Below are 138,423 nucleotides of genomic sequence, written 5' to 3' on the forward strand. Positions count from 1 at the left end.
AGGATGAGGATGAGGATGAGGATGAGGATGAGGATGAGGATGAGGATGAGGATGAGGAGGAGGATGAGGATGAGGATGAGGATGAGGATGAGGATGAGGATGAGGATGAGGATGAGGATGAGGATGAGGATGAGGATGAGGATGAGGATGAGGAGGAGGATGAGGATGAGGATGAGGAGGAGGATGAGGATGAGGATGAGGATGAGGATGAGGATGAGGAGGAGGATGAGGATGAGGAGGAGGATGAGGATGAGGATGAGGATGAGGATGAGGAGGAGGATGAGGATGAGGATGAGGATGAGGATGATGATGAGGATGAGGATGAGGATGAGGATGAGGATTAGGATGAGGATGAGGATGAGGATGAGGATGAGGATGATGATGAGGATGAGGATGAGGATGAGGATGAGGATGATGATGAGGAGGATGAGGATGAGGAGGAGGAGGAGGATGAGGATGATGATGAGGAGGATGAGGATGAGGATGAGGATGAGGATGAGGATGAGGATGAGGAGGAGGAGGAGGAGGATGAGGAGCGGGGGGCGGGGCGCGCTCCCGGCGCTCGGGAATTCCCGGCGGATTCCCGGGAGCAGCTGCGGCCGCTCCATCTGCCGGGAGCGGAGCCAGCGGGGACAGACGGACAGACGGACAGAGGGACAGACGGACGGGGGGACAGAGGGACAGGGGGACAGGGGGACAGAGGGACAGAGGGACAAACAGACAGGGGGACAGACGGACAGACGGGGGGGACAGGGGGACAGAGGGACAGAGGGACAGGGGGACAGGGGGACAGACGGACAGACGGACAGGGGGACAGACGGACGGGGGGACAGCCGGGGGGACAGACGGACAGGGTCACAGAGGGACAGGGGGACAGGGGGACAAGGGGACAGATGGACAGAAGGACAGACGGACAGAGGGACAAACAGACAGGGGGACAGACGGACGGGGGGACAGACGGACAGAGGGACAGAGGGACAGACGGGGGGGACAGAGGGACAGGGGGACAGGGGGACAGACGGACAGGGGGACAGACGGACGGGGGACAGAGGGACAAACAGACAGGGGGACAGGGGGACAGAGGGACAGAGGGACAGACGGACAGGGGGACAGGGGGACAGAGGGACAGAGGGACAGACGGGGGGACAGACGGACAGGGGGACAGAGGGACAGATGGACAGACGGACAGGGGGACAGGGGGACAGAGGGACAGAGGGACAGACGGGGGGACAGACGGACAGGGGGACAGAGGGACAGAGGGACAGACGGACAGGGGGACAGGGGGACAGAGGGACAGAGGGACAGACGGGGGGACAGACGGACAGGGGGACAGAGGGACAGATGGACAGACGGACAGGGGGACAGGGGGACAGAGGGACAGAGGGACAGACGGGGGGACAGACGGACAGGGGGACAGGGGGACAGAGGGACAGAGGGACAGACGGGGGGACAGACGGACAGGGGGACAGAGGGACAGAGGGACAGACGGACAGGGGGACAGGGGGACAGAGGGACAGAGGGACAGGAGGACAGACGGGGGGGACAGGGGGACAGAGGGACAGACGGACAGGGGGACAGAGGGACAGACGGACAGACGGACAGACGGACAGCCGGCGCTCATTTGCGACACAAAGGCCGCCCCGCCCCCGCCGCGCATCCGCCACCTGCCGCCTGCGGAGAGCCCCGCACCCCAAAATCCCCCGCACCCCAAAATCCCCCCGCACCCCAAAATCCCCCCGCACCCAAAATCCCCCCGCACCCCAAAATCCCCCCGGCGGCCCCAAAATCCCCCCGGCGGCCCCAAAATCCCCCCGCACCCCAAAATCCCCCGCACCCCAAAATCCCCCGCGCCCCAAAATCCCCCCGCACCCCAAAATCCCCCCGGCGGCCCCAAAATCCCCCCGCACCCCAAAATCCCCCCGGCGGCCCCAAAATCCCCCCGCACCCCAAAATCCCCCGCACCCCAAAATCCCCCGCACCCCAAAATCCCCCGCGCCCCAAAATCCCCCCGCACCCCAAAATCCCCCCGGCGGCCCCAAAATCCCCCCGCACCCCAAAATCCCCCCGGCGGCCCCAAAATCCCCCCGCACCCCAAAATCCCCCGCACCCCAAAATCCTCCCGCACCCCAAAATCCCCCCGGCGGCCCCAAAATCCCCCGCACCCCAAAATCCCCCCGGCGGCCCCAAAATCCCCCCGCGCCCCAAAATCCCCCCGGCGGCCCCAAAATCCCCCCGCACCCCAAAATAAGTCCCCCCGCACCCCAAAATCCCCCGCACCCCAAAATCCCCCCCGCACCCCAAAATCCCCCGCGCCCCAAAATCCCCCCCGCACCCCAAAATCCCCCCGCACCCCAAAATCCTCCCGCACCCCAAAATCCCCCGCACCCCAAATCCTCCTGCACCCCAAATTCCCCCGCACCCCAAAATCCCCCGCACCCCAAAATCCCCCCGGCGGCCCCAAGATCCCCCCGCACCCCAAAATTCCCCCGCGCCCCAAAATCCCCCCGCACCCCAAAATCCCCCCGCACCCCAAATTCCCCCCGCACCCCAAAATCCTCCAGCACCCCAAAATCCCCCCGCACCCCAAAATCCTCCCGCACCCCAAAATCCCCCCCGCACCCCAAATTCCCCCCGCACCCCAAAATCCTCCCGCACCCCAAATTCCCCCCGCACCCCGAATTTCCGACCCTGCCGAGCTCCCCAGTGGGTCCTGCTCCATCCGGCAGCTGCAATTCCCTGAGTTTGTCTCCCAAAGTCACCAGGACCTGACGGGGAAAAACTGGAAAATCCTCGATTTTCCTTTTCTTTTTTATATTTTTATTTTTATTTGCTCTTACTTCGTTTTACTTAATTTTACTTCCTTTTAATTTTTACTTTACTTTTTTGTTATTTTTTAATATTATTTATTTTATTGATTTTTAATTTTTTTTAAAAATTTCATCGTTTAATTTTTATTATTTTATTAGATGCCTCTGCCGGCTCCTTTCCCACCGGGAGCTGAAATTCCCAATCCTTCTTTTCCAGACCCGGCGGGATCTGACCCCTGAGGGCTCCGGAGCCGCGTCCTGACCCCAAATTTGGGAGCCCCAAATCCACGGAAAATCTCGAGTTGGATTTTATGTCTCCGGCTGCGCTCCCGGCTCCGGCCCCCGGGGAAGTTTTCTGCGGGAACGCGGAATTCCCAAGGAAAATGCCCCAATTCCCGGCGGGAATGTGATGAGGAGCAGGAGGAGGAGGATCCGCACGGGCCTTGCTGGGAGCTGGGCAGGGGCACCCCAGATCCGGGGACTTCTCCTGCTGAGGTGACCCCAAAACATCGGGATCAGCTCGGGGTGACCCCAAAACATCGGGATCGGCTCGGGGGTGACCCCAAAACATCGGGATCGGCTCGGGGGTGACCCCAAAACAGTGACACCAGCTTGGGGTGACCCCAAAACATCGGGATCAGCTCGGGGGTGACCCCAAAACAGTGACACCAGCTTGGGGTGACCCCAAAACATCGGGATCAGCTCGGGGGTGACCCCAAAACACCGGGATCGGCTCGGGGTGACCCCAAAACAGTGACACCAGCTTGGGGTGACCCCAAAACATCGGGATCGGCTTGGGGTGACCCCAAAACAGCGGGATTGGCTCGGGGTGACCCCAAAACAGCGGGATCGGCTCAGGGGTGACCCCAAAACAGTGACACCAGCTTGGGGTGACCCCAAAACACCGGGATCAGCTTGGGGTGACCCCAAAACAGCGGGATTGGCTCGGGGTGACCCCAAAACACCGGGATCAGCTCGGGGTGACCCCAAAACAGCGACACCAGCTTGGGGTGACCCCAAAACATCGGGATCGGCTTGGGGTGACCCCAAAACAGCGGGATCGGCTCAGGGTGACCCCAAAACAGCGGGGCCAGCTTCTCCTGAGGTGTCCCCAGATCCCTGGGACCAGCTTGGAGGTGTCCCCAGATCCACGGGATCACTTTGGAATTGTTCCCAAACCCCCAGGTCAGTTCAGAGCTGATCCTGGGATCCCTCCGGTGCTGTCCCCAAACCCCCAAAGTCCCTTTGGATCTGTCCCCAAACCCCAAGGTCCCTTTGGATCTGTCCCCAAACCCCAAAGTCCCTTTGGATCTGTCCCCAAAGCCCAGGATCAGTTCAGAGCTGTCCCCAAACCCTGGGGTCCCTTTGTCATTGTCCCCAACTCCCCAAGTTCCCTTTGTTGTTGTCCCCAAGTCCCTGAGGTCCCTTCAGCGCCGTCCCCAAGTCCCCGGGGTCCCTTTGGATCTGTCCCCAAGTCCCTGAGGTCCCTTTGTCGCTGTCCCCGGGGTCCCTTTGTTGCCGTCCCCAACCCCCGGGGTCCCTTTGGATCTGTCCCCAAGTCCCCGGGTCTCTTTGTCATTGTCCCCAAGTCCCCAAGTTCCCTTTGTCGTTGTCCCCAAGTCCCCAAGTTCCCTTTGGATCTGTCCCCAAGTTCCCTTTGTCTCTGTCCCCAAGGTCCCTTTGGATCTGTCCCCAAGTCCCCAAGTTCCCTTTGTTGTTGTCCCCAAGTCCCCAAGGTCCCTTTGTCGTTGTCCCCAAGTCCCCAAGGTCCCTCTGGATCTGTCCCCAACTCTCCAAGTTCCCTTTGTCACCATCCCCAACCCCCGGGGTCCCTTTGTCTCTGTCCCCAAGTCCCTGGGTCTCTTTGTCATTGTCCCCAAGTCCCCAAGTTCCCCTTGTCTCTGTCCCCAAGGTCCCTCTGGATCTGTCCCCAACTCTCCAAGTTCCCTTTGTCTCTGTCCCCAAGTTCCCTTTGTCGTTGTCCCCAAGTCCCCAAGGTCCCTTTGTCTCTGTCCCCAAGCCCCCGGGTCTCTTTGTCACCGTCCCCAACCCCCGGGCTCCCTCCGTCGCCGTCCCCTCTGCCCTGGCCATGATGCTGACCTCGGAGCCGGCCGCCCCGGCGGTGCCCCCGGCGCACCCCGAGCCCGCGCCGGGCGCCGGGGCCGCGGGCCCGGCCGGGAAGGAGGCGCTGAGCCGGGAGGAGCGGCGGCGGCGGCGGCGCGCCACGGCCAAGTACCGCACGGCGCACGCCACGCGCGAGCGCGTCCGCGTGGAGGCCTTCAACGCGGCCTTCGGCGAGCTGCGGCGCCTGCTGCCCACGCTGCCCCCCGACAAGAAACTGTCCAAGATCGAGATCCTGCGCCTGGCCATCTGCTACATCTCCTACCTGAACCACGTCCTGGACGTGTGAGAGGTCCGTGTGTCCGTCCCTGTGTCCGTCCTGTGTCCATGTGTCCATCCCCGTGTCCGTGTGTCCATCCCTGCTGCCCACGCTGCCTCTCGACAAGAAACTGTCCAAGATCGAGATCCTGCGCCTGGCCATCTGCTACATCTCCTACCTGAACCACGTCCTGGACGTGTGAGAGGTCCGTGTGTCCGTCCCTGTGTCCCTGTGTCCGTCCCCTGCTGCCCACGCTGCCCCCCGACAAGAAACTGTCCAAGATCGAGATCCTGCGCCTGGCCATCTGCTACATCTCCTACCTGAACCACGTCCTGGACGTGTGAGAGGTCCGTGTGTCCGTCCCTGTGTCCGTCCTGTGTCCATGTGTCCATCCCCGTGTCCATCCCTGCTGCCCATACTGCTCTCCAAGATCGAGATCCTGCGCCTGGCCATCTGCTACATCTCCTACCTGAACCACGTCCTGGACGTCTGAGGGGTCCGTGTGTCCGTCCCCGTGTCCGTGTGTCCGTCCCTGTGTCCGTGTGTCCATCCCTGTGTCCGTGTGTCCGTCCCTGCTGCCCACGCTGCCCCCTGACAAGAAGCTCTCCAAGATCGAGATCCTGCGCCTGGCCATCTGCTACATCTCCTACCTGAACCACGTCCTCGACGTCTGACAAGTCCGTGTGTCTGTCCCTGTGTCCATCTGTCCATCCCCGTGTCTGTCCTGTGTCTGTGTGTCCATCCCTGTGTCCCTCTGTCCATCCCTGTGTCCATCCATCCGTCCATCCGTGTGCCCACCCTGCCCCCCCCAGCCCTGCTCCCACGGCTTTGTATCCGCAATTCCAGAGGGAAGGAAGAGCCAATCCTGGCGGGCTGGGACGGCAAATCCCAGAGGGATGGAGCAGCAAATCCCAAAATGTTGGAGCAGCAAATCCCAGAGAGTGGAGCCGCAATTCCCAGGGGTTTGAGCAGTAATTCCTGAGGAACTGGAGCAGCAATTCCTGAGGAACTGGAGCAGCAATTCCCAGAAGGATGGAGCCAAAATTCCCAGAGGGACAGAGCTGCCAATCCCAGAGAGCTGGGACAGCAAATCCCAAAAGGTTGGAGCTGCAGTTCCCAGAGGAGCTGGGACCAGAATTCCCGGAGAACTGCAGCGGGAATTCCCGGGGCCGGCTCCTCCTTTTCCCCCAGACCCTTCCCTCCCCTCCCCCCGTCTCTGTGCCATGAGGATATTTATGGAATTGATTTATTTATTGAGAATTATGATTATTTATTATTTATTATTATCATTAATTATTATTATCACTATTTATTATGATTACTACTATGAACTTATCCACTGTGTCCTTGTGCAGTTCTGGGGGGAAAAGGAAAAGGCCTGTCCCCATTCCCAAACCCCTTCAGGGTCCTGTCCCCATTCCCAAACCCCTTCAGGGTCCTGTCCCCATTCCCAACCCCTTCAGGGTCCTGTCCCCATTCCCAAACCCCTTCAGGGTCACTTTTCACATTCCCAATCCCCTTTAGGATCCTGTCCCCATTCCCAAACCCCTTCAGGGTCCTGTCCCCATTCCCAAACCCCTTCAGGGTCACTTTTCACATTCCCAATCCCCTTTAGGATCCTGTCCCCATTCCCAAACCCCTTCAGGGTCCTGTCCCCATTCCCAAACCCCTTCAGGGTCACTTTTCCCATTCCCAACCCCTTCAGGGTCACTTTTCCCATTCCCAAACCCCTTCAGGGTCACTTTTCACATTCCCAAACCCCTTCAGGGTCACTTTTCCCATTCCCAAACCCCTTTAGGGTCACTTTTTCCATTCCCAACCCCTTTAGTGTCACTTTTCCCATTCCCAAACCCCTTCAGGGTCACTGTTCCCATTCCCAATCCCCTTTAGGATCCTGTCCCCATTCCCAAACCCCTTCAGGGTCACTTTTCACATTCCCAATCCCCTTTAGGGTCACTTTTCCCATTCCGAAACCCCTTTAGGATCCTGTCCCCATTCCCAACCCCTTCAGGGTCACTTTTCCCATTCCGAAACCCCTTTAGGATCCTGTCCCCATTCCCAAACCCCTTTAGGGTCACTTTTCCCATTCCCAATCCCTTTAGGGTCACTTTTCCCATTCCCAATCCCTTTAGGGTCACTTTTCCCATTCCCAAACCCCTTCAGGGTCACTTTTCCCATTCCCAACCCCTTCAGGGTCCTGTCCCCATTCCCAAACCCCTTCAGGGTCACTTTTCCCATTCCCAACCCCTTTAGGGTCACTTTTCACATTCCCAAACCCCTTCAGGGTCACTTTTCCCATTCCCAATCCCTTCAGGGTCACTTTTCCCATTCCCAATCCCGTTACGGTGACGTTCCCACCCCGGCAGACCCCAAACCCCGTTGGGGCCCCGGCCCCATCTGGCCCCATTGTCCCTCACAATGGGAGCTCTCTGCTCATTGACATTCCGGCCCCTCGGCCTGGGCCTCTCCAGGGCTGTCCCGGCACAATTCCCACTTTTTTTCCCCCTATTCCCACTTTTTCCTCCCTATTCCTAGCTTTTATCCCTATTCCCATTTTTTTTTTCCCATTCCCGTTTCTCCCCTATTTCCCATTTCCCTCCATTCCCATTTCCCCCCATTCCCATTTTCCCCCATTCCCATTTCCCCCCATTCCCATTTTCCCCTATTTCCCATTTTTCCCTCTTTCCAGCCCTTTCCATCCTCTCCATCCCTCGGGAAAATCCCATTCCTTGGGAGAATCCACCTGGGACTGGGAGAAAAATACGGGAATTGCTCCAGGGGTGTCCCCAATGTCCCCAGGGGTGTCCCCAATGTCCCCCCAGGGTTTTCCCCAATGTCCCCAATATGCCCCAGGGGTGTCCCCAATGTCCCCCCAGGGATGTCCCCCCGGGGTTGTCCCCAATGTCCCCCCAGGGATGTCCCCCTGGGGGTGTCCCCAGGGGTGTCCCCAGGGGTGTCCCCAATGTCCCCCGGGGGTGTCCCCAGTGTTCCCCCAGGGTTGTCCCCAATATCCCCAGGGGTGTCCCCAGTGTCCCCAGGGGTGTCCCCAGTGTCCCCCCAGGGTTTTCCCCAATGTCCCCAATATGCCCCAGGGGTGTCCCCAATGTCCCCCCAGGGATGTCCCCCCGGGGGTGTCCCCAATGTCCCCAGGGGTGTCCCCAATGTCCCCCCAGGGATGTCCCCCCGGGGGTGTCCCCAATGTCCACCCGGGGTTGTCCCCAATGTCCCCGGGGGTGTCCCCAGTGTTCCCCCAGGGGTGTCCCCAATGTCCCCAGGGGTGTCCCCAATGTCCCCCGGGGTTGTCCCCAATGTCCCCCCAGGGATGTCCCCCCGGGGGTGGCCCCAGTGTCCCCGGGCTTGTCCCCAATGTCCCCCGGGGTTGTCCCCAGTATCCCCCGGGGGTGTCCCCAATATCCCCTGGGGTGTCCCCAATGTCCCCGCGGGTGTCCCCAATGTCCCCAGGGGTGTCCCCAATGTCCCCAGGGTTTGTCCCCTGTCCCCAATCACCGCCGGGCCAGCAGCGCCCCCTACCGGGCCCCCCAGCCCTGCCCCCCCCAGTTTGGGGTCATCGTCCCCTGTCCCCCCCCGTCCCCCCCCTGCTGCGGGGACATCGCCCCCTCACCTTGGGAACCCCAAACCCTTTAGGGTCTATTGTCCCCAAACCCTTCAGGGCTCATTGTCCCCAAACCCCTTTCGGGTCCATTGTCCCCAAACCCTTCAGGGCTCATTGTCCCCAAACCCCTTTAGGGTCCATTGTCCCCAAACCCCTTTAGGGCTCATTTTCCCCAAACCCTTTAGGGTCTATTGTCCCCAAACCCTTCGGGGCTCATTGTCCCCAAACCCCTTTAGGGCTCATTGTCCCCAAACCCCTTTAGGGTCTATTGTCCCCAAACCCTTTAGGGTCCATTGTCCCCAAATCCCTTTAGGGTCCATTGTCCCCAAACCCTTTAGGGTCCATTGTCCCCAAACCCCTTTAGGGTCCATTGTCCCCAAACCCTTCGGGGCTCATTGTCCCCAAACCCTTTCGGGCTCATTGTCCCCAAACCCCTTTAGGGTCCATTGTCCCCAAACCCCTTTAGGGTCCATTGTCCCCAAACCCCTTTAGGGTCTATTGTCCCCAAACCCTTCAGGGCCGTGTCCCCCTCCCGCAGCCCTCGGAGGGGAGGGGCGGCCCCATAAACAGCGCCCCTTCCCAGCTGCCGCAGCTCCATCTGCCGGGAGCGACCCCGACCCCATAAATCACCCCGGGAACGACCCCGACCCCATAAATCATCCCCGGAGCGGGGCGGGAGCGCCCCGGGGCAGCCGCGGGGGCGGCCCAGGGACCCCCGGCAGAGACCCTAAGGCCGTGGGGTCACCAGGGACCCCCGGCACAGACCCCACAGCCATGGGGTCACCAGAGACCCCCGGGACCCCCGGCACAGACCCCACAGCCATGGGGTCACCAGGGACCCCCGGGACCCCCGGCACAGACCCCACAGCCATGGGGTCACCAGGGACCCCCGGCACAGACCCCACAGCCACCGGGTCACCCCTCAAACTCCCCCAAACCCCCGATACCCCCCATATCCCCCGAAAATCCTCCCGACCCCCATCTCCCCTCACCCCAAATCCCCCCAACTCCCCCAAAATCCCCCAAATCCCCCGACCTCCATCTCCCCTCGCCCCAAATCCCCCCAATGCCCCCAATACCCCCCAATACCCCCCACATCCCCCCCAATTCCCCCCAAATCCCCCCAAGCCCCCTCCCCAATTCCTTTCCCCTCCCGGCCCCTCCTCCCCATTGACCCCCACACGCATTTCAATCCCACCAATGGCAGCGCGGCTCTCTGCCCCCGCCTCACGCCATTGGTCAGCGCCGCCGGGGGCGTGGCCCGCGCGTTCCCACCCTCGCCCATTGAGCGCTCGGCTGTTCCGGGCAGCGGCCGCGCCCCCCCCCGCGCTCCGCACGCCGTGGGGCGGCTTTGGGGGGCTCGGGGGGATTTGGGGTCCCTCCCTCTGGGGAGATGAAGGCCTGGAGCCCCCCGTGTGTCCCCAGAGACCTCTTCTGGCTCGAGGGGTGCTGCTGGCCCTCAGCGCCCCCCAAAAACTCCCTCCCACCGCCCTGGCTCTCCTGCGGGCCGGGGGTCCCCCCCATTTGCGCAGGGATGGGGCTGGGGTCTTCCAGCCGCTCCCACGCACCCCGGAACCGCTGGGGCTGGGGGTGACCCCAAACCCGGGGGGTTCGGCCAGACCCCCCCCCCAGGACACCCCAAACCCGGCCGGGTGCAGGACCCGGACCCCATCTTATTTCGGGGGGGTTTATGGGGTCCAGAATCCTTCCCCACACCCCAAAACAAGGTGGGAGCAGCTGGGCTGTGCCCCGCCCCCCTGGGCTGAGACCCCCTGGGGGCAATTTTGGGGGGCTGAGACCCCCTGGGGGCAATTTTGGGGGGCTGAGAACCCTTTGTGGTCCCGAGACCTTTTGGGAGCCCATGCGGGGCCGGGGGGGGGGACACGAGGTGGGGCTCAACCCTCACTGCCCCCCCCCCAAAAAAACCCCAAAAAAACCGGGGGATTCTTCCCCAAAAAACGCCCCGTGCGCCCAAAAATGGGGGGGCTCTCCTCAAAAAGCGCCCCCTCCCCCAAAAAAGCGCATCCTCACCCCGAATCCCCCCGGCTGGGGGGGGGTCTCTGGCTGTCGGGGGGGGGGTCCGCGGGGTTCGGGGGTCCCCGGGTGTCCCCCCGCCCCAAACAATGGCCCCGCGGCGGCGCCGGGAGCGCGCAGCGCAGACAATGGGCGGGAGCGGCGGGGCCGGGGCCGGGCTCGGGGGGGTCCGGGGGAGCCGGGCTTTCCTCCGCCTCCTCCTCCTCTTCCTCCTCCTCCTCCTCCTCCTCCTCCTCCTCCTCCTCCTCCTCCTCCGCCGCCGCCGCCGCCGCCGCCGCCGCCGGGGTTTCGGTGCGGGGGGGACGCGCACAAAGGTGCGGCGGCGATGGTGAGTGCGGGGGCACCGGGGGGCTGGGGCCGCTGCCGGGGCGATCCCGGGATGCCGAACCGGCCCCGGGGCCGCGCCGGGGCCGCGCCGGGCGCGCTCCCTGCGGGAAGGGCCCCGGCACCGCCGCTCTGCCCGGGCCGGCGGCGGCTGCGGGAGCCCCGAGCCCGGCGCTGGGCCGGGGGTCCCGGCTGGGGAGGGGGCGGTGGGACCCCCGGGACCCCCCCCCGGCACCTCCCCGGGACCCCGAGGGGCTGCGGGGCTCCGCCGGAGCCTCCTCGGGGCGCGATGCGACCCCCGGGACCCCCGAATCCCCCCCGGCGGCGGCGGCGGCGGCCTCGGAGCGCTTTGAGCCCATCCCGGGGCACCTGCGGGGTGTCCCCCGGTGTCCCCGGCACCCTCGGGATGTCCCCGGGGTGTCCCCCGGTGTCCCCGGCACCCTCGGGATGTCCCCAGGGTGTCCCCCGGTGTCCCCGGCACCCTCGGGGTGTGCCCGGGGTGTTCCCCGGTGTCCCCGGCACCCTCGGGATGTGTCCGGGGTGTTCCCCGGTGTCCCCGGCACCCTCGGGATGTGTCCGGGGTGTTCCCCGGTGTCCCCGGCACCCTCGGGATGTGTCCGGGGTGTTCCCCGGTGTCCCCGGCACCCTCGGGATGTCCCTGGGGTGTCTCCGCGGTGTCCCCGGTGTTCCCGTCCCCATCAGGGTGTCCCCGGTGTCCCCACTGTGTCCCCCCCGTCACCCTCAGGGTGTCCCCGGTGTCCCCCGCGCTGTCCCCGCTGTCCCCATCCCCTCGCCGGTGTCCGGGCGCGGCGGGGCCGTCCCGGGGGTCCCTGGGGCGGGGTGTCCCCCGTGTCCCCGTGTCCCCCGTGTCCCGTGTCCCGTGTCCCGTGTCCCCCTCTCTCCCCGTGTCCCCGCTGTCCCCGTGTCCCCCTCTCTCCCCGTGTCCCGTGTCCCGTGTCCCCCTCTCTCCCCGTGTCCCCCCATGTCCCCCGTGTCCCCGCTGTCCCCGTGTCCCCGTGTCCCGTGTCCCGTGTCCCCGTGTCCCGTGTCCCGTGTCCCCGTGTCCCGTGTCCCCCCCGTGCCCCGTGTCCCGTGTCCCCGTGTCCCGTGTCCCGTGTCCCCGTGTCCCGTGTCCCCCCCGTGCCCCGTGTCCCGTGTCCCCGTGTCCCGTGTCCCATGTCCCCCGTGTCCCGTGTCCCCCTCTCTCCCGGTGCCCCCCGGCCCTGCCCGGTGCCCGGGGGTCCGTGGGCCGGGCGCGCCCGGTGCCCCCGGCTCCGGGACAGCCCGGGCCGGATCCCGAGCCGGTTCCTGGATCCCGAGCCGGTTCCTGGATCCCGAGCCGGTTCCTGGATCCCGAGCCGGTTCCTGGATCCCGAGCCGGTTCCTGGATCCCGAGCCGGTTCCTGGATCCCGAGCCGGTTCCTGGCGGAGCCGCCGGGAGTTCCCGGGAGGAGCCCGGCCTGGGATGATTTTTTTCCTTTGGGATCCTTTTCCCCCGCCGCGGGCGGAGGTGAAAACGCAACAGAACAACAAAAAGAAATCAAAACACACGCACACACACAAAAAAGGAGATTTGGGAATAATTCGGATCTCCTGGAAAAGAAGATTTTCTCCATCCCAGAAATCCGAGGATGGGGCTGGGAGTCAGACGGGATCCCGAGGATTTTCCAGGGGCTTTGTGAAGCTGGGATGATTTAATTAATGAACAATCAACAATTAACAGGCGGCGGCCGGAGAGGGGGACCTGGGGGCGGCCGCTCCGGGGTGAGGTCACCCCGTGTCCCCCGCCCGGAATTCCAGAGGGGCCGGGGACATCCCAGCCTTGGGAATGATCCCATGGGAAGTTCCTTGTTTTCCCCGGCTGCCGGCAGACAATGGGGCCCGAGGGATCCGGCTTCATTCGGGATTTGGGATCGTTTTTCCAAGCGGAGCTTTTGTGGATTTATTGTCCGGCCCGGGATGCTCGGGAAGAAGATCCTGGGAAGGGATTTGGGAATTCCCGGCTCGGAATTCCGGCCAGCACCGCCCCAAATCCAAGGAGTTCCCTGCGGATCCCGGGACTGGATGAAAACATCGGCAGCGTTCCTCGATCCCGCCCGGATCCCGTCCCGGCCGCTTCTCCGGGATCCTGGACGTGGATATTGGATTGGGAGCATCCCAAAGGATCGGCAGCTGCTGGAGAAGAGTTCTCACGGATCCACAGCCCCAGTCCTGGGCGAGCCGGGTGTCCTTTCGGGGCAGGAATTGGGGTTTTGGGGTTTCTCCTGGAGAAAACATCGGAATTCCGAGCGAGGACGTGGATTTCTGGGATCGTCCTTCCCAAATCCTGTGGAGCCACCTGGAAGCGGCTTTGGGGCGTCCTTGGGATTGTTGGAAGGGACGGAGAGCTTGGATTTGGGATTTCTCCAGGGAATCCTGAGCGCTCCCCAGGAATTTGGGATGGGGGAATTTAGAGATGTGCGGTGGGAATTCCAGAATCCCCAGGAATTTTTTTGCTGGGAATTTGGGATTCCAGCTCTGGAATTCGGTTTTCCAGGTTTGGATCCTCATGGAAAAAGGGGCTGGGAAGGGAAGTGGGAAATTCCATGGATGGGAACGGGGCTGGAGCCGCTGGAAAAGGGAACGGAGGATCCTGAGGGACCTGGGGGGTGATCCCAGAGAAAAGTGGGATCAGGGGGATTTGGGATCTGATTCCAGGGAACGGGGTCCAGACAAGAGGGAACAGCCTCGAGCTGTGCCAGGGTGGGAAATTCGGGATGATTTTTCCATGAGAAAAGGGCTGGGAAGCGCCGGAAGGGGCTCAGGGAGGGCTGGATCCCATCCCTGGAGGGAATTCCTGGAATTCGGATGTCGATCCATCCCATCTCGGACTCGGTGACCTCGGAGATCTTTCCCAGCCTGGACAATCCCAGGATTCTCACTCCCTTTGGAAGCACATCCCAGATTCCCGACTGGATCCCGGAGTTGGATTCTCCTGGCAAAGGAGCCTTGGGATGCTCCCACCCCATTCCCTCCAGGACGGAATCCCAGATCCTTCATCCGCCGGATTCTCCCTCTCCAAGTGGGATTTTTCCAAGGAAAATTCATTCCCAGAACCCCAGATCAAGAAGGAGAGGATTTTCGTCTTGGAATTCTCCCTCTGGAGCCATTGAGAAGAAGTTTTACCTCTGGAAACGCTTGGATCTACTTTTTATTTTTAATTATTTTCATTCTTTTGGGAATATTTGAATCCCAAACATTGGATTTGAGGTTCAGGACTTTGATCCCGAGCCCCATCCCAGGAAAAATTCCAGCCTGGACTTGAAGACGTTGGGAATGGCGAAGCCTCTCCGGCCCTGGGGGGATTTTTTGGGAGCTTTGATCATCCCAGGATTAAAAAATAGGAATTTTCCTCCTCCTGTTTTGCATCCTGCTCTGGCTCCCGGCGTCTCCCAGAGTCCGGGAATCCGTTCCTGACTTTTCCAGGGCTGTGGAACCGGCTCTGCTGGAAAAGATCCCAAGAAAAGTCCCTTTTTTTTTTTTTCCCTGCTGGAACCAGAGGATGAGGAGCTCCTGGATCCCAGATTCCTGCTGGGATTCCTGAATTCCCTTTGGAAAACTGCTGGCAAACTCCTGGATTCCCGGAAAATCCCAAATGTATTTTGGCTGAATCCACAAGCTGGGCCCAAGAGACCTCGGAATACCCGGAAAATCCCAGGATTCATGGAAAACCCCAGGGTTTCTGGAAAATCCCAAGTTCACTTCAGCTGGAGACACTGGGATTCCTGGAAAACTCAGGGATTCCTGGAGAATCCCAAATTGATCCCAGCTGATCATTCAGGATCATGATTCCCAAAAGTTTTGGGATGCCTGGGGTGGGGTCCAATCGCTTCTCCACGGTGCTCCCAAGGAATTCCCAAGCGCCGGAATTCGGGAATTGGCGCATTTGGGAACTGGATTTGGGAATTGGCGAGATTTGGGAATTGGATTTGGGAATTGACGGGATTCGGGAATTGGCGAGATTTGGGAATTGAATTTGGGAACTGGTGGGATTTGGGAACTGGTGGGATTCGGGAACTGGCGGGATTCGGAAACTGGATTTGGGAATTGAATTTGGGAACTGGTGGGATTTGGGAACTGGATTTGGGAATTGGTGGGATTTGGGAATTGGCGAGATTTGGGAATTGGCAGGGTTTGGGAATTGGCGAGATTTAGGAATTGGATTTGACAATTGGATTTGAGAACTGGCAGGATTTTGGAATTGGCGAGATTTGGGAACTGGATTTGGGAACTGGATTTGGGAACTAGTGGGATTCGGGAACTGGCGGGATTTGGGAACTGGATTTGGGAATTGAATTTGGGAACTGGTGGGATTTGGGAACTGGATTTGGGAATTGGTGGGATTTGGGAATTGGCGAGATTTGGGAATTGGTGGGATTTGGGAATTGGCGAGATTTGGGAACTGGATTTGGGAATTGGATTCAGGAGCTGGATTTGGGAACTGAATTTGGGAACTGGTGGGATTTGGGAACTGGATTTGGGAACTGGATTTGGGAACTGGATTTGGGAACTGGATTTGGGAATTGGATTCAGGAGCTGGATTTGGGAACTGAATTTGGGAACTGGTGGGATTTGGGAACTGGATTTGGGAACTGGATTTGGGAACTGGATTTGGGAACTGAATTTGGGAACTGGTGGGATTTGGGAACTGGATTTGGGAACTGGATTTGGGAACTGGATTTGGGAACTGGATTTGGGAATTGGATTCGGAGCTGGATTTGGGGTCCGGCGGGACTGGGGAATTTCCGGGGATCGGGAATTTGGGAGGAGCTCCCGAATTCCCGCTCCTCGGCTCCTCGGCTCCAGGGCGGCCCCCCCGTGCCGTGAGCAGCCCCCCATGCCCGGCCCGTGTCCCATGCCGGCCCCTCCGGAGGCGCCGGACGCTCCACAGGCCCCGGAGAGCGCCGGGACGGAGCCGGAGCCGCCGGTGAGCGAGCCCTCATACTGGGGATACTGGGGATACTGGGCATACTGGGGATACTGGGGATACTGGGGATACTGGGATGGGATCCGCCCCTTACTGGGGATACTGGGGATACTGGGATGGGATCCGCCCCTTACTGGGGATACTGGGATGGGATCCGCCTGTTACTGGGGATACTGGGACATACTGGGATGGGATCTGCCCCTTACTGGGGATACTGGGATGGGATCCGCCCGTTACTGGGGATACTGGGGATAATGGGATGGGATCCGCCCGTTACTGCGGATACTGGGATGGGATCCACCCCTTACTGGGGATACTGGGGTGGGATCTGCCCGTTACTGGGGATACTGGGGATACTGGGGATACTGGGATGGGATCCGCCCCTTACTGGGGATACTGGGGATACTGGGGATACTGGGGATACTGGGGATACTGGGATGGGATCCGCCCCTTACTGGGGATACTGGGGATACTGGGATGGGATCCGCCCCTTACTGGGGATACTGGGACATACTGGGATGGGATCCGCCCCTTACTGGGGATACTGGGGATACTGGGATGGGATCCGCCCCTTACTGGGACATACTGGGATGGGATCCGCCCGTTACTGGGGATACTGGGGATACTGGGATGGGATCCGCCCCTTACTGGGGATACTGGGATGGGATCCGCCCCTTACTGGGGATACTGGGACATACTGGGATGTGATCCGCCCCTTACTGGGGATACTGGGATGGGATCCGCCCCTTACTGGGGATACTGGGATATACTGGGATGGGATCCGCCCCTTACTGGGGATACTGGGATGGGATCCGCCCCTTACTGGGGATACTGGGACATACTGGGATGGGATCCACCCCTTACTGGGGATACTGGGATGGGATCCGCCTGTTACTGGGGATACTGGGACATACTGGGATGGGATCTGCCCCTTACTGGAACATACTGGGATGGGATCAGCACGTTACTGGGGATACTGGGATGGGATCTGCCCCTTACTGGGGATACTGGGACATACTGGGACAGGATAATCCCATTACTGGGGGTACTGGGACACACTGGGATAGGATCAACCCCATTACTGGGATAACTGGGACACACTGGTACAGAACCCACCCGTTACTGGGGATACTGGGCCATACTGGGAAGGATCCAGCCTTTCCTGGGGATACTGGGCCATACTGGGAAGGATCCAGCCCTTCCTGGGGATACTGGGCCATACTGGGAAGGATCCAGCCCTTACTGGGGATACTGGGCCATACTGGGACCCCCAGTGTCTCCTGGCCCCATTCCCGTCTCCCAGACAATGGCGGGAGCGGGGAAAGGCCTCGGTTTCCATGGAGATCCGTGCGGGATCATCCGGAATTCCGGACAAAGGAATTGTTTTCGCCTCCTTGACCCCTTCCCCCCTTTCCCGGGGCCTTGGGAAAGGGGCCCGAGGCTTTTTCGGGGTTGGTTCGGTGGGAATGGGATTTCCATGGGAACCCGGGAAGCTGGGACGGCTCCCAGAGGCAGCTGGGGCCTCCCGAATTGGGATTGGGGCGGCCGGATTCCCCCAAAACCCTCGGGAAAACTCGGCGGGGTTCGGCACGATCACCCCGGTGCAATTCCCAGATTCCCAGGGGTGGGGACACAGCCCCAGATCCCAAATTCCCTCTCCCTCCCGACCCCAAATCCCCTTCCCTGCCCATCCCAAATTCCCTCTTCTTCCCAACCCCAAATCCCCTTTTCCTGCCCATCCCAAATTCCCTCTTCTTCCCGACCCCAAATCCCCTTTTCCTGCCCCATTTCCCACTGGGCAATGGGATGCAGGGACAGGAGGGGCTCTGGGACCCTTCCCCCCTTACTGGGCCGTACTGGGCCATTCTGGGCCGTACTGGGCCGTACTGGTACGTACTGGGCCCTACTGGGCCGTACTGGGCCGTACTGTGCCATACTGGGCCATACTGGGCCGTACTGGGCCATACTGGGCCATACTGGTATGTACTGGGCCGTACTGAACCGTACTGGGCCTTACTGGGCCGTACTGGGCCCTACTGGGCCCTACTGGGCCCTACTGGGCCCTACTGGGCCCTACTGGGCCGCACTGGGCCGTACTGGGCCTTACTGGGCCCTATTGGGCCCTACTGGGCCTTACTGGGCCCTATTGGGCCGTACTGGGCTGTACTGGGCCATACTGGTATGTACTGGGCCGTACTGAACCGTACTGGGCCTTACTGGGCCGTACTGGGCCGTACTGGGCCCTACTGGGCCCTACTGGGCCTTACTGGGCCCTACCGGGCCGTACTGGGCCTTACTGGGCCCTATTGGGCCATACTGGGCCGTACTGGGCCTTACTGGGCCTTACTGGGCCCTACCGAGCCGTACTGGGCCCTACCGAGCCGTACTGGGCCCTACCGAGCCGTACTGGGCTGTACTGGGCCGTACTGGGCCGTACTGGGCCCTACCGGGCTGTACCGGGCCGTACTGGGCCGTACTGGGCCGTACTGGGCCCTACCGGGCCCTACCGGGCCCTACCGGGCCGTACTGGGCCATACTGGGCCCTACTGGGCCGTACTGGGCCCTACCGGGCCCTACTGGGCCGTACTGGGCCATACTGGGCCCTACCGGGCCGTACTGGGCCATACTGGGCCATACTGGGCCGGCCCCAGTGACGTCCCCATGTGTCCCCGCAGGCGGGCGCGTCCTTTTCTCCTGAGCGAGGCCACCCCAAGGTGACAAAATTGAGCCCCTCAAGGTCACGGTCGACTTCCTGACGGCGCCCCTGGGCCTGAAGAAGCCCCCGCTGAAGGAGGCCCTGGCCGCTCTCCCGGGAAAACCCAAATCCCAAATCCTGGAGCGGCGCAAAGCCCGGCGCTCCGACGCCATGGACAACGAGTCGCAGTATTCCGGATATTCCTACAAATCCGGCCATTCCCGCGGCTCCCGCAAGCACAGGTGGGGCGCCCCGCGCTCCCCGTCCCCACGTTTGGTGGGCGCGCCCATCCCGGTGCGTGGCCCAGCTTTATCCCGCTTTTCCCCCCATTTCCCGCTTTTCCCAGGGATCGGCGGGAGCGGCACCGCTCCAAGAGCCGGGATGGGACACGCGGGGACAAATCGGTGACGATCCAAGCGCCGGGAGAACCTTTGCTGGACAACGAATCCACACGGGGGGACGAGAGGGTGAGCGGGGAAAGGGCTGGAAGCCCGACGGGGGATCCCGGCGGAATTTCCCGGCGGAGCGGTCCGGCCGGTCGGGCCGGTCCCGGGAAAAGGAGAAAATGAGAAAATGAAAGGAGACGCGGCAGCGGCTCCGGCGGCGCCTCGGGAAAAGCCAGGGCTGGAAAACGGCCCCGGGATCTGATCCCGACGGAGCCAAAGCTCGAGGATTTGCCCCCAAATTCCCGCCCGGATGGAACCGGGGAGGCCGCCACGCCCCTGGTGCCCCTCGTTCCCGAATTTTGGAATTCCTCCGGGCTCCGCGGAGACCGATCCCAGCCTTTCATCCTCTCCCAGTCCGCCCACGCCAGCGGCTCCGGCGCTTTTCATGTTCCCTCTCCGGCGGCTTTTCCCGGGAATGGGCTCCCGAAGCCGCCCTTCCCGTCCTGCTGGAGAGCCCCGGGCTCCGCTTTCCCTTTGGAATGAAATTCGTGGAGCCGTGGGATCGGCTGGAAGGGGCCTCGAGGATCGTCCCATGGGCAGGGACGCCTCCCACTATCCCGGGCTGCTCCGAGCTGGGACTGGCGCTTCCAGGGGTGGGGGATCCATGGAAAAACCAGGCGCCCTCACAGGGAGGAATTTCCTGGTTTTCCGGCAGAAATTGGTGGGGAAAGTTCCGAAACGGGAAAAAATACCCAAATTCCAGGAACGTCCAAGTGCCCAAAAGCAGGGTGAGGGAAAGACACCCACGGGGTGTGGGAAGGAATCCAGCTGGGAAGGATTCTGGGATTTTTGGCACCTCTCTGGCTGGGAGAATGGGTTCTGGAGCAGGGAAGGGCCTGTCCGGAGCCATTCCCGACAATTCCTGGCAATTCCCAACAATTCCCAACCATTCCCAGCCTCGCTGGCACGGGCAGCGGTGCGGGGGCGCGCCGGGCATGTTCCTTCTGGCCCTGCCAGCCGGGGGGGTTGCCAGGAAATCCGGGAGCTTCCCGATCCCAAAGCTGCTCCTGCCGGGAGCTGCCCGATCCCAAAGCTGCTCCTGCCGGAGCCGGAGCTTTCCCGGAGGGAAAATTCCCGGCGGAATCGCCGCTCTCCCAGTCCCAGGCTGAGGTTCCACCACCCCGAGGAGAGCGATGGCTCCGGGGAGCGCTCCCGGCGTGGAGGTGGGATGGGGGTTTGGGAATGTCCCTCTGGGATTGGAGGAATTTGGGGCCACCAGTCGGAATGTGGCCCGGGCCCTCCCCAGGGTCGCTCCTGGATTGGAGGTGTCACGGGTGGGAGGTGCTGGAGGGGGGTTTGGAGCAGGGAATGCTCCTCTGGGATTGAAGGAATTCGGGAACCACCCCTTGGGATGTCCCCTGTCACCTCCCCAGGGTGACAGTTCCTGGTTTGGAGCTGCGGTGGGTGGGAGGTCCTGGAGGTGAGGACAGGTGGGACACGGAGCCAGCCCTGGAAATGTCCCTCCCCAGGGTGACAGTGGGGACACTCTTGGCTCGGAGGTGCAAAGGATGGGAGTCCTGGAGGTGAGGTGGCCACCTGGGACGGGTGGGACACGGAGCCACCCCCGGCAACGTCCCCTGTCCCCTCCCCAGGACGACAACTGGGGCGAGACCACCACGGTGGTGACGGGGACGTCGGAGCACAGCATCTCCCACGACGACCTCACGCGCATCACCAAGGACATGGAGGACAGCGCCCACCTGGACTGCTCCCGCCACCTGGGCGTGGCCCTGGGCGTGGCCCTGGCGCTCCTGGCCTTCCTCACGCCCTTGGCCTTCCTCCTCCTCCCGCAGCTGCTGTGGCGGGAGGAGCTGGAGCCCTGCGGGACGCCCTGCGAGGGGCTCTTCATCTCGGTGGCCTTCAAACTCCTCATCCTCCTGCTGGGCAGCTGGGCCTTGTTCTTCCGCCGCCCCAAAGCCTTCTTCCCGCGCGTCTTCGTCTTCCGCGCCCTGCTCATGGTGCTGGTCTTCCTGCTGCTCGTGTCCTACTGGCTCTTCTACGGCGTGCGGATCTTGGACTCGCGGGACCGCAACTACCGCGGCGTGGTGCAGTTCGCCGTCTCCTTGGTGGACGCTCTGCTCTTCGTCCACTACCTGGCCGTGGTGCTGCTGGAGCTGCGGCAGCTCCAGCCCCAGTTCACGCTCAAGGCCGTGCGCTCGGCCGACGGCGCCAGCCGCTTCTACAACGTCGGCCACCTCAGGTGGGGACGGCTGCGGTGGCCGGGTGGGCGTTCCCGTGGTGGGAATGGGGAGTTTTTCATGGGAAAGGTGGTGAGGGGCGGCGTGGAGAAGTTCTGAGGGAGCTGCAAGGAATCAGCCTGGAGGAAAGGGGGATCCGAGGGGGTTTGGGGCTCCTCCAAGGGGGGTTTGATCGCAGGGAACGGGGGCAGGACAAGAGGGAACGGCCTCGAGCTGTGCCAGGGTGGGAAATCTGGGAAAATCCCTCCTGGAAAGGGCAGCCAGGCCTTGGACAGGGCTGACCAGGGAGGTTTGGAGTGGCCACCCCTGGAGGTGTCCAAGGAGTTCCTGGAGAGCCCTCGGGATGACCAAGTGGGACTCGGCCACCGTTCAGATCCTGGAGCTCTTTTCTCTGGGAATTGATGGAACGGTTTGGGTTGGAAGGACCTTAAAGAATCCATGGGCAGGGACACCTCCCACCATCCCAGGTGGCTCCAACCCGACCTTGGGCACTTCCAGGAATGGGGCGGCCACGGTTTTTCCCGGGAATTCCATTCCAGCCCCTCCTGTGCCTCACACCTTCCCCGTGCCCCACCTTTCCCCTGGCAGCATCCAGCGAGCGGCCGTGTGGATCCTGGAGAATTACTACCACGACTTCCCGGTCTACAACCCCGCCCTCCTCAACCTTCCAAAATCCGTCCTTTCCAAGAAAATGTCTGGCTTTAAGGTCTATTCCCTCGGCGAGGGTGAGATTCCCCTTTTGCCGTGGCCTCTCCTCTCCTTTTCCTCCCGTTTCTCCGTCCCCATCCCTGTGTTCCTGTCGGGAATTTTTCGGGGGGAGCTCCGGGTGCGGAACCCGAGCTCATCCCCGGTCCGGCCGGCCGCGCAGAGAACTCCACCAACAACTCCACGGGGCAGTCGCGGGCGGTGATCGCGGCGGCGGCGCGGCGGCGCGACAACAGCCACAACGAGTTCTACTACAAGGAGGCCGAGCACGAGCGCCGGGTGCGGAAACGCCGCGCCAGGTGCGGAGAAATCCGCGGATCCCCCGTGTCGGGAATGCCGTGGTGGGCTCCTCCCGGCTCTTCCACGGGTGGGGAGATTCCAGGGGGCGATCCCGGCTCGTCCCAAGGGCGGTCCTTTGGGTGGGTCTTCAGCCAAGTTGGTTGAAGCTTGCGTTCCTTCATCCATTTGAGCAAATCCCACCAGATCCAAGATTTCCATCCCGGATCCAAGATTTCCATCCTGGATCCAAGATCTCCATCCCGGATCCAAGATTTCCATCCCGGATCCAAGGGATTTCTGTCCCAAATCCAAGGGGGTTTCCATCCCAAATCCAAGGGGTTTCCCATCTGAAATCCAATGGATTTTCCATCCCAAATCCAAGGGGTTTCCCATCTGAAATCCAATGGATTTTCCATCCCAAATCCAAGTGGATTTCCATCCCAAATCCAAGGGGTTTCCATCCCAAATCCACCGGGTTTCCCACCCCAAATCCAAGGGGTTTCTCATCCCAAATTCAAGTGGATTTCCATCCCAAATCCATGGGGTTTTCAATCCCAAATCCACGGGGTTTCCCATCACAAATCCACCGGGTTTCCATCCCAAATCCAAGTGGATTTCCATCCCAAATCCATGGGGTTTTCAATCCCAAATCCAAGTGGATTTCCATCCCAAATCCATGGGGTTTCCATCCCAAATCCATGGGGTTTTCCATCCCAAATCCACTGGGTTTCCATCCCAAATCCAAGTGGATTTCCATCCCAAATCCATGGGGTTTTCAATCCCAAATCCACCGGGTTTCCATCCCAAATCCAAGTGGATTTCCATCCCAAATCCATGGGGTTTTCAATCCCAAATCCACCAGGTTTCCCACCCCAAATCCACGGGGTTTCCATCCCAAATCCACGAGGTTCCCATTCCAAATCCACGGGGTTTCCCACCCCAAATCCACCAGGTTTCCATCCCAAATCCAAGGGGTTTTCAATCCCAAATCCACTGGGTTTCCCATCCCAAATCCACCGGGTTTCCATCCCAAATCCAAGTGGATTTCCATCCCAAATCCATGGGGTTTTCCATCCCAAATCCACCAGGTTTCCATCCCAAATCCAAGTGGATTTCCATCCCAAATCCATGGGGTTTTCAATCCCAAATCCACTGGGTTTCCCATCCCAAATCCACCGGGTTTCCATCCCAAATCCAAGTGGATTTCCACCCCAGATCCATGGGGTTTCCCATCTCAAATACATGGGGTTTCCATCCCAAATCCATGGGGTTTCCACCCCAAACCCATGGGGTTTTCCATCCCAAATCCAAGGGGTTTCCCATCCCAAATCCAAGTGGATTTCCACCCCAGATCCATGGGGTTTTCCATCCCAAATCCACCGGGTTTCCATCCCAAATTCAAGTGGATTTCCACCCCAGATCCATGGGGTTTCCCATCTCAAATACATGGGGTTTCCATCCCAAATCCAAGGGGTTTCCCATCCCAAATCCACCGGGTTTCCATCCCAAATCCATGGGGTTTCCCACCCCAAACCCACGGGTTTCCCATCTCTCCCGGCAGGCTGGTGGTGGCGGTGGAAGAGGCCTTCACCCACATCAAGCGGCTGCAGGAGGACGACCAGAAGAACCCGCGGGAGATCATGGACCCGCGCGAGGCCGCCCAGGCCATCTTCGCCTCCATGGCCCGCGCCATGCAGAAGTACCTGAGGACCACCAAGCAGCAGCCCTACCACACCATGGAGAGCATCCTGCAGCACCTGGAGTTCTGCATCACCCACGACATGACCCCCAAGGTGCGTGGGGGTCATCCAAGCGGGATTTGGGTGGGTTTCGTCCCGTTTGGGATCATCCCGTCGGGAAAACGAGGGGCTGGAGCGAGGTGGGGCTGGGTTCTTCTCGCGGGGAACTGGGAATGGAGCTGGAGCAGCTGGAGAAGGGAATGGAGGATCCTGAGGGAGCTGGGGGAGCTCAGCCTGGAGAAAAGGGGGATCCAGGGGGGATTTGGGATCTGCCAGGGGGGATTTGGGATCTGATCCCAGGGAATGGGGGTCGGACAAGAGGGAACGGCCTCGAGCTGTGCCAGGGTGGGAAATTTGGGAAAATCCCTCCTGGAAAGGGTTTGGAAGGGCCTCAGGGAGGGTTGGAGTGGCCACCCCTGGAGGAATTCCTGGAATTCCGGCTGAGCAGGCGGGGATTGGCCTCAGCTCCGACTCGATGCCCTCGGAGCTCTTTCCCAAGCTGGACAATCCCAGGATCCAGCCCCAGAAATCCCCACGGCGCCGCGGGGCCGTTTTTCCCTCTCCCAAACCAAACCGTGGGCCGAGCCGGGCGGAGCTGACCTTGTGTCCTCCCCCTTTCCCAAGGCCTTCCTGGAGCGGTACCTGACGGCCGGTCCCACCATCCAGTACCACAAGGACCGCTGGCTGGCCAAGCAGTGGACGCTGGTCAGCGAGGAGCCGGTGACCAACGGCCTCAAGGACGGCGTGGTCTTCGTGCTGAAGCGCCAGGACTTCAGCCTGGTGGTGTCCACCAAGAAGATCCCGTTCTTCAAGCTCTCCGAGGAGTTCGTGGACCCCAAGTCGCACAAGTTCATCATGAGGCTGCAGTCGGAGACCTCGGTGTGACCGGCCGGGATGGGACTTTTCCCCGAATTCTTCCGGCTCCGAATCTCCGAATTTGGCTCCTCCGGCGCCGCCAGGCTGCGGAAAACCGGGAACGCCGCTCCCGGCTCCGGCGCCTTGCTGGGATCATGACCACTTGTCCTTTCCTGAGGTGGCTGAGCCCCTTTTCCTCCTCCTCCAACTCCTCCTCATCATCATTCCCCAAATCCGGATCCTTCGGAGCCGTAACTCAAGGGCTAATTCCAAGAATTCCCAACTTCCTTCTTCACCAGCATCCTGGAGCAGCTCCGGGTCCCTCCTGCTCCCGTCCGTTTTCTCCTGGACATCTGTCCTGGCTCCGGCCTTAAACCCCTGCCGGGTTTGGAATCCCAAGGGAATTCCTTGGGCGAGGAGAAGGATTTTGGAAGCATCTCCAGGATCCGTGGCTGCTATGGAAAACTCCCGTGGTGCATCCCGGGTTTCGGGAGCGTCCTCCTCGCCTCCCTCCGCCGACGGTTTTTTAGGAAAAAACAGCGGAAATTTGGGGTTTTTTTGGAGGAGGCGAAGGTTGCATTGAGGTTTTTGGGGTTTTTTGGGTGGATTTTGCTGCTCCGGAGAGGATCCGTGTCCCAAATTCCAGCGGGGCAATCCTGGATCCGTAACCCTGAGGAGCTCCTGGGAGAGGTCAGCGAGGTCCCACAGAATTCCCACAGAATTCCCACAGAATTCCCATGGGAATCCCACGGAAAACGCTTTTTTTTTTGCCTCCTCCTGGTTTTACTTTTAAGGTCGCAAATACCTCATGGATGGATTTGGAATTTTATTCCCTTTTTTTTATTTTTTCCCCTTCTCCAGCTTCCACCTCCACCCTGGTGGGGCTGGAAGTGCCGGATTTCATTCCAGGGAGAGTTTTGGGGTCGGATTTTGGGGCCGATTTTGTCCTGAGCACTAAAAAAGGAGAGTTTGGAGCCAGGGGAGGCTTCCCCACCAGCACCAGTAGCAAAATGGGGGGATCCATCCCCAATTCCAGGAAATCCCCCCTTTTTTTGGGGACTTTTCGGGGGGAATTTCAACTTGGAGCCCATTTTGGGGCATTTTCCTGAAAAAAAAAAAAAAAAAAAAAAAAAAAAAAAAAAGCAGATGGATCTTCCTGGGAAGGGTGGGGAATTCACAATTCCATTGGGGAATTTTGGGAGATCAAAATTCCCTTTTTTTTTGGTTCAGTTTTCGGGGTTGGGTTTGGAATTTGTTTTCCCGCAGAGCCGAGAGTTTTGTGCATGCGTGTAGAAAGTTGTAAAATGTCAAATTAATGGTTTTTAATATATAAAAAAAGCTTGGATTTTCCCGGATTTTCGCAGTGGATCGGAGCGTTCCGGCAGTGGTAGGAATTTTTTTTCCGTTGGTGTTTGGTTGTTTTTTGGGTTTTTTTCTTTTTGTTTTTGGTTTGGTTTTTTTTTTTTTTTTTCATAGAGGAACTAAAATTGTACAATTTTGTTTTTTTAATAAAATAAATCTGTTTTGACTAATTTTTTTAAAATTTATTTCAGCTTAAGGGCTGTGGGGCCAAGGCTTTGGGGTCGCTGGGGCCGAGGATTTGCAATTTTGGAGAGCAGGATTTGGGGTGTTTGCCGCTAAAGTTTTGGGATCTACCGGGATAAAATTTTGGGATCTGCAGGGCCAAAAACTTGGAATTTTTGGGGCTGAGGGTTTGGGGTCAATGCCCAGCTCCTCTCCAAAACTCGCGGGGAACAACGGCCCAGGGGGCTGCGCCTCCCGGCTGGGAAATTCCGAGGATTTTTGGGATAAAATCCCGCTTTTCGTGCTGTTCCTCGCACGGGGAACCCTCAGGAGCCACCCGGGGGCGAGTCCGGCTGCGGAGAGAAGAAGCGGGAGTTGGGAGAGGCAGGAATTGTCCCTGGATCCCGGGAATTGCCCCTGGATCCTGGGAATTGTCCCTGGATCCCGGGAATTGCCCCTTTATTCTGGGAATTGTCCCTTTATCCCGGGAATTGTCCCTTTATCCCGGGAATTGTCCCTGGATCCCGGGAATTGTCCCTGGATCCTGGGAACTGCCCCTGGATCCCGGGAATTGTCCCTGGATCCCGGGAATTGTCTCTTTATCCCGGGAATTGCCCCTGGATCCCGGGAATTGTCCCTGGATCCCGGGAATTGTCCCTGGATCCTGGGAATTGTCCCTTTATCCTGGGAATTGCCCCTTTATTCTGGGAATTGTCCCTTTATCCCGGGAATTGTCCCTGGATCCCGGGAATTGTCCCTTTATTCTGGGAATTGTCCCTGGATCCCGGGAATTGTCTCTTTATCCCGGGAATTGTCCCTGGATCCCGGGAATTGTCCCTGGATCCCGGGAATTGCCCCTGGATCCCGGGAATTGTCCCTTTATTCTGGGAATTGTCCCTGGATCCCGGGAATTACCCCTGGATCCCGGGAATTGCCCCTGGATCCCGGGAATTGTCCCTGGATCCCGGGAATTGTCCCTTTATTCTGGGAATTGCCCCTGGATCCCGGGAATTGTCCCAGGATCCCGGGAATTGCCCCTGGATCCCGGGAATTACCCCTGGATCCCGGGAATTGTCCCTGGATCCCGGGAACTGCCCCTGGATCCTGGGAATTGCCCCTGGATCCCGGGAATTGCCCCTGGATCCCGGGAATTGCCCCTGGATCCCGGGAATTGCCCCTGGATCCTGGGAACTGCCCCTGGATCCTGGGAATTGTTCCTTTATCCCAGGAATTCTCTTTCCCCCCGAATTTTCCCTTTCCCCCGGAATTTTCCCTTTTCCCTTGGAATTTTCCCTTTCCCCCGGAATTTTCCCTTTTATCCTGGAATTTTCCCTTTTCCCCCCGAATTTTCCCTTTTCCCCGGAATTTTCCCTTTTCCCCGGAATTTTCCCTTTTCCCCAGAATTTTCCCTTTTCCCCCGGAATTTTCCCTTTTCCCCCGGAATTTTCCCTTTTCCCTGGAATTTCCCTTTTCCCTGGAATTTTCCCTTTTCCCTGGAATTTCCCTTTTCCCCCGGAATTTTCCCTTTTCCCCCGGAATTTTCCCTTTCCCCTGGAATTTTCCTTTTCCCTTGGAATTTTCCCTTTTCCCCGGAATTTTCCCTTTTCCCTGGAATTTTCCCTTTTCCCCCGGAATTTTCCCTTTTCCCCGGAATTTTCCCTTTTCCCTGGAATTTTCCCTTTTCCCCCAGAATTTTCCCTTTCCCCCAGAATTTTCCCTTTTCCCTGGAATTTTCCCTTTTCCCTGGAATTTCCCTTTTCCCTGGAATTTCCCTTTTCCTGGAATTTCCCTTTCCCAACCAGGGGCTGCGGCGGTTCCGGCTGGTCCAAGGGGGTCTCGCTTTGCTCCGGGAATTTTGGGATGGGGTCACGGAGCTGGGGCTGCACCAGAGCTCCCAAATCTGCACGGGAAGGTTGGGATGAGATCTGGGAATTCCCGGGATTTGGGAATTCTGGAAAGGTTTGGGATGGGAGGAGCTTTAGGAGCATTCCCGCCATCCCAAACTTGGGCACTTCCAAGGATGGAATAACGAAATATCCCAATGAGATTGAATATCCCGGGGGAAAAAATTAAATATTCCAACAAAATTAAATATCCCAGAAGAAAAAAAAAATTGCCCGCTCCAATAAAATTAAAAACCCAATAAAAAGTAAAATAAAATAAAATAAAGTAAAATAAAGTAAAATAAAATAAAATAAAGTAAAATAAAATAAAATAAAATGAAATAAAATAAAATAAAATAAAATAAAATAAAAAAGTAATAAAATAAAATAAAATAAAATAAAATAAAATAAAATAAAATAAAATAAAATAAAATGAAATAAAATAAAATAAAATAAAATAAAATAAAGTAATATAAAATAAAATAAAATAATAAAATAATAAAATAAAATAAAATAAAATAAAATTATGAAATGAAATAAAATAAAATAAAAAAATAAAATAAAATAAAATAAAGCAAAATAAAATAAAATAAAATAAAATGAAATAAAATAAAATAAAGCAAAATAAAATAAAATAAAATAAAATAATAAAATAAAATAAAATAAAATAAATTTTTTTTTTAAATGTGAAAGACAATATTCCAGTAAAACCAAAATATCCCAATAAAATCAAACACCGCAATGAATCAAAACCAGTAAAACCAGTTTCCCCAGCGCTCACCTGAGGAGTCGCTGCCACTCCTGAGCTGGTCCCGGATCCCTGTGACAGAACAGACCCAAAATCTGCATTTTCCACCCCAAATCCCCTTCGGCAAACCCCAAATCGGAGCGGCCGAGCCCCAGTTCGGGTTTGGAGCGGGAAAAAACCCAAAAGGCCAAAAATTTGTGTGAGCCGGAGCAGGAAAGGGCAGAGGTGACCCCAAAGAGGAATTTCAGGTCAGGTGGGAAATTTGGGATGAATTCGGGGGATTTTGGGATGAATCTGGGGGATTTGGGGATGAATTTGGGAGATTTGGGGATTAATTCGGGGGATTTTGGGATGAATTTGAGGGATTTTGGGATTAATTCGGGGGATTTTGGGATGAATTTGAGGGATTTTGGGATGAATTCGGGGGATTTTGGGATGAATTTGGGGGATTTGGGGATGAATTTGGGGGATTTTGGGATGAATTCGGGGGATTTGGGGATGAATTTGAGGGATTTTGGGATGAATTTGGGGGATTTTGGGATGAATTTGAGGGATTTTGGAATTAATTCGGGGGATTTTGGGATTAATTTGGGGGATTTGGGGATGAATTCGGGGGATTTGGGGATGAATTCGAGGGATTTGGGGATGAATTTGGGGGATTTGGGGATGAATTTGGGGGATTTTGGGATGAATTTGAGGGATTTTGGGATGAATTCGGGGGATTTTGGGATGAATTTGGGGGATTTTGGGATGAATTTGAGGGATTTTGGGATTAATTCGGGGGATTTGGGGATGAATTTGGGGGATTTTGGGATGAATTCGGGGGATTTGGGGATGAATTTGAGGGATTTGGGGATTAATTCGGGGGATTTTGGGATGAATTTGGGGGATTTTGGAATTAATTCGGGGGATTTTGGGATTAATTTCGGGGATTTGGGGATGAATTTGGGGGATTTTGGGATGAATTCGGGGGATTTTGGGATTAATTCGGGGGATTTGGGGATGAATTTGAGGGATTTTGGGATGAATTCGAGGGATTTTGGGATGAATTCGGGGGATTTGGGGATGAATTTGGGGGATTTTGGGATGCATTTCTCATTATTTTGGGGTTGTGGCTTCTGGAGGCTTTGGGGTTTTGGGGTTTTTGGGGTTTTGGGGTTTGGGGTTTTGGGGGTTTTGGGTTTTTGGGGTTTTTGGGGTTTTGGGGTTTTTGGGGTTTTGGGGTTTGGGGTTTTGGGGTTTTTGGGGTTTTGGGGGTTTTGGGGTTTGGGGTTTTTGGGGTTTTGGGGTTTTTGGTGCTTTGGGGTTTTGAGGTTTTTGGGGTTTTGGGGTTTTTGGGGTTTGGGGGTTTGGGGGTTTTGGGGTTTTGGGGTTTTTGGGGTTTTGGGGTTTTTGGGGTTTTGGGGTTTTGGGGTTTTGGAGTTTTGCGGCTTTGGGGTTTGGGGGTTTTTGGGGCTTTGGGGTTTTTGTGGTTTTGGGGTTTTTGGTGCTTTGGGGGTTTTGGGGTTTTTGGTGTTTTGGGGTTTTGGTGTTTTGGGGTTTTGGGGTTTTTGGTGCTTTGGGGTTTTTGGTGCTTTGGGGGTTTTGGGGGTTTTGGGGTTTTGGGGTTTGGGGGTTTGGGGGTTTTGGGGTTTTTGGTGCTTTGGGGTTTTGGTGCTTTGGTGTTTTGGTGCTTTGGCGTTTTGGGGTTTTTGGGTTTTGGGGAGCTCGGAGCGGGCTCTGACCTTTGTCCTTGGTCCTCTGGTAGGTGACGAAGAGCACGAGCAGGGCCAGCAGCACGAAGATGACGGGCGACCAGAACCGGGCCGGGACACCCCAGGAGGTTCCTGTGGGGACAGAGGGGACCCGAGCGGCTTCGGGACATTCCGGGGTGGTGGCAGGGTCCCCAGGAGAGGGACAGGTCCTCCACAGTGGTGGCACCTCCCCCAGGGTGGGGACACCTCCCCAGGAGGGTGACAAATCCCCCGGGATGGTGACACATCCCCCGGGATGGTGGCACATCCTCCAGGGTGGTGGCACAACCCCCAGGGTGGGTGACAAGTCCCCAGGGTGGTGGCAGGTCCCTTGAAAGGGTGACAGGTCCCCCAGGGATGGTGTCACCTCATCATGATGGTGACAATTCCCAGAGGACAGTGCCACCTCATCATGATGGTGACAATTCCCAGGGACAGTGCCACCTCCCCAGGTTGGTGACCATTCCCTGGGACAGTGCCACCTTCCCATGATGGTGACCATTCCCAGAGGACAGTGCCACCTCCCCAGGTTGGTGACCATTCCCAGAGGACAGTGCCACCTCCCCAGGATGGTGACCATTCCCAGGGACAGTGCCACCTCATCATGATGGTGACCATTCCCAGGGACAGTGCCACCTCCCCAGGTTGGTGACCATTCCCAGGGACAGTGCCACCTCCCCACGATGGTGACAATTCCCAGGGACAGTGCCACCTCCCCACGATGGTGACCATTCCCAGGGACAGTGCCACCTCCGCAGGCTGGTGACCATTCCCAGGGACACTGCCACCTCCCCAGGTTGGTGACAATTCCCAGGGACACTGCCACCTCCCCAGGTTGGTGACCATTCCCAAGGACAGTGCCACCTCCCCAGGTTGGTGACAATTCCCAGGGACAGTGCCACCTCATCATGATGGTGACAATTCCCAGAGGACAGTGCCACCTCCCCAGGTTGGTGACAATTCCCTGGGACAGTGCCACCTCCCCACGATGGTGACCATTCCCAGGGACAGTGCCACCTCATCATGATGGTGACAATTCCCAGGGACAGTGTCACCTCCCCAGGTTGGTGACCATTCCCAGAGGACACTGCCACCTCATCATGATGGTGACAATTCCCAGGGGACACTGCCACCTCCCCAGGTTGGTGACCATTCCCAGGGACACTGCCACCTCCCCACGATGGTGACAATTCCCTGGGACAGTGCCACCTCCCCAGGCTGGTGACCATTCCCAGGGACAGTGCCACCTCCCCACGATGGTGACAATTCCCGGGGACACTGCCACCTCCCCACGATGGTGACCATTCCCAGAGGACAGTGCCACCTCCCTCCCTTCTCCACGGAACTCACGGGTTTGGTTCCCCGCCGGCGTCACCGCGAGGTCCCCAAGGCTCCGGGGAGGGCTCGTGGTGGCCCCTGGCCACGTTGTCACCCCGTCCCCGGTGGCCGTGCTGGGCTGTCCTGGTGGCTCCAGGGGGTCTCGTGTCCCCTCCGGGGTCTCCTCGGTGACGTTCCCGTTCCCCGGCTCCTCTTCCTGGAAGCCGAGCGCTGGGAATTTGTGGGATTTGGGATTTGTCCCCCAAATTCAGGGGTCGGGAATGGGAAAACCCACCCCAGTGACGCCTCAGGGGAGGTGGGACAGAGTCTGGGGACATCAGGGGGTGAAAAGCTCAGGAGGGGCCCCAGAAGGAAATTCTGGAAAAGAGGCGAGGGAGGGAAATCCCGGGAATTCCGAGGGAGCGGGGACAGGATCCCAGGAACGGCCAGAGGTGTTCCGGGTGGGATTTGGGATGGAGACCCGGACAGTTCTGCCCCCAGAGGGTTTTGGGGCTCTGGAGCAGCTCCCAGGGAATGACCCCGACCCCAAAACCTCCGGGAGGGTTTGGGAAGCACTTCCAGAGGCGTTCCGGGCGGGATTTGGGGGATTTCGGGGTGTCCTGGGGCTGGGCTGGGTGATCCGGGCGGGTTTCTCCAGCTCAGGAGGTCCCACAACTCTCCGAGGGGGCTGAGCTCGAGCAGAGCAGCGGCCCCACATCCTGTGGAACTCACACCTCGCCCCCGACAACCGAAAACCCAAATTTTGTCAAGTTTTTGCAGTGGAAATGGGGGCTGGGGCTGTCCCTGTTCCAAAACCCGGGAGATTTTGGGGTCACCAGCAGGGAATTGTAAAATACCCCAAAATATCCTGGTCTGGGGCACGGAATCGTGGGACGTGAGGCAGGAGGACCCACCAGGATCATCCAAGTCCCATCCACGGCTCTGCCGAAATTAAAACCGACCAAACCAACCCAAAATGGTTCCAAAGCCCCTCCTGGGCCGGGATGGATTTGGGGAGCTGGGACAGCTCAGAAGACCCCAAATCCCTCCTGGGAACACAACCCAGGCTCAGGAAGACCCCAAATCCCTCCTGGGAACACAACCCAGGCTCAGGAAGACCCCAAATCCCTCCTGGGAACACAACCCAGGCTCAGGAAGACCCCAAATCCCTCCTGGGAACACAACCCAGGCTCAGGAAGGCCGGGCTCAACCCAAACCTGACTTAACCACCAGGAGAAACCCTGCAGCGACTTCCCCGAGCTGCCCCCGCTGCCTCCCGCCCCTTCCTCTTCCTCGTGCTCCTCATCCTCGCTCCGGCCCCGCGCCCGCGGCGCCCCCGGCCCCACTCACCGGCCCCGGAGCAGAGCAGGGCGAGGCAGAGCCCCCCGAAGCCCCTCGGGCCCATCCCGCCGCGCCCCATCCCCGCCCCGGCCCCTCGGGGCCTCCTCCCTGCCTTCCTTCCCCTTTCCACGCGCAGGAAGCGGCCGCCGGGCAGCCAAGGTGGTGAAACCGGGCCAGGAACGGCTCCAAATCGTCCACGAGGTCGTTTCTCCACCCCACCGATCATCTCTCCACCCCACGGATCATCTCTCCACCCCATGGATCATCTCTCCACCCCATGAATCATCTCTCCAATCCATGGATTCATCTCTCCAATCCATGGGTTCATCTCTCCACCCCATGGAATTATCTCTCCACCCCATGGAATTATCTCTCCAATCCATGGAATTATCTCTCCAATCCATGGAATTATCTCTCCAATCCATGGGTTCATCTCTCCACCCCATGGAATTATCTCTCCAATCCATGGAATTATCTCTCCAATCCATGGAATTATCTCTCCAATCCATGGATCATCTCTCCACCCCATGGGTTCATCTCTCCACCCCACAGATCATCTCTCCACCCCATGGAATTATCTCTCCAATCCATGGGTTCATCTCTCCAATCCATGGGTTCATCTCTCCACCCCATGGAATTATCTCTCCAATCCATGGATCATCTCTCCACCCCATGGAATTATCTCTCCAATCCATGGAATTATCTCTCCAATCCATGGGTTCATCTCTCCACCCCATGGAATTATCTCTCCAATCCATGGAATTATCTCTCCAATCCATGGAATTATCTCTCCAATCCATGGATCATCTCTCCACCCCATGGGTTCATCTCTCCACCCCATGGATCATCTCTCCAATCCATGGTTTCATCTCTCCAATCCATGGAATTATCTCTCCAATCCATGGGTTCATCTCTCCAATCCATGGGTTCATCTCTCCACCCCATGGAATTATCTCTCCACCCCATGGAATTATCTCTCCAATCCATGGAATTATCTCTCCAATCCATGGAATTATCTCTCCAATCCATGGGTCCATCTCTCCAATCCATGGGTACATCTCTCCAATCCATGGGTTCATCTCTCCAATCCATGGATTTGTTTCTCCATGGGAAGGGGCAGGGAAACAGTTTGAGGTCTGGGCAAGGAGTGGGGGAAGCTCCAGGAGCTCCCAAAATCCCTTCAGGACAATCCCTGGAGCCACCAGAGTTGTTCCAACCCCAGTCCAAGTATTTGGAGCCTCCAGAGTTGTTCCAACCCCAATCCAAGGATTTGGAGCCACCAGAGCCGTGCCAACCCCAATCCAAGGATTTGGTGCCACCAGAGCTGTTCCAAACCCAACCCGAGGAGGAGGAGAAGCTCCAGGAGTTCCCCAAATCCCTTCAGGACAATCCCTGGAGTTGTTTAAATCCCGATCCAAGCCAAGGATCGGAATTCCAGGGGCAGATTTGGAGCCCCGTGGGCAAATCCCTCCCCTGCGAAACCTGAGTTGCTTTCAACTCAAAATAACATTCCAAAAATTCAATAAATATTCAAAAAAACACGGGGAAAACACAAATTATTCCACAGCAATGCTGGTTTTATTCCAAAAAATAAAGTGCAGGCAGGAAGGGCCCTGGGATGCGCCTGGAATTTTTATTCCAGACACTTCAAAGGCGGCTCCGGTTCCATCCGTCAATAATTCACCAAGGCACAGACAAAGAGCAGCGGGAAGGGAATTCCCAGAATTCCGGAGGCGTGCTGGAAAATCCAGGCCAGGTTGTGGTTTTGGGGTGATTTCTGCCGTTTCCAGGTGGATTTGGGGAGCAGGGAAAGGGGGAACGTGTCCCGTGTCCCCCCGCCGGGTCCTTGTCCCCCAGCAGGACGCACATCCCGAAGGAATTCTGCTCCTGGAGATTCCTGCTGGGGTCCCCAAATTCCTGCTGGGATCCCCAAATTCCTGCTGGGATCCCCAAATTCCTGCTGGGATTCCAAAATTCCTGCTGGGATCCCCAAATTCCTGCTGGGATTCCAAAATTCCTGCTGGGATTCCAAAATTCCTGCTGGGATTCCAAAATTCCTGCTGGGATCCCCAAATTCCAGCTGGGATCCCCAAATTCCTGCTGGCATCCCCAAATTCCAGCTGGGATTCCGATTCCTGCTAGGATCCCCAGATTCCTGCTGGGATCCCCAAATTCCTGCTGGGATCCCCAAATTCCTGCTGGGATCCCCAGATTCCTGCTGGGATTCCTGCTGGGATCCCCAAATTCCTGCTGGGATCCCCAAATTCCTGCTGGGATTTCTGCTGGGGTCCCCAAATTCCTGCGGGATTCCTGCTGGGATTCCCAAATCCCTGCTGGGATCCCCAAATTCCTGATGGGATCCCCAAATTCCTGCTGGGATTCCTGCTGAGATTCCCAAATTCCTGCTGGGATTCCTGCTGGGATCCCCAAATTCCTGATGGGATCCCCAAATTCCTGCTGGGATTTCTGCTGGGATCCCCAAATTCCTGCTGGGATCCCCAAATTCCTGCTGGGATTTCTTCTGGGATCCCCAAATTCCTGCTGGCATTCCCAGATTCCTGCTGGGAATCCACCCAGCGCAGCCCGAATCCCTCACCCAAAATTAAAGCCCAAACACCCCAAGGTCACTCTCCATGTCCCGTTTTGCCTCAGATCCACCCCAAATCCCAAATCCCAGATCCCGGATCCCGGATCCCGGATCCCGGATCCCGGATCCCAGCCCCTGGCCCTGCAGGGATTGGTGGGGCTGAGGTTTGGGGGGTTTTGGGGGGGGGTGGGTGCTGCACGATTTAGAAAGTTCTGGAGGTGGGGGGAGGGAACAGGTGCAAAAACCACACAAACATCGCAGGGGAAGCGGCTCCTGTTTGTTCTTGTTTTGGCTTCCTGAAGTTATTTTTGATTGGTTTTGGCCAAACCAGAAGCAGAAGCTTTGCGAGGCTCAGAAAGCAGCAGAAGAGAAAAGCCAAAAATCATTTACAGAAAAGTTGTTTGGAAGGCACAATCGTTTACTAATAATAATTTCCAAAGATTCCCTGAGATGATTCCTTTTAAAAAAAAAAAAAAACATGAGATGAGTTTTCCACACAAAAGGGGCCAGTGTGGAAAACTCATCCCTGGAGGTGTCCAAGGAACCCACTGGACGTTGGTCTGCGTGACCAGGATTGGTCCCGGGCTGGAATTGGCTTTTCCAACCTCGGGAATTCTGAGATTCCATAGCAAACGTCGTTTCAGAGTCTCCTCCAGCTTGTCTTGGAGTCCCTGCAGCTTTGCAGAGTTTTAGCCCAGGATCCCGGTGGGAGAGGGTGGCAAAAGGAGCCTGAATCCCAAAAACATGGAGAGAGATCCCAAAAATCCTCCCTGAAATCCCAAAGTGAGGCTGCTGAGAGGGAAACTGAGGCAGCAGCAATGAGAAGGGGAGATCCTGGGAGGGTGAGATCCGTGAGATCCGGGTCCAGAGCAGGATGGGGGATCCTGGAGCTGTTCCAGAGTCACCTTGTGGGCTCCATCTCTCTGAGCGGGGAATGGAGATCCTTCTAAACCAGTTCTGGGTCTTCTAAACCAGTTCTGGGTCTTCTAAACCAGTTCCAGGTCTTTAAAACCAGTTCTGGATCTTCTAAACCAGTTCTGGGTCTTCTAAACCAGTTCTGGGTCTTCTAAACCAGTTCCGGGTCTTCTAAACCAGTTCCAGGTCTTTAAAACCAGTTCTGGGTCTTCTAAACCAGTTCCAGGTCTTTAAAACCAGTTCCGGGTCTTCTAAACCAGTTCTGGATCTTCTAAACCAGTTCCAGGTCTTTAAAAACAGTTCTGGGTCTTCTAAACCAGTTCCAGGTCTTCTAAACCAGTTCTGGTTTCTTGTAAACCAGGTCCAGACTCATTAAAACAGCTGCAGATTTTTAAATCACTTCCAGATTTTTCTAAGCTGGTTTCATGTTCTGAAAAGTTTCATGTCCTTTAAACCAGTTTTGTGTCCTTTAAACCAGTTTTGTGTTCTTTAAGCCAGTTCTGGGTCCTTCTCGTCCGGTCCCAGTTCCTTCTAGACCATCCCAGGTCCTTCTAGACCAGCTCCAGGACGGTCCTGGTGGCGTTTTCTGCCGTCCCATCATCCGCCTGCGAGGACAGAGGGACAGGAGCTCGGTTTGGGATGGTGGGAGCTGATCCGGGGCTTGGTTTAGGGCTCTGGACCACTCTGGCCCGGCTCCAGAGCTCCATCCCCACCCCGGGCTCACCCAGCCCACCTGCTCCGGACGCTTGACCAGGGAATAAACGGTTTTGGGGGACCCCCCGTCCGCCGGCTCGGCTTTAGCTCCTGTAGGGACGCGCTGCGGGAAGAGGATTTGGGAAGAGTTTCAGGGCTCGGTGCTGGAGAAAAGATCCCAAACCCAGAGATCCCACGAAGATCCAATTGTGGAGCTGCTGCCCGTCCCAAGGCCAGGCTGGAGCCTCCTGGGACAGTGGGAAGTGTCCCGCCCTTGGAATGGGACGATTTAAAACTCCCTCCCAACCCCAAAATCCCCATTTCCCTCTGATCCCACTGAAACCAAGGTTTTGGGGCTGGGCACGAATTTTTGGGCAAGTTCAGGTGCCCCTGGGCCACCTCCAACCCCAAAATCCCCATTTCCCTCTGATCCCACTAAAACCAAGGTTTTGGGGCTGGGCACGAATTTTTGGGCAAGTTCAGGTGCCCCTGGGCCACCTCCCACCTCAAAATCCCCATTTCCCTCTGATCCCACTAAAACCAAGGTTTTGGGGCTGGGCACGGAGTTTTGGGCATGTTCAGGTGCCCTTGGGCCACCTCCAACCCCAAAATCCCCATTTCCCTCTGATCCCACTAAAACCAAGGTTTTGGGGCTGGGCACGGAGTTTTGGGCATGTTCAGGTGCCCTTGGGCCACCTCCAGCTGTGGCACATCCCGTTTGGAATTCTCAAAAGGAGCCAGGGATTGTCCAGCTGTCCCCGGGGTGTCCCCAGGGTGTCCCCAGGGTGTCCCCAGCCCCGGACTCACCGGCTGGGGAGAGCCCACCTCGGCGTACACGGTCGTGTACTCGGCTGTGGCCGCTGCAATTGGGGAGAAAAGCAGGAATTTGGGGCTTTGGGATGCAGGGAATTCTGCCTGGGTGCTCCTGGCCGGGGCGTGGAGGCAATCCCAACCTCAGGAGTCCAGGCTTGGGTAAAACCTCGAGGCCAAAACCCCTCGGAGCTGCTGGAGGTGGGAATTGCTTCTCGTCCACCCTCCCTGGTGCTGTGAGGTTGGGATGAGCTTCCAGCACCAAGGACAGGGAAAAATCCGCTTTTCTCTCTTTTTTTTTTTTTAAATCCCAAATTCCTGGCCGCTTTTGGAGAACAAAATCCATTTATTTCTCCTTCATGTCATCCCCCCTATTGCTCATGGAACAGAGTGGGGGGGGAAGGGGGATTTAAATCCTTTAAAATCCCATTTGGGGGTCTAAATTTCCCATTGGAATTCCTGGAGCAGGTGGGGATCGGGCACAGCTTGGACTCGGTGTCTGGAGGGTTTTTCCAGTCCAGGGATTCTGGAATTCTTTTCTGGACTAACCCTGCGTCACCAGGTGGAATTCCTGGCTTTTCCCCCCAAATGTCTCTTGCCAGCTTTTATTTTTCCCTGAATTCCCTCTTTTTCTCATGGTCCCGTGGCTGCGCTCCCAGCCTGGGTCTGGGATGAAATTTTCCAGCAAAAAAAAAAGGGGGAAAATGGGATTTCAGGAGTCTGGGCTCATCCCCCGGGATCAGCCCCTCCCACTCCCACCAGGACAGAGGGGTCGGGGTCCTTCAGCTCCGATCCCAAACCACGGCACTGGGGATGATTCCCCCGATCCTAAATGCAATTCCCTGGATATTCCCACCAGGAAAAGGGGCAGGGAACTGCCCCAGAATCCCACCTGTGTCCGCAGGCTTGGATTTGGAGAGATGGAATTTCTTCCAGCCTGGGGGAGATGTGGCAGAATCAGAACCCCAAATCTGCCTCAAATCCACAGCAAACTGATACCAAATCCGCCCCAAATCCACCCCAAATCCGCCCCAAATCCACCCCAAATCCACCCCAAATCCGCTCCAAATCCACCCCAAATCCACCCCAAATCCACCCCAAATCCGCCCCAAATCCACCCCAAATCCGCCCCAAATCCACCCAAATCTGCCCCAAATCCACCCCAAATCCACCCCAAATCTGCCCCAAATCCACCCCAAATCCACCCCAAATCCACCCCAAATCCGCCCCAAATCCACCCCAAATCTGCCCCAAATCCGCCCCAAATCCACAGCAAATCCACCCCAAATCCACCCCAAATCCACAGCAAATCCACCCCAAATCCGCCCCAAATCCACCCCAAATCTGCCCCAAATCTGCCCCAAATCCACCCCAAATCCACCCCAAATCCGCCCCAAATCCACCCCAAATCCACCCCAAATCCGCCCCAAATCCACCCCAAATCCACCCCAAATCCACCCCAAATCCACAGCAAATCCACCCCAAATCCGCCCCAAATCCGCCCCAAATCCGCCCCAAATCCACCCCAAATCTGCCCCAAATCCACCCCAAATCCACCCCAAATCTGCCCCAAATCTGCCCCAAATCCACCCCAAATCTGCCCCAAATCCGCCCCAAATCCGCCCCAAATCTGCCCCAAATCCACCCCAAATCCACCCCAAATCCGCCCCAAATCCACCCCAAATCCACCCCAAATCCACCCCAAATCCGCCCCAAATCCGCCCCAAATCTGCCCCAAATCCGCCCCAAATCCACCCCAAATCCGCCCCAAATCTGCCCCGTCCTGCCTCTGTGCCCCCTCCCAGGTGCCCCCTCCTGCTTCCCAGGGCTCCCGGGATGGTTTTCCACGCTCACCTTTGGATCTCCGGAAGAACAAGGAGGACACCGATAAAAGCACCACGGCTACAACCACGGCTGTGACCCCGAGCCCGACCCTGAGCCCGGCCCCGGCCTGGCTGCTGGAGAGGGCGCCTGGAAAAGGGAGAAGATGCAGGAGATCTCAGGGAGCAGGATCAGCCCATCCAGCCCACCCCAAATTCAGCATTCCCATCCCAGCCCGTCCCATCCCATCCCATCCCATCCCATCCCATCCCATCCCATCCCACCCCATCCCATCCCATCCCATCCCATCCCATCCCACCCCATCCCATCCCATCCCATCCCATCCCATCCCATCCCAGCCCGTCCCGTCCCATCCCATCCCATCCCATCCCAGCCCGTCCCGTCCCATCCCATCCCATCCCATCCCATCCCATCCCATCCCATCCCATCCCATCCCATCCCAGCCCGTCCCGTCCCATCCCATCCCATCCCATCCCATCCTATCCCATCCCATCCCAAATTCAACATTCCCATCCCATCCCATCCCATCCCATCCCATCCCATCCCATCCCATCCCATCCCATCCCATCCCATCCCATCCCAAATTCAACATTGCCATCCCATCCCATTCCCATCCCATCCCATCCCATCCCGTCCCGTCCCGTCCCGTCCCATCCCATCCCATCCCATCCCATCCCATCCCATCCCATCCCATCCCATCCCATCCCAAATTCAACATTCCCATCCCATCCCCAAATCCTGATGTTCCCGTGTTTCTCAGGGAATCGGGATCAGCCCTTCCCAGCCCCAGCATTCCCGTGTTTCTCAGGGAATCGGGATCAGCCCATCCCAACCCCAACATTCCCTTGTTTCTCAGGGAATCGGGATCAGCCCGTCCCAGCCCCAGCATTCCTGTGTTTCTCAGGGAATCGGGATCAGCCCATCCCAACCCCAGCATTCCCGTGTTTCTCAGGGAATCGGGATCAGCCCATCCCAACCCCAACATTCCCGTGTTTCTCAGGGAATCGGGATCGGCCCGTCCCACCTTTCCCGGCTCTCACCGTTGCAGAGCACGCCGGGGGTGGTGACGGTGACGTTCCTGCTGCTGACGGCGTTCCGTGCCAGGCACGTCAGCGCCTCCGGCTCGTCCCGGGCTGATCCGTTCCCCCACGGCAGCACGGAGCCCTCGGCCCGCAGCCGATCCCGCACCCTCCAGGTGTAGGAGACGTTCCCGAAGCCGGCGCCGCGCGCGGAGCAGCGCAGGGAGAAGCTGCAGATCCCGCCCGAGCAGTTCTGGGCCTCGCAGGTCACCGTGGGCTCTGCCAGCTCCCCTGGGGGCACAGGGGTGTCACAAACTTCTCTTTTAGCGTGGAAACCCCAAAAGAGCACGAGAAGCACCTACTGAACACCTGGAGGATGAAGGTGGAGATTTTCCCATTGATTTTCACGGAGTAGATCCCGGCATCCTCCATCCTCAGCGGGGAGATGCTGAGCGCGCGGCCGTTCTCGGAGACGGCAAAATGGGTTTTGAACTTTTCGTCTGAAAATATGGGCGGGGAAGAATTCCCAAATGGCACAGTCACGATGGGATCATTCTCAAAAATCCAGAATGCTGCTTTCTTGTCTCTGTTGTGGCTGTGGAAGGTCACGGACCCGCCCAGGACCCCGACCACCTCCTTGGTGTTGCTGGCGCTCACTGGGGAGAGAAAACGGGGAGGAAACTTGGGATGGGGTGGGATGGAGCTGGGGGAATGTAGGATGAAGATGGGATGAAGGTGGGATGAAAAGGTGGGATGAAGGTGGGATGAAGGTGGGATGAAGATGGGATGAAGGTGGGATGAAGATGGGATGAAAAGGTGGGATGAAGATGGGATGAAGATGGGATGAAGGTGGGATGAAGATGGGATGAAGGTGGGATGAAGGTGGGATGAAGATGGGATGAAGATGGGATGAAGGTGGGATGAAAATGTGGGATGAAGGTGGGATGAAGATGGGATGAAGGTGGGATGAAAAGGTGGGATGAAAAGGTGGGATGAAGATGGGATGAAGATGGGATGAAAAGGTGGGATGAAAAGGTGGGATGAAGATGGGATGAAAAGGTGGGATGAAGGTGGGATGAAAAGGTGGGATGAAAAGGTGGGATGAAGATGGGATGAAGATGGGATGAAGATGGGATGAAGGTGGGATGAAAAGGTGGGATGAAAAGGTGGGATGAAGATGGGATGAAGGTGGGATGAAAAGGTGGGATGAAGATGGGATGAAGATGGGATGAAGGTGGGATGAAGGTGGGATGAAAAGGTGGGATGAAGGTGGGATGAAGGTGGGATGAAAAGGTGGGATGAAGGTGGGATGAAGGTGGGATGAAAAGGTGGGATGAAGATGGGATGAAAAGGTGGGATGAAGATGGGATGAAGATGGGATGAAGATGGGATGAAGGTGGGATGAAAAGGTGGGATGAAGGTGGGATGAAGGTGGGATGAAAAGGTGGGATGAAGGTGGGATGAAGGTGGGATGAAGGTGGGATGAAGGTGGGATGAAGATGGGATGAAGGTGGGATGAAAATGTGGGATGAAGGTGGGATGAAGATGGGATGAAGGTGGGATGAAAAGGTGGGATGAAGGTGGGATGAAGGTGGGATGAAAAGGTGGGATGAAGATGGGATGAAGGTGGGATGAAAAGGTGGGATGAAGATGGGATGAAGGTGTGATGAAAAGGTGGGATGAAGGTGGGATGAAGGTGGGATGAAGATGGGATGAAGGTGGGATGAAGATGGGATGAAGGTGGGATGAAAAGGTGGGATGAAAAGGTGGGATGAAGGTGGGATGAAGGTGGGATGAAAAGGTGGGATGAAAAGGTGGGATGAAGGTGGGATGAAGCTGCTGCACCTGGAGAACGAAGCCCATCAGGGCTGGGGCTGTGTGAAGGCTCACAGGGAGCTCCTGGAAGGGTCCCTGGGTGAAGGAAGAGCACGAGGCCACCCCCAGGCTCAGCCCCCGCAGCCTCGTGCGGAGGACACAGTCCAGACAGGAACGGAAAGGGGAAGAAGAACGAGGAGTTGCAGATGGGGAGGTCAGGAAGGGTCACCGAGAGGACAGAGAGCTCCTGGCCAGATGTGCAGCTGCTCCTTGGAGGAGAATCAGGGAATTCTGGAAAGGTTTGGGTTGGGAAGGACCCCAAACCCCTCTCATTCCGCTCCACTAAAATCCCAACACCTTCCACCAGCCTGGGGTGCTCCCAGCCCTGTCCAGCCTGGCCTTGGACACTGCCAGGGGTGCATGGGGCAGCTCCACCACATCTCCTGGCTGAAGATTCCCGGTGGCTGCAGGGAAGGGCCCCTTTGAGACTGTGGACCTGTTCCAGCAGCTCCATGACCTCCCCATGCTGGGGGCACCAGGCCTGGTGGCATCTGGCGATTCCAGATGGGATCTGGCGATTCCAGGTGGGATCTCACAAGACTAGGTGGGACCTCACCATTCCAGGTGGATTCTGGCGATTCCAGGTGGGATCTCATGAGACTAGGTGGGATCTCACCATTCCAGGTGGACTCTCACCATTCCAGGTGGACTCTCACCATTCCAGGTGGACTCTCACCATTCCAGGTGGGATCTCACCATTCCAGGTGGACTCTCACCATTCCAGGTGGATTCTCACCATTCCAGGTGGACTCTCACCATTCCAGGTGGGATCTCACCATTCCAGGTGGATTCTGGCGATTCCAGGTGGGATCTCACCATTCCAGGTGGGATCTCACCATTCCAGGTGGACTCTCACCATTCCAGGTGGATTCTCACCATTCCAGGTGGACTCTCACCATTCCAGGTGGGATCTCACCATTCCAGGTGGATTCTCACCATTCCAGGTGGGATCTCACCATTCCACGTGGACTCTCACCATTCCAGGTGGATTCTGGTGATTCCAGGTGGATTCCCACCATTCCAGGTGGACTCTCACCATTCCAGGTGGACTCTCACCATTCCAGGTGGATTCTCACCATTCCAGGTGGGATCTCACCATTCCACGTGGACTCTCACCATTCCAGGTGGATTCTGGTGATTCCAGGTGGATTCCCACCATTGCAGGTGGACTCTCACCATTCCAGGTGGACTCTCACCATTCCAGAGATGAGAACCCTCCCACACTCCTTTGGATGCAGCCCCAGACAAGGTCCAAGGTCCCATCCCTTCCCTCCATGGCCTTGGTCAGTGGTTCAAGGAGGAAGGAGTTGTTTTAATCGTTTTCGTGACTTCCCATTTCCAATCAACCGCGCCACCTGATTTATACTGGGAATGGAGTTTTTCTTCCCGGTTTTTCTAACAGGGAACTGGCCCCGGCTCGGCCCCGAGGTCGGGCTTGGAATTTCTGTCTCACTCATCCTCAGGGTCCTCTGGGACACGGACAGCAGAGCGTGTGGCAGGAAAACGCTGCTGGGGAAGATAAACCCGTGGGAAATCTGCTGAATAACGAAGCCACGGGATGGTTCATGCGATAAACACCCGAGAGGCTGCGGGGAAGGGCTGGGCCCCAACCTTGCCCAATTTCCCTCTTTTCAGCCAAAAAACACCCCAAGATGAGACCTGCAAAAAATCGTCAGGCAACACACAGAGGAGCAGGAGCTGAAGGCAGAGCAGATGTCTGGAGAACATCTGGACCAGATGTGGGCCTGATGGCTCCTTTTCAGAGGGGTCCCATGGCCAGGAGAGTGGCCTGGGCATCTTTCCCCCTGGCTGTCCCATCTCTGAGAGGTTGCCCAATTCTCCACCCCTGCGGAGCCGATCCCACACGTCCCCACCCTCCCGCGGGTCCCTAAACCACCCCAAACCCACCACGAGCTCCTTGCCAAGGGACCAAGAGCGCCTGGCACGTGCGGAGGAGCACGAGGAGGGAGCCTGGAGGTGAAAGCGAAAGGGAGAAAGTTGGAGATGGCTTGGAAAGGTCAGAAAGGTTTGCTCCGAGCACCAAAGTCCAAGCTCAGTGACCCGAGCAGGACAGGGAGCTCCTGGCCAGACGTGCAGCTGTTCCTTGGAGGAGAATCAGGGAATTCTGGAAAGGTTTGGGTTGGGAGGGAACCTAAAATTATCCCATTCCACCTCCTGGAAGCTTCCGGCGTCCCAGGTGGGTCCATCCCAGCCTCGGTCACTGCAGGGATGGCAAATCCACGGGATAACCTCTGCCAGGAGCTCCTCGGGACAGCTGGCCAGAGGCTGGACCAGAGATGGACACCAGCCCTCTCCCAGCAGGTTTCCATGGCAGCGGGAGATCCGTGGATCCCAACTCTGGGCACGGATCCACCCCGTGGTGCTGCTCGGGTGGTCCCATCTTTCTCCACTCTCCCCTGATCCCAAAAACCCTCAAAGCACCCCAAGATCTCCTTCCAGGAGCACCTGGCACTCACCGGTTTGCTGGAGGTGCATGAGGATGGTGAGAAGAGGGATCCAGGACACGTCCATGGGCATCCAGAAACGGAGAGGATTTGGGGCCATCGGCACGCAAAAAACTTTGCGCCACGAGCAGGAAGAAGAAGCGAACCTCGCTTTTCTTTGCCTGCCTGGCGCAAGGCGTTTTGGTGTGGTTGGGATGGAAATGACGTCAAGCAAATGACTTCTGACAGGCACAGTCATGGATATTTGAGGTGTTGTTGGGGGAAAAACCGCCAGAATTTCCACGGAAAGATGAGGGTGGACCAAGAGAGTCACCGTGGCTGTGTGTGAACAGCTCAGGTGCTCCGTGGGACCATAATACCATAATACCCCTAAAAATTAAATCAAACAATAATACTCATTTCAAAAACAACCTTATCAACACTTAAGCTAGGGAACATAATATTAAATAAATATACCATATTCCCTACCATGCACCAGGTGCAAAAAAAATTTAAAAATACAATAAATTATGAAAAACCACAACACCCAGACTGGGCCATAAAGGAGCTCCAGACCCCCCAAACCCCCAAAAAGCCACACCCGAAAGTGGGACAATGACAACTCTGGGGAAGCAGAACTTCCCCAATCCCAATGACTGAGGTCACATGCCGACGGTCCTGGTGAAATTTTGGAGCAAGGGGGAAGTGAGCTGGAGCAGATTAAAAAGTGATCTTAAAATTTTCTAAAAATGTATTTTAAAGGTACTTTCGATATGGATTAAAAATCCTAAAAACAACCCCTGTTTCCTCCGCCCCAGTGAGGAACGGGGAGCTGCTGGCCCAGCCTAGTTCAGGCTGGAGGGGATCTTAAGGACAACGTTTTGGGGCTGGAAAGGAGCTTCGGGGGTTGGAACGGGGATTTTGGGGTTGGAAAGTGCATTTTGGGGTCGGATATTCCTCCCCAGAGGTTTTTGGGGCTGGAACGGGGATTTTGGGGCTGAAGGAGGAGAATTCTGGAGTGAGAACGAGAAGGATTTTGGGGCTGGAACGAGGAGAATTTTAGGGTGGGAACAGGGAGGTTTTTGGGGTTGGAAGGGGGATTTTGGGGTTGGAAAGTGCATTTTGGGGTTGGATATTCGTCCCCAGAGGTTTTTGGGGCTGGAAGGGGGATTTTGGGGTTGGGAAGTGCATTTTGGGGTTGGATATTCCTCCCCAAGGTCCCGGCCCTGCTGCTGGCGTGTCCGAGCTGGGGACAGCGGAGCCGTCGCCGTGTCCCCGAGTGTCCCCGGCGCTGGCGGCAAAGGGAAAGCAAAACCCCCCCAAAAACCCGCGCCCTGCCGGGGCAATTAAAATGAATTCCCTCCGAGCTGCGGGGCTGAGAGCGCCGCAGCCCGGCAGGTCCTTGTCCCCTCTGGCGGAGGGTGGCCCGGGCAGGAGGAGGAGGAGGAGGAGGAGGAGGAGGAGGAGGAGGAGGAGGAGGAGGAGGAGGAGGAGGAGGGGGAGGAAGGAGCCGCCCGGAGCGGGGCAGAGCAAGTCCCCGGCGGTCACCCGCAGCCCCGAGGGGTCCCCGCGCCTCCCGCTCCGCGATGTCCCCGCCCGGGGGTCGCCGCTGCCCCCCGGCGCTGCTGGCGCTGCTGCTGGGGCTGGCGGGGAGCCGAGGTGAGGAGGGGGCGCGGGGCGGGGGGCGCCGGCCCGGGCAGCGAGGATGCGGCGCTGCGGCAGCGCCGGGGCGCGGAGGGGCTCGGGGGGCGCGGAGGGGCTGCCGGCGGCTTCGGGGCCGTTCTCCTCGCTTCTCTCGGCCCGCCGTGCCCAGGGACAGCCGGGCCGAGCCGCGGGGCCGGTTCCCCTTCCTGGGCAGCGCTTGGGCTGCGCCTTCGCCCCGAAGTCGCGACTCCCGCGGCTCTGCTTTAGGATCCCCGGAATGCCAAAACCTGACGGTGGGCGAGGGAGGATCGCTGTGCCTGGTGCCGGAGAATCCCCTGCGGAACTGGATAATCATCCAGTGGAACATGGAAATTTATCCAACAGCGTGGCAGCAGATCCTGACGGCCAGCAGGGATGGAGCTGTCTCCTCTCCCAGAGGTCCTTTCCATGGGAGAGCGAAATTCCAGCCGGGAAACTTCTCCCTGTGCATCTCCCCCGCTCACAGGGCAGACAACGGGGTCTATAGGGTCGAGTTCCAGAGTTCCTCACGGATTTCCTCCCGGTGCTTCCGAGTGTCCGTGTGGGGTGAGTGGCTGGCTGCTGGTGTGCCCGTGTGCCCGTGTCCCGGGGCAGATCCCGGGGCAGATCCCAGGGCAGATCCCGGGGCAGGTCCCCGACCTGATCCCGGGGCAGATCCTGGGGCAGGTCCTGGGGCAGGACCCGGGGCAGATCCCAGGGCAGATCCCCGACCCGATCCCGGGGCAGATCCCGGAGCAGATCCCGGGGCAGATCCCCGACCCGATCCCGGGGCAGATCCCGGGGCAGATCCTGGGGCAGATCCCGGGGCAGATCCCAGGGCAGGTCCCCGACCCAATCCCGGGGCAGGACCCGGGGCAGATCCCCGACCCGATCCCGGGGCAGGTCCCGGGGCAGATCCCGGGGCAGATCCCGGGGCAGGACCCGGGGCAGGTCCCCGACCCGATCCCGGGGCAGATCCCGGGGCAGGTCCCCGACCCGATCCCGGGGCAGATCCCGGGGCAGATCCCGGGGCAGATCCCGGGGCAGGTCCCCGACCCGATCCCGGGGCAGATCCCGGGGCAGGTCCCCGACCCGATCCCGGGGCAGATCCCGGGGCAGGTCCCCGACCCGATCCCGGGACAGGTCCCGGGGCAGGTCCCCGACCCGATCCCGGGGCAGATCCCGGGGCAGATCCCGGGGCAGATTCCGGGGCAGGTCCCTGACCCAAACCCGGGGCAGGACCCGGGGGAGGACCCGGGGCAGATCCCGGGGCAGATCCCGGGGCAGGTCCCCGACCCGATCCCGGGGCAGATCCCGGGGCAGATCCCCGACCCGATCCCGGGGCAGATCCCGGGGCAGGTCCCCGACCCGATCCCGGGGATCCCCTCCCGGCTGCTCCGGAGGCTCCCCGAGGGCGCGGAACCCCAAATCTGCCTCTGCAACGTCAGCAGCCCCGCGGGCTGGAGCGCGGCCCGCGCCCTGCTCACCTGCCCAGGTGATCTTCCCGCGCATCCCGGGATTCGGGGAGCCGGGAGGGACCCGCGGGGTGGGCTGAGCGTTCCGGCTTTTACACTGGGAAAATAATGGTGGTTACAGCGCTGGAAAATATCAGGGAAGAAGCGTTTACGGAGGCGTAAACTGTGTCATTTTGAAATTAACTTTTGTATATAATATGCATAATTTTTGTATGTATTCTGTGTAAAATCTATAGTTGTATATATAAAATCCATTTATATCTGTAAAAGATATACTTACATATATATAATATATTTATATACTAATTTCTATATATAATGTATACTTATTTTTATATAGAAATATACCTGGTTTTATATACTAAATAGATATCTTATATACATAAAATATAAACTTATTTTTATATTTTTAATACATTAGTATTTATACATTTTAATTTGATATAAGGCAAAAATATCAAGTTAGAGATTCAGGGAATCCTGGGACAGTTTGGGTGGGAAGGGACCCCAAATCCCAGCCCAGTTCCAGGATTCTGGGATTCTTTTCCAGAAATTCCAGACAATTTTGGCCACTGGAGACCGCTGGTCATGGCCCTGGCCGAGGGGCTGACGCTGCTCCTCGTCGGTGGCTGCTGCTGGTGGAGGGAGAGGAGGAAGAACTCCCGGGAAGGTTTGTCTGGAATGTCAGAGCAGGATCCCAAATTTGGGGGTTCTGACCCCACGCTGACCCTTGGAACACCAAAATCCAGGAGTTCCGGAATCAAAACTTCTCAAACTGCCACAAATCCCACCCTTTTCCTTGCAGGATAACGGGGGTTACAGGCGCCTGCGCTTCCCAAATCCTGCCGGCCACCAGCGGCCCTAAAACCCCGGAATTCCCATCCCTGTGGAATTCTTCTCCTGCAAACTCCAGTGGCTGCTGAGATCCCACCCGATGGAACAGAAATTTCTAGAAATTTGGGATTTCCCCCCAAGATTCAACCCCCGGCTGTGCCTTGGAGCGAAGATCTGGGGATGGGAAACTGTGAAGGGATGGATTTGGGATTGGACAGGCGGGATGGGCGGGGATGGGAATTCTGTGGGGGTTTTAGGGCTCGGAAAGTTTGGGAATCCTTGTCTTTTCTTTTTCTTGGTGCAAATACTGCTGAGGTGCACAATGAACCTGTTTAATTAATTAACTGGCTGATTAGAGCCTGGATTACTCCAATCAGGAATTCCAGGCTGGAATTGCGGGTGGGGATGGGGTGGGAGAGGCGATCCCAGGATGGGGATTTTCTTTGGGATCGGGACCGAAACGGGTGGCACGTCCTCTTCTCATCCCAAAAATCCTCGTGGTGTTAATTGGGATCAGCCCTCGCGTGACCATCCCACATCACGTCGGGGGCACCACTGTCGCTCGCTCCGGAGAATTCCCGCAATTCCTCTGGGCTTGCTCCGGGATCCCCAGAGGATTCCCCCGGGATCGGCGGCGATTCCAGCCGGGACCGCGGATCCCGGGGAGGCTCAGGCCACCGGGAGGGTCACGCTGGCGTAAACCGTCGTGGGCTCCTTGGGGGGCACAAAAATGGGGGGTCAGCGAGGTGGCCTGACCGGAGGTGGCCACGGGCAGGGCCTGGGGATGGTGGCCCTTACCTGGGACAGCGGGGGACGTCCCCGCGGGGCTGGGGACACGGCCGGGGACCGGGGGGCTCCGTCGGGGTCCGCGGGTGGCCCGGTGGCCGTGGCGTAGATGGTGGTGCAGGACAGGGGGGTGGCGCTGGGGACGGTCCCTTTGGGCTTCTGAGGGAGGTGACAAAGGGTGGGCGGTGACCCGGGGGTCCCCGCGGGGCCACCCCGGTCCTGCCACCGCCCATTCCTGCCGGGGCTGTGCCCAGTGGGGCTCGGAAAAGGGGGAAATGTCCCCAAAGCCACCGTGGGACACGGGGGACTCGGCAGGTTGTGCCGCTCAGGTTTATTCTCCCTTTTCCTCACCCTTTTCTCCCCTTTTTCCCCATCTCCCCCTTTTTCCCCCTCACCTGCACCCGCTGCACCTGGGCGTAGATGGTGGCGCTGGCGGGGGTGACCTGGGTGGGGTCCGGGGTGACCTGGGAGGGGTCTGGGTCACCTGTGGGGTGGGGAGGTGTCTCACAATCCTGGGATCAGCCAGGTTGGAAAAGAATTCCAAGGGCACCGAGTCCGACCGGTGTCTGGTTCCCCCTTGGTCATCCCGAGGAATCTCCTGGAATTCCTCGGACACCTCCAGGGGTGGCCACTCCAACCCTCCCTGAGACCCTTCCAAGGCCTGGCCACCCTTTTCCAGCAGGGATTTTCCCTAATTTCTCACCCTGGCATAGCTCGAGGCCTCTCCCTGTTGTCCTGTCCCATTCCCTGAGATCAGATCCCAAATCCTCCCAGGATCAGATCCCAAATCCCCCCTGGCAGATCCTAAATCCCCCCTGGGATCAGATCCAAAATCCCTCGTGGAATCAGATCCCAAATGCCCCCTGGGATCAGATCCCAAATCCTCCCAGGATCAGATCCCAAATCCCCCTGAGATCAGATCCCAAATCCCCCTTTGGATCAGATCCCAAATCCCCCCCAGGATCAGATCCCAAATCCCCCTGGGATCAGATCCCAAATCCCCCCCAGGATCAGATCCCAAATTCCCCCCAGGATCAGATCCCAAATCCCCCCCAGGATCAGATCCCAAATCCCCCCCAGGATCAGATCCCAAATCCCCCTGGATCACCCTTTTCTCCAGGCTGAGCCCCCCCAGCTCCCTCAGGAATTCTCCTTTCAGGATTTCCTCTCCCAAAAACTCATCCTTGGTCCCTCGGGGTGGGGCCGGGAGAAGATCCCAGTGCTCCCCATCCCAGTTCCTCCCGTGTCCAGCTGCCGTCCCTGGGGACACCGGGTGACCGCGTGGGGACCGGTCACAGCTTGGACTCGATGGCCTCAGAATTCCTTCCCAACCTCCAGGATTTTGGGGATCAGCCCCTGGGGACCCCCACCCACTCCAGGAACCCCCAAACTCACATTTGGCCGAGCGGGTGGCCCTGAAGGTGACGATGACCACGATGATGATGATGATGATGATGATGATGACACCGAGCACCACCAGAGGCACCAGAAGCTCTGTCCTCACCCTGGGGACATCTGGGACAGGAGGGGACACACAGGGGAGGTGGCCCCGGGTCACCCTGAGCCTTTTGCCGCCTCTGCCACCTATTTTTGGGGCTGATATTTGTCATCTGATTTTGGGGCTGATTTTTGTCATTTCATCACCGGACTCGGAGGCTGAACTTGTCACCTCTGTCACCTAATTTGGGGTTGACTTGCTGCAGAACAGGAAGCACAGAGGAACAGGAAACACCTCTGAGCTCTCTTTATTTGCCTTATTGGGAAAATAAATCTCTTGTATGGGATTCCAGGGTTCTGGAATTCCAGGATCCTGAGGTTCCAGGATTCCAGGGTTCTGGGATCCCAGGATTCTGGGTTTACGGGATCCCAGGATTCTGGAATTCCAAGATTCTAGGGTTCTGGGGTTCAAGGATTCTGGGGGTCCGGGGTTCCAGGATCTCAGGGTTCTGGAGTTCCAGGGTTCTGGAGTTACATGATTCTGGGGTTCTGGCATCCCAGGATTTGGGGATCCCAGGACTTGGGGATTCCAGGATTCTGGGGATTCCAGGATTCTAGGGTTTCGGAAATCTGGCTTTACAGGATCCCAGGATTCTGTGATTCCAGGATTCTAGGGTTCCAGGGTTCTGGAATTCCAAGATTCCAGGGTTCTGGGGTTCCAGGATTCTGGGGTTCCAGGATCCGGGGGTTCCAGGATTCCATGGTTCTGGGATCCCAGGGTTCTGGAAATCCAGGATTCTGGGATTCTGGAATTCCAGGATTCTGGGGTGCCAGGACTCTGGAATTCCAGGATCCTGGGGTTCTGGGATCCCAGGGTTCTGGGGTTCCAGGATTCTGGGGTTCCAGGATCCGGGGGTTCCAGGATCCGGGGGTTCCAGGATTCCATGGTTCTGGGATCCCGGGGTTCTGGAAATCCAGGATTCTGGGATTCTGGAATTCCAGGATTCTGGGGTCCCAGGACTCTGGAATTCCAGGATTCTGGGGTTCCGGGATCCCAGGGTTCCAGGATTCCAGGGTTCTGGGGTTCCAGGATTCTGGGGTTCCAGGATTCTGGGGTTCCAGGATCCGGGGGTTCCAGGATTCCATGGTTCTGGGATCTCGGGGTTCTGGAACTCCAGGATTCTGGGATTCTGGAACTCCAGGATTCTGGGATTCTGGAATTCCAGGATTCCGGGGTCCCAGGACTCTGGAATTCCAGGATTCTGGGGTTCTGGGATCCCAGGGTTCCAGGATTCCAGGGTTCTGGGGTTCTGGGATCCCAGGGTTCTGGGGTTCCGGGATCCCAGGGTTCTGGGGTTCCAGGATTCTGGGGTTCCAGGATTCCTGGGTTCTGGGATCCCAGAGTTCTGGGGTTCCAGGATTCTGCGGTTCTGGGATCCCAGAGTTCTGGGGTTCCAGGATTCTGGGGTTCCAGGATTCTGCGGTTCTGGGATCCCAGGGTTCTGGGGTTCCAGGATCCCGGGGTTCCAGGATCCCGGGGTTCCAGGATTCCTGGGTTCTGGGATCCCGGGGTTCTGGGGTTCCAGGGTTCCTGGGCTCCAGGATCCCAGGGTTCTGGTGTTCCGGCATCCTGGGGTTCCAGGATCCCAGGGTTCTGGGGTTCCAGGATTCTGGTGTTCCAGGATTCTGAGGTTCTGGGATCTCGGGGTTCTGGGGTTCCAGGATTCCTGGGTTCTGGAACTCCAGGGTTCTGGTGTTCCAGGATTCCTGGATTCTGGGATCCCAGGGTTCTGGTGTTCCAGGATTCCTGGATTCTGGGATCCCAGGGTTCTGGTGTTCCGGCATCCCGGGGTTCCAGGATCCCAGGGTTCCAGGACCTACCCCAGTGCTCGGAGCCGCACTGCTCGGCGTGGAAGGCGGCGTGGCGGCGGCTGACGGCGTTGCTGGCGGTGCAGATGCAGCCGAAGGCCGCGCTCCGCAGCGCGTACGACAGGTTCAGGCCGCCGCCGCTGCCGGCGCAGATCCCCCCGGTGCCGTTGTCCCGGCTGGCCCAGCTGTAGGAAACCTCGTCCCCCCGCTCCGAGGAGCAGCGCAGCTCCAGGGAGCAGCTGCCGTTGGAGGATTCCCGACGGAGGATCCGGATGATGGGATCGGCCACCGGCTCTGGGGACAGATGGGAATTCCAGGATTTGGGAATGGAAGTTGGCGTTTTCCACCTCCGTGATCGCCGCCCGCACCCCAGAGCCCAGAAAAAACCCAGCAGCATCCAGGAAAACAGCGGGAAATTCCAGGGGAAGGCTGGGAATATCCAACAGAAAGCTGGGAGATTCCAGCAAAAGGCTGGGATCGGCCTCCAGCTCTGGAAAAGGGAGAAATGAAAATTCCAGGATTTTTTTGGACATCAAAGTGGGCATTTCACAGCCCTTTGACCTGACAGATTTCACACCTCCCAGACCTGCTCCCAAAATGCCAGAATCATCCAGGAAAAGTCCTGGAACATCCAGGAAGAAACCTGGAACATCCAGGAAAAGGCCTGGAAGAACATCCAGGAAAAAGCCAGAATCATCCAAGAAAAGGGCCAGGAACCTCCAGGAAAAGGCCTGGAGGAAAATCCAGGAAAAAGCCTGGAGGAAAATCCAGGAAAAATCCTGGAGGAACATCCAGGAAAAAGCCTGGAGGAAAATCCAGGAAAAAGCCTGGAGGAACATCCAGGAAAAATCCTGGGGGAACATCCAGGAAAAAGCCTGGCACACCCAGGAAACGGCCAGAATCATCCAGGAAAAAGCCTGGGACATCCAGGAAATGGCCAGAATCATCCAGGAAAAAGCTGGGATCGCCATCACGGCAATTCCCAGAGGAATTTTTTACCGAACACTTCCAGCTGGATCTGCCAGACCTCCTCCTCCGGCCCCTTGCTGACGCTGTACTCGTAGAGCCGCTGATCATCCCGGCTGGTGTTGAGGATTTCCAGGGAAAAGTCCTCCTTGTGGAAACGCATCCGCTCCGGCTCGAACTCCGTGTAATTCCCGCCGGAAATCTTCAGCAGGAATTTCTTCTTCAGCGGCTCCTCCATGGTTTTTTTCCAGGAGGCTTCCCCGAATTCCTCGGTGCGTTCCCGGAGCTCGTGGGGGATCCGCAGGAGCGTCGCCTCCCCCAGAATTCCCAGCACCTTTTCCCTGGCTCCGATTCCTGGGAAGAGGGGAGGGAGGAGGGTTGAGGCTCGCGGGGATCGTCCTCATCCCAGCCCTGGAATGGTTGGGATCCATCCTCATCCCAATCCCAGGAATCCTCTGGGATCGAGTCAGGGATGATGCTGGATCCAGCCTGGTGATCCACAGGATCCCAAATCCTTGGGAGAAACCTCCAGGTCCAAGGGAGAGACCCCAAATCCAAGACAGAAACCCCAAACCCAAAGGTGAGACCCCAAATCCAAAGGTGAGATCCCAAATCCAAAGGTGAGACCCCAAATCCAAAAGAGTCTCTTTCCCAACTTCAAATATCCTGGAATTTGGGAATTGCAGCCACCTGGGAGCAGGCTCAGGTACAAATCCCACAGCTGGGTTATTTTTTTTTGGAAAAATTGAGGGGTTTCATCTCCCACACCCCAAGATTCCCCGTGGGAGGATTTTTTCCTCCCAAAACCCCTTTGCTGATTTTTATTCCAAGCCAATGATTCAGGTTTTCCTCGATTCAAATTTTCCTCCATTCAGATTTTCCCTCATTTCTGGGCAAACAAATTTTGTTTTTGTAGGAAATTGTGAGACGAGGAGGAGGAAGAGGAGGAGGAAAAGGAGGAGGAGGAAGAGGAGGAGGAGGAGCCAAATCTGGAGCTCCTAAAAGCAGAGAAGGGTCCCCATTGTGCCACCCCCACTTTTCCCAGAGTATTTTTTCCATCGGTTTTGCCCTGGAAAGGAAAGGAAAGGAAAAAGGCAAGGAAAAAAAGGAAGAAAAAGGGAAAAGGGAAAAGGGAAACGGGAAAAAGGAAAAAGGAAAAGGGAAATTACCTCCTACAGGTGGAGCCTGGAATTTCAACTGGAAGCCCAGAGGGAATTTTGCCTTTCCAGACTCCCAAAACCAGGGATTGGCCCCATTTTCATGGAAGTTGTCCCATGGCAAAGGCTTGGAAGCCGGCGATCCTCAAGGTCTTCCAACCCAAACCATTCCATGATTTTGTTCCTTGGGAATCTCCCAGCCCAGTGATTTGAGCCAATCCTCCAGGAATCTTCCTCTGGAGCCTCCCTCCCTCCCTGAATTAATCCCTCAGGGCTCCCACAAACCCGCTAAAATTCACCCAAATCCTTCACTTTTCCAGCTGGATTTTTTTCCCATCGCCTTTTAATCCCCTCCTCCCTCTGGCAGATTTTTAGGGACACTCCTCACATCCCACCTGCAGCACCTCTGCCCCAAACCCCTAAACCCCCTTCAGATCCACCCAAAAAAACCACAATTTAAGATAAAAACCACCCAAAACCCCCCAAAATTGGGGAGGAAACGCCACATACCCCAAAGAGCTCCGAGGGTGAGGAGGAGCCGGAGCCAAGCGCCGGAGCCCATCCCGGGCTCACGGAGCCTCCGGCGCTCCGGAGCTCCGGGCAAGTGGTGACAGGAAGACCTTCACCTCCAGGCCTCTCATTTCCTGTTTTTTGGGGGCCGACCGAGTCAAATTTTTGCCTTTTATCCTCTTCGGTCGGAAATTATTCAAAGCGCGGGGTTGTGCTTCGTGCCCCAAAAAAGCTGCGGAGAAAAGCAGAAAATTTGGGTTTGGTTTTTCGGCCAGAATTCCCTCATCCTGCTGGGGGTCCTCAAACTGCTCTGAAAAAAAGCAGGGAAAACTCGGTTTTGAAGGAATTTCGTGGATTTTTCCAGCTCTGGAGAGGTGGAAGCTTCAAAGCGATCCCGCTAAAGGATGCGGGCGGCTCCTCGCAGCATCCCAAAATCTGCTCCATCTCCCCAGGGGTGGGACCACCCAGAAAGGTGAGAAAACCCCAATTTTCCTGGGAATATCCCAGCTTGGAGCTCCACGGGATCCACAGAAGGAGGAGAAGGATGGGAAGTCCCCAAAAACTCACCTGGGAGAAGCCAAATCCTCGCTGTCGGTGGATTTGGGTGGATTTGGGATTAGCTGGGGGTGGGATGGTCCTTCCCGGTGGAATGGCTGGGAAAAGCCAGGAAAAAATCCAGTTGTGGATCTGCTGCTGGAAAATCTTGGCTGGTTTTGGTGGAACAGCTTTGAAATCCAAGGGGTTTTGCCTTTTTCCTTCTCCGAATTTCACTGCTTTTCCCAATTTTCTGAGTGTGAATTCCAGGATCCCTGAGGCTGGAGAAGAGCTCCAGGATCCAACAACGCAAGATGTCTCCAACTCCCACCTTGCAGCTCCTTGGACACATCCAGGGATGAAAATTCCAGGATTTCAGCCCAAATCCAATCCCAGGATTGGGTCACATCCCGCTGCTTTCCAGGGAAGTCCAGCTCGGAGTTTTCCACGAGGTTTTGCTGCCGGGAAATGATTTTTAAACAGCAAAAAAAAACCCCAAAACCACCCCAAAAAAAACCCACCCGGAACATCCTGTGAGGCTCCTCCTTCCTTGTTGAGAAAGCACCTGATGAGGTAAAAACCCAAAGCCATCATTTCCCAAAAATCAGACTTTTACAGAAAAAATATGGACGGGAAAGAGCAGGATGAATTAATCCAGGAAAAACAGCCGTGGTTCCTCCTGGAAACTTCTGGAATGGGAGCTCGGAAGGATTTTGGGGTGGCAAAGTTGTTGGGTCTGGCGTGTTTGGGGGTATTTGGGGATTTTTGGGGGGTTTTTTTGGGGTGTGTTTAGAGGCACAAATCCCACCTGGAATTCCCTTGGCCAGGCTGGATTTCTCCATGGATTTCTCCACCAGTTCAACCCCCAGATCCCAAAAGGAGAATTTTGAACCAGGAAATGGTCCAGAAAAGCCAAAAAATCCCCCCAAAAAGCAATTTTCCCCACCTGGGCTTGGCTGGCACCAGGCGGGAAAAATGAATGAAATTATCCAGAAGAAAATTCCTTTTGGGAAGCATGTTTGGGAACAAGGAGCATAAAATAGCAGGAAAAACCTCTTTTAAGTGGAAATAATGACCCTAAATCCTTTCTTCTCCCCATCAACTCATCCTGGAATTTTCTGGCTGGAAACTCGCCCGAGATTCAGCAGCAGGATCAATGCTTATTAATTTCCAGAGGTTTTTTGGATATATCCTGGATTTTCTAAGTGGAATAAAAGCTCAAAATCTCCACATGGGAATGGACCAAGACCCCAAAAATTACTCGGAATTTTCCAAAGAGGTCCCTGTTGACCCTTAGGATTCCAGCCTTGGGAATCCTTGCTTAAAGTGGAAATTTTTGGGATTTATGGAGGTGAAACCCCTGATATTCCCCCTTTTTTGGGCTGGGTTGGTGGAGCTAGAACTTTTCCACATTTTTTTTGGAGTCTGAGGGATCATCTCCGTCATTCCCAAGATTTCTTCCCACCCCGCTGGATCCGTGTCCCACCCTCCGGAGCCGGGTCCTCCTCTGGGGGGCAAAGGAAGGGATTTTGTCCCAAAAACGGGGCTGGGAGGAAACACCTCCGAGCTTTTTCCATCATCCCCCGATCCCCGAGCTGTGGGATGTCCCAGCCCAGGGAAAAATCCAGAAAACCCTAAAAATGTGGTGTTCAGATGGAATTTAATGTATAAATTAACCTTTGGGAGCGCCAAAGGCCCCGCCCTTCGAGGCCATCCCAAAAAAAGAATGATCCCCCCAAAATTCCAGGAAACCCCAGGACAGGCTCAGATTGGGTCTCCCCACAGATTTTGGTTTTCCGTGCCCAGAGGATTTCGGGATCTTGGATTGGGTCTCCCCACAGATTTTGGTTTTCCGTGCCCAGAGGATTTCGGGATCTTGGATTGGGTCTCCCCACAGATTTTGGTTTTCCGTGCCCGGAGGATGTCGGGATCTTGGATTGGGTCTCCTCGCAGATTTTGGTTTTCCGTGCCCGGAGGATTTCGGGATCTTGGATTGGGTCTCCCCGCAGATTTTGGTTCTCCGTGCCCGGAGGATTTCGGGATCTTGGATTGGGTCTCCTCGCAGATTTTGGTTTTCCGTGCCCGGAGGATTTCGGGATCTTGGATTGGGTCTCCCCGCAGATTTTGGTTCTCCGTGCCCGGAGGATTTCGGGATCTGGGTCCGGACGCCGGCCCCGTGGTGGTGGAACGGGAGGAGATGAGCGGAGGTGCCACCCGTGGGGCCCTCAGGCCACGCTGAGCAGGAGGAAGAGGAGGACGAAGGCTCCCAGGACCACGCGGCCGCTGGGCGTGGCGCAGGCGACGGACGAGTTCTCATCTGGAGGCAGAGGCAGATCCAGGAGCTCTGGGATGATCCCCAGATCCCTCCCCAGACCCACCTGGGGCAGAGGGAAAAGGGATCCACCACCCCCGGGATCCACCTCGGGGTTGGGATCTGCTCCCAGGGAAAAAGGGACCCCTGACCACTCCTGGGCTGATTTTTGGGTTTAGGGACCTCCAGATCCCCTCTGGGCTCAGTTTTGGTGTTGAGGGATCTTCTGACACCACAGTGGAATCAATTTTGAGGTGGAATCCAAAATCAGGACAGAGGAACAGCCCCAAGCTATGCCAGGGGAGGTTCAGGGTGGGAAATTTGGGGAAATTCCTCCTGGGAATGGGGAAAAGGCCTTGGAAGGGGCTCAGGGAGATTCGCGGTGTCCACCCCTGGAGGTGTCCGAGGAACCCCTGCAGATCCCTCTGGGTGACCTCACAGGGTCAGCCCCACCTTGGACCGATGACCTCAGGGCTCTTCCCCAACCCAAACAATTCTGCAGGATCCCTCCAAAATCCCCAAATCCCCCCCAGAGCCACTCTGGGGCCCCCCAGAGCCCAGGCCACCCCTGCCCGGAGCTGTGTCCAGCCGTGGCCGTACCTGTCCAGCTGCAGGGGTGGCGGAAGGTCAGCGAGGCGTTGCTGGAGGACACGGGGTTGCTGACCTTGCACACGTAGGTTTCCACCGCGGGGTTGAAGGAGACCTTCAGGACCGGGCCCTCCTTCATCAGGGGCTTCTGGGGTGGGATCCACTCGTAGGTGACGCCTTGGAGGGCCACGGAGCAGTTCAGGGTGGCGTTGCACTGCCGAGGGTCACCGTTGGTGGTGGCCACCACGCGGGGCTTCGGGACCAGGTCTGCAGGAGAGGCCAGCATGGCACAAAGTCCCCTGGAGCTCTGGGACAACCCCCAGGATGTCACAACGTCCCCCTGGAGCTCTGGGACAACCCCCAGGATGTCACAACGTCCCCCTGGAGCTCTGGGACAACCCCCAGGATGTCACAACGTCCTCCTGGAGCTCTGGGACAATGCCCAGGATGTCACAACGTCCTCCTGGAGCTCTGGGACAATGTCCCCACCAGGTTCTTGGACAACCAGGATGTCACAAAGTCCCTGTGGGGCAGCAGGACAACAGCCAGGGTGTCACAATGTCCTCCTGGAGCTCTGGGACAATGCCCGGGATGTCACAACGTCCCCCTGGAGCTCTGGGACAACCCCCACAAGGTTCTTGGACAACCAGGATGTCACAAAGTCCCTGTGGGGCAGCAGGACAACAGCCAGGGTGTCACAATGTCCCCCTGGAGCTCTGGGACAACCCCCAGGATGTCACAACGTCCCCCTGGAGCTCTGGGACAATGTCCCCACCAGGTTCTTGGACAACCAGGATGTCACAAAGTCCCTGTGGGGCAGCAGGACAACCCCCAGGATGTCACAACGTCCCCCTGGAGCTCTGGGACAATGCCCGGGATGTCCCAGCGTCCTCCTGGAGCTCTGGGACAATGTCCCCACCAGGTTCTTGGACAACCAGGACGTCACAAATTCCCAGTGAGGCTCTGGGACGTTCTCTCAATGACATCACAACCTCCCCAACTCCCACCGTGGAGCTGTGGGACAACCCCCAGGATGTCCCAACGTCCCCCTGGAGCTGTGGGACAACCCCCAGGATGTCCCAACGTCCCCCTGGAGATCTGGGACAATGCCCAGGATGTCCCAACATCCTCCTGGAGCTCTGGGACAATGTCCCCACCAGGTTCTTGGACAACCAGGATGTCACAAAGTCCCTGTGGGGCAGCAGGACAACCCCCAGGATGTCAAAATGTCCCCCTGGAGCTCTGGGACAATGTCCCCACCAGGTTCTTGGACAACCAGGATGTCACAAAGTCCCTGTGGGGCAGCAGGACAACACCCAGGGTGTCACAACATCCCCCTGGAGCTCTGGGACAATGCCCAGGATGTCACAACGTCCCCCTGGAGCTCTGGGACAATGTCCCCACCAGGTTCTTGGACAACCAGGATGTCACAAAGTCCCTGTGGGGCAGCAGGACAACAGCCAGGGTGTCACAACGTCCCCCTGGAGCTCTGGGACAATGCCCAGGATGTCCCAGCGTCCTCCTGGAGCTCTGGGACAATGTCCCCACCAGGTTCTTGGACAACCAGGATGTCACAAAGTCCCTGTGGGGCAGCAGGACAACAGCCAGGATGTCACAACGTCCCCCTGGAGCTCTGGGACAATGCCCGGGATGTCACAACGTCCCCCTGGAGCTCTGGGACAATGTCCCCACCAGGTTCTTGGACAACCAGGACGTCACAAATTCCCAGTGAGGCTCTGGGACATTCTCTCAATGACATCACAACCTCCCCAACTCCCACTGTGGAGCTGTGGGACAACCCCCAGGATGTCCCAACGTCCTCCTGGAGCTGTGGGACAATTCCCCATCGCCGAACTCACCGTAGACCTTCAGCTGGACCTTCTCGACGCTCTCCCTGCCCGTGTCATCCTCCAGGTACAGGTGGTACTGGCCGCTGTCGGCCAGCTCCAGCGGGCCCATCCGGAGCGTGCCGTTCTCCAGGAGCTCCAGGCGGCCCCGGAAGCGGCTCTGGGGGTAGCGGGGCTGCTCCCCGCGTCCGCAGCCGGCGATTCTCAGCTCGTTTTCCCAGCGCCAATGGATTTGGGAATATCTAAAGGGGTTTTTTGGGCTGCGGGGGTTCAGAAGCGCCACCCCGCCCACGGCTCCGGTCACCTGCGAGGTTTGGGGCTCTCCTGCCCAAGCTGCCAAAAAAATTGGGGATGGTGGAGTTGGGACGCTCGTCCCTCCCCAGGTCTTGGCGTTCCCACCACGTTCAAAACGGAAATCGCTCAGTTGTTGAAAATAAAATTTCAATAACCTCACCCTTCCTGGGGCCCTCTGCACGCAGAGGGGCAGGACCAGGATTCCGGATTTTCCCACCCCAAATCCCTCAGGGATTCGTTTTTCCCTTGTTTCTATTTTTCTGGGACCTCCTGTGGGTCACTCTGTTCCTCTCCCCGGGCACGGCGGCTCCCGTGGGGAGGGTCCCACCTTGTGGGGACAGGGTGGGGTCACCCCGAGGTCCCCAACTGTCCCCAGAGCCGCGTCCCCACCCCAGCCCCGTACCTGGCGCGAGGAAGAGGAGGAAGAGCAGAAGGTTCCGCGTCAGCCCCGGCACCATCTTCTGTCCCCAGTGTCACCTCCACGGGTGGGACGGGGCCAAACCCGGGCTGGGACCCTCCTCAGGGTGGGACCCTCCTCAGGGTGGGACCTTGCTCGCGGGGCGGCTGCTCCCCGAGGACCCCCGAAGCCAGAGCCCCCCGAGACCCCCCAAAAGTGGAGCTGGAGGCTCTGAAGGGAAGTGGGCACAGCGCATGTGATGGAGGTTCCTGTTCCGCGCAGTTTTCGTGTCTGACGTTGCAACGTTCATGCCCCACATCCTCACTGGAGTGACCTTTCAAATCTCCTGAATACCCCCCAAGATTCCCCAAACCCCTCAAATCCCCATAAAATCGACCCAAACTCCCCAGAATGTCTCAAATCTCCCCAAATCCATCCGAGATCCACCTCCGTTGTCCAGATGAACAGTGGGACACGGACCCCAATGGTCACGTCTCCCCCTCACTGGGGGTGACCAGAGTGACCCCAAAGCCTGGGGACAGCCAGGGGGGATTTGGGATCTGCCAGGGGGGATTTGGGATCTGATCCCAGGGGGGATTTGGGATCTGATCCCGGGGGGATTTGGGATCTGATACAAAGGGGGATTTGGGATCTGATCCCAGGGGGGATTTGGGATCTGATCCCGGGGGGATTTGGGATCTGATCCCAGGGGGGATTTGGGATCTGATCCCGGGGGGATTTGGGATCTGATTCCAGGGGGGATTTGGGATCTGCCAGGGGAATTTGGGATCTGATACAAAGGGGGATTTGGGATCTGATCCTGGGGGGATTTGGGATCTGATCCCAGGGGGGATTTGGGATCTGATCCCAGGGGGGATTTGGGATCTGATCCAAAGGGGGATTTGGGATCTGATCCTGGGGGGATTTGGGATCTGATCCCAGGGGGGATTTGGGATCTGATCCCAGGGGGGATTTGGGATCTGATCCAAAGGGGGATTTGGGATCTGATCCAAAGGGGAATTTGGATCTGATCCCAGGGGGGATTTGGGATCTGCCAGGGGGATTTGGGATCTGATCCCAGGGGGAATTTGGGATCTGATCCCAGGGGTGTTTGGGATCTGATCCCAGGGGGGATTTGGGATCTGATCCCAGGGGGAATTTGGGATCTGATCCAAAGGGGGAATTTGGGATCTGATCCTGGGGGGATTTGGGATCTGATCCCGGGGGGGATTTGGGATCTGATCCCAGCGGGGATTTGGGATCTGATCCTGGGGGGATTTGGGATCTGATCCCAGCGGGGATTTGGGATCTGATCCAAAGGGGGAATTTGGGATCTGATCCTGGGGGGATTTGGGATCTGCCAGGGGGGATTTGGGATCTGATCCTGGGGGGATTTGGGATCTGATCCTGGGGGGATTTGGGATCTGATCCCGGGGGGGATTTGGGATCTTATCCCAGGGGTGTTTGGGATCTGATCCCAGCGGGGATTTGGGATCTGATCCCAGCGGGGTTTTGGGATCTGCCAGGGGGGATTTGGGATCTGCCAGAAGGATTTGGGATCTGATCCCAGGGGGGATTTGGGATCTGATGCCAGGGAATGGGAACGGCCTCGAGCTGTGCCAGGGTGGGAAATTTGGGATGATTTTTCCATGGGAAAAGGGTTGGGAAGCAGCAAAAGGGGCTCAGGGAGGGCTGGATCCCATCCCTGGAGATGTCCGAGGGATTCCTGGATCAGCACTGGGTGACCAATGGATGACCAATGGATGACCAATGGATGACCAATGGATGACCAATGGATGACCAATGGATGACCACCAATGGATGACCAATGGATGACCAATGGATGACCAATGGATGACCAATGGATGACCACCAATGGATGATCAATGGATGACCAATGGATGACCAATGGATGACCAATGGATGATCAACGGATGACCAATGGATGACCAATGGATGACCAATGGATGACCAATGGATGACCAATGGATGACCAATGGATGATCAATGGATGACCAATGGATGATCAACGGATGACCAATGGATGATCAATGGATGATCAATGGATGACCAATGGATGACCAATGGATGACCAATGGATGACCACCAATGGATGATCAATGGATGACCAATGGATGACCAATGGATGATCAATGGATGATCAATGGATGACCAATGGATGACCACGGGCGGGGGGCGGCCAACAAAGCGACCCCCGCCACCCCCGTGGGGCCCCGGGGCCGAGACGGGAGAAACGGGAACGGCGAAGTGGCGGGAAATTAATCATGATATGCAAATGAGGGTCATTAGAATACATTACAGCGCGCCCGCGCTTGTGCTGTGGGGTGGGGAGGGGCTGGAGATGCTCCAGGGGTGGGGTTTAGGGGGAATTCTTCTTTTTAGGGGGAAGTTAGGGATGGATTTTAGGAAAAATTCCTTTTAGGAGGAAGTTGGGGGTGGATTTTAGGGGAAATTCTGGATTTTGGGGGGAAATTTGGGATGGATTTTAGGGAAAAATATTCCTTTTAGAGGGAAGTTCAGGATGGATTTTAGGGGAAATTTTTCTTTTTAGGGGGAAGTTTGGGATGGATTTTAGGGGAAATTCTTCGTTTTAGGGGAAATTTGGGATGGATTTTAGGAAAATTCTGGATTTTGGGGTGGCTGGGATGATCCTGGGGGGTCCTTTTCCGCCGGGATTTTCCACGATTCCGCGAGATGTCACCCAGGCATTCCCAGTGTTTATTCCAAAGGGTTTTCCACCCTTTTCCCCAATCCTGAGGTGTTATTCAGGCTCTAATCAGCCAGTTAATTAATTAAACAGGTTCATTGTGCACCTCAGCAGTATTTGCACCAAGAAAAAGAAAAGACAAGGATTCCCAAACTTTCCGAGCCCTAAAACCCCCACAGAATTCCCATCCCCACCCATCCCGCCTGTCCAATCCCAAATCCATCCCTTCACAGTTTCCCATCCCCAGATCTTCGCTCCAAGGCACAGCCGGGGGTTGAATCTTGGGGGGAAATCCCAAATTTCTGGAAATTTCTGTTCCATCGGGTGGGATCCCAGCGGCCGCTGGAGTTTCCAGGAGAAGAATTCCACAGGGATGGGAATTCCGGGGTTTTAGGGCCGCTGGTGGCCGGCAGGATTTGGGAAGCCCAGGCGCCTGTAACCCCTGTTATCCTGCAAGGAAAAGGGTGGGATTTGGGGCATTTTTGGGATTTTTTGATCCCAAAAAACCCCCCCATGGATTCTCCGTTACCTCCAAGTAGGCGGTGGAGACCAAAGCTGGGTCCAGCCTCTTCCTCTTGATGGAGGAAGGCTGCGGGAAAAAGGGGAAAATTCCCGTTGGGAAAAGCGGGATGGCGATCCCAGAACCTCGTGGGACACGGATTTGGTGTCCCCAAGGCTTGGGGACGCTCCAGGCCAGCCTCACCGTCCGGCTGAACTGGACCGTGGAGTAAACGGTGAAATTCCCGGGTTCCTCCCGGTGCCTGGGGTGCTCCTGCCAGGGAAGAAGGGTTGGGATGCACCAAAAAAGGGGAATTTGGGGATAAAACATGGATCCAGCCTGGGAACCAGCGGGGATCCCACGGGAATGACCCTACCAGTGTCCTGGGACTGACCACGGCGTAGACGGTGGCTCCTTCCTGGGTGGCCTCGCCGGTCCCGGCCTGGGGACACCAAAAAAGCCGGGAATGGTTGGAGGGATCAACCTGGGGCTCCCGAAATTCCCACGTGGAGGGAATTTCCCCACGGGAAGCGCGGTCAGGCCGGGGAACTGCCCCGGGTTTGGGTTCCCACTCCTGGCAGTGTCCGAGGAGTGGCCGGACGCTGAGTGACCAGGCTGGGCTCAGGCCCAGGGTGGACTCGAGGACCTTGGAGGGTTTTCCCGACCCCAAAATTCCCGGATTTTGGGTGGGAAGGGGCAATCCCGGCACTCACGGGGTCCTGGCGGGGTTTCTTCTCTCCCACCTCGGCGTAGACGGTCAGCTCCTGCTCCGGGGGTCCCGGGGGGGCAACGGGGGTCTCTGTGGGGCCGGAATTCCCAGATTTTGGGATTCCAAGGGTCCATGTGGGGTCAGAACTCCCAGATTTTGGGATTCCAAGGGTCAGCGTGGGGTCAGAACTCCCAAATTTGGGATCCTGCTCTGACATTCCAGACAAACCTTCCCGGGAGTTCTTCCTCCTCTCCCTCCACCAGCAGCAGCCGCCCACGAGGAGCAGCGTCAGCCCCACGGCCACGGCCAGGGCCACGGCCAGCAGCGTCCAGTGGCCAAAATTGTCTGGAATTTCTGGAAAAGAATCCCAGAATCCTGGAACTGGGCTGGGATTTGGGGTCCCTTCCCACCCAAACTGTCCCAGGATTCCCTGAATCTCTAACTTGATATTTTTGCCTTATATCAAATTAAAATGTATAAATAATAATGTATTAAAGATATAAAAATAAGTTTATATTTTATGTATATAAAATATCTATTTAGTATATAAAACCAGGTATATTTCTATATAAAATAAATATACATTATATATGGAAGTAAGTATAGTATATAAATATATTATATATATATGTAAGTATATCTTTTACAGATATAAATGGATTTTATATATACAACTATAGATTTTACACAGAATACATACAAAAATTATGCATATTATATACAAAAGTTAATTTCAAAATGACACAGTTTACGCCTCCGTAAACGCTTCTTCCCTGATATTTTCCAGCGCTGTAACCACCATTATTTTCCCAGTGTAAAAGCCGGAACGCTCAGCCCACCCCGCGGGTCCCTCCCGGCTCCCCGAATCCCGGGATGCGCGGGAAGATCACCTGGGCAGGTGAGCAGGGCGCGGGCCGCGCTCCAGCCCGCGGGGCTGCTGACGTTGCAGAGGCAGATTTGGGGTTCCGCGCCCTCGGGGAGCCTCCGGAGCAGCCGGGAGGGGATCCCCGGGATCGGGTCGGGGACCTGCCCCGGGATCTGCCCCGGGACCTGCCCCGGGACCTGCCCCGGGATCGGGTTGGGGACCTGCCCCGGGTCCTGCCCCGGGATCTGCCCCGGGACCTGCCCCGGGTCCTCCCCCGGGATCTGCCCCGGGATCTGCCCCGGGACCTGCCCCGGGTCCTCCCCCGGGATCTGCCCCGGGTCCTCCCCCGGGATCTGCCCCGGGTCCTGCCCCGGCGGCTCCCCGGGACAGGCCCAGCTGTAGGAGACGTTCCCGGGGCTGGAGCAGAGCAGGGCCAGGCGGCACCAGCCCCGGTCCCGCTGCAGGATTTGGGATTTCAGCTCCGGCGGCGCGATGGGCTCTGCGGGGACAGCGAGGGTGACAGGGGACAGAGGGACACGGGCACACGGGCACACCAGCAGCCAGCCACTCACCCCACACGGACACTCGGAAGCACCGGGAGAAAATCCGTGAGGAACTCTGGAACTCGACCCTATAGACCCCGTTGTCTGCCCTGTGAACCGGGGAGATGCACAGGGAGAAGTTTCCCGGCTGGAATTTCGCTCTCCCATGGAAAGGACCTCTGGGAGAGGAGACAGCTCCATCCCTGCTGGCCGTCAGGATCTGCTGCAACGATGTTGGAGTAATTTCCATCTTCCACTGGATGATTATCCAGTTCCGCAGGGTTTTATCCGGCACCAGGCACAGCGATCCTCCCGCGGCCACCGCCAGGTTTTGGCATTCCGGGGATCCTAAAGCAGAGCCCCGCGTGAGGCTGTGACCCCAGGAGAGGCCCCGTGGCTCCGGAGGGAACCTGGTCACTGTTGGGGCCACCTCTGGGCCCATTCTCCACCCCCTTCCCAAAATTTCCCCTCTCTCCATTATCCCAGACTGGTTCTGTGTCCATTCCCCATCCCAAATTTCCCTCTCTCCATTATCCCAGACTGGTTCTGTGTCCATTCCCCATTTCCCATCCCAAATTTCCCTCTCTCCATTATCCCAGACTGGTTCTGTGTCCATTCCCCATTTCCCATCCCAAATTTCCCTCTCTCCATTATCCCAGACTGGTTCTGTGTCCATTCCCCATTTCCCATCCCAAATTTCTTCTCTCTCCATTATCCCAGACTGGTTCTGTGTCCATTCCCCATTTCCCATCCCAAATTTCCCTCTCTCCATTATCCCAGACTGGTTCTGTGTCCATTCCCCATCCCAAACTTCCCTCTCTCCATTATCCCAGACAGGTTCTGTGTCCATTCCCCATCCCAAATTTCCCTCTCTCCATTATCCCAGATTGGTTCTGTGTCCATTCCCCATTCCCCATCCCAAATTTCCCTCTCTCCATTATCCCAGACTGGTTCTGTGTCCATTCCCCATCCCAAATTTCCCTCTCTCCATTATCCCAGACTGGTTCTGTGTCCATTCCCCATCCCAAATTTCTCCTCTCTCCCCACCATCCCAGACTGGTTCTGTGTCCATTTCCCATCCCAAATTTCCCTCTCTCCATTATCCCAGACTGGTTCTGTGTCCATTCCCCATCCCAAATTTCCCTCTCTCCATTATCCCAGACTGGTTCTGTGTCCATTCCCCATTCCCCATCCCAAATTTCCTCTCTCCATTATCCCAGACTGGTTCTGTGTCCATTCCCCATTTCCCATCCCAAATTTCCTCTCTCTCCGTTATCCCAGACTGGTTCTGTGTCCATTCCCCATTCCCCATCCCAAATTTCTCCTCTCTCCATTATCCCAGACTGGTTCTGTGTCCATTCCCCATCCCAAATTTCCTCTCTCTCCATTATCCCAGACTGGTTCTGTGTCCATTTCCCATCCCAAATTTCCTCTCTCCCCACCATCCCAGACTGGTTCTGTGTCCATTCCCCATCCCAAATTTCCTCTCTCTCCGTTATCCCAGACTGGTTCTCTGTCCATTCCCCATTCCCCATCCCAAATTTCCCTCTCTCCATTATCCCAGACTGGTTCTGTGTCCATTCCCCATCCCAAATTTCCCTCTCTCCGTTATCCCAGACTGGTTCTGTGTCCATTCCCCATTCCCCATCCCAAATTTCCTTCTCTCCATTATCCCAGACTGGTTCTGTGTCCATTCCCCATCCCAAATTTCTCCTCTCTCCATTATCCCAGACTGGTTCTGTGTCCATTCCCCATTCCCCATCCCAAATTTCCCTCTCTCCATTATCCCAGACTGGTTCTGTGCCCATTCCCCATCCCAAATTTCCCTCTCTCCGTTATCCCAGACTGGTTCTGTGTCCATTCCCCATTTTCCATCCCAAATTTCTCCTCTCTCCATTATCCCAGACTGGTTCAGTGTCCATTCCCCATCCCAAATTTCCTCTCTCCATTATCCCAGACTGGTTCTGTGTCCATTCCCCATCCCAAATTTCCCTCTCTCCATTATCCCAGACTGGTTCTGTGTCCATAACCCATCCCAAATTTCCTCTCTCTCCGTTATCCCAGACTGGTTCTGTGTCCATTCCCCATCCCAAACTTCCCTCTCTCCATTATCCCAGATTGGTTCTGTGTCCATTCCCCATCCCGGGGTTCCTCTCTCTCCATCCCACCCCAGTTCCCGTCCCCGCTCCCAATCCCAGGGAATTTCACCCCCTGCCCCCTTTCCTCTCAACTTTCTGGCTTTCTCTTCTCGAGAGCAGCCCCGGATGTGGAAGGCCCCCAAAATAAAACCCGCGGAACATCCGGAGGGCCGACGCCGCTTCCTGGGGCTCCGTGTGGTCAGGGCGGCTCTGGGGGCTCCTTTGCACGGCCCAACCCCCAAAATCGCCCCTTCCCAGCCCCAATCCCGCCCTTCCCGGGTGTTTTCCGCCAGGAAATTCCTGCCCGGGCGCATCCAGAGCCGCTGGCTCTGCTCTGGAAGCTCCCAAAGTTCCAGCGGCTCCAGAGCTGCAGGCGTGGGGACACCCCGAGGCTCGGGGAATTCGGGAATTCCAGGGGCTGGAGCAGGGAGAGGCGGGAAATCCTTCCCGGGATTATGGATCAGTGGGACCTGCGGGGTGTGGAAAGGGCCCAAAATTCCTGCAGGCCACGGGAATTGTCTTTTCCTGCTGCTCCGGGGCTGCCGGGGGGTGTGAGAGGGTCCCCAGTTCTCCTGAGGGGGCTGGGGGAAGGGGATCCGGGGGAAATTTGGGATCTGATCCCAGGGAATGGAACAGGCCAAGAGGGAACGGCCTCGAGCTGTGCCAGGGCTGGAAATTTGGGGAAATCCCTCCTGGAAAAGAGACAAAGCTTTGGAAGGGGCTCAGGGAGGGTCGGATCCCCAGCCCTGGAGGTGTCCGAGGAATTCCTGGAATTCCGGGGGACCAGGCGGGGCTTGGTCCCAGCCCGGGCTGGATGACCTCGGAGCTCTTTCCCAGCCTCGAAAATCCTGGGATTCTGCGAATCCTGGAGCTGCCAGGAAAACAGCGACGCCAAACCCCGCCAAGGTGCGGCCAGAAGATGCTCCAGGCACCTGGAGACGCTCCAGGCTGGATCCACCTCCCACATCCCGCTGTTTCCCTGCTCCCCGCACCCGAAATCGCTGCTGTTAGGGGGAAAAAAGACCCTCGGCCGGCACCAGCTGCCCCAAAATCCCTGGAAAACCCTGGGAAAAGCCCGGGAGAAGGGGGCTGTGCTGGCTCGGCAGAGGGATTTGGGCTTGGGAAGAGGAACGCTCACAGCTGTGGGGTCGGGAGCTCGTGAGAGGGAAGTCGCGACTTCGGGGCGAAGGCGCAGCCCAAGCGCTGCCCAGGAAGGGGAACCGGCCCCGCGGCTCGGCCCGGCTGTCCCTGGGCACGGCGGGCCGAGAGAAGCGAGGAGAACGGCCCCGAAGCCGCCGGCAGCCCCTCCGCGCCCCCCGAGCCCCTCCGCGCCCCGGCGCTGCCGCAGCGCCGCATCCTCGCTGCCCGGGCCGGCGCCCCCCGCCCCGCGCCCCCTCCTCACCTCGGCTCCCCGCCAGCCCCAGCAGCAGCGCCAGCAGCGCCGGGGGGCAGCGGCGACCCCCGGGCGGGGACATCGCGGAGCGGGAGGCGCGGGGACCCCTCGGGGCTGCGGGTGACCGCCGGGGACTTGCTCTGCCCCGCTCCGGGCGGCTCCTTCCTCCCCCTCCTCCTCCTCCTCCTCCTCCTCCTCCTCCTCCTCCTCCTCCTCCTCCTCCTCCTCCTCCTGCCCGGGCCACCCTCCGGCAGAGGGGACAAGGACCTGCCGGGCTGCGGCGCTCTCAGCCCCGCAGCTCGGAGGGAATTCATTTTAATTGCCCCGGCAGGGCGCGGGTTTTTGGGGGGGTTTTGCTTTCCCTTTGCCGCCAGCGCCGGGGACACTCGGGGACACGGCGACGGCTCCGCTGTCCCCAGCTCGGACACGCCAGCAGCAGGGCCGGGACCTTGGGGACGAATATCCAACCGCAAAATGCACTTTCCAACCCCAAAATCCCCCTTCCAGCCCCAAAAACCTCTGGGGACGAATATCCAACCCCAAAATGCACTTTCCAACCCCAAAATCCCCCTTCCAGCCCCAAAAACCTCTGGGGAGGAATATCCAACTCCAAAATGCACTTTCCAACCCCAAAATCCCCGTTCCAGCCCCAAAAACCTCCCTGTTCCAGCCCTAAAATTCTCCTCGTTCCAGCCCCAAAATCCTTCTCGTTCTCACTCCAGAATTCTCCTCCTTCGGCCCCAAAATCCTTCTCGTTCTCACTCCAGAATTCTCCTCCTTCAGCCCCAAAATCCTTCTCGTTCTCACTCCAGAATTCTCCTCGTTCCAGCCCCAAAATCCTTCTCGTTCTCACTCCAGAATTCTCCTCCTTCGGCCCCAAAATCCTTCTCGTTCTCACTCCAGAATTCTCCTCCTTCGGCCCCAAAATCCTCGTTCTCATTCCAGAATTCTCCTCCTTCGGCCCCAAAATCCTTCTCGTTCTCATTCCAGAATTCTCCTCCTTCAGCCCCAAAATCCTTCTCGTTCTCACTCCAGAATTCTCCTCCTTCGGCCCCAAAATCCTTCTCGTTCTCACTCCAGAATTCTCCTCCTTCGGCCCCAAAATCCTTCTCGTTCTCACTCCAGAATTCTCCTCCTTCGGCCCCAAAATCCTTCTCGTTCTCACTCCAGAATTCTCCTCCTTCGGCCCCAAAATCCTTCTCGTTCTCACTCCAGAATTCTCCTCCTTCGGCCCCAAAATCCTTCTCGTTCTCACTCCAGAATTCTCCTCCTTCAGCCCCAAAATCCTTCTCGTTCTCACTCCAGAATTCTCCTCCTTCGGCCCCAAAATCCTTCTCGTTCTCACTCCAGAATTCTCCTCCTTCGGCCCCAAAATCCTTCTCGTTCTCACTCCAGAATTCTCCTCCTTCGGCCCCAAAATCCTTCTCGTTCTCACTCCAGAATTCTCCTCCTTCAGCCCCAAAATCCTTCTCGTTCTCACTCCAGAATTCTCCTCCTTCGGCCCCAAAATCGCCGTCCCAGCCCCAAAACGCCCCCGAGCTCCCAGGCGAGCGGTTTGTGTGGGATTCGCTGCTCCAGCCTCCGGCAGGGAGGGAAAATCCAGGGAATTCTCGGCAAGCCCAAGGCCGGGAGGTGGCAGCAGGAGACCGCGAGCGGCCGGGGGGTCCCCGAGCCCCCCCAGATCCCGAATTCCTGCGGGAAAGGAGGAGCCGGGATGCAGCTGCGCCTTGCGGGGTGCCCGAGCCTCCCCCAGCCCCGGATAAAATCCTGGAGCCGTGTCCGAGCCGGTTCCCATGGGAAAAGGATCGGGATGGGACAGCACCCCAAAACCCCAGACTCCCGGGAACCCAGAATCCCAAAATCCCACAATCCCAAAATCCACAATCCCAGAATTTCCAAATTCTGGAACCCCAAAATCCCGGAAGTCCAGAATCCCGGAATTCCTGAATTCTGGAAACCCAAAATCCCAGAACCCCAGAACCCCAAAACCCAAGAATTCCTGAATCCCAGAATTCCTGAATTCCAGATGACCAAAATCTCAGAATCCCAGAATTCCTGAATTCTGGAAACCCAAAATCCCAGAACCCCAGAACCCCAAAACCCCAGAATTTCTGAATCCCAGAATGGCGGAATTCCTGAATTCCAGATGACCAAAATCTCAGAATCCCAGAATTTCTGAATTCTGGAAACCCAAATCTCAGAATCCCAGAATTCCGGAATTTTGGAACCCCAGAATTCCAGAATCCCAGAATCCCAAGACCCCAGAATTCCAGAATCCTGGGACCACCAGTGCCCCCAGTGCCCCCCAGGTCTCCCTCCCCTCAGGAGCTCTTCTGGGGCTGGAGAGGCTTTTCCCGGGAAATGGAGCTCCTGAAAATCCCAATTTTTCCCAGGAAATGGAGCTCCTGAAAATCCCAATTTTTCACAGGAAATGGAGCTCCTGAAAATCCCAATTTTTCCCGGGAAATGGAGCTCCTGAAAATCCCAATTTTCCCCAGGAAATGGGGTTCCTGAAATCCCGGCTTTTCCCGGGAAATGGAGCTCCTGAAAATCCCAATTTTTCCCGGGAAATGGAGCTCCTGCCAATCCCGGCTTTTCCCGGCAGGGAGATCATTCCCGCGGGATGGAGCTCAGGGATTTGGGAATTGATTTTTGGGGGGGAAAATGAAAAAATGTAAAGAAGGGATCGCAAAGAGCTGCGCTTGGGTGGGAAGGGCTGGGCCGGGGCTCCTCCAGCCCGGCTGCTCCTTCCCCTGTCCCGGAATTCCAAAAAAACCACGGAAATCATGGAATTCCTCCCCTCCATCCCAATCCCGGGCTCGCAGCTCCCCAGGGAATCCTGAGGGAGATCCTGGGGCTGGCCAGGAGTGTTTGTCTCGGCCACCCCAAAGTTCTCAAAGGTTCTCCTCATCCATCCCAAGGAACCTCCTTGGTTATCCCAAGGATCTTCTTCATCCATCCCAATTGTTCTCTTCATCCATCCCAGATGTTCTCCTCGTCCATCCCGGACGTTCTCCCTGTCCATCCCGAATGTTCTCCCCGTCCATCCCGAATGTTCTCCCCATCCATCCCAGATGTTCTCCTCGTCCATCCCGAATGTTCTCCTCATCCATCCCAAGGAACCTCCTTGGTTATCCCAAGGATCTTCTTCATCCATCCCAATTGTTTTCTTCATCCATCCCGAATGTTCTCCTCGTCCATTCCAGATGTTCTTGTCCATCCCAGATGTTCTCCCTGTCCATCCCAGATGTTCTCCTCATCCATCCCAAATGTTCTCCTTGTCCATTCCAGATGTTCTTGTCCATCCCGAATGTTCTCCTCATCCATCCCGGATGTTCTCCTTGTCCATTCCAGATGTTCTTGTCCATCCTGAATGTTCTCCTCATCCATCCCGGATGTTCTCCTTGTCCATTCCAGATGTTCTTGTCCATCTCGGACGTTCTCCCCGTCCATCCCGAATGTTCTCCTCATCCATCCCGGATGTTCTCCTTGTCCATTCCAGATGTTCTTGTCCATCCCAAATGTTCTCCTCATCCATCCCAGATGTTCTCCCCGTCCATCCCAAATGTCCTCGTCCATCCCACTCCGGCAGAACCGGGAACGGGAGAAGCTCTGGGAGCTGCCGGGAGCCACGAGGCTCCGGGTGAATATCCCGATAATTCCCGGCACAGATCGGGATTTCACGGCCCGCCGGAGATCCTGGCGCTCCGGCGGGAGGACGGCGCGGCCGGTGCCAATCCTGGAATTCCGGGTGCCAGTCCCAGATCTCCAGGTGCCAATCCTGGAATTCCAGAGGCCAATCCCAGATCTCCAGGTGCCAATCCCGGAATTCTGGGTGCCAATCCCAGATCTCCAGGTGCCAATCCCAGAATTCCAGGTGCCAATCCCAGAACTCGGGGTGCAATCCTGGAATTCCAGGTGCCAATCCAAGATCTCCAGGTGCCAATCCTGGAATTCCGGGTGCCAATCCCAGATCTCCAGGTGCCAATCCTGGAATTCCAGAGGCCAATCCCAGATCTCCAGGTGCCAATCCTGGAATTCCTGGTGACAATCCCAGATCTCCAGGTGCCAATCCCGGAATTCCTGGTGCCAATCCCAGATCTCCAGGTGCCAATCCTGGAATTCCTGGTGCCAATCCCAGATCTCCAGGTGCCAATCCTGGAATTCCGGGTGCCAATCCCAGATCTCCAGGTGCCAATCCTGGAATTCCAGAGGCCAATCCCAGATCTCCAGGTGCCAATCCTGGAATTCCTGGTGACAATCCCAGAATTCCAGGTGCCAATCCCGGAATTCCTGGTGCCAATCCCAGATCTCCAGGTGCCAATCCCGGAATTCCTGGTGCCAATCCCAGATCTCCAGGTGCCAATCCTGGAATTCCTGGTGCCAATCCCAGATCTCCAGGTGCCAATCCTGGAATTCCGGGTGGCAATCCCAGATCTCCAGGTGCCAATCCCGGAATTCCGGGTGCCAATCCCAGATCTCCAGGTGCCAATCCCGGAATTCCGGGTGCCAGTCCCGGCTCGGTCACTTCTGGGCCCGTGTCCCCCCGGCTGTTCCGGGATCGGGTCCGGGATTTTGGGACTGAGGAGCGGCTGATGTGGGGGATTTCCCACTCGACACTTCCCAATGTCGGGATCCGGGATCCAGTGATGGGATCCGGGATCCAGTGATGGGATCCGGGATCCAGTGATGGGATTTGGGATCCAGTGATGGGATCTGGGATCCAAGGCTGGGATTTGGGATCCAGTGATGGGATCTTGGATCCAAGCCAGGGATTTGGGATCCAGTGTCGGGATCTGGGATCCAGTGGTGGGATTTGGGATCCAAGGCTGGGATTTCGGATCCAGTGTCAAGATTTGGGATCCAACACTGGGATAAGGGACCAAACACCGGGATAACGGACCAAACACCGGGATAACGGATCAAACAGTGGGATAAGGGACCAAACACCGGGATAGGGGATCAAACACCGGGATAAGGGACCAAACACCGGGATAACGGATCAAACACCGGGATAACGGATCAAACACCGGGATAACGGATCAAACACCGGGATAACGGACCAAACACCGGGATAACGGATCAAACACCGGGATAACGGATCAAACACCGGGATAACGGACCAAACACCGGGATAACGGATCAAACACCGGGATAACGGACCAAACACCGGGATAACGGATCAAACACCGGGATAACGGATCAAACACCGGGATAACGGATCAAACACCGGGATAACGGACCAAACACCGGGATAACGGATCAAACACCGGGATAACGGACCAAACACCGGGATAACGGATCAAACACCGGGATAACGGATCAAACACCGGGATAACGGACTAAACACCGGGATAAGGGACCAAACACCGGGATAATGGATCAAACACCGGGATAACGGACTAAACACTGGGATAAGGGACCAAACACCGGGATAAGGGACCAAACACCGGGATAAAGGATCAAACACCGGGATAACGGATCAAACACCGGGATAACGGATCAAACACCGGGATAACGGACCAAACACCGGGATAACGGACCAAACACCGGGATAACGGATCAAACACCGGGATAAGGGACCAAACACTGGGATAAGGGACCAAACACCGGGATAAGGGACCAAACACCGGGATAACGGATCAAACAGTGGGATAAGGGACCAAACACCGGGATAGGGGATCAAACACCGGGATAAGGGACCAAACACCGGGATAACGGATCAAACACCGGGATAACGGATCAAACACCGGGATAACGGATCAAACACCGGGATAACGGATCAAACACCGGGATAACGGACCAAACACCGGGATAACGGATCAAACACCGGGATAACGGACCAAACACCGGGATAACGGATCAAACACCGGGATAACGGATCAAACACCGGGATAACGGATCAAACACCGGGATAACGGATCAAACACCGGGATAACGGACCAAACACCGGGATAAAGGATCAAACACCGGGATAAGGGACCAAACACCGGGATAACGGACCAAACACCGGGATAAGGGACCAAACACCGGGATAAAGGATCAAACACCGGGATAACGGATCAAACACCGGGATAACGGATCAAACACCGGGATAACGGACCAAACACCGGGATAACGGATCAAACACCGGGATAAGGGATCAAACACCGGGATAAGGGATCAAACACCGGGATAACGGATCAAACACCGGGATAACGGCTGCGGCTGGGCTGCCCAGGCCGCGACGCCTTCTCCTCCCGCTCTTCCCGGATTTTGGGGTCTCCGCTGCCTCTCCCGGCCCCACGGCGGCCCCTGAGCGCGGCTGGTCCCGATCGGATCCGTCAGCAAATTCCCGGCTCCTCCCTGAGCCCTGACTTCCTCCTCCTCCTCCTCCTCCTCGCATTCCTGGCAGCGGGGGCAGCTCCGGGGCCTCTCCCGCTCCAGGGACCCTGGAGCAGGGAATTCGGGCGGATTTTGGGGAACACCCACCAGAACCCCGCGGGCACGGCGGTGTCCCAGCCTGGGTTCCCCCGCGGGTGGCTCTCAGGGCATTGCTTTTGACCAAAATCCCATTTTTTCCACCCCTTTTTGCCGCAGCCCATCTCGGGCGCCTCGGAGCTGGAAGCTTCCGGTGCCCCCCGGGAATTTGGGAATTCCTGGGGCTGGGGGATGCACGGAAAAGAGAGGAGGGAGCCCCCGGTGTGTCCCGGGAATGTGCGGCCGCCGGGACGAGGCCGGGATCGCAGCCAGGGCAGGGAAAAAAAACAACGTTTGGAAATCCCCGGGAGAGAGGGGGGGAAAAAATGGTCTTTTCCATGGAAAAAAAAAATCTGGGAAGGATTTCTGCTGCTCAGGAAAAATCTGCTCTCCGACCCCCCTGGCCCAGCTCCGGGCCGGGCCGGGTCGGGCGGCGCTTCCCGATTTTCCCAGGTTTCCTCCAAATCCCTCCAGGCGGGAAAAGAAAAAAAAAAAAAATTCTATTTAAGATTAAAGAGAAAAAAAAAAAAAAAAAAAAAAGGGAGAGAGGGAGAGAGAGGGAAAACAGGAAAAGCTCAAAAAGGGGAACGGGGAGGGGGTGGAAATTCCAGCGCTGAAGAAATTGCGGGAAGATGGAGGGGGCGGGACGGCCAGACGTGGCCAGATGTGCACAGAGGTGGCCAGATGTGCACAGAGGTGGCCAGATGTGCGCGCGCCTCTCCAGGTGTGCCCAGGTGTGCACAGACGTGGCCAGGTGCGCGCGCGCCCAGATGTGCGCCCCCAAAATGCAGATGTGAGCCCCCCAAAATGCAGGTGTGAGCCCCCAAAATGCAGCTGTGAGCCCCCAAAATGCAGATGTGTGCCCCCCAAAATGCAGATGTGAGCCCCAAAATGCAGATGTGAGCCCCCAAAATGCAGATGTGAGCCCCCAAAATGCAGATGTGAGCCCCCAAAATGCAGGTGTGAGCCCCCCAAAATGCAGATGTGAGCCCCCCAAAATGCAGGTGTGAGCCCCCAAAATGCAGGTGTGAGCCCCCAAAATGCAGATGTGAGCCCCCCAAATGCAGATGTGCGCCCCCAAAATGCAGATGTGCGCCCCAAAATGCAGATGTGAGCCCCCCAAATGCAGGTGTGTGCCCAGCCGATGTGCAAACGTGGGTGAGGCATGTGAGCAGCTGTTCATGAACACCCCAAAACTCACATTTACACCCCAAACCGGACACTTACACCCCAAAATGCGCTCACACATCCCAAAGGCGTGTGTGCACACCCCAAACCGCACGTTTGCACCCCAAAATGGGTTCACACATCCCAAAGGCGTGTGTGCACACCCCAAAACCACACATGCACACCCCAAACTCCCCTCGCTCGCCCCAAAACCGCATTCACACACCCCAAGTCCCCTTTGCTCGCCCCAAATCCCCCTCACACCCCAAAATCACACTCGCACACCCCAAATCCCCCTCTCACACCCCAAATCCTCCTCTCACACCCCAAATCCCCCTCTCACACCCCAAATCCTCCTCGCACACCCCAAATCCTCCTCTCACACCCCAAATCCCCCTCTCACACCCCAAATCCCCCTCTCACACCCCAAATCCCCCTCGCACACCCCAAATCCCCCTCTCACACCCCAAATCCTCCTCTCACACCCCAAATCCCCCTCTCACACCCCAAATCCTCCTCGCACACCCCAAATCCTCCTCTCACACCCCAAATCCTCCTCGCTCACCCCAAATCCCCCTCTCACACCCCAAATCCCCCTCGCACACCCCAAATCCCCCTCTCACACCCCAAATCCCCCTCGCTCACCCCAAATCCTCCTCTCACACCCCAAATCCCCCTCGCTCACCCCAAATCCCCCTCCCACACACCCCAAATCCCCCTCTCACCCCAAATCCCCCTCTCACACCCCAAATCCCCCTCTCACACCCCAAATCCCCCTCGCTCACCCCAAATCCGCCTCTCACACCCCAAATCCCCCTCGCACACCCCAAATCCCCCTCCCACACACCCCAAATCCCCCTCTCACCCCAAATCCCCCTCTCACACCCCAAATCCCCCTCTCACACCCCAAATCCTCCTCTCACACCCCAAATCCCCCTCTCACACCCCAAATCCCCCTCGCTCACCCCAAATCCCCCTCTCACACCCCAAATCCCCCTCGCTCACCCCAAATCCCCCTCTCACCCCCCAAATCCCCCTCTCACCCCCCAAATCCCCCTCGCCCGCCCCAGCGCGCCTCCTCCCGCCGCCCCACAGCGGCTCCCCCGCGCAGCCCCACGCGTGACACGCGCGCACGTCCCGCTCCCCCTCCCTCCCCCTCCCTCCCCTCCCTCTCCCCTCCCTCCCCTCCCTCCCTCTCCCCTCCGCGCCCCCGGCCCGCCCCCGCCCGCCCCGCCTCCGCCGCCGCTCGCTCGGGGCTCGGCGCGCAGCGGAGCCGCCGGAGCTCCGTGGCCCTTCCCGGCCCCTGCCCGGCCCCGGCCCGGCCGGGCCCGGCTCCCGAGCAGCGCTGCCGGTCCCGGGGGCGGCGCGGGGCCCGGAGGGGCGGCGATCGGCCGGGCCCGAGCCCCTCCCGGAGCCCCGGGACCCCCGGCGGGCCCTGCCCCGGAGCGCGGCCGCCGCACGGGACGGGAGCATGCGGATCCTCCTCCTGTGCCTGCTGACTCTCGCCGGGACCCGCGGGCAAGGTGGGCACCGCCGCGGGCACGGGACCGGGCGCTGGACACCGGGAGCGGCGCCGGGAGCGGCACCGGGAGCGGCACCGGGAGCGGCACCGGGAGCGGCACCGGCGGCGGCGCCGTTCCCAACTCCGCGGGCATCGCTCCAGCCCCGCTCGCCGCCGGTCCCGCCCGTTCCCGGAGGGATGAGAGCGGCTCCGGCCGGGCCCGGGGCTCGGGGGTACCGGGGGGTACCGGGGGGTACCGGGGGGTACCGGGCGGTGCTGGCGGGCCCGGGCTCGGTGCTTCTGGAGCCGCCGTTGTGGTACCGGAGGGTTCGGATGCAATCGCGGCCGGTTCGCCTCCGTCGCGGGCCCGGTTTTACCAAATCCCGGGGTGGGTTCTCGTGGGTTCCCCCGATCCAGGACCGGGAGATCCCGGTGGAACCGGGCCCGGTTCTCCCAAACCCCAGGGTTGCTCCTCGAGGACCCCCCTTCGGTACCGGGGGGCCCTGATGGAACCGGGCCGATCCTCCTGGATCACCCCCTCCGGTACCGGGGGGTCCCGGTGGAACCGGGCCCGGTTCTGCCAAACCCCGGGGCTGCTCCTCGTGAGCCCCCCCCTCGGTACCGGGAGATCCCGGTGGAACCGGGCCCGGTTCTCCCCGGTCCTGGGACTGCTCCTCGTGGACCCCCGTTCCCTACCGGAGGGTCCCGATGGAACCGGGCCCGGTTCTCCGGGACCACCCCGCTCCGGTACCGGGGGTCCCGCCGGAACCGGGCCCGGTTCCATCGGTTCTCCCCGCCCGGTGCCGCTCCGTTCCGCCCGGTTCCGGTCCTGCTGGAGCCCCCGGGGCGGCACCGGGGTTTCGGGCCCCCATCCCGGTGCCCGGGGCCGGTTCCGGGGGGGGTTCGGGGACCCGGGGGTCAAACGGGACCCCCGGGGGGGGCACGGGGGGACGGGGCTGGGGGTGATGGGGGGGCTTGACCCGGCCGGGGGGGTCTGACCCCAAATCCGTCCGTCCGTCCGTCCGTCCGTCCGTCCGTGGCGAGAGCAGGGGCCACCTCCGGGGGGCCCCAGGACCCCAGTCCAGCCGTTCCTTGGAAATGGGTCTGGGGGAGCCCGGAGCTGCCTTGGCCCACCCCGTGCCCACCCCGTGCCCACCCGGAGCCCCCACCCGGCGTGGGGGTTCGGAGCAACCCGACCCCCCCCCCCCCACGACCCCCCAAAACCCGCGCCGTGCCCTCCCCGGGGGAAACTGAGGCACGGGGAGCTGCTCTGCCAAGGTCACGCTGAGGAAAAGCTGCGAGCCTGGGGAGGGGGGCTGGGGGTCCCCAAAACCTCTCGGAGGGAAGGGTGGGGGGCACCCCCATCCCCGCGGGATTTTGGGGGGTCTCCCCCCGTCCGCGGGGCCGGGGCCGGGCTGTGCCCCCCGCCCGGGCAGCCCCGGCGCGGCCTCCGGCGCTTCCCAGCTCCAAAATCCAATCTAATTTTTAATTAAGGGGGCGGCGTTGCTAAGATGCCGGGAGGAGAGAGGGGAAGGGAGAGAAAAGGGGGAAAAAAGGAAAAAACACCAAAAAAAAAACCGCCGGGACCGCGGTTTGAGGAGGAGCGAGCGGAGGGGTCGGGGCAGCACCGGGACCCCCGAGGGGCCGCGACCCCCGGGACCCCCGAGGCCCGGGGCAGCACCGGGACCCCCGGGAACAAAAAGCGGCCGCGCTCCCGCCCCGGGGCCACGCGGGGAGCGGCGGGAGCGGCGCCGAGCGCCGGGGGGCTCCGGGAGCCCGGTGTGGGGAGGGGGCTCCGGTGTGGGGCGGGGGGCTCTGGTTTGGGGTGAAACGGGTCTGGTTTGGGGTGGGACGGCTCCAGTTTGGGGTGGGAGGGATCCAGTTTGGGATCAATGGCTCCGATTGGGATCGATGGCTCCGATTGGGATGGGAGGGATCCGGTCTGGGATCAATGGCTCCGATTGGATGGGACAGGGCTGTTTTGGGATCAATGGCTCTGTTTGGGATCAATCAATCCAGTTTGGGGTGGGAGGGATCCGGTCTGGGATCAATGGCTCCGATTGGGATGGGAGGGATCCGGTCTGGGATCAATGGCTCCGATTGGGATGGGACAGGGCTGTTTTGGGATCAATGGCTCTGTTTGGGATCAATCGATCCAGTTTGGGGTGGGATGGCTCCGATCGGGATGGGAGGGATCCAGTCTGGGATCAATGGCTCCGATCGGGATGGGAGGGATCCGGTCTGGGATCAATGGCTCCGATTGGGATGGGAGGGATCCAGTTTGGGATGGGATGGCTCCGATTGGGATCAATGGCTCTGTTTGGGATCAATGGCTCCAGTTTGGGATGGGACAACTCCAGTTAGGATGGGAGGGATCTGGTTTTGGATCAATGGCTCCGATCGGGATCGATGGCTCCGATCGGGATCGATGGCTCCGATTGGGGTGGGCCAGGGCTGCTTTGGGATCGATGGCTTCGGTTTGGGACGGCTCCAGTTTGAGATGGGAGAGATCCGGTTTGGGGTGGGAGGGATCCGGTTTGGGATCAATGGCTCCGATTGGGATCAATGGCTCCGATTGGGATAGGAGAGATCTGTTTTAGGATCAATGGCTCCAGTTTGGGATGGGAGGGATCCGCTTTGGGATCAATGGCTCCGATTGGGATCAGGGCTCAATGTCCCTACGTGACAATCCCAGTGATCCCCAAACCCATCCCAAACCCAAACCCATCCCAAACTCATCCCAAACCCATCCCAAATCCATCCCATCCCAAATCCATCCCATCTCTTCAATCCCAACCCCAAATCAATCCCAAATCCATCCCAAACCCATCCCATCCCATCCCATCCCAAACCCAAATCCATCCCATCCCAAATCCATCCCATCCCATCCCATCCCAAACCCAAATCCATCCCATCCCATCCCATCCCATCCCATCCCATCCCAAATCCATCCAAATCCATCCCAAACCCATCCCAAACTCATCCCAAACCCATCCCAAATCCATCCCATCCCAAACCCATCCCAAACCCATCCCATCCCAAACCCAAACCTATCCCAAACCCATCCCATCCCAAACCCAAACCCATCCCAAATCCATCCCAAACCCATCCCATCCCATCCGATCCCAACCCATCCCAAATCCATCCAAATCCATCCAAACCCATCTCAAATCCATCCAAACCCATCCCAAACCCATCCCAAACCCAAACCCATCCCAAACCCATCCCAAACCCAAACCCATCCCAAACCCATCCCAAATCCATCCCATCTCAAATCCATCCCATCTCTTCAATCCCAAACCCAAATCCATCCCAAATCCATCCCAAATCCATCCAAACCCATCCCAAACCCAAACCTATCCCAAACCCATCTCAAATCCATCCAAACCCATCCCAAACCCATCCCAAACCCATCCCATCCCAAACCCATCCCAACCCATCCCAAATCCATCCCAAATCCATCCCATCCCATCCCATCCCATCCCATCCCAATCCCCCTTTTGCTCCTCCATCACCTCTGAGACGAGCCTGGCTCCCAACGCGCCGGGCCAGAATTTGCGGGTTTTTTTTCAGGAAAATTTGTTTTTTTCAGGAAATTTTTAGGGTTTTTTTTTCAGGAAAATGTGGGTTTTCAGGCAATTTTGGGGATTTTCCGGGAAATGTTGGGGATTTCAGGCAAACATGGGGTTCCCACTCGGGCCAGGCCGGGATCTGGGGTGGCTCCGGCCGGGCTCTCGTTCAATCCTTTCCTGGATCCGAAAGGAAGCCGCTCGTCCTCGCCGGGATTGCGCCCCAGACCAAATATCCAATGGATATTCCAAATATCCATTCGTTCCTGGGCCGCCCTCTGCCTCCTGCGGGGCTTTTATTGATCTCATTGGGCCTTTTCTTTCATTTCTTCTTTTCTTTAGTTTTTATTTTATTTCTTATTTTGGTTTTTTAATTTTTTTAATTTTTATTTGATATTTTATTTTATTTTATTTTACTTTATATTTTTAATTTATTTTTTTTATTATTTCATATTTTATTTTATATTTACATTTTCTTTTCTTTTCTTTTGGTTTGGTTTGTTTTACTTTGTTTTATTTTATTTTATTGTATTATATTGCATTGTATTGTATTGTATTATATTTTATTTTCATCTTCCCACCTTTTCCTCCTTCCCTCGCATAAGAGAGGTGACATTTGGGATCCCAGAGATTTGGGATTTCAGAGGATTTTGGATCCTGTGGGATTTGGGATCTCAGAGATTTGGGATCCGGGGGATTTGGGATCTGGAGGATTTGGGATCCGGGGGATTTGGGATCTGGAGGATTTGGGATCCCATAGGATTTGGGATCCCAGAGGATTTGGGATCCCAGAGGATTTGGGAACCTGTGGGATTTGGGATCTGGGGGATTTGTGGCCCCTTTGGTCAGGGACTTGTCCAGGATGAACTGGGATGGACTGGGATTGAACTGGGATGGACTAGGATGGACTGGGATGGACTGGGATGGACTGGGATTGAACTGGAATGAACTGGGATTGAACTGGGATTGAACTGGGATGGACTGGGATTGAACTGGGATTGAACTGGAATGAACTGGGATTGAACTGGGATGGACTGGGATGAACTGGGATGAACTGGGATGGACTGGGATTGAACTGGGATTGAACTGGGATGGACTGGGATGGACTGGGATTGAACTGGGATTGAACTGGGATGGACTGGGATGGACTGGGATGGACTGGGATGGATTGGGATTGAACTGGGATTGAACTGGGATTGAACTGGGATGAACTGGGATTGAACTGGGATGGACTGGGATTGAACTGGGATTGAACTGGGATGGACTGGAATGAACTGGGATTGAACTGGGATGGACTGGGATTGAACTGGAATGAACTGGGATGGACTGGGATTGAACTGGAATGAACTGGGATGGACTGGGATTGAACTGGGAGGGACTGGGATGAACTGGGATGGACTGGGATTGAACTGGGATTGAACTGGGAGTGAACTGGGATGAACTGGGATGGACTGGGATGGACTGGGATGGACTGGGATTGAACTGGGATGTGACCCTTGACCCCAGGTTCGGTTCTGGGGGGCGGGGCCAGGGCCCGGGAACTGAGGGGGGGGGCTGCTGATTTTGGGGTGATTTGGGAGATTTTGGGGTGATTTGGGCCAGTTGGGAGATTTTGGGGTGATTTGGGGTCATTGGGGGTTTCCTTGGTGAGTTTTGGGGTGATTTTTGTGATTTGGGGTGATAATGGGGTGGGTTTGGGCTGATTTTGGGGTGATTTGGGTGATTTTGGGGTGATTTGGGCCAGTTGGGAGATTTTGGGGTCATTTGGGGTCATTGGGGGTTTCCTTGGTGAGTTTTGGGGTGATTTTTGTGATTTGGGGTGATAATGGGGTGGGTTTGGGCTGATTTTGGGTGATTTGAGGGGATTTCAGCGTGATTTCATGTGATTTTGTGAATTTGGGTGATTTGGGGTGAATTTTTGTGATTTCAGGATGATTTTGGAGTGTCCCTGAGCTCATTAATGGCCCAGCTCATTAATTCATTAATTTATTCATTTACTCATTCATTCCTTCAGTCATTAATGGTTTCCTCAGTTCACGCCCCCGATTTGTGGGAATTATCGGGTATTTTGGGGAATTCTCAGGAGTTATCAGGAATTCTCAGGAATTATTGGGAATTAATATCCCAAATTACTGGGAATTTGGGGAATTCTTGGGAGTTATTGGGAATTTTGGGGAATTCTTGGGAGTTATGAGGAGTTATCAGGAATTCTCGGGAATTCTCAGGAATTATCAGGAATTCTGGGGAATTATTGGGAATTTTCATGAATTCTCAGGAATTTTTGGGAATTCTCCCCCTCCCCCCGCTGCCGCCAAGCCCCGCCCCTTTTCCCTCTCCCGGCTCCTTCTCTCTTCATTATCTTCTAATTAATCGCTCTGGTTTTAGCGTTAATTGCGCTCTCTTGGGCACGCGGCTCATTTGCATAAAGCGGGGGTTTGGGATTTGGGATTTGGGATGGGGATTTGGGATTTGAGGTCCGGGATTTGAGGTTTGGGGTTTAGGATTTGGGATTTGGGATCAGGGGTTTGGGGTTTGGGATTTGGGATCAGGGATTTGGGGTTTAGGATTTGGGATTTGGGATCAGGGGTTTGGGGTTTGGGATTTGGGATTTGGGGTTTGGGATTTGGGATCAGGGATTTGGGGTTTGGGATTTGGGATCTGGGATTTGGGGTTTAGGATTTGGGATTTGGGATCAGGGTTTTGTGGTATGGGATCTGGGATTTGGGATCAGGGGTTTGAGGTTTGGGATTTGGGATCAGGGGTTTAGGATTTGGGATTTGGGATCAGGGTTTTGTGGTATGGGATCTGGGATTTGGGATCAGGGGTTTGGGGTTTGGGATTTGGGATTTGGAATCAGGGATTTGGGGTTTGGGATTTGGGATCTGGGGTTTGGGATTTGGGGTTTGGGATTTGGGATCAGGGATTTGGGGTTTGGGATTTGGGATCTGGGATTTGGGAAAAGCCACACCGGGAGCCCGGGCAGGGAGGGAGGAGGGGAAAAATGGGGGGAAAAGGGGGGGAAATGGGAAAAAATGGGGGGAAATGGGGAAAAATGGGGGAAATGGGGAAAAATGGGGAAAAAAGAGGAAAACATGGGGGGAAAGGGGGGGGAATGGGAAAAAATGGAGGGGGAAATGGGAAAAAATGGAGGGAAATGGGAAACAATGGGGGGAAATGGGGAAAAATGGGGGGAAATGGGGGAAAATGAGGAAAAATGGGGAAAAAAGAGGAAAACATGGGGGAAAAGGGGGGGGAATGGGAAAAAATGAGGGGAAATGGGAAAAAATTGAGGGGAAATGGGGGAAAAGAAGGGAAGATGGGGAAAAGGGGGGAAAGGGGGGCGGAAAAAAGGAGGAAAAATGAGAAAAAAGGGGGAAAAGGGGGAAAAGGGGAAAAAGGGAAGGAGCCGTGTCTGCACGGGCTGGCCGGGAAGGCTGGCGGCGTTGCCATGGCAACGGGCGGATTATGATCCAAATGGAAATCAAAATCCGGGGGGGTTTGGGATGGGAATGGGAAGGGAAGGAGGAAAAGGAGGAGGAGGAGGAGGGGGGAAGGAAAAAACAACTTTTATTTCCAAGGCGAGAGCGCTCGGAGGCGTTGCCATGGGAACGGGGGGGGGAAAAATTTAATTTTTGTAATTTTTTTTTTTTTAATTTAAATTAAACGCGAATGGGAAGGGGCGGGCAGGGGGAGGAGGAGCGCGAGGAAGGCTCCGGGATCGGGATCGGGATCGGGATCGATCCTTGGGGTGTCCCGTGGGAGCCTTGCCCGGCTGGATTTTCCCCCAAAAAATTCACATTTTCACCCTTCAGCCAGGTGAGGTTTTCCCAAAAATCCACCTTTTCCCCCCCAAAATCCACATTTTTCTTCTTTCCCCAGTTGTATTTTCCCCAAAATCCACTTTTTTCCCCACCCCGAGGTGCATTTTGCCCAAATTCCACTTTTTTCCCCCTTCCTCCAATGGATTTTCCTCAAAATTCACATTTTCCACCTTTCCCCATGCGGATTTTTCCCAAAATCCACGTTTTCCCCCAAAAATCCACATTTTTCCCTTTCCCCAGTTGGATTTCCCCCAAAATCCACATTTTCCCCATCTCCAGTTGGATTTTGCCCAAATTCCACTTTTTTTTCTCCTTTCCCCACTTGGATTTTCCCCCCAAAATTCACATTTTTCCAACTTTTCCCCCTCTCCGGGGCTGGAAATGGGAATATCCCGATGCTGGGGCCGCTCTGGGGGGGACAATTCCAGGCCCTTTTTTCTTCCTCTTTTCCCTTATTTTGGTGAAATTTCAATTAAAAAAAAAAAAAAAAAAAAAAGAAAGGAAAGAAAAAGAAAGAAAGAAAGAAAGAATTCAGAGCGGATTTAATTTAAGTAAAGTTGGGGAAAAGGGAATTTCCCACCCAAATTGGGATTTGGGATGGGCAGAGCTCCCCCGGGGCGGTTTTTGGGGCGGTTTTTGGGGGTTTTTAGGTGGATTTGGGGCAGGAACGGAACCCTTGGGATCAAGGAGAGGGAAACTGAGGCAGGAATTGTCGGGTTTTCCATGGACAGCGGCGATCCCCGCCCGGAAAATCGGGGAAAAATCCGAATTGATCCTCAGAGGGACGCGAGGGGCCGGCCCGGCGCGCAGGGGGTTAAAAATTCGGCGTTTTTGCCTTTCCAGAGGAGCCTTGGCAGGAAATTCCTGAAATTCCAGGAGTGTGGGATCATCGCGCGGCGGGAGGGGAGCGGGGCGGGAGGGCTCGGGACACCCCGAAAAACCCGGAGCCCACCCCAAAAAAAGCGAATTTCACCCCAAAAAAATTCCCGAATGCAACCCCAAACAAACCCCGAGTTCCACCCCAAAAAATCCCACCCGAAAAAACCCGAATTCCATCCCGAAAAATCCCGAATCCAACCCCAAACAAACCCCGAGTTCCACCCCAAAAAATCCCGAATCCAACCCCAAACAAACCCCGAGTTCCACCCCAAAAAATCCCGAATCCAACCCCAAACAAACCCCGAGTTCCACCCCAAAAAATCCCACCCGAAAAACCCCGAATTCCACCCCAAAAAAACCCGAATTCCACCCCAAACAAATCCCAAATCCCACCCCGAAAAACCCCGAATTCCACCCCGAAAAACCCCGAATTCCACCCCAAATAAATCCTGAAATCCACCCCAAACAAATCCCAAATCCCACCCCGAAAAATCCCGAATTCCATCCCGAAAAATCCCGAATTCCGTCCCGAAAAATCCCGAATTCCACCCCAAACAAACCCCGAATTCCACCCCAAAAAATCCCACCCGAAAACTCCCGAATTCCACCCCAAGAAATCCTGAAATCTCACCCCAAAAAAACCCGAATTCCACCCCAAACAAATCCCAAATCCCACCCCGAAAAACCCCGAATTCCACCCAAAAAAAAAAACCCGAATCCCACCCCAAAAAAACCAGATTCCCATCCTAAAAAATCCTGAACCAAACCCCCCGAAAAAACGCCCTGACCCCCCAAATTCCCCCTGACCCCCCCAAACTGAGTCCCCCGCAGGCCCCCAGGACCCCTCCCCAAATCAGAGCCCCCAAAACTGCCCTGACCCCCCCAAAATTTGGACCTGACCCCCCCAAATTCCCCCTGAGCCCCCAAAACTGAGCTGCCAGAGGCTCCAGGGACCCCTCCCCAATTTGGAGCCCCCAAAACCACCCTGACCCCCCAAAAACTGCCCTGATCCCCCAAAATTGCCCTGACCCCCCAAAAAACGCGGACCTGACCCCCCCAAATTCCCCCTGAGCCCCCAAATTCAGCCGCCCAGAGGCTCCAGGGACCCCTCCCCAAATCTGAACCCCCAAAACCGCCCTGACCCCCCAAAAAACGCGGACCTGACCCCCCCAAAACTGCCCAGACCCCCCAAAAAACGCGGACCTGACCCCCCAAAACTGCCCTGACCCCCCCAAAAACCGCCCTGATCCCCCAAAACTGCCCTGACCCCCCAAAAAACGCGGACCTGACCCCCCAAATTCCCCCTGAGCCCCCAAATTCAGCCGCCCAGAGGCTCCAGGGACCCCTCCCCAAATCTGAGCCCCCCAAACCGCCCTGACCCCCCCAAAACTGCCCTGACCCCCCAAAACTGCCCTGACCCCCCAAAAACACGGACCTGACCCCCCAAAACTGCCCTGACCCCCCAAAACTGCCCTGACCCCCCAAAAACACGGACCTGACCCCCCCAAATTCCCCCTGAGCCCCCAAAATTGAGCTGCTAGAGGCTCCAGGGACCCCTCCCCAAATCTGAGCCCCCAAAACCGCCCTGACCCCCCCAAAATTTGGACCTGACCCCCCAAACCGCCCTGACCCCCCCAAAATTTGGACCTGACCCCCCAAACCGCCCTGACCCCCCCAAAAACCGCCCTGACCCCCCCAGAATTTGGACCTGACCCCCCAAATTCCCCGTGACCCCCCCACCCGCCCCTCCCCCCGCCCCTCGCGCTCCCACTGGCGCCGTTTCATTAATTAGCGCAGGAACAATCTCTAATTAAGACTTTTGTTCGTTCGCTTGAGCGGGGGGGGGATGGGGAGATTTTTTGGGACGAGCGGGGGGGGGGAAATAAAAAATTAAAAAAAAAAAAAGAAATAAAAATCCCGAATTTAATGAGAGGGAAACTGGAGAAAATTAAAAAATAAAAATAATAAATTTTAAAAAAGCGCTGGAACCGTTCCCCCCCCTCCCCGCCCCCCCGGAGCTGCGGCCTCGTTAGCAGATGTCTTAATGAGACAGCGCTAATTAATGGCAATAACGGCCCCGGGTCGCGGCAGAGGCGCCCCGGGGCCGCGGGGGGAGGAGCGGCACCGCCCGTGCCTCAGTTTCCCCCACGGAATAACCCCCGCCGTGCCTCAGTTTCCCCCATGGAATGACCCCCTCCGTGCCTCAGTTTCCCCCACGGAATAACCCCAGCCGTGCCTCAGTTTCCCCCATGGAATAACCCCCTCCGTGCCTCAGTTTCCCCCATGGAATAACCCCAGCCGTGCCTCAGTTTCCCCCACGGAATAACCCCCGCCGTGCCTCAGTTTCCCCCATGGAATAACCCCAGCCGTGCCTCAGTTTCCCTTTAGAAATCCCCTCCGTGCCTCAGTTTCCCCCATGGAAATCCTCTCCGTGCCTCAGTTTCCCTTTGGAAATCCCATCTGTGCCTCAGTTTCCCCCATGGAATGACCCCAGCCGTGCCTCAGTTTCCCCCATGGAAATCCCCTCCGTGCCTCAGTTTCCCCCATGGAATAACCCTAGCCGTGCCTCAGTTTCCCCCATGGAATAACCCCAGCCGTGCCTCAGTTTCCCTTTGGAAATCCCCTCCGTGCCTCAGTTTCCCCCACGGAATAACCCCAGCCGTGCCTCAGTTTCCCTTTAGAAATCCCCTCCGTGCCTCAGTTTCCCCCACGGAATAACCCCCGCCGTGCCTCAGTTTCCCCTATGGAAATCCTCTCCGTGCCTCAGTTTCCCCCATGGAATAACCCCAGCCGTGCCTCAGTTTCCCCCATGGAATAACCCCAGCCGTGCCTCAGTTTCCCCCACGGAATAACCCCCGCCGTGCCTCAGTTTCCCTTTAGAAATCCCCTCCGTGCCTCAGTTTCCCCCATGGAAATCCTCTCCGTGCCTCAGTTTCCCTTTGGAAATCCCCTCCGTGCCTCAGTTTCCCCCATGGAAATCCCCTCCGTGCCTCAGTTTCCCCCATGGAATAACCCCAGCCGTGCCTCAGTTTCCCCCATGGAAATCCTCTCCGTGCCTCAGTTTCCCTTTGGAAATCCCCTCCGTGCCTCAGTTTCCCCCATGGAAATCCCCTCCGTGCCTCAGTTTCCCCCATGGAATAACCCTAGCCGTGCCTCAGTTTCCCCCATGGAAATCCTCTCCGTGCCTCAGTTTCCCCCACGGAATAACCCCAGCCGTGCCTCAGTTTCCCCCACGGAATAACCCCCGCCGTGCCTCAGTTTCCCCCATGGAATAACCCCAGCCGTGCCTCAGTTTCCCTTTAGAAATCCCCTCCGTGCCTCAGTTTCCCCCATGGAATAACCCCAGCCGTGCCTCAGTTTCCCCATGGAATGACCCCCTCCGTTTCCCCTCATGGCAGGGACGGGGCCACGGGGCCAGGGACGGGGCCACGGCGGGACCGGCCGTGCCCGGTGGCACCGCGGGGACACCGCCCGGGCCGGCCCGGCGGGGATCGGGGCTGCGGCCGCAATTAAGGAGGAATTAAGGCTGGAATATTTAATGACGGCGGGATTGGGGACGGCGATTGCGGCCAGAGCGGCGAGGGGGAAAAAGGGGGGACACCGGGGCCGGGGGGACACCGGGGGCGCGTCCAGCACCGGGGGCTGGACCCCCGAACCCCGAAATTCACGGGATCCCGAAATTCCCCGAACCCCGAAACTCCCGGGATCCCTGAAATTCCCGGGATCCCCGAACCCCGAAACTCCCGGGATCCCCGAAACTCCCGGGATCCCCGAAACTCCCGGGATCCCTGAAATTCCCGAACCCCGAAATTCCGGGATCCCCGAACCCCGAAATTCCCGGGATCCCCGAAACTCCCGGGATCTCCGAAACTCCCGGGATCTCCGAAACTCCCGGGATCCCCGAACCCCGAAATTCCCGGGATCCCCGAGCCCCGAAACTCCCGGGATCCCCGAAACTCCCGGGATCCCCGAAACTCCCGGGATCCCCGAAACCCCGGGATCCCCGAACCCCGAAATCCCCGGGACAGACGGGCGGCATCACCCGGCTGCTGACAAGGCGGGGACAGTTTGGAACCCGGAATTCCTTCCCCAGCTCAGAAAATCCTGGAATTCCGTGACCCCACAGCTCCCCCCGGGCGCTTTTCCAGAGGGAAGAGGCGCCGGGAATCTCCCGGGGCCGGGAATTTTGGGAAGCGGGGAGGGACCGGGGCTTTCGGGGGCGCCCCCAAGGCCGGGATGCGCCGTTTCCCTCTGGAATTCTCATCCCGGCGGGCTTGGGTGGAACGGGGAGCCCGGGACGCGGCCGTGGCTTCGTGTCCCCGCCCGGAGCCGAGCTGGAATCCCAAATTCCGCATCCCAAAATAGTTCCCGGCGGGGCGGGGGAGCGCGGATGTGCCAGGGCTGATCTCGTCTGCGAGCCCGGGCGGCGCGGGGCGGATTCCCGGGAAACGGGGCCGGGATTGCCGGGAAAACGGGGCTGGAAATCCTGGGAAAACGGGGCTGGAAATCCTGGGGAAACAGGGACAGAATTCCCGGGAAACGGGGCCGGGATTCCCGGGAAAACAGGGCTGGAAATCCTGGGAAAACGGGGACAGAATTCCCGGGAAAATAGGGCCGGGATTGCCGGGAAAACAGGGCTGGAAATCCTGGGAAAACGGGGCTGGAAATCCTGGGGAAACAGGGACAGAATTCCCGGGAAAATAGGCCGGGATTCCCGGGAAAACGGGGCTGGGATTCCCGGGAAAACAGGGCCGGAATTCCTGGGAAAACAGGGCTGGAAATCCTGGGGAAACAGGGCCGGAATTGCCGGGAAAACGGGGCCAGAATTCCTGGGAAAACAGGGCCAGAATTCCTGGGGAAACAGGGACAGAATTCCTGGGGAAACAGGGACAGAATTCCTGGGGAAACAGGGACAGAATTCCTGGAAAAACAGGGCTGGAAATCCTGGGGAAACAGGGCCGGAATTCCTGGGAAAACAGGGACAGAATTCCTGGGAAAACGGGATCGATCCCTGCTAAAATGGGATCCCAAATCCCGGCCGAATGGGGGCCAGAGTTACCGAGAATTCCCCGGCAGGGTGGGACCCCAAATTCCCATCGGGATGTCGTCCCCCATTCCCAGCAGGATGTGATCCCGCTCTTCTGTCAGGGTGGGACCCCAAATTCCCATCGGGATGTCGTCCCCCATTCCCAGCAGGATGTGATCCCGCTCTTCTGTCAGGGTGGGACCCCAAATTCCCGGCAGGACGGGACCCCCACTCCCAGCCCTGCCGGGGTCTCCAGTTTGGGATCCCTCCGCATCCCATCAATCCCATGGATCCCATAAATCCCATCCCATCCCATCCCATGGATCCCACTGATCCCACCCCATCCCTTGGATCCCATAAATCCCACCCCATGGATCCCATAAATCCCATCCCCTGGATCCCATAAATCCCACCCCATGGATCCCATAAATCCCATCCCCTGGATCCCATAAATCCCACCCCATGGATCCCATAAATCCCACCCCATGGATCCCATAAATCCCACCCCATGGATCCCATAAATCCCATCCCATGGATCCCACTGATCCCATCCCATAAATCCCATCCCCTGGATCCCATAAATCCCATCCCCTGGATCCCATAAATCCCACCCCATGCATCCCATAAATCCCACCCCACGGATCCCATAAATCCCACCCCATGGATCCCATAAATCCCATAAATCCCACCCCATGGATCCCACTGATCCCATCCCATCAATCCGATCCCATGCATCCCATAAATCCCACCCCATGGATCCCATAAATCCCACCCCATGGATCCCATAAATCCCATCCCATGGATCCCATCCCATAAATCCCATCCCATGGATCTCACTGATCCCATCCCATCAATCCCATCCCATAAATCCCATCCCATGGATCCCACTGATCCCATCCCATAAATCCCATCCCCTGGATCCCATAAATCCCATAAATCCCACCCCATGGATCCCATAAATCCCATAAATCCCACCCCATGGATCTCACTGATCCCATCCCATAAATCCCATCCCATGAATCCCATAAATCCCATAAATCCCACCCCATGGATCTCACTGATCCCATCCCATCAATCCCACCCCATAAATCCCACCCCATGGATCCCATAAATCCCATCCCATGGATCCCATAAATCCCATAAATCCCATCCCCTGGATCCCATAAATCCCACCCCATGGATCCCATAAATCCCACCCCATGGATCCCATAAATCCCATCCCCTGGATCCCATAAATCCCACCCCATGGATCCCATAAATCCCATAAATCCCATCCCATGGATCCCACTGATCCCATCCCATAAATCCCATCCCATAAATCCCATAAATCCCATAAATCCCACCCCATGGATCCCACCGATCCCGCCCCATCCCCTCGCTGTCCCCGCCCCGCGGTGCCACCCCCGGAGGTGCCCCCGGTGTCCCCTGGGGACACGAGGGGACTCGAGGGGACACGATGGACACGAGGGGACACGAGGGGACACGAGTGACTCGAGGGGACAGCGGCGGCACCCGCAGCAGCCCCGGCCTCTTCCCTTCCCAAATCCTCTTTCCTTCCCCGCAGAAAGGGGGAAAAACCTGGATTTTTTATTTCATGATTGGATTTTTTAGCGCTCCCCTCCCTCCTCGCCTGCTTCGGGGTTTGGGTTGAGTTGGGTTTTATTTGAATTTTTTTGTTGTTGTTTCACGTAAAAATAGCAGCGAAGAACTCGGGAAGGGAAGAGGGGAAAGGATTCAGATCTGAAAGGAGAGGGGAGGGACGAGGGAGGGATAAAATAAGGATGGGAGGATGGGAAAAAGGGGGGAAGAGAATGGGGAAAATGGGGAAAAATGGGGGGAAAAGGGAAAAAACAGGGAGAAAAGGGGGAGGAATGCGGGAAGCGAGAGCTCCGACGGGCCGGGGGACACGGGGGGACACGGGGACACGGGGGGACACGGGGGGACACGGGGGCACGGGGACACGGGGACAGACACGGGGGGACACGGGGACACGGGGGGACACAGGGAGGGACATGGGGGGACACGGGGACACGGGGACACGGGGAAACGGGGAAACGGGGACACGGGGGGACACGGGGACACGGGGAGGGACATGGGGGGACACGGGGACACGGGGACACGGGGAAACGGGGACACGGGGGGACACGGGGACAGACACGGGGAGACACGGGGACACGGGGGGACACGGGGGGAAACGGGGACACGGGGGACACGGGGACACGGGGGGACACGGGGACACGGGGGGACACGGGGACACGGGGACAGACACGGGAGGGACACGGGGGGACACGGGGGGGTGGCACTGGATGGTGGCACTGATGGTGGCACTGGATGGTGGCACTGGATGGTGGCACTGGATGGTGGCACCGGGGGTGGTACTGGAGGTGGCACTGGGGGTGGCACTGGATGGTGGCACTGGGGGTGGCACCGGGGGTGGCACTGGATGGTGGCACTGGATTGTGGCACTGGATGGTGGCACCGGGGGTGGTACTGGAGGTGGCACCGGGGGTGGCACTGGATGGTGGCACTGGATTGTGGCACTGAATGGTGGCACTGGGGGTGGCACTGGATGGTGGCACTGGATGGTGGCACTGATGGTGGCACCGGGGGTGGCACTGGATGGTGGCACTGGATTGTGGCACTGAATGGTGGCACTGGGGGTGGCACTGGATGGTGGCACTGGATGGTGGCACTGATGGTGGCACCGGGGGTGGCACCGGGGGTGGCACTGGATGGTGGCACTGGATGGTGGCACCGGGGGTGGCACTGGCACTGCGGGGACCCGGCGCTGCCGTTCCGGGGTTGGGGACAATGTGTGGGGACAAAGGGATGGTGGCACGCCGGGCGGGTGCCACCAGTGCCAGTTCGGGTTGGAATTTGGCCGGGCAGGGGACGGTGACACGGGGAATGGTGGCACGGGTGGCGCAGGGCACGACTTCCCGAGCTGTGCCCGTTTTCCCCTCGATGTCCCCAAAATCCCGGTGCCAGCCCGGTGCCCGTTTCCCCTCGGTCTCCCCGAAATTCCCGTGCCATTCCCATGCCATTCTGTGCCATTCCCGTGCCATTCCCATGCCATTCCCGTGCCATTCCCATTCCCTTCCGTGCCATTCCCATGCCATTCCCATGCCATTCCGTGCCATTCCCGTGCCGTTCCGTGCCATTCCCGTTCCCTTCCGTGCCATTCCGTGCCATTCCCGTGCCATTCCCATTCCCTTCCGTGCCATTCCCGTGCCATTCCCATGCCATTCCCGTGCCGTTCCGTGCCATTCCCGTTCCCTTCCGTGCCATTCCGTGCCATTCCCGTGCCATTCCCATTCCCTTCCGTGCCATTCCCGTGCCATTCCGTGCCATTCCCGTGCCATTCCCGTGCCATTCCCGTGCCGTTCTGTGCCGTTCCGTGCCGTTCCGTGCCGTCCCGTGAATATTTATTGCCGTTATTCCAGAACTAAAGCCTGGGCTGGGAGCGGGGGGGGCGGGGGTCGCGCTGTCCCCTCCCCGTCCCTCCCCCCGTCCCTGTCCCGGTCACGTCCCGCTCGATCCCCGCGGGCCGCGTGACAGCGGAGCGGGGCCGGTATCGATCCCCGACCGGCACCGATCGATCCCCGGGAGCCGCCGGCAGCAGCGGCGGGGCCGGGCTGGGGCGGCTCCGGGGGTCCCGGGGGGATCCTGGGGGGATCCTGGGCAGATCCCGGGGTCCCGGGGGGATCCCGGGGGGATCCTGGGCACCTCCAGGAGGATCCGGGCAGCTCTGCAGGATCCTGAGAAGCTCCAGGAGATCCTGGGGGATCCTGAGGGGTCTCGGGGGGTCCTGGGGGGGTCTCGGGGGGATCCTGGGGGGATCCTGGGCAGATCCCGGGGTCCCGGGAGCTCCGGGGGGACCCGGAGAGGATCCTGGGCACCTCCAGGAGGATCCGGGCAGCTCCGCAGGATCCTGAGAAGCTCCAGGAGACCCTGGGGGATCCTGAGGGGTCTCAGGGGGTCCTGGGGGGGTCCTGGGGGGATCCCAGCGGATCCTTGGGGGTCTCAGGGGGTCCTGGGGGGATTCCAGGGGATCCTGAGGGGTCTCAGGGGGTCCTGTGGGGGTCCTGTGGGGATTCCAGGGGATCCTTGGGGGGTCTCAGGGGGTCCTGGGGGGTCTTGGGGAGATCTCAGGGGATCTTGGGGGATTCCAGGGGGATCTCAGTGGATCTCAGGAGGTCCTGGGGGGGATCTTGGGGGATTTCAGGGAGGTCCTGGGCGTTCTCAGGGGGTTCTTGGGGGGATCTCAGGGGGATCCCGGGGGTTCTCGGGGGGATCCCGGGGTTCCCGGGATGGCGGGGCACGCGGCGCCGCGGTGCCGGGCGCCGGGCGGTGACGGCGGCGCCGTGGCCGCAGCGGTGCAGACGCGCTTCGTGGAGGAGCCCGAGGACCGGACGGTGGTGGCCGGGCAGAGAATCGTCCTGTCCTGCGTGGTGCTCAACTACTCCGGCATCGTGCAATGGACCAAGGACGGGCTGGCCCTGGGCATGGGCCAGGGCCTCAAAGGTGCCACGGGGGCTGGGGGCTGCGGTGGGGACGGGTGGCTTGGGGGGCTCCGGTGGGGACGGGTGGCTTCTGGGGACACCACTGGGGACGGGTGGCCCTGGGGGACACCACTGGGGACGGGTGGCTTTGGGGGGACACCACTGGGGACGGGTGGCTTGGGGGGACACCACTGGGGACGGGTGGCCCTGGGGGGCTCCGGTGGGGACGGGTGGCTTTGGGGGACACCACTGGGGATGGGTGGCTTTGGGGGGCTCCGGTGGGGACGGGTGGCCCTGGGGGGCTCCGGTGGGGACAGGTGGCTTTGGGGGGACACCACTGGGGACGGGTGGCTTTGGGGGACACCACTGGGGACGGGTGGCTTTGGGGGACACCACTGGGGACGGGTGGCCCTGGGGGACACCACTGGGGACGGGTGGCTTTGGGGGACACCACTGGGGATGGGTGGCTTTGGGGGACACCACTGGGGATGGGTGGCTTGGGGGGACACCACTGGGGATGGGTGGCCCTGGGGGGCTGCGGTGGGGACGGGTGGCTTGTGGGGACACCACTGGGGACAGGTGGCTTTGGGGGACACCACTGGGGACGGGTGGCTTTGGGGGACACCACTGGGGACGGGTGGCTTTGGGGGACACCACTGGGGACGGGTGGCCCTGGGGGACACCACTGGGGACGGGTGGCTTTGGGGGACACCACTGGGGATGGGTGGCTTTGGGGGACACCACTGGGGATGGGTGGCTTGGGGGGACACCACTGGGGATGGGTGGCCCTGGGGGGCTGCGGTGGGGACGGGTGGCTTGTGGGGACACCACTGGGGACAGGTGGCTTTGGGGGTGGCACCCCAAGGCAGGGGCTGAAAGGTACCCGGGAAAGGGAGGGTGGCCCTGGGGGTGTCCTCGTGTGACTCCCCAGTGCTGTCCCCACAGCCTGGGCGTGGGATTGGGGTGTCTCTGTGTCGTTGGGGTGTCCCATGGGTGACCCATGGGATTGGGGTGTCCCTGTGAGATTGGGGTGTCCCTCCATGCCCGCGGTGTCCCTCTGGGTTTATGGTGTCCCTGTGGGTCTGTGGTGTCCCTCTATGCCCGCGGTGTCCCTTTGTGCCTGCGGTGTCCCTCTGTGCCCATGGTGTCCCTCTGGGTTCATGGTGTCCCTTTGTGCCCGTGGTGTCCCTGTGGGTTTGGGCTGTCCCTCCGTGCCCGCGGAATCCCTCCGTGCCCGCAGTGTCCCTCCGTGCCCATGGTGTCCCGGTGGGGCCGGGCTGTCCCTCCGTGCCCACGGTGTCCCAGTGGGTTTGGGCTGTCCCTCTGAGCCCACGGTGTCCCTCCGCGCCTGCAGTGTCCCGGTGGGGCCGGGCTGTCCCCCCGTGCCCGCGGTGTCCCTGTGGGTTTGGGCTGTCCCCCCGTGCCCGCGGTGTCCCTCCGTGCCCACGGTGTCCCGGTGGGTTTGGGTTGTCCCTCCGTGCCCGTGGTGTCCCTCCGTGCCCGCGATGTCCCTCCGTGCCCGTGGTGTCCCTCCGTGCCCACGGTGTCTGTCCGTGCCCACGGTGTCCCTCCGTGCCCGCGGTGTCCCTGTGGGTTTGGGCTGTCCCTCCGTGCCCGCGGTGTCCCTGTGGGTTTGGGCTGTCCCTCCATGCCTGCGGTGTCCCTTTGTGCCCGCGGTGTCCCTCCGTGCCCGTGCTGTCCCTCCGTGCCCCTGGTGTCCCTCTGAGCCCCTGGTGTCCCTCCGTGCCCGCGGTGTCCCTGTGGGTTTGGGATGTCCCCCCATGCCCGCGGTGTCCCGGTGGGGCCGGGCTGTCCCCGGTGACGCGCCGTGTCCCCGCAGCGTGGCCGCGGTACCGCATCGTGGGCACGGCCGACTCGGGCCAGTACAACCTGGAGATCCGCGACGCCGAGCTCTCCGATGACGCCGTCTACGAGTGCCAGGCCACCGAGGCCGCACTGCGCTCGCGCCGCGCCAAGCTCACCGTGCTCAGTGAGCCTGCCCCGCCGGCCCCGCGGCTCCCGGTGCCCCACGCGCTGCCCGGTGCCCCACGTGCTCCCGGTGCCCTACATGGTTCCCGGTGCCCCACACGGTTCCCGGTGCCCTACATGGTGCCCGGTGCCCCACACGGTTCCCGGTGCCCTACATGGTGCCCGGTGCCCCACACGGTTCCCGGTGCCCCACACGATTCCCGGTGCCCCACACAATCCCCGGTGCCCCACACGGTCCCCGGTGCCCCACAAAGTCCCCGGTGCCCCACACTCTCCCCAGTGCCCCACACGATTCCCGGTGCCCCACACGGTTCCCAGTGCCCCACACGGTTCCCGGTGCCCCACAAAGTCCCCGGTGCCCCACACGGTTCCCGGTGCCCCACACAGTCCCCGGTGCCCCACACGGTTCCCAGTGCCCCACACGGTTCCCAGTGCCCCACACAGTCCCCGGTGCCCCACACTCTCCCCAGTGCTCCACACAGTGCCCGGTGCCCTACACGGTTCCCAGTGCCCCACACAATTCCCGGTGCCCTGCACGGTTCCCGGTGCCCCACACGATTCCCGGTGCCCTACATGGTGCCTGGTGCCCCACACACTCTCCAGTGCCCCACACGCTGCCTGGTGCCCCACACAATCCCCGGTGCCCCACACGGTCCCCGGTGCCCCACACAATCCCCGGTGCCCCACACGGTCCCCAGTGCCCCACACAGTCCCCGGTGCCCCACACGGTCCCCGGTGCCCCACGCATGTGCTCCCCGGTGCCCTACACGGTTCCCAGTGCCCCACAGGGTTCCCGGTGCCCCACACGGTTCCCAGTGCCCCACACTGTCCCCAGTGCCCCACACGATTCCCGGTGCCCCACACAGTCCCCGGTGCCCCACACGGTTCCCGGTGCCCCACACTGTCCCTGGTGCCCCACACGGTCCCTGGTGCCCCACATGGTCCCCGGTGCCCCACACGATTCCCGGTGCCCCACACGGTCCCCGGTGCCCCCTCCCCGCCCCCAGGCCGTGCCCCCGAGCCGGTGTCCCCTCTGTCCCCCCGCAGTCCCCCCGGAGGACCCCACCATCGACGGCGCCCCCGAGATCCTGCTGCGGGCGGGGACCCCCTACAACCTGACGTGCCGCGCCCGCAGCGCCAAGCCCGCGGCCACCATCGCCTGGTTCCGCGACGGGCTGCAGCAGGACGGCGCCGTCACCAGCACGGTACGGCGTCCCCGTGCTGTGCCCGCGGGCACGCGTCCCTGTGCCCGGTGCCACCAACCTGTGCTGTCACCGCGGGCACGCGTCCCTGTGCCCGGTGCCACCCGTCCCTGTGCCCGCTGCCACCCATCCCTGTGCCCGGTGCCACCAACCTGTGCCTGTGCCCGCTGCCACCCCGTCCCTGTGCCCGCTGCCACCCCGTCTCTGTGCCCGCTGCCACCACCCTGTGCTGTCCCCGCGGGCACGCGTCCCTGTGCCCGCTGCCACCCGTCCCTGTGCCTGCTGCCACCCGTCCCTGTGCCCGCTGCCACCACCCTGTGCCCGCTGCCACCACCCTGTGCTCGCTGCCACCACCCCGTCCCTGTGCCCGCTGCCACCACCCTGTGCCTGCTGCCACCACCCCGTCCCTGTGCCTGCTGCCACCACCCTGTGCTGTCCCCGCGGGCACCCGTCCCTGTGCCCGGTGCCACCCTGTCCCTGTGCCCCCTGCCACCCCGTCCCTGTGCCTGCTGCCACCCCGTCCCTGTGCCCGCTGCCACCCGTCCCTTTGCCTGCTGCCACCCTGTGCCCTCTGCCACCACCTCGTCCCTGTGCCCACTGCCACCACCCCGTCCCTGTGCCCGCTGCCACCCGTCCCTGTGCCCACTGCCACCACCCTGTGCCCACTGCCACCCCGTCTCTGTGCCTGCTGCCACCACCCTGTGCTGTCCCTGCTGCCACCACCCCATCCCTGTGCCTGCCACCACCCCGTCCCTGTGCCCGCTGCCACCTCGTCCCTGTGCCCACTGCCACCCCGTCCCTGTGCCCGCTGCCACCACCCTGTGCTGTCCCTGCTGCCACCACCCTGTCCCTGTGCCTGCTGCCACCCACCCCGTGCTGTCCCTCTGTCCCCCACCCCGTGCTGTCCCCAGCCCCTCTGGAGCTGTCCCCTCCCCATGTCCCCATCCCCTCTGGAGCTGTCCCCATGTCCCCAGCACGTCTGGAGCTGTCCCCATGTCCCTCTGTCCCCCTCCCCGTGTCCCCATCCCCTCTGGAGCTGTCCCCAGCCCCGCTGGACCTGTCCCTGTGTCCCCAGCCCCGCTGGAGCTGTCCCCAGCCCTGCTGGAGCTGTCCCCTCCCCGTGTCCACTCCCGTGTCCCCCGCGCAGGAGCTGCTGGCCGATGGGAAGCGCGAGAGCACCACGAGCCTGCTGGCCATCAACCCCACGGACCTGGACATCGGCCGCGTCTTCTCCTGCCGCAGCTCCAACGAGGCCGCGCCGGCCGGCAAGGAGACCTTCGTCCGGCTGAACGTGCACCGTCAGTGGGGACGGGGACGGGGACAGGGGGACAGGGACAGGGGGACAGGGGGACAGGGACAGGGGGACAGGGGGACAGGGACAGGGACAGGGACAGGGGGACACGGGGACATGGGAGACCTTCGTCCGGCTGAACGTGCACCGTCAGTGGGGACGGGGACAGGGACAGGGGGACAGGGACAGGGGGACACGGGGACAGGGACAGGGACAGGGACAGGGACAGGGACAGGGACAGGGGGACATGGGAGACCTTCGTCCGGCTGAACGTGCACCGTCAGTGGGGACGGGGACAGGGACAGGGGACAGGGACAGGGGACAGGGACATGGGGACATGGGAGACCTTCGTCCGGCTGAACGTGCACCGTCAGTGGGGACGGGGACAGGGACAGGGACAGGGACATGGACATGGGACAGGGGGACACGGGGACAGGGGGACAGGGGGACATGGGAGACCTTCGTCCGGCTGAACGTGCACCGTCAGTGGGGACAGGGACATGGACAGGGACAGGGACATGGGAGATGGGACATGGGACAGGGACAGGGACAGGGACAGGGACAGGGGGACAGGGACAGGGGGACACGGGGACAGGGACAGGGACAGGGACAGGGACAGGGACAGGGGGACATGGGAGACCTTCGTCCGGCTGAACGTGCACCGTCAGTGGGGATGGGGACAGGGACAGGGACATGGGAGATGGGAGATGGGACAGGGACAGGGACATGGGAGATGGGAGACCTTCGTCCGGCTGAACGTGCACCATCAGTGGGGATGGGGACAGGGACAGGGACAGGGGGACAGGGACAGGGACAGGGGGACAGGGACATGGACAGGGACAGGGACAGGGACAGGGGGACAGGGACAGGGACATGGGATCAGGGATGGGGACAGGGACAGGGACAGGGACAGGGACAGGGACAGGGACATGGACAGGGACAGGGACAGGGACAGGGACATGGACAGGGACAGGGACATGGGACACAGGACAGGGACACGTGGGGACAGGGACATGGGACACAGGACAGGGACACGGGGACATTGGGGACAGGCTCAATGTCCACTGTAAATGCGGACAGGGACAGAGGACACCAGGGCTGGATGGAGATTTTGGGGGATTTTTGGGGACTTTGGGGGGATTTTCGGGGTGCCGCAGGCGGGAGCGGTGCTGGTGGAAGGGATTTGCTGGAGCAGGAGGAGGAGGAGGAGGAGGAGGAGGAGGAGGAGGAGGAGGAGGAGGAGGAGGAGGAGGAGGAGGAGGAGGAGGAGGAGGAGGAGGAGGAGGAGGAGGCAGGGCCGGGACTCGCTGGCTGCTGCGGGCAGGGGCGGCCCCCAGCGGGTGACAGCCCCGGGGCGGGCGCTGCCCCAGCCCGGAGTTTTGGGGACCCCCCGCGCCCCCCTGAGCCCGGCCGGTGCCCGCAGATCCCCCGACGGTCACGCTGTCCATCCAGCCGCAGACGGTGCAGGAGGGCGAGAGGGTCGTGTTCACCTGCATGGCCACGGCCAACCCCGAGATCAAGGGCTACAGGTGACCCCGAAACCGCCGCGACTGCGCCGGGGCCACCGGGGGTCACCTGGGGTCACCTGGGGTCACCTGGGGTCACCTGGGGTCACCTGGGGCCACCAGGGGTCACCTGGGGTCACCTGGGGTCACCTGGGGTCTCCTGGGATCACCTGGGGCCATCAGGGGTCTCCTGGGATCACCTGGGACCAGCTGGGATCACCAGGGATCACCTGGGATCACCTGGGGCCACCGGGGGTCACCTGGGGCCATCGGGGGTCACCTGGGGTCACCTGGGGTCACCTGGGGTCACCTGGGGTCTCCTGGGATCACCTGGGATCACCTGGGGTCACCTGGGGTCACCTGGGGTCACCCGGGGTCACCTGGGACCACCTGGGGCCACCTGGGATCACCTGGGGCCACATGGGGACACCTGGGGCCACCTGGGATCACCTGGGGCCACCTGGGACCACCTGGGGTCACCTGGGGTCACCTGGGGTCTCCTGGGATCACCTGGGATCACCTGGGGTCACCTGGGGTCACCTGGGATCACCTGGGATCACCTGGGACCACCTGGGGTCACCTGGGGTCACCTGGGGTCTCCTGGGATCACCTGGGATCATCTGGGGTTACCTGGGGTCACCCGGGGTCACCTGGGGTCACCTGGGGTCACCTGGGGTCACCTGGGGTCACTCAGTGTCCCCCCATGGCTCTGCGTCCCCTCCCCACCTGGGACTGGGAATTGGGATTGGGAATTGGGATTGGGAATTGGGATTGGGATTGGGGTCAAAGGTCCCCACCATGGCTCTGAGTCCCCTCCCCAAAACCCCCTGGAAATGGCAATGGGGATTGGGAATTAGGACCAGGATTGGGAATTAGGACCAGGATCGGGATTTAGGATGGGGATTGGGAATTAGGATGCGGATCGGGATTTAGGATCAGGATTGGGAATTAGGATCAGGATTGGGATTTCGGATGGGGATTGGGATTTAGGATCAGGATTGGGATTTAGGATGGGGATTGGGATTTAGGACGGGGATGGAGATTTAGGATGGGGATTGGGATTTAGGATCAGGATTGGGAATTAGGATCAGGATTGGGATTTCGGATGGGGATGGAGATTTAGGATGCGGATCGGGATTTAGGATCAGGATTGGGAATTAGGATCAGGATTGGGATTTCGGATGGGGATTGGGATTTAGGATCAGGATTGGGAATTAGGATCAGGATTGGGATTTCGGATGGGGATTGGGATTTAGGATGGGGATTGGGATTTCGGATGGGGATTGGGATTTCGGACGGGGATCGGGATTTCGGATGCGGATCGGGATTTCGGATCAGGATCAGGAATTAGGATGGGGATCGGGATTTTGGATGGGGATCGGGATTTCGGATGGGGATCGGGATTTCGGATGGGGATCGGGATTTCGGATGCGGATCGGGATTTCGGATGGGGATCGGGATTTCGGATGCGGATCGGGATTTTGGACGGGGATCGGGATTTCGGATGCCGATCGGGATTTCGGATGGTGATCGGGATTTCGGATGGGGATTGGGATTTCGGACGGGGATCGGGATTTCGGATGCGGATCGGGATTTCGGACGGGGGCCGGGGTGCCACGGTGTCCCGGCTGTCCCAGGTGGGCCAAAGGGGGGGTGATCATCGAGGAGGCCAAGGAGAACAGGTACGACACGCAGGTGGACTACACCTTCTTCACGGAGCCCGTGTCCTGCGAGGTGCACAACGACATCGGCAGCACCAACGTCAGCACGCTGGTGGACGTGCACTGTGAGTGAGCCCGAAGCGCCCCGAACCCCGAAACCGGCCCCAAAACCGGCCCCAAAACCGGCCCAAATCCCCCAAAGCGCCCCAAACCCCGAAACCGGCCCCAAAACCGGCCCCAAAAGTGACCCCAAACCGGCCCAAACCCCAAAACTGGCCCCAAAACCGGCCCCAAACTCCAAAAGTGACCCCAAACCGCCCCAAACCCCGAAACCGGCCCCAAACCCCAAAAGTGACCCAAATCCCCCAAAACCGGCCCCAAACCCCAAAACCGGCCCCAAAAGTGACCCCAAACCGCCCCAAACCCCAAAACCGGCCCCAAAACCGGCCCCAAACCCCAAAACCTTCCCTAAACCCCAAAACTGGCCCCAAACCCCAAAACTGGCCCCAAACCCCAAAACCGGCCCCAAACCCCAAAACTGGCCCCAAAACCGGCCCCAAAAGTGACCCCAAACCGGCCCAAACCCCAAAACTGGCCCCAAAACTGGCCCCAAAACTGGCCCCAAGCCCCAAAAGTGACCCAAATCCCCCAAAACTGGCCCCCAAACCGGCCCCAAACCCCAAAACTGGCCCCAAACCCCAAATCCGGCCCTAAAACCCCAAAACTGGCCCCAAACCCCAAAACTGGCCCCAAAACTGGCCCCAAACCCCAAAACTGGCTCCAAACTGGCCCCAAACCCCAAAACCGGCCCCAAAACTGGCCCCAAACCCCAAAACTGGCTCCAAACTGGCCCCAAACCCCAAAACCGGCCCCAAACCCCAAAACCAGCCCCAAACCCCGAAACCGGCCCCAAAACCGTCCCCAAACCCCAAAACTGGCCCCAAAACCAGCCCCAAACCCCAAAACTGGCCCCAAAACTGACCCCAAACCCCCAAAAGTGACCCCAAACCCCCAAAACTGACCCCGAACCCCTCCCACCCGCTCCTCGGGTGTCCCGCAGTCGCCCCCCGGATCGTGGTGGACCCCAAGCCCACGGTGACCGACATCGGCTCCGACGTCACCCTGACCTGCGTGTGGTCGGGGAACCCCCCGCTGACCCTCACCTGGACCAAGAAGGAATCCAACATGGTAGGACCCCCTTCCCGGGGATTCCGGAACGTTCCCCATCCCCTCGGGGTCAGGGGCACTCCACGTGTCCCGAAATCCCCAAAAAAAAATCCCAAAAGAAATCCACAGAACTATCGGAAAAGAAATTCCAAAAGAAATCCCAAAAGAAATCCCGGATTGGGATTGGGGTTGGGATTGGGGATTGGGGTTGGAATGGGGATTGGGATTCAAGATTGGTGTTGGGATTGGGTTGGGATTGGGGATTGGGGATTGGGTTTGGGGTTGGGGTTGGGATTCAGGATTGGGGTTGGGATTGGGGATTGGGGATTCGGGATTGGGGTTGGGATTCAGGATTGGGGTTGGGTTGGGATTGGGGTTGGGGTTGAGATTGGGATTCGGGATTGGGGTTGGAATGGGGATTGGGATTCAAGATTGGTGTTGGGATTGGGTTGGGATTGGGGATTGGGGATTGGGGTTTGGGTTTGGGATTGGGGATTGGGGATTGGGTTTGGGTTTGGGGTTGGGGTTGGGATTCAGGATTGGGGTTGGGATTCGGGATTGGGGTTGGGGTTGAGATTGGGATTCGGGGTTGGGATTGGGGATTGGGGATTGGAGATTGGAGATTGGGGATTGGGGATTGGGGATTGGGGATTGGGGATTGGAGATTGGAGATTGGGGATTGGGGATTGGGGATTGGGGATTGGGGATTGGGGATTGGGGATTGGGTTTGGGGTTGGGGTTGGGATTGGGGTTGGGATTCGGGATTGGGGTTGGGATTGGCGATTGGGGATTGGAGATTGGAGATTGGGGATTGGGGATTGGGGATTGGGTTTGGGGTTGGGGTTGGGATTGGGGATTGGGGTTGGGATGGGGATTGGGATTGGGGATTGTTTGGGGTTGGGATTCGGGATTGGGGTTCGGTTTGGGATTGGGATTCGGGATTTGCATTGGGGTTCGGTTTGGGATTGGGGTCAAACGTGACCCCAGAAGTTCCCCACCGTTCCTCCGTGCCCCCTCCGCACCCCAAATCCCCCCAAAGCCGGGCCCGGCACTGGGATTCCCCCGGGAACGACTCCGGGCGGGCTGCCGGGCGTTGGGGTGTCCCCAGTATCCCCCGGGGTGTCCCCAGTGTCCCCAGTGTCCCCCAGGGGTGTCCCCAGTGTCCCCTTGGGGTGTCCCCAGTGTCCCCCAGGGGTGTCCCTCGGGTGTCCCCAGGGGTGTCCCTCGGGTGTCCCCAGTGTCCCCTCGGGGTGTCCCCCATGTCCCTGTGTCCCCCAGGGGTGTCCCCAGTGTCCCCCAGGGGTGTCCCCCATGTCCCCGTGTCCCCCAGGTCCTGAGCAACAGCAACCAGCTGTACCTCAAGTCGGTGACGCAGGCCGACGCCGGCCAGTACGTGTGCAAGGCCATCGTGCCACGGATCGGCGTGGGCGAGAGGGAGGTCACCCTCTTCGTCAACGGTCAGCCCAAAAAAACCCCAAATCTCCCCAAAAACCGCAAATCCTCCCAAAAAAACCCAAATCCCCCCAAAAAAACCCAAATCCCCCCCTGTCTCCCCACAGGGCCCCCATTCCCAATTCCCCCATTCCCAATTCCCCCATTCCCGATCCCCAATTCCTAATTCCCAATTCCCCCATTCCCCATTCCCAATCCCCATTCCCATTCCCCATTTCCCATTCCCATTCCCAATCCCCATTCCCGATCCCCCATTCCCGATCCCCCAGATTTCCAAATTCCCATTCCCCATTCCCCATTCCCAATCCCCATTCCCCATTCCCATTCCCCATTCCCATTCCCAATCCCCATTCCCAATCCCCATTCCCCATTCCCATTCCACATTCCCATTCCCAATCCCCATTCCCAATCCCCATTCCCCATTCCCATTCCCCATTCCCATTCCCAATCCCCATTCCCCATTCCCCATTCCCATTCCCAATCCCCCAGATTCCCAAATTCCCCATCCCAATCCCGTTCCCGTGTCCCCGCAGGGCCGCCATTCCCCATCCCCATTCCCATTCCCATTCCCAATCCCCATTCCCCATTCCCATTCCCCATTCCCCATTCCCCATCCCCATTCCCATTCCCCATTCCCATTCCCCATTCCCCATTCCCCATTCCCATTCCCGATCCCCCATCCCCAATCCCCATTCCCCATTCCCCATTCCCAATCCCCCATTCCCCATTCCCCATTCCCATTCCCAATCCCCATTCCCATTCCCAATCCCCCAAATTCCCCATTCCCAGTTCCCCATTCCCCATTCCCAATCCCCATTCCCCATTCCCAATCCCCATTCCCATTCCCATTCCCATTCCCATTCCCATTCCCATTCCCATTCCCAATCCCCATTCCCATTCCCATTCCCCATTCCCCATTCCCATTCCCCATTCCCCATTCCCCATTCCCCATTCCCCATTCCCCATTCCCATTCCCCATTTCCCATTCCCCATTTCCCCATTCCCCATTCCCCATTCCCATTCCCCATTCCCCATTCCCCATTCCCCATTCCCATTCCCCATTCCCCATTCCCCATTCCCCATTCCCCATTCCCCATTCCCATTCCCCATTCCCATCCCCATTCCCCATTCCCCATTCCCCATTCCCAATCCCCATTCCCGATTATTCCCCATTCCCAATTCCCGATTATTCCCCATTCCCCATTCCCGATTATTCCCCATTCCCAATTCCCGATTATTCCCCATTCCCCATTCCCCATTCCCCATTCCCCATTCCCCATTCCCGATTATTCCCCATTCCCATTCCCATCCCCATTCCCAATTCCCGATTATTCCCCATTCCCCATTCCCCATTCCCATCCCCATTCCCAATTCCCGATTATTCCCCATTCCCCATTCCCGATTATTCCCCATTCCCCATTCCCGATTATTCCCCATTCCCCATTCCCCATTCCCGATTATTCCCCATTCCCCATTCCCCATTCCCGATTATTCCCATTCCCCATTCCCGATTATTCCCCATTCCCCATTCCCCATTCCCCATTCCCCATTCCCGATTATTCCCCATTCCCGATTATTCCCATTCCCCATTCCCGATTATTCCCCATTCCCAATTCCCGATTATTCCCCATTCCCCATTCCCGATTATTCCCCATTCCCCATTCCCATTCCCATTCCCCATTCCCCATTCCCGATTATTCCCCATTCCCATTCCCGATTATTCCCCATCCCAAATCCCGCCTGTCTCCCCGCAGGGCCGCCCATCATCTCGAGCCGGCCGGTGCAGTTCGCGGCGCGCGGCGGCCGCGGTTCGGTCGAGTGTTTCATCGGCAGCACGCCGCCGCCCGACCGCATCGTGAGTCCCGCCCGGGCACCACCACGGGAACCCAAAGCTGACGGTTCCAATCCAAAATACAGACATTCCACATTCAACATTAAAAACTAAAAATTAAACATTAAAAATTAACCATTAAAAATTAAATATTAAAAATTAAATATTAAAAATTAAACATTAAAAATTAAACATTAAACATTAAACATTAAAAATTAAATATTAAAAATTAAATATTAAAAATAAAAGTTAAAAAATTAAAAATTAAAAATCAAAAATTAAAAATTAAACATAATTAAAAATTAAACATAATTAAAAATTAAACATTAAAAATTAAATATTAAAAATTAAATATTAAAAATAAAAGTTAAAAAATTAAAAATTAAAAATCAAAAATTAAACATAATTAAAAATTAAACATAATTAAAAATTAAACATTAAAAATTAAAAAGATAAAAATTAAAAATTAAATATATAACAATATAAAAGTTAAAAATTAAAAATGGAAAAATTAAAAATAAAAATTAAAAAATAAAAATTAAAAATATCAAAATTTAAAATTAAAAATTAAAAATAATAAAATAAAAATAAAAATAAAAATAAAAATATAAAAATTAAAAATATAAAATATAGAAATAAAAATTTAAAATTTAAAATTTAAAAATATAAAATTATAAAAATTAAAAATTAAAAATATAAAAATTAAAAATTAAAAATATAAAAACTAAAAATTAAAAATTAAAAATAATAAAATACAAATAAAAATAAAAATAAAAATAAAAATAAAAATATAAAAATTAAAAATATAAAATATAAAAATAAAAATTTAAAATTTAAAAATTTAAAATATAAAATATAAAATTATAAAAATTAAAAATTAAAAATATAAAAAATAAAAATAAAAATAAAAAATAAAAAATTTAAAAAATTAAAAATATAAAAATTAAAAATTAAAAATTAAAAATTAAAATATAAATAATATACAATATAGAATACATAATATAGAATACATAATATATAACGTATAAAAAATATAATAAATAAATAATAAAGATAAAAATAAAAGAAATAAATAATAAAAATCATATTTAATAAAAATAATATAAAATAAAATAAGAAAGACATAATAAAAATAATATTCAATGACATAAATATATAATAATAATAGTACAAAAATTAAATAAAATAAATATTGACTACAAACATTATCAACTGAAATGATAAATAAACAATCACACTAATAGAAAACAAAACACCAATAATCGCCGTAGCAGCACCAAATCAATCCCCAAGAGCCAATCAAAGGCCAGGGCCCGGAATCGTTAATGACCCGCCCAGGCCCCGCCCCTGACGCGGCCCCGCCCCGCAGGCCTGGGCGTGGCAGGAGAACGTTCTGGAAGCCGGCACGCTGGAGCGCTACACGGTGGAGAGGAGCAGCACGGGCAGCGGCGTCCTGTCCACGCTGACCATCAACAACGTGGTGGACGCCGACTTCCAGACGCGCTACAACTGCACGGCCTGGAACAGCTTCGGGCCCGGCACGGCCATCATCCAGCTCGAGGAGAAAGGTGACGCCAAAAGGGACCTTGGGGACAGCTTGGGTTGGGATGGGACAGCTTTGGGTTGGGCATGGCCATCATCCAGCTCGAGGAGAAAGGTGACACCAAAAGGGACCTTGGGGACAGCTTGGGGTGGCCTTGGGTTGGGATGGAACAGCTTCGGGCCCGGCACGGCCATCATCCAGCTCGAGGAGAAAGGTGACACCAAAATGGACCTTGGGGACAGCTTGGGGACAGCTTGGGTTGGGATGGGACAGCTTTGGGTTGGGCACGGCCATCATCCAGCTCGAGGAGAACGGTGACACCAAAAGGGAGCTTGGGGACAGCTTGGGGTGGCTTTGGGTTGGGCATGGCCATCATCCAGCTCGAGGAGAAAGGTGACACCAAAATGGAGCTTGGGGACAGCTTGGGGTGGCTTTGGGTTGGGATGGAACAGCTTCGGGTTGGGCACGGCCATCATCCAGCTCGAGGAGAAAGGTGACAATGGAAGGGAGCTTGGGGACATCTTGGGTTGGGATGGGACAGCTTTGGGTTGGGCATGGCCATCATCAAGCTCGAGGAGAAAGGTGACACCAAAAGGGAGCTTGGGGACAGCTTTGGGTTGGGCATGGCCATCATCCAGCTCGAGGAGAAAGGTGACACCAAAATGGACCTTGGGGACAGCTTTGGGTTGGGATGGGACAGCTTTGGGTTGGGCATGGCCATCGTCCAGCTCGAGGAGAAAGGTGACACCAAAATGGACCTTGGGGACAGCTTGGGGTGGCCTTGGGTTGGGATGGGACAGCTTTGGGTTGGGCATGGCCATCATCCAGCTCGAGGAGAAAGGTGACAATGGAAGGGAGCTTGGGGACAGCTTTGGGTTGGGCACGGCCATCATCCAGCTCGAGGAGAAAGGTGACACCAAAATGGACCTTGGGGACAGCTTGGGGTGGGATGGGACAGCTTTGGGTTGGGCATGGCCATCATCCAGCTCGAGGAGAAAGGTGACACCAAAATGGACCTTGGGGACAGCTTGGGGTGGGATGGGACAGCTTTGGGTTGGGCATGGCCATCATCCAGCTCGAGGAGAAAGGTGACACCAGCACGGAGCTTGGGGACAGCTTGGGGTGGCCTTGGGTTGGGATGGGACAGCTTTGGGTTGGGAACGGCCATCATCCAGCTCGAGGAGAAAGGTGACACCAAAATGGAGCTTGGGGACAGCTTTGGGTGGCCTTGGGTTGGGATGGGACAGCTTTGGGTTGGGCATGGCCATCGTCCAGCTCGAGGAGAAAGGTGACACCAAAACGGACCTTGGGGACACCTTGGGGTGGGATGGGACAGCTTTGGGTTGGGCATGGCCATCATCCAGCTCGAGGAGAAAGGTGACACCAAAATGGAGCTTGGGGACAGCTTGGGGTGGCTTTGGGTTGGGATGGGACAGCTTTGGGTTGGGCATGGCCATCATCCAGCTCGAGGAGAAAGGTGACACCAAAAGGGAGCTTGGGGACAGCTTGGGGTGGCCTTGGGTTGGGATGGGACAGCTTTGGGTTGGGCATGGCCATCATCCAGCTCGAGGAGAAAGGTGACACCAAAAGGGACCTTGGGGACATCTTGGGGTGGCTTTCGGTTGGGATGGGACAGCTTCGGGCCTGGCACGGCCATCATCCAGCTCGAGGAGAAAGGTGACACCAAAATGGAGCTTGGGGACAGCTTGGGGTGGCCTTGGGTTGGGCACGGCCATCATCCAGCTCGAGGAGAAAGGTGACAATGGAAGGGAGCTTGGGGACAGCTTGGGTTGGGATGGGACAGCTTTGGGTTGGGCACGGCCATCATCCAGCTCGAGGAGAAAGGTGACACCAAAAGGGACCTTGGGGACAGCTTTGGGTTGGGATGGGACAGCTTTGGGTTGGGCATGGCCATCATCCAGCTCAAGGAGAAAGGTGACACCAGCACGGAGCTTGGGGACAGCTTGGGGTGGCCTTGGGTTGGGATGGGACAGCTTCGGGCCCGGCACGGCCATCACCCAGCTCGAGGAGAAAGGTGACACCAAAAGGGAGCTTGGGGACAGCTTTGGGTGGGATGGGACAGCTTTGGGTTGGGCATGGCCATCATCCAGCTCGAGGAGAAAGGTGACACCAAAATGGACCTTGGGGACATCTTGGGGTGGCCTTGGGTTGGGTTGCGTTAGGACACTGATCATGGCCATCATCCAGCTGGAGGAGAAAGGTGACCCGGGACACAGCTCGGGGACAGTCTGGGTGGCCTCGAGCTGGAAGTTTGCAGGAATTCCTCTGGGAAGGGCGGTCAGGCTCAGAAGGGGTTGGGTTCTCCATCCCCGGAGTGTCCGAGGAATTCCCGGAATTCCGGGTGACCACCTGGGGACGGGCCCCTCTTGGTGACCCCACAAATCTCCTCGGAGCCGCGCTGTGGGGGTGCCGGGACGAGAGCCCCGGCGCCACCCCAAGCTCCCGTGTCCCCGCAGAGGTCCTGCCCGTGGGCATCATCGCCGGGGCCACCATCGGCGCCAGCGTCCTCCTCATCTGCTGCCTGGTGGCCCTCGCCTGCTTCCTCTACCGGCGCCGCAAAGGAAGTGAGTGAGGGACAGCGGGTGGCCTGGCGGTCACTCCGCGGTCACTCCGTGGTCACTCTGTGGTCACTCTGTGGTCACTCTGGGGGTTTCTGTGGGCATCACTTCATGGTCACTCTGGGGGTCTCTGTGGGCATCACTTCATGGTCACTCATTGGTCACCTTGGGTGTCTCTGTGGGGGTCACTTCATCGTTATTCTGTGGTCACTTCATGGTCACTCTGTGGTCACTCTGGGGGTCTCTGTGGGCATCACTCCATGGTCACTCTGGAGATCTCTGTGGGGATCACTCCATGGTCACTCTGGGGGTTTCTGTGGGGATCACTCCATGGTCACTCATTGGTCACCTTGGGTGTCTCTGTGGGGGTCACTTCATCGTTATTCTGTGGTCACTTCATGGTCACTCTGTGGTCACTCTGGGGGTTTCTGTGGGGATCACTTCATGGTCACTCTGGGGGTCTCTGTGGGGGTCACTCCATGGTCACTCTGGGGGTTTCTGTGGGGATCACTCCATGGTCACTCTGGGGGTCTCTGTGGGGGTCACTCCATGGTCACTCACTGGTCACCTTGGGTGTCTCTGTGGGGGTCACTTCATCGTTATTCTGTGGTCACTCCATGGTCACTCACTGGTCACCTTGGGTGTCTTTGTGGGGGTCACTTCATCGTTATTCTGTGGTCACTTCATGGTCACTCTGTGGTCACTCTGGGGGTTTCTGTGGGCATCACTCCATGGTCACTCTGGGGATCTCGGTGGGCATCACTCCATGGTCACTCATTGGTCACCTTGGGTGTCTCTGTGGGGGTCACTTCATCGTTATTCTGTGGTCACTTCATGGTCACTCTGTGGTCACTCTGGGGGTCTCTGTGGGCATCACTCCATGGTCACTCATTGGTCACCTTGGGTGTCTCTGTGGGGGTCACTTCATGATCATTCTGTGGTCACTCTGTGCTCACTCACTGGTCACTCTGGGGTCACTCAGGGGTCACTCAGGGTGTCTCTATGGGGGTCCCTCCATGGTCACTCTGGGTGTCTCTATGGGTGTCACTCACTGGTCACTCAGTGGTCACTCAGTGGTCACTCAGTGGTCACTCTGTGGTCTCCTGGCAGGCCGCAAGGACGTCACGCTGCGCAAGCTGGACATCAAGGTGGAGACGGTCAACCGGGAGCCGCTGACGCTGCACGCGGACAGGGAGGAGGACACGGCCAGCGTGTCCACGGCCACCCGCGTCATGAAGGCCATCTACTCGGTGAGGGACAGCGGGGACAGCGGCCGGGGACCTGGGAGGGAATTGTCACCTGGGATGGCCGGGATGGGACCTGGGATGGCCAGGGAATTGTCACCTGGGATGGCCGGGATGGGACCTGGGAGGGAATTGTCACCTGGGACAGTCGGGATGGGACCTGGGATGGCCAGGGAATTGTCACCTGGGATGGCCGGGATGGGACCTGGAGAGGGAATTGTCACCTGGTCCAGGCCAGGGAATTGTCGCCTGGGATGGCCGGGATGGGACCTGGGAGGGAATTGTCACCTGGGATGGCCGGGATGGGACCTCGGAGGGAATTGTCACCTGGGCCAGGCCAGGGAATTGTCACCTGGGACGGCCGGGAGCTGCTGGCAGAGGTTGTCCCCAGCCCTGGGAGTGTCCCCAGGGACTGGCTGGAGGCACCTGGGATGGTGGGAACGTCCCTGCCCCCGGATCTTTGGGGTTTTTCCCATCCCAAGGAATTCCAGTGTCCCTGATCCCACAGGTTCCCCATCCCTGGGAGCGCCCAACTCCACCTTGGGTCCACCTGGGCTAGCGGGAGCCGCCCCTTCCCACCACGGGATGGCTCTCAAGGTTCCTCCCCGCCCATCCCATTCCGTAATTCCGTAATTCCATAACTCCGTAATTCCATAACTCCGTAATTCCATAATCCCACGGGTTTTGCAGTCGTTCAAGGACGACGTGGACCTGAAGCAGGACCTGCGCTGCGACACCATCGACACCCGCGAGGAGTACGAGCTCAAGGTCCGGTCCCGCCGGGGTTTGAGGGTGGGAAAAGAGGGGCAGATCCCAAATTTTTCTTTTTTCCCCCTGGAATGGGTGGAAAACTCCTGGGATTTCAGGCGTGGGGAGCTGGAATTGTTGGGATGGAGAGGAGATTTTGGGAACGTGCAGCTTGGATCTCCGGGATCAGGGATGAGATCGCAGGGAACAGATGGAGATGTTCCAGGGAGGGATTTGGGATGGATTTTAGGGAAAAAAGCGCGGTCGGGCTCTGGAGCAGCTCCCAGGGGAATGGGCACGGCCCCAAAAATTCCGGGAGCGTTTGGACAAGGCTCCCAAGGGACAGGGTGGGACTTTGGACTTGGATGGTCTTGGTGTGTCTGTTCCAACCTCGATATTCCGGGATTCCAAGAGATCCGGAATTCCATGAAATCCAGCCCTGCCCTAGTGCCGTCTCCCAGGAAATCCCCAAGGATTCCCAAGGAATGCCAAGGAATTCCTACCCTCCCAAGGAATTCCCACCCTCCCAAGGAATCCTAAGGAATTCCCATCCTCCCAGGGAATGCCAAGGAATTCCCACCCTCCCAAGGAATCCTAAGGAATTCCCATCCTCCCAAGGAATGCCAAGGAATTCCCACCCTCCCAAGGAATTCCCACCCTCCCAAGGAATCCCAATTCCCACCCTCCCAAGGAATCCCAATTCCCACCCTCCCAAGGAATGCCAAGGAATTCTCACCCTCCCAAGGAATTCCCACCCTCCCAAGGAATGCCGAGGAATTCCCATCCTCCCAAGGAATCCCAATTCCCACCCTCCCAAGGAATCCTAAGGAATTCCCACCCTCCCAGGGAATGTCGAGGAATTCCCACCTTCCCAAGGAATCCCAATTCCCACCCTCCCAAGGAATGCCAAGGAATTCCCACCCTCCCAAGGAATTCCCATCCTCCCAAGGAATCCTAAGGAATTCCCACCCTCCCAGGGAATGCCAAGGAATTCCCACCCTCCCAAGGAATTCCCACCCTCCCAGGGAATGCCAAGGAATTCCCACCTTCCCAAGGAATCCCAATTCCCACCCTGCCAAGGAATGCCAAGGAATTCTCACCCTCCCAAGGAATTCCCACCCTCCCAAGGAATCCCAATTCCCACCCTCCCAAGGAATGCCAAGGAATTCTCACCCTCCCAAGGAATTCCCACCCTCCCAGGGAATGCCGAGGAATTCCCACCTTCCCAAGGAATCCCAATTCCCACCCTCCCAAGGAATGCCAAGGAATTCTCACCCTCCCAAGGAATTCCCACCCTCCCAGGGAATGCCGAGGAATTCCCACCCTCCCAGGGAATGCCGAGGAATTCCCACCCTCCCAAGGAATTCCCACCCTCCCAGGGAATGCCGAGGAATTCCCACCCTCCATTCCCGCCGCCCCACGCGCCTCCACGTCCTCTCCCGAGTCCAACCCCAGAATTCCCGGATCCCGCCGGACCTTTCCCCCGTCTCCTCGCAGGACCCCACCAACGGCTACTACAACGTCCGCGCCCACGAGGAGCGGCCGGCCTCGCGCTCCGTCCTCTACGGCGACTACCGCGTGCCGGGCCCCGGCCGCTTCGAGGCGCGGCCGCCCTCGCGGCTCTCGCACTCCAGCGGCTACGCCCAGCTCAGCTCCTACCCCCGCGGCGGCCCCGAATTCCCGGCCGAGGCGGCGGCGCCGGCACCGGCACCGGCACCGGGGGACACGGCCAGCCAGCTCTCCTACGAGAACTTCGCGGGCGGCGGCGGCGGCTTCGCGGGCGGCGCCGCGTTCCCGCCCTACCGGCTGGGCTTCGGCGGCGCGGCCGCGGGGCTGGAGCGCGGCGCCTACGAGCCCTTCGACGTGGCGGGCAAGTTCGGCGGCGCGGCGCGCTTCTCGTACACCTCGCAGCACTCGGACTACGGGCAGCGCTTCCAGCAGCGCATGCAGACGCACGTTTAGGGCGGGGAGGGCTCCGCGGGTACCTCACGAGCGTCCCCCTGATATTCAGGGGTTCGCCCCGATTTCCCCCCCGGCCTCTCCTCGGAGCTTCCGTTGGTCGCCCCGGTTCTCTCGCCGGTACGTTCCCGTCCCCGCGGGCGCGGGCAGGGGTCGGCGCCGCGCTCCTCGTGCCCCTTGCGGCCCCGGCGCCGTTCCCGGAGCTTTCCCAGGGAGCAGCTCTGTGCCAGATCCAGAGGGGCGTGTGAACCCCAAAACCAGCCCAACCCAAACCATTCCCATTGGGATCCGTGTGTTCCCAGATCCAGAGGGGCACATGAACCCCAAAACCAGCCCAACCCAAACCATTCCCGTTGGGATCCGTGTGTTCCCAGATCCAGAGGGGCGCGTGAACCCCAAAACCAGCCCCAACCTGAACCGTTCCCGTTGGGATCCGTGTGTTCCCAGATCCAGAGGGATGTGCCGATCCCAAAACCAGCCCCATCCCGAACCATTCCCACTGGGATCCGTGTGTTCCCAGATCCAGAGGGGCACACCAATCCCAGAACCAGTTCCATCCCGAACCATTCCCACTGGGATCTGTGTGTTCCCAGATCCAGAGGGGCACGTGAACCCCAAAACCAGCCCCAACCCAAACCATTCCCACTGGGATCCGTGTGTTCCCAGATCCAGAGGGGCACACCAATTCCAAAAAAACCCATCCCGAACCATTCCCGTTGGGATCCGTGTGTTCCCAGATCCAGAGGGGAGACACAAATCCCAAAAAAACCCATCTCGAACCATTCCCGTTGGGATCCGTGTGTTCCCAAATCCAGAGGGGCGCGTGAACCCCAAAACCAGCCCATCCCGAACCATTCCCGTTGGGATCCGTGTGTTCCCAGATCCAGAGGGGCACATGAACCCCAAAACCAGCCCAACCCGAACCATTCCCGTTGGGATCCGTGTGTTCCCAAATCCAGAGGGGCACATGAACCCCAAAACCAGCCCAACCCGAACCATTCCCATTGGGATCCACGTGTTCCCAGATCCACAGGGGAGACATAAATCCCAAAAAAACCCATCTCGAACCATTCCCATTCCTCAAAGCATTCCCACTGGGATCAGCATGCTCCCAAATCCCGAGGGATGCGCCAATCCCAGAACCAGCCCCATCCCGAACCATTCCCATTGGGATCTGTGTGTTCCCAGATCCACAGGGGAGACACAAATCCCAAAAAATCCCAACCCGAACCATTCCCGTTGGGATCCGTGCACTCCCAAATCCCAAGGGATGCGCCAATCCCAGAACCAGCCCCATCCCGAACCATTCCCATTGGGATCTGTGTGTTCCCAGATCCAGAGGGGCACATGAACCCCAAAACCAGCCCAACCCAAACCATTCCCGTTGGGACCCATGCATTCCCAAATCCCAAGGGATGCGCCAATCCCAGAACCAGCCCCATCCCAAACCATTCCCACTGGGATCCGTGTGTTCCCAAATCCAGAGGGGCACACCAATTCCAAAAAAACCCATCCCGCACCATTCCCATTCCCTGTGCCTTGATTTTGGGGCCGCCCCTGGCTCAGGGCCGGCTCCCCCCGTTTTCCCTCGGCGCCGGGAATTTGGGGTTTTCGGGAGCCGCCCCGCACGCACAGCGATCCCTCGGGAGAGGCAGCGCGGGATCCCAGAGCTGGGATCGGGGTCCCCCCTGAACCCCCGCGTTCCCGGGAATTCCGGGAATTCCGACCGAAACTTTGGGATCGGGAGCTCGGCCCTGCCCCGAATCCCAGTTCCGGGCACCGGGGGGAACCGGGGACCCCAGCGTGGCGTGGGGGAATTTGGGGGATGAGTTTTGGAGGGAATTCCCAGCCCCAATTCCCAAATTCCCAAAGGGGTCCCAGTTTGGGATGGGGGAATTTTTGGGGGATGAATTTTTGGGGGAATTCCCAGAGGATTCCCAGCCCCAATTCGGCATGGGGGAATCTGGGGAGGAACAATTTTGGGGGGATGAATTTTGGAGGGAATTCCCAGCCCCAATTCCCAAATTCCCAAAGGGGTCCCAGTTTGGGATGGGGGAATTTTTGGGGGATGAATTTTTGGGGGAATTCCCAGAGGATTCCCAGCCCCAATTCGGCATGGGGGAATCTGGGGAGGAACAATTTTGGGGGGATGAATTTTGGAGGGAATTCCCAGCCCCAATTCCCAAATTCCTGAAGGGGTCCCAATTCGGGATGGGGGAATTTGGGGAGGATGAATTTTGGGGGGATGAATTCCTGGCTGATTCCCAAAAACCCCTCAAGGATTTGGTACGAGACCCCTGCCCACCCCTCCGGGGGCTGCCTCGGGATCAGGATCTTCCCCAAAATCCCCCAAATCCCCAAATCCCCGAATTCCCAGTGGCCAATCCCGGTACGAGCCGTGGGATCTCATTTCCCTCTGCCGAAATTCCCCAAAACCAACACAGAAGGTCCCGAAAGGCCCAAAGGTGCCTGAATTCACCCCAAAAGCCCCGAGGGGGGAGGGAATTCCCGCTCCAGGTGCTGCACCCCAAATTCCAGAGCAATATCCCGCGGGAAAAGGGGGAGCCCCGCCCGGCCACGGGAAGCTTTAACATTCCAACCCCACTTTGGGGCTGGAAAATGGAATTTCCCCCTTTTGTTTTTTAGCACAGGTTGGTTTAGAGACCCTCCCCCGTCCCTTTCCCCCCAAAATTCCGCCATTTCTCCCCGATTTTTTTTTTTTTATGTTGCATTTTCCTTTTTTGTTTTTTTAAATATTCTGTACTATATTTTTAGTCTTAAACATGATATATTATATATATTTAATTTTTTTATATATATATATATAAATATAAATGGTTAAAAAAAAGAAATTAAAGCAGCTCAGAGTTTTCCTTTTAACTTTTTGGGGGATTTTTACCTAAAGAAGGGGGATTTTTGTCATCCCTCGATAGTTTTTCTGGGAGAATTGGGGAACGGATGGAGGGAGGGAGGAATATTTTCCTTTTCCATAAGTAATTCCCACAATTCCAGCATTCCCAAATCCCTGGAGGGGTTTTGGTGGCAACCACATTTCCAAACAAACAGATTTCCATTTATTCCAGGGATTTATCTGATTTATTCCTGCCTTTATCCCGATTTATTCCCCGAGAATTTTCACCACAAATCCCTCGCCTCATCCTTCCTTGCGCTTCCTTTTATACAAAAACGGTTTTAATCCAAAAATTAAATCGGGATTCCCTCACGGAATCCGGAATTTGGCTTAAGAAGCAAAATTCCCTTTTTTTTTTTCCCCCCCATCCCGCTGGAATTTCACCTTCCAGCCCTTCCATTCCCCGCCTTGGAGACAAATTCATTAATTTTATTGGAATCCTCCTCCAGCCGGGAGCTGCTGGAAGGGGACAAGGAGGAATCGGGCGGGATTTGTCCCGGATTTCATCGAAAGAATGGAAAAGCGGGATCCACCGTGCCTCAGTTTCCCCCGGCCAGCGACCCCCGAGGCGGGGCACGGCGGGACAGGGGCACAGCGGGGTGGCTCCGAGGAGGAATTCCCGAATTCCCGGAGCGAATTCCCGAATTCCCGGAGCGAATTCCCGGGATTTGGCCGCCATGAGGGGCCTGCCCGGCCCCGCAGCGCAGCACCGCCCCCCCCCCCCCGCGCCCGCCCCCGGCTGGGCGGGCTCTGAGCGCCGCGGCCTCAGGCGGGGCTATTTATAACCTCGGCGACCCCGCGGATCTCGCGAGATTTCCCGGCCCGCCGGCGCGTCGTGGGCGTGGCTCCGCCCCCGTGACGTCATCGGGGGTTTGGGGTCCCGAGGGGATTTGGGGACCCCGGGAGGGGCCGGGGGTGACAAAAAACCCAAAAAAACACCAAAAATTCCCTTTTTGTCCCACTTGGGACCCCCGCGTGCGGCCCCGGCAGCGCCGCGGCCTCGGGGAGCGGCCCCGGGGGGGTTTGGGGGTCCCCCCCAAATTCTGGGGGTTTGGGGGTGTCCCCCCCTTCCCGGGGTTTGGGGGCCACTCCTGGTCCCGGGTTCCAAAACCTAAATTTGGGGTCCCCATCCCGAATATGGGGTCCCCCATTCTTGGATTTGGGGTTCCCGCTCCTGGATTTGGGATCCCCATCCCTAAATTTGGGGTCCCCGTTCCCTGGGTTTGGGATTCCCAAACTCTGGATTTGGGTCCCAAACCCTCGATTTGGGTTCCCTAAAAATCCCTTAGAATTCCTGAAAACACCTGAAAATTCCTGAAAATCCCTGAAAATTCCTGAAAATCCCTGAAAGTCCCTGAAAGTTCCCAAAAATCCCTTAGAATCCCTGAAAATTCCCTAAAACCCCTTGGAATTCCTGAAAACACCTGAAAATTCCCTAAAATCCCTGAAAACTCCTGAAAATTCCCTAAAATCCCTGAAAATTCCCTAAAAGCCCTTAGAATTCCTGAAAACACCTGAGAAGTCCCTAAAATCCCTGAAAATTCCCTAAAATCCTTGAAAACTCCTGAAAATTCCCTAAAATCCCTGAAAATTCCCTAAAAGCCCTTAGAATTCCTGAAAACACCTGAGAATTCCCTAAAATACCTGAAAATTCCCTAAAATACCTGAAAACTCCTGAAAATTCCCTAAAATCCCTTAGAATTCCTGGAAACTCTTGAAATTTCCCTAAAATCCCTTAAAATTCCTGAAAATTCCTTGAAATCCCTGAAAACTCCTGAAAATCCCTTAAAATTTCCTGAAATTCTTTTAAATGCCTCCGAATTCCATAAAATCCCCTAAAATCCCTTAGAACTCCCGAAAATCCCTGAAAATCCCTGAAAATCCCTGAAAATCCCTGAAAATCCCCTCATTTCCACATGACCGGGTCGCCCACCGGCGTGATCCAAGGAAACGGGGCTGGAAAAAATCGGGAATTCCTCAAAATTCCTCAGAATTCCTCAAAATTCCTCAGAATTCCTCAAAATTCCTCAAAATTTCTCAGAATTCCTCAGAATTCCAGCTGGGAGCATCCCGGGCCGCCGGGACTCTCCCTGCCCATGGAATTGCGGCTCCTTCCAACCCAAATTATTCCAGCATTCCCTAAAAATCCGGGATACTCCTGGCCCTGGGAGGGAACTTTTCCCTGGATCCTTTTCTGGTTTCCCTGTTTTTTTCCGGCTCTGATCCAATAAAATCCCAAAGAATTCCCAATTTCCTGCGTCCTTCCACCTCACGATCCCTGCAAATTTTTGGGAAAATTTTCAATTTTCCTTCCAGGAATTCTCCGCATCCCGAATTTCCCAGGCTGGGTTTGGCTCCAAACCCTTCCCTTTAATTCCAGAGGTTTTATTCCCCCTTCATTAACCCTTAATTGCTGTTAATTAACCCGCTCATTAAGGCAGGACCCCTCGGGCCCGTTTTCCCGGAGATTTTTCCCGTTTTCCCGGAGTTTTTTTTGGGGATGAGAGGCGGAAAAGGGGAATCCCGCAGGGATTGGGGCACCCAAAGGCGCCAAAAATCGACTTTTTGGCAGCCCTGGATGCTCCCGTGGGAATTCCTCAAAAAAATCCGGGAAAAAAGGAAAAAGACGGATGGGATTAACCCCTTGGGTGCCAAGCCCGCGATTCCCTATTTTCCATTCCCGCTGGGAATTCCAGCCTGGATAAACGGGATTCCCAAATCCCCCACCGGGAATTCTACCCAGGATAAATGGGATTCCCAAACACATTCCCTATTTTCCAGTCCCAGCGGGAATTCCAGCGGGGACAAACGGGATTCCCAAACCCATTCCCTATTTTCCAGTCCCACCGGGAATTCCAGGCGGGACAAACAGGATTCCCAAGCCCATTCCCTATTTTCCATTCCCAGCGGGAATTCCAGGCGGGACAAACGGGATTCCCAAACCCATTCCCTATTTTCTATTCCCACCGGGAATTCCAGGCAGGATCAATGGGATTCCCAAACCCATTCCCTGTCTTCCCTCCCCACCGGGAATTCCAGGCGGGACAAACGGGATTCCCAAGCCCATTCCCTATTTTCCATTCCCAGCGGGAATTCCAGCCGGGACAAACGGGATTCCCAAATCCGGCTGGCCGCGCTCTCCGCGCATTCCCGGCTGGAAAAGCGGCAGCAGGGAGGGAGGGAGCGGGGCAGGGATGGATTCCGGCTTCTCTCCCCCCAAACCTCCCGCGGCCCCGGGGGCTCTGGAGCCGCGGGAATCGGGAATCGGGATCGGGAATCGGGAATCCGGGAATCTCCGCGGGCCGTGCCCGGCGCGGCCGCCGCTGATCCGGGCTCCGCTCCGGGCGGGGTCGGGGGTCAGCGCGCTCCGCCCGCCCGCGAGCCCGGATTTTCTTCCCCATTCCCGGATTTTCCCCCTCATTCCCGGATTTTTCCCCCCTTCCCATCGTTATCCCCCCCCCATTCCCGGTTTTTTCCGCCCCCCGTTCCCGTTTTTCCCCCCGCGTTCCCGGGTTTCCCCATGGGGAGCCGCTCGCTCTGAGCCCCGCGATGCTCCGCGCCCCGGGGTGGTCGCTCCTCCTTCCTCCTCCTCCTCCTCCTCCTCCTCCTCCTCGCCGCTCCGGCCGCTGATTCCCGCTCCGAGCCGAGCCGAGCCGAGCCGAGCCGAGCCGAGCCGAGCCGAGCCGAGCCGAGCCGAGCCGAGCCGAGCCGAGCCCAGCGAGCAGCCGGGATGCGGCGGGAGCGGCGGGGCCGAGCGCGGCTGCCCCCGCTGCTCCTGGCGCTGCTGGGGCTCGGCCCAGGTGAGTGCGGGGAGCCCCGATCCCGGGAAACCTCTGGAATTCCTCCCGCCGCCCCTCCCGGCGCGGATTTTGGGGGGGTTTCATTGGATTTGGGGGGCGCTGCGATTTTTTTTTTCCTCCCCTCGCCCGGGGTTGCGAAGCGGCTCCTTACGTAAAGCCCGGGAGCGAGGGATCCCCTCCCGGAATTCCCAAGCATTCCTGAATTCCCGCAAATCCCCTCCGGCGGGATTCCTGCGGGCAAAGCGTCCCGCCGGCCGGGCAGGTTAATTAAGGGTTCATTAGCCTCGGCGATTAATCGGCCTCGCGGGGCCGGGCGCCGATGCTGCCGCCAGGTGATGCCCCCAAATCAGGCCGGGAGAGGTGGGAAAAGCGCGAATTCCCGGGATTTGGAGCGCCGGGATCGCAGCCCGGAGCGTGGGAAGCGAGGAAAAGCAGAACCCGGCCGGGGGGGACGAGGCGCGGGGCTGTGAGCGAGGCTGGAGTTGGGAATTTGGGAATGCGGGGCGCTCTGGGAGGCAGCGGGAGCAGGGATGGATCCCGCTGCTCCTCCTCCCTCCTCCCCGTGCTCCCAAAAACCATCAAAATCTGGGATAAACAGCCTGAGCGGGGAGGCGCTTGCAGCGGGAGGGGCCCGGACCCCCCCGGCCGCTTTTCCCGGCCTGGGAAAGGGGAAAATCCCGGGAAAGGCTCCGGGAGCGCCGGAGACCATCCCCGAGGGGGAGCGAGGGCGCCGATTTTGGAATTGCGGGGGGATTTGGGGATTTTGGGAAGCCCCTCCCCGCTCTCAGCATCCCCCCCCGGGGTCGGGGGGTGCTTCACCCCCAAAAAACTTCACCGAGCGCCGAAAAATCCCCTCAGATCTAAGGTGGAAAAGCGGGAATCAAACCCTGGAAAAGCAGGAGTGAAAGCCGGGAAAAGCAGGGATAAAAGCGGGATGAGCAGGGATCGATCCCGGGGTGAGCAGGGATCGATCCCGGGATGAGCAGGACTCAAATCCCGGAGAAGTGGGAATGAAAGCCGGGAAAAACGGGAATCAAAGCCAGGATGAGCGGGAATGAAACCTGGGAAAAGCGGGAATGAAACCTGGGAAAAAGCAGGAATCAAACCAGGGAAAAGCGGGAATGAAACCTGGGAAAAGCGGGAATCAAACCAGGGAAAAGCGGGAATGAAACCTGGAAAAGTGGTAATGAAACCCGGGATGAGCAGGAATAAAACCTGGGATAAGCAGGAATCAAACCAGGGAAAAGTGGGAATGAAACCTGGGATAAGCAGGAATCCAATCCTGGAAAAGCAGGAATCAAACCAGGGAAAAGTGGGAATGAAACCTGGGATAAGCAGGAATCCAATCCTGGAAAAGCAGGGATCAAACTCAGGAAAAGCAAACCTCAAGCCAGGGAAAAGCGGGAATGAAACCTGGGAAAAGCGGGAATGAAACTCATGAAAAGCAGGAATGAAACCTGGGAAAAGCAGGAATCAAACCTGGGAAAAGCGGGAATGGAGCCCGGGAAAAGCGGGAATTAAACCCGAGAAAAGCGGGAATGGAGCCCGGGAAAAGCGGGAATTAAACCCGAGAAAAGCGGGAATGGAGCCCGGGAAAAGCGGGAATTAAACCCGAGAAAAGCGAGAATGGAGCCCGGGAAAAGCGGGAATTAAACCCGAGAAAAGCGGGAATGGAGCCCGGGCCAAGCGGGGCTCGCAGCGAGCGCCGCCCGGGTGGAACCGGGATGGAACCGGGACAGGACCGGGACGGGACCGGGACAGGACCGGGACAGGACCGGGACGGGACACCGGGAATGTCCCCACGGCGGGAGGGACCCGGGAGGGACCCGCCCCGTCCCCGCTGGTCCCGAAATCCCGAAAAATTCCCGAAATCCCGAAACTCCTGAAATCCCGAAACTCCTGAAATCCCCAAACCCCGAAAAATTCCCGAAATCCCGAAACTCCCGAATCCCGAAATTACTCCAGAAACCCCAAAACTGAAATCCCGAACTCCCGAAATTCCCAAAATCCCGACAAATTCCCGAATTCCCAAAGTCCCGAAAAACCCGAACTCCCAAAAATCCCGGCAGATTCCCGAACTCCCAAAATCCCGACAGATTCCCGAATTCCCGAATCCCGGCAGATTCCCGAATTCCCAAATCCCGGCAGATTCCCGAATTCCCAAATCCCAGCAGATTCCCGAATCCCGGCAGATTCCCGAATTCCCAAATCCCGACAGATTCTCGAACTCCCCAAATCCCGGCAGATTTCCAAATCCCGGCAGATTCCCGAACTCCCCAAATCCCGACAGATTCCCGAATTCCCAAATCCCGGCAGATTCCCAAATCCCGGCAGATTCCCGAATTCCCAAATCCCGACAGGTTCCCGAACTCCCCAAATCCCGGCAGATTCCCAAATCCCGACAGATTCCCGAATTCCCAAATCCCGGCAGATTCCCGAATTCCCAAATCCCGGCAGATTCCCGAATTCCCAAATTCCGGCGCGGGGGTGGCGCAGGTGGCAGCTGGGGGGGGAGGCGGCGCCGAGCGGAATTTTCCCAAGGAAATGCCAAAAAAAAGGGAAAAAATTCCCAACTGGAATCTCAGGAGCTTCCCCTGGGGCTGCGATCAGGCCCCATCCCGGGGGGAATCGCCGATCCCAAAATTTTGGGGTTTTGTCCCTGCCTGGAGCTGCCCAGCGGCTCCGGGGAGCAGGAATTGGGCAGAAACTGCCCAAAATGCCAATTTTGCAGAAATTCTGCCCCCAAACCCCAATTTTGCAGTAATTCTACCCAAAAAACCCCATTTTTGCAGAAATTCTGCCCCCAAACCCCAATTTTGCAGTAATTCTACCCAAAAAACCCCATTTTTGCAGAAATTCTACCCCAAAACCCCAATTTTTCAGAAATTCTACCCAAAAAACCCCAATTTTGCAGAAATTCTACCCCAAAACCCCAATTTTTCAGAAATTCTACCCCAAAAAAACCCCAATTTTGCAGAAATTCTACCCCAAAAATCCCCAATTTTGCAGAAATTCTGCCCCAAAACCCCAATTTTGCAGAAATTCTACCCCAAAACCCCAATTTTTCAGAAATTCTACCCAAAAAACCCCAATTTTTCAGAAATTCCGCCCCAAAACCCCAATTTTGCAGAAATTCCGCCCCAAAACCCAAATTTTTCAGAAATTCTACCCCAAACCCCCAATTTTGCAGAAATTCCGCCCCAAAACCCCAATTTTTGGCAGAAATTCTGCCCCCAAACCCCAATTTTGCAGTAATTCTACCCAAAAAACCCCATTTTTGCAGAAATTCTACCCCAAAACCCCAATTTTTCAGAAATTCTACCCAAAAAACCCCAATTTTGCAGAAATTCTACCCCAAAACCCGAAATTTTTCAGAAATTCTACCCAAAACCCCAATTTTTCAAGAATTCTGCCCCAAAACCCCAATTTTGCAGAAATTCCGCCCCAAACCCCAGATTTTGCAGAAATTCTGCCCCAAAACCCCAATTTTTCAGAAATTCTACCCCAAAACCCCAAATTTTTCAGAAATTCTACCCAAAACCCCAAATTTTTCAGAAATTCTACCCCAAACCCAAATTTTTCAGAAATTCTACCCCAAAACCCCAATTTTGCAGCAATTCTACCACCAAACCAGATTTTGCAGCAATTCTCCTCCAAAAAAAAACCCCCAATTTTTCAGCAATTTTACCCAAAAACCCCAATTTTTCAGCAATTCTGCTCCAAAAAAAACACCCCAATTTTTCAGCAATTTTACCAAAAATCCCCAATTTTGCAGCAATCCTACCCAAAAAAGGAAAACCCCCTCTCGCTTTCCGCAGGGCTGCTGCAGGAGGCGCCTTTTGGGGCAGAAAAGGAGGTTTTGGAAATTCTGGCTGGGAATTCCACCCAGTCCCTGCTGGAGCGTTGTTCTGGTGAGAGCCCCGAGCTCCGCTGGGGCCGCAGCTGAACCTGTAGCTTTTAGGTTTTGACCTTTTTGGACGATTTTTCCCCCAAAAAAATCTCCGTTTCCCCCTCTCTTTTTCGGAGGAAATCCCTTTCCTGCAGTAAATTCACCTTTTTAGCTGATTTCCCCCCAAGATTTCCATCCTTTTCCTCGCTTTTTTGGGGTTCACCTCAGAGCCAAACCCGTAGTTTTTAGTTTTTGACCTTTTTGGCTGATTTTTTCCCCCAAACCTCTGCTTTCCCCTCTCATTTTTGGAGGCTCAGAGACCCCACATTTGTTAATTCACCTTTTTTGCTGATTTCCCCACAAAATTTCTGCTTTTCCCTCTTTTGCCGACAACACCTGCTCGCCAGATGCTCCAATCCCGCAGTGATTTCCCTTTTCAGCCGCTTTTTCCCCCAAAATTCCCGTCCTTCCTTCTCGTTTTTGGTGGGAATTCCTCTCCTGGCACGGATTCACCTTTTTGGCTGCTTTTTCCCCCAAAATTTCTGCTTTTCCCTCTGTTTTAAGGACACAAACGGCTCCGAGCCCGGCCAAGGCCGCTGCCAGGACGCTGCTCCTCCTCTTCCTCCCCAAATGTCCCCAGATGTCCCCAAATGACCCAAAAATGACCCAAATGGCCCCAAATGTCCTAAAAACGTCCCTAAAATGTGCAAAGTGTCCCAAAAACGGTCCCAAAACATCCCCAAGCATCCTCAGAACGCTCTCCAAATGTCTGAAAAAGGTCCCCAAGTGTCCCCAAAATGTCCCCAAAATGTCCCCAAACATCTCCAAAATGTCCCAAAATGTCCCCAAATTGTCCCAAATTGTCCCCAAATGTCCCAAATTGTCCCAAATGTCCCAACACCCCATTTCTCTGTCCCAGAGCTGCTCTTCGGCCATGCCCGCGCCGCGGCGCCGCGGCCGGTGCACGGCGTGCTGGGCGGCTCGGTGCTGCCGTCACCCCAAAAACCATCCCCAAATGTCCCCAAACATCCCCAAACATCCCGAAAATGTCCCAAATTGTCCCCAAATTGTCCCAACACCCATTTTCTGTCCCAGAGCTGCTCTTCGGCCATGCCCGCGCCGCGGCGCCGCGGCCGGTGCACGGCGTGCTGGGCGGCTCGGTGCTGCTGGCGCCCCAAAAACCATCCCCAAACATCCCCAAACATCCCCAGATTGTCCCCAAATTGTCCCAAATTGTCCCCAAACATCCCCAAATTGTCCCCAAATTGTCCCAACACCCCATTTTCTGTCCCAGAGCTGCTCTTCGGCCATGCCCGCGCCGTTGGGCCGCGGCCGGTGCACGGCGTGCTGGGCGGCTCGGTGCTGCTGGCACCCCAAAAACCATCCCCAAACATCCCCAAACATCCCCAAACATCCCCAAATTGTCCCCAGATTGTCCCTAAATGTCCCAAATTGTCCCCAAATTGTCCCAACACCCATTTCTCTGTCCCAGAGCTGCTCTTCGGCCATGCCCGCGCCGCGGCGCCGCGGCCGGTGCACGGCGTGCTGGGCGGCTCGGTGCTGCTGGCACCGGCGCTGCCGCCCAACCGGACGGTGAAGGAGATCGAGTGGAGCTTCTCGGGCGGCACCGGCGCCACCATCCAGGTGGCCGAGGTGGGCCCGGGCGGCTTCGAGCGGCCGGACCCCCGCGACCGCTTCGGCCGGCGCCTGGAGCCCGTCAACGGCACGGCGCTGCGGCTGCGGCAGCTGCAGCGCGGCGACAGCGGCGTCTTCGGCGCCAGGATCAAGCTGCAGCCGGCCCTGGTGGACGACCAGGCCTTCAACCTCACCGTCCACGGTGCGCCGGGCTCGCGCGGTTAATTAATCCCTTAATTAGTTCGGCGCTCGTTCGGTTCGCTTGGGTTTTTGGGTGGGGAAACTGAGGCACGGGGCAGGATTGGGGTCTTAGGCGGCGCCGGTGGGCGATCAGCCCTGCGGCCTGCGTGTCTGTGGTGGTGGGGCTTGGTTAATTAATGCAGTTCGTTAATTAGCTAATTCATCGTGGAGTTAAAAGGCAGGTTTTGGGTGGGGAAACTGAGGCACGGATCACAGATTCCCTTCACCGGAGACGTTTTGGTCCTGGGGGGATTTGGGGTGGATTTGGGGTGGTTTTGGATGATTTGGGGTGATTCTGGGTGATCTGGGGTGAATTTGGGGTGATTTTGGATGATTTGGGGTGATTCTGGGTGATTTTGGGGTGATTTTGGGGTGATTTTGGATGATTTGGGGTGATTCTGGGTGATTCGGGGTGATTTTGCTGGATTTTGGATGATTTGGGGTGATTCTGAGTGATTTTGGGGTGATTTTGCTGGATTTTGGATGATTTGGGGTGATTCTGGGTGATCTGGGGTGATTTTGCTGGATTTTGGATGATTTGGGGTGATTCTGGGTGATTTTGGGGTGATTTTGCTGGATTTTGGATGATTTGGGGTGATTCTGGGTGATTTGGGGTGATTTTGCTGGATTTTGGGTGATTTTTGCTGATTTTGGGCTGATTCTGGCTGATTTTTGGGCTGCTTCTGGCTGATTCGGGGCTGATTTGGGACTGATTTTTGGGCTGATTTGAGGCTGATTTGGGGCTGATTTTTGGGCTGATTTGGGGCTGATTTGGGGCCGATTTTTGGGCTGATTTGGGGCTGATTTGGGGCTGATTTGGGGCCGATTTTTGGGCTGATTTGGGGCTGATTTGGGGCCGATTTTTGGGCTGCTTCTCGCTGATTTTGGGCTGATTTTTGGGCAGATTTTGGGCTGATTTTAGATGACTTTTTGGTGATTTTTTGGCTGATTTGGGCTGCTTCTGGCTGATTTGGGGCTGATTTTGGGCTGATTTTTGGTCTGATTTGGGGCTGATGTTGGGCAGATTTTGGGCTGATTTTAGCTGATTTTGGGCTGATTTTTGGGCTGATTTGGGGCAGATTTTGGGCTGATTTTAGCTGATTTTTGGGCTGATGTTTGGGCTGATTTGGGGTGATTCTGGCTCATGTTTGGGCTGATTTGGGGTGATTCTGCCTGATTCTCTCTGATTTTAGCTGATTTTTAGCTGATTTGGGGCTGATTTTGGGCTGATTTTGGCTGATTTTAGCTGATTTGGGGCTGATTCCGGGTGATTCCGGGCTGATTTTAGCTGATTTGGGCTGATTTGGGGCTGATTTCAGCTGATTTGGGCTGATTTGGGCTGATTTGGGGCTGATTCCGGGTGATTCTGGGCTGATTTTAGCTGATTTCAGCTGATTTTGGCTGATTTTGGCTGATTTGGGGCTGATTCCGGGTGATTCTGGGCTGATTTTAGCTGATTTGGGCTGATTTGGGGCTGATTTCGGGTGATTCTGGGCTGATTTGGGGCTGATTCCGGGTGATTCTGGGCTGATTTTGGCTGATTTTAGCTGATTTTGGGGCTGATTTCAGCTGATTCTGGGCTGATTTGGGCTGATTTGGGGCTGATTTTAGCTGATTTGGGCTGATTTGGGGCTGATTCCGGGTGATTCTGGGCTGATTTTAGCTGATTTCAGCTGATTTGGGCTGATTTGGGCTGATTTGGGGCTGATTCCGGGTGATTCTGGGCTGATTTGGGGCTGATTCCGGGTGATTCTGGGCTGATTTGGGGCTGATTCTGGGTGATTCTGGGCTGATTTGGGCTGATTTTAGTGGATTTTGGGCTGATTTTAGCTGATTTTAGCTGATTTTGGGGCTGATTTCAGCTGATTTTAGCTGATTTGGGGCTGATTCCGGGTGATTCTGGGCTGATTTTAGCTGATTTGGGCTGATTTGGGGCTGATTCCGGGTGATTCTGGGCTGATTTGGGCTGATTTTGGCTGATTTGGGGCTGATTCCGGGTGATTCTGGGCTGATTTGGGGCTGATTCTGGGTGATTCTGGGCTGATTTTAGCTGATTTCAGCTGATTTGGGCTGATCTGGGGCTGATTTCAGCTGATTTGGGCTGATTTGGGGCTGATTCCGGGTGATTCTGGGCTGATTTTAGCTGATTTGGGGCTGATTTCAGCTGATTTGGGCTGATTTGGGGCTGATTCTGGGTGATTCTGGGCTGATTTTAGCTGATTTCAGCTGATTTTAGCTGATTTGGGCTGATCTGGGGCTGACTCCGGGTGATTCTCTCTCACTGGGGCCAATCCCGCGGGCCTGGGCGCAGAGGCGGTGCCCAGCCCGCGCACCCGCAGCCAGCTGCTGGCCAGCACCCTGCACTGGTGCAACCTGACGCTGCAGTGCCAGGGCAGCGGGCACGGCGCCGTCAACGTCAGCTGGGCCTGGGCCGAGCCGGGCCCCGCGTGGCACCGGCTGTCCCCCGACGGCACCACGCTGCGCGTGGCGCTGCCGCCCGCCGCCACCAACGTCACCTACGCCTGCACCGTCAGCAACCCCGCCGACAGCAAGGTCGCCCTGTTCCACCTGCACAGCCTCTGCCAGGGCGCCGGTGAGCCGGGCACGGCTGCGGCACGGGTGACACAGGACACGGGTGATGTGGGACACGGGTGATGTGGGACATGGGTGACACAGGGCACGGGTGACACAGGACACGGGTGACACAGGACACGGCTGGGGACACGGGTGACGTGGGACATGGGTGACATGGGACACGGCTGGGGGCACGGATGGGGGCATCGGTGACACAGGACACGGCTGGGGACACGGGTGATGTGGGAAATGGGTGACATGGGACACGCATGGGGACACGGATGGGGGCACAGGTGACACAGGACACGGCTGGGGACACGGGTGACATGGGACATGGGTGACGTGGGGACACGGCTGGGGGCAGGGGTGACGGGGGACATGGCTGGGGACACGGGTGGGGACACGGCTGGGGACACAGGTGACGTGGGACACGGGTGACGTGGGACACGGGTGACGTGGGGACATGGCTGGGGACACGGGTGACATGGGACACGGGTGACGTGGGGACACGGGTGGGGACACGGGTGATGTGGGACACGGGTGATGTGGGGACACGGGTGGGGACACAGGTGACATGGGACACGGCTGGTGACAGGGTGGGGGCACGGCTGGGGACACGGGTGACGTGGGACACGGGTGATGTGGGACACGGCTGGGGGCACGGATGGGGGCACGGGTGGGGACAGGGTGGGGACATGGCTGGGGACACGGGTGGGGGCACAGGTGATGTGGGGACACTGCTGAGGGTGGCACAGGTGGGTGTCACAGGTGGGTGTCACAGGTGGGTGGCACAGGTGGGTGGCCCAGGTGGGTGGCACAGGTGGGTGTCGCGGCCGGGTGGCACTGCGGGTGTCACGGCCGGGTGGCACTGCGGGTGGCACTGCGGGTGTCACGGCCGGGTGGCACTGCGGGTGTCACGGCCGGGTGGCACTGCGGGTGGCACTGCGGGTGGCACTGCGGGTGGCACTGCGGGTGGCACAGGTGGGTGTCACTGCGGGTGGCACAGGTGGGTGTCACGGCCGGGTGGCACTGCGGGTGGCACTGCGGGTGGCACTGCGGGTGTCACGGCCGGGTGGCACGGCTGGGTGGCCCAGGTGGGTGGCACTGCGGGTGGCACTGCGGGTGTCACGGCCGGGTGGCACTGCGGGTGTCACAGGTGGGTGTCACGGCCGGGTGGCACTGCGGGTGGCACTGTGGGTGGCACTGCGGGTGGCACTGCGGGTGGCACAGGTGGGTGTCACAGGTGGGTGTCACGGCCGGGTGGCACTGCGGGTGGCACGGCCGTGAGTCAGGCGTGTCCCTGGCGGGCAGGGGGGCATTCGGCTTTCTCCACCTCGGGCTACGTGGTGCTGGCGCTGGTCCTGGTGGCCGTGAGCCTGGGCGGCGCCTTCTGGTGCTGGAGGGTCAACAGCGAGAAGGCGGCACGGGCAGGTGGGCACGGGCACGGGGGTGGGCACGGGCAGGTGGGCACGGGCACGGGGGTGGGCACGGGAACGGGGGTGGGCACGGGCAGGTGGGCACGGGCAGGTGGGCACGGAAACGGGGGGTGGGCACGGGCACGGGGGTGGGCACGGGCAGGTGGGCACGGGCACGGGGGGTGGGCACGGGGGTGGGCACGGGCACGGGCAGGTGGGCACGGAAACGGGGGGCACCGGGGCAGGGGGACACAAAAACGGGGGGTGGGCACGGAAACGGGAGGTGGGCACGGGCACGGGGGGTGGGCACGGAAACGGGGGGCACCGGGGCAGGGGGTGGGCACCGGGGCAGGGGGGCACCAGCCCCACACCAGTTCCAGTTCCCAATTCCCAGTTCCCAGTTCCCAATTCCCAGTTCCCAGTCCCAATTCCCAATTCCCCAGTTCAAAGTTCCTGTTCCCATTCCCAGTTCCAGTTCCCAGTTCCCAATTCCCAGTTCCCAATTCCCAATTCCCAATTCCCAGTTCCCAGTTTCCAGTTCCCAATTCCCAATTCCCAGTTCCCAATTCCCAATTCCCAGTTCCCAATCCCCAGTTCCCAATTCCCAGTTCCCAATTCCCAATTCCCAGTTCCCAATTCCCAGTTCCCAATTCCCAATTCCCAGTTCCCAATTTCCAGTTCCAGTTCCCAGTTCCCAATCCCCAGTTCCCAATTCCCAGTTCCAGTTCCCAATTCCCAATTCCCAATTCCCAATTCCCAGTTCCAGTTCCCAGTTCCCAATCCCCAGTTCCCAATTCCCAGTTCCAGTTCCCAATTCCCAATTCCCAGTTTCCAGTTCCCAGTTCCCAATTCCCAGTTCCCAATCCCCAGTTCCCAATTTCCAGTTCCAGTTCCCAGTTCCCAGATCCAGTTCCCAATTCCCAATTCCCAATCCCCAGTTCCCAATTCCCAGTTCCCAGTTCCCAATTCCCAGTTCCCAGTTCCCAGTTCCCAATTCCCAATTCCCAGTTCCCAGTTCCCAATTCCCAATTCCCAATCCCCAGTTCCCAATTCCCAGTTCCCAGTTCCCAATTCCCAGTTCCCAGTTCCCAGTTCCCAATTCCCAATTCCCAGTTCCCAATTCCCAATTCCCAGTTCCCAATCCCCAGTTCCCAATTCCCAATTCCCAGTTCCCAATTCCCAATTCCCAGTTCCCAATTCCCAATTCCCAATTCCCAGTTCCAGTTCCCAGTTCCCAGTTCCCAGTTCCCAATTCCCAATTCCCAGTTCCCAATTCCCAATTCCCAGTTCCCAATTCCCAGTTCCCAATTCCCAATTCCCAGTTCCCAGTTCCCAATTCCCAGTTCCCAATTCCCAGTTCCAGTTCCCAGTTCCCACTCTCCAATCCTCGGTTCCCCAATTCCCAATCCCCCCTTTTTCCCCCATTTCCCCTGTTGTTTTCCCCGGATTTTCCCCCATTTCCCCAGGATTTTTTCCCCACTTTCTCCGTTTTTCCCAATTTCCCCGTTTTTCCGCCCGTTTTCCGCAGCCGCCACGCCCACGGCGCCGCCCGAGGAGAGCCCCGGGGAGCCCCAATACAGCGACATCGTCTGCAGGAGCCCCCCCGAGGGCAACGACCAGGTGGGGACCCCAAAAACTGCGGGGGGACCCCAAAAACTGCGGGGAGACCCCAAAAACTGCGGGGGGACCCCAAAAACTGCGGGGAGACCCCAAAAACTGCGGGGGGACCCCAAAAACTGCGGGGAGACCCCAAAAACTGCTGAGAGACCCCAAAAACTGCGGGGAGACCCCAAAAACTGCGGGGGGACCCCAAGAACTGCTGAGAGACCCCAAAAACTGCGGGGAGACCCCAAAAACTGCGGGGGGACCCCAAAAACTGCGGGGAGACCCCAAAAACTGCGGGGGGACCCCAAAAACTGCTGAGAGACCCCAAAAACTTCGGGGAGACCCCAAAAACTGCGGGGGGACCCCAAAAACTGCGGGGAGACCCCAAGAACTGCGGGGGGACCCCAAAAACTGCGGGGAGACCCCAAAAACTGCGGGGAGACCCCAAAAACTGCGGGGGGACCCCAAAAACTGCGGGGAAATCCTAAAACCACCGCGGGAAATCCTAAAAACCGCGGGAAATCCTAAAATCCGCGGGAAATCCTAAAAAAAAGAGTGGAAGTCCCAAAACCACCGCGGGAAATCCTAAAAACCGCGGGAAATCCTAAAATCCGCGGGAAATCCTAAAAAAAAGAGTGGGAATCCCAAAACCACCGCGGGAAATCCTAAAATCCGCGGGAAATCCTAAAAACCGCGGGAAATCCTAAAAAAAAGAGTGGGAATCCCAAAAACCACGCGGGGACCCCAAAAAATGCATGAATCCCAAAAACCGTGGGGGGACCCCAAAAACCCCCGGGAATCCCAAACCCGTGAGAATCCCAAAACCTCGGGAATCCCAAAAACGGGACCCCAAAAACCTCGGGGACCCCAAATTTCGCCCCGCAGGGTCCCAGCCCCCCTGAGGCCCCACAGGAGCCCAGCGCACCCCAAAAAGCCGAGCCCAAGGAACCCCAAAAATCCGAGGCCAAGGAACCCCAAAAATCCGAGCCCAGCGCACCCCAAAAATCCGAGGCCAAGGAACCCCAAAAATCCGAGGCCAAGGAACCCCAAAAATCCGAGCCCGACGAACCCCAAAAATCCGAGGCCAAGGAACCCCAAAAATCCGAGCCCGACGAACCCCAAAAATCCGAGGCCGCGGCCCAGGAGGTGACATAGGACAGGTGAGGGGACCCCAAAAACGGGGCACGGCCGGGACACCCCAAAACTGCCGGGGGAGGGGGAAAGGGGAGCGGCGTCCCCAAAAAGGGACATTTGGGGACCCCGAAAGAGTGAGGGATAAAGGGTTGGGGTGTCCCCAAACGGGACCCCAAAAGAGTGAGGAATAAAGGGTTGGGGTGTCCCCAAAACGGGACCCCAAAAGAGCCGGGGTTAAAGGGTTGGGGAGGGGAACGGCCCCAAAAACGAGACCCCAAAAAAGCCGGGGGTAAGGGATTGAAGGGGTATTTTGGGAGGGGTGTCCCCAAAAAGGGACATTTGGGGACCCCAAAAAAGGGGTGAAAGGGTTGGGGTGTCCCCAAAAACGGGACCCCAAAAGAGCCGGGGTTAAAGGATTGGGGTGTCCCAAAACGGGACCCCAAAAGAGCCGGGGGTAAGGGATTGAAGGGGTTTTTTGGGAGGGGTGTCCCCAAAAAGGGACATTTGGGGACCCCGAAAGAGTGAGGGATAAAGGGTTGGGGTGTCCCCAAAAAGGGACATTTGGGGACCCCAAAAAAGCCGGGATTAAAGGGTTGGGGTGTCCCCAAAAAGGGACATTTGGGGACCCCAAAAGAGCCGGGGTTAAAGGGTTGGGGAGGGGAACGGCCCCAAAAACGGGACCCCAAAAAAGCCGGGGATAAAGGGTTAAAAGATTCATTTTTTTGGGAGGGGTGTCCCCGAAAAGGGACGTTTGGGGACCCCAAAAAAGGGGTGAAAGGGCTGGGGAGGGGCTGCCCCTACAAGCGGCCCCGC

The 138,423-nt window shown here is 57.6% G+C and overlaps 7 protein-coding genes and 2 long non-coding RNA genes across 9 annotated transcripts in view; 5 read left to right on the forward strand and 4 right to left on the reverse strand.

The window, feature by feature from the left end:
• The first annotated feature begins 4,896 nt into the window (after positions 1 to 4,896).
• NHLH1 (nescient helix-loop-helix 1) lies at positions 4,897 to 5,430 on the forward strand. The gene has a single exon (XM_021542184.3). The coding sequence runs from the start codon at positions 4,897 to 4,899 to the stop codon at positions 5,215 to 5,217; it is 321 nt and encodes a 106-aa protein (XP_021397859.1). The 3' UTR covers positions 5,218 to 5,430.
• Positions 5,431 to 11,071: 5,641 nt separating this feature from the next.
• On the forward strand, positions 11,072 to 25,074 carry VANGL2 (VANGL planar cell polarity protein 2). The gene is made up of 8 exons (XM_077789368.1): positions 11,072 to 11,162; positions 18,800 to 19,061; positions 19,166 to 19,286; positions 20,858 to 21,465; positions 22,052 to 22,188; positions 22,332 to 22,467; positions 24,009 to 24,240; positions 24,811 to 25,074. Exons 2-8 carry the CDS (start codon positions 18,991 to 18,993, stop codon positions 25,069 to 25,071), a joined length of 1,566 nt encoding a protein of 521 aa, XP_077645494.1. The 5' UTR covers positions 11,072 to 11,162; positions 18,800 to 18,990; the 3' UTR covers positions 25,072 to 25,074.
• A 1,454-nt stretch (positions 25,075 to 26,528) lies between these two features.
• On the reverse strand, positions 26,529 to 28,454 carry LOC144247785 (uncharacterized). Its single transcript, XR_013341310.1, has 2 exons — positions 28,365 to 28,454; positions 26,529 to 26,918 (listed from the first exon to the last, which is right to left on the reverse strand). It is a non-coding gene; the product is annotated as an uncharacterized LOC144247785 (long non-coding RNA).
• Positions 28,455 to 37,587: 9,133 nt separating this feature from the next.
• Positions 37,588 to 45,910, reverse strand: LOC110476891 (SLAM family member 9). Its single transcript, XM_077789336.1, has 8 exons — positions 45,806 to 45,910; positions 41,816 to 42,109; positions 41,475 to 41,744; positions 40,447 to 40,563; positions 39,485 to 39,529; positions 38,590 to 38,633; positions 37,823 to 37,906; positions 37,588 to 37,694 (listed from the first exon to the last, which is right to left on the reverse strand). Exons 1-8 carry the CDS (start codon positions 45,891 to 45,893, stop codon positions 37,641 to 37,643), a joined length of 996 nt encoding a protein of 331 aa, XP_077645462.1. The 5' UTR covers positions 45,894 to 45,910; the 3' UTR covers positions 37,588 to 37,640.
• A 3,554-nt stretch (positions 45,911 to 49,464) lies between these two features.
• On the forward strand, positions 49,465 to 50,083 carry LOC110476890 (uncharacterized). Its single transcript, XR_013341311.1, has 2 exons — positions 49,465 to 49,579; positions 49,715 to 50,083. It is a non-coding gene; the product is annotated as an uncharacterized LOC110476890 (long non-coding RNA).
• Positions 50,084 to 50,860: 777 nt separating this feature from the next.
• SLAMF1 (signaling lymphocytic activation molecule family member 1) lies at positions 50,861 to 57,532 on the reverse strand. The gene is made up of 7 exons (XM_077789337.1): positions 57,524 to 57,532; positions 57,334 to 57,460; positions 54,835 to 55,155; positions 53,848 to 54,129; positions 51,925 to 52,044; positions 50,925 to 51,013; positions 50,861 to 50,869 (listed from the first exon to the last, which is right to left on the reverse strand). The coding sequence occupies exons 1-7, from the start codon at positions 57,530 to 57,532 to the stop codon at positions 50,861 to 50,863; spliced, it is 957 nt and encodes a 318-aa protein (XP_077645463.1).
• A 1,113-nt stretch (positions 57,533 to 58,645) lies between these two features.
• Positions 58,646 to 62,500, reverse strand: LOC110476888 (SLAM family member 8-like). Its single transcript, XM_021542179.2, has 4 exons — positions 62,446 to 62,500; positions 61,761 to 62,081; positions 59,914 to 60,168; positions 58,646 to 59,319 (listed from the first exon to the last, which is right to left on the reverse strand). The coding sequence occupies exons 1-4, from the start codon at positions 62,498 to 62,500 to the stop codon at positions 59,228 to 59,230; spliced, it is 723 nt and encodes a 240-aa protein (XP_021397854.2). The 3' UTR covers positions 58,646 to 59,227.
• A 17,869-nt stretch (positions 62,501 to 80,369) lies between these two features.
• On the forward strand, positions 80,370 to 119,929 carry LOC110476886 (kin of IRRE-like protein 1). Its single transcript, XM_077789431.1, has 15 exons — positions 80,370 to 80,462; positions 98,110 to 98,259; positions 100,078 to 100,227; positions 101,274 to 101,431; positions 102,576 to 102,726; positions 104,143 to 104,248; positions 105,862 to 106,010; positions 106,946 to 107,073; positions 108,383 to 108,509; positions 110,259 to 110,359; positions 111,705 to 111,903; positions 114,356 to 114,463; positions 115,568 to 115,707; positions 116,392 to 116,469; positions 117,946 to 119,929. Exons 1-15 carry the CDS (start codon positions 80,411 to 80,413, stop codon positions 118,408 to 118,410), a joined length of 2,262 nt encoding a protein of 753 aa, XP_077645557.1. The 5' UTR covers positions 80,370 to 80,410; the 3' UTR covers positions 118,411 to 119,929.
• A 9,780-nt stretch (positions 119,930 to 129,709) lies between these two features.
• Positions 129,710 to 138,423, forward strand: part of LOC110476884 (uncharacterized) — an 8,880-nt gene continuing 166 nt past the window's right edge. Inside the window, exons 1-5 of the mRNA XM_077789432.1 lie at positions 129,710 to 130,844; positions 133,194 to 133,475; positions 134,768 to 134,887; positions 136,400 to 136,491; positions 137,362 to 137,636. Coding sequence (XP_077645558.1) covers positions 129,710 to 130,844; positions 133,194 to 133,475; positions 134,768 to 134,887; positions 136,400 to 136,491; positions 137,362 to 137,631 — 1,899 coding nt within the window. The 3' untranslated portion in view covers positions 137,632 to 137,636. The remainder of the gene's footprint in view (positions 130,845 to 133,193; positions 133,476 to 134,767; positions 134,888 to 136,399; positions 136,492 to 137,361; positions 137,637 to 138,423) is intronic.

The sequence above is a fragment of the Lonchura striata genome, chromosome 33, assembly GCF_046129695.1.
Source record: "Lonchura striata isolate bLonStr1 chromosome 33, bLonStr1.mat, whole genome shotgun sequence".
Lineage (NCBI taxonomy): Eukaryota > Metazoa > Chordata > Aves > Passeriformes > Estrildidae > Lonchura > Lonchura striata.

Bases quoted from the DNA above. Each gene is read 5' to 3' on its own strand.
- NHLH1 (XM_021542184.3), top strand. From the start codon at position 4,897: ATGATGCTGACCTCGGAGCCGGCCGCCCCGGCGGTGCCCCCGGCGCAC.
- VANGL2 (XM_077789368.1), top strand. From the start codon at position 18,991: ATGGACAACGAGTCGCAGTATTCCGGATATTCCTACAAATCCGGCCAT. The intron at 19,287-20,857 runs GTGAGCGGGGAA...TCCCCTCCCCAG, and splicing joins CCACACGGGGGGACGAGAGG to GACGACAACTGGGGCGAGAC. The intron at 24,241-24,810 runs GTGCGTGGGGGT...CCCTTTCCCAAG, and splicing joins CCCACGACATGACCCCCAAG to GCCTTCCTGGAGCGGTACCT.
- LOC110476891 (XM_077789336.1), bottom strand. From the start codon at position 45,893: ATGGCCCCAAATCCTCTCCGTTTCTGGATGCCCATGGACGTGTCCTGG. The intron at 40,564-41,474 runs GTGAGAGCCGGG...TCCCTTTTCCAG, and splicing joins CCCCGGCGTGCTCTGCAACG to GCGCCCTCTCCAGCAGCCAG. The intron at 38,634-39,484 runs GTGGGATTCTGG...CAGCGGCCACAG, and splicing joins ATCCAAGCCTGCGGACACAG to CCGAGTACACGACCGTGTAC.
- SLAMF1 (XM_077789337.1), bottom strand. The intron at 54,130-54,834 runs GTAAAAAATTCC...ATCTGTCCCCAG, and splicing joins GATCCAGCTGGAAGTGTTCG to AGCCGGTGGCCGATCCCATC. The intron at 51,014-51,924 runs GTGAGTTTGGGG...CCCACCCCACAG, and splicing joins GGCCACCCGCTCGGCCAAAT to GTGACCCAGACCCCTCCCAG.
- LOC110476888 (XM_021542179.2), bottom strand. From the start codon at position 62,500: ATGGTGCCGGGGCTGACGCGGAACCTTCTGCTCTTCCTCCTCTTCCTC. The intron at 62,082-62,445 runs GTACGGGGCTGG...TTTTTTTGGCAG, and splicing joins CCTCCTCTTCCTCGCGCCAG to CTTGGGCAGGAGAGCCCCAA. The intron at 59,320-59,913 runs GTACGGCCACGG...CTCTGCCTCCAG, and splicing joins CCACCCCTGCAGCTGGACAG to ATGAGAACTCGTCCGTCGCC.
- LOC110476886 (XM_077789431.1), top strand. From the start codon at position 80,411: ATGCGGATCCTCCTCCTGTGCCTGCTGACTCTCGCCGGGACCCGCGGG. The intron at 110,360-111,704 runs GTGAGTCCCGCC...CCCGCCCCGCAG, and splicing joins CGCCGCCGCCCGACCGCATC to GCCTGGGCGTGGCAGGAGAA. The intron at 114,464-115,567 runs GTGAGTGAGGGA...GTCTCCTGGCAG, and splicing joins CTACCGGCGCCGCAAAGGAA to GCCGCAAGGACGTCACGCTG.